At 42.0% G+C, this 144,179-nt stretch overlaps 1 pseudogene; it reads left to right on the forward strand.

Annotated features, from left to right (window-relative positions):
* The first annotated feature begins 18,303 nt into the window (after positions 1-18,303).
* Positions 18,304-18,904, forward strand: LOC114224603 (large ribosomal subunit protein uL11-like; annotated as a pseudogene).
* The last annotated feature ends 125,275 nt before the right edge of the window (positions 18,905-144,179 follow it).

A 144,179-nucleotide genomic window follows, 5' to 3' on the forward strand; every position in this document is an offset into this window, starting at 1 on the left:
TGTATAATGCACATAAACTTTTAATGAAGAGTAAAAGCATTGCCAGGCCACTCCAGGAGCAGCCCTTGGCTCATACCTTCCCTTGAGATCCCCTACAGAAGGAAAGGGTGAACCCAGCTGTTCTACTCATGCAGAAACAGGAGGATCTAGGCCAGCTGCCGACGGTACAGAAGTAGGAAATGAGAGAGCAAGGCAGGGGACTGAATTGCAGTGAATGGAGCGGGCTCATCCACTGGCGGTCAGCAATAACAGCCTCAGGCGTCCAGCCTGATTTCCCCCAGCAAGAAAACCAGGCCAGCAATTGCAGGCTTCAAGGTGGCTATGTGGTATTATGTTTAAGTATTTGGGTTATCGAGTCAAGTAAATCAGGATTTACATCCTGGCCCTACCGCTTACAAACTGTGTGACCTTGGGCAAGTCACCTTACATCTCTGAATCTCAGTCTGTACAATGGAAACAATAATCCTCCCTCCCTCCTACGGTGATTATGAGGATTCAATGAGGCAATGCAAATGAAAGTGCCTAGGCTATTACTAAGAGCTCAAGAAATGCTAGCTGCTGTCATTTTCATTATCAGAATCCAGGGTCATGAATATTGACCCTTATGTTTTCTTCTAAGGGTTTTATTATAGTTTTAGCTGTTATGTATAAGCTTTTGATCCATTTTGAGTTCATTTTTGTATATGGTGTAAAGTAAGAGTCCAACTTTATTCTTTTGCGTGTGGCTATCCAGTTGTCCCAACACCACCTGTTGAAGAGACTGTCCTTTCTCCCATTGAATGGTCTTGGCATCCTTGTGGAAAATCAGTTGACACAGACGTATGCGTTTACCTGAGGACTCTCAATTCTGTTCCATTAATCTGTATGTCTACCCCTCTGGTTGCCTCTTATGACTCCACCTTTCAGCACCGGGATTCTGAGCATCATGTCGTGCTGGGGCACTTTGCCTCTCCCTCCAGATGGCCTCTTGGACAGAGTCCTTTTTTTTTTAATGTTTTTTATTTTTTATTTATTTATTCATGAGAGTCAGAGAGAGAGAGAAAGGCAGAGGCAGAGGGAGAAGCAGACTCCCCGCCTAACAGGGAGCCCGATGCGGGACTCGATCCCAGGACCCTGGGATCATGACCTGAGCCGAAGGCAGACGCTTAACCATCTGAGCCACCCAGGTGCCCCTGGACAGAGTCCTTTTTTAAGATGTCTCCAAGCGGACTTTCCCCTATGGATCCACCTGACCCAGAGCACAAAAGCAAATCATCCACAACAACAAAACGATACACCTCCCTTTCTCCCTCTGTTGCTTTTACTCTTACTCTTGCTCTCTCTCCCTTCCTCTTCTTCCTCAGGTCCACAGACGCAGCCTCTAGATTTCTCAGCCAAGAATCAGATACCTGTGCTCTATGTCTCCTAAACTTCAGGGGACATATATCAAGCCCTCAGGATGGTCTCTTTTAATCCCTTTCATTCGACATGCAATGTGGGGAAAGTACCCATTTCTCCACCCTACTTGAAGTGAGGTGGAAAAGTGACAGAGCATGCTACAGCAACCCAACAATTCTCTATAAAGGAATGGTCTTTTTCCCCTCTGTCTTTATTTTCAACCCTTTTTATACCTTCAAGATTGCTGATGGGATATGTATTACAAAACCAGTTTCTATAAACCCCATTTCAAGTCCTCCATAAAAGGGTCCCACTCTAGAATCGGGGATGTTGTTCTCAGCCTTTTGTGGCCTCAGCTAATACTGAAATATAAAGAGTTCTATTTTATTATCTCTTTACAAATGAAGGATGAATAAATAAATGGATGGACGGATGGATGTTAGCTTCGTTCCCCTACTCCCTGTCACCTTTTTATTTAACTCATTGGCCAGCTCTGTGCAGCCAAAGTTAATTAATGTTGAGCAACAACCTGCTGTGGCCGTCTGAAGAATCAAGTCCCAACAATGATAAAAAAAAAATTCATATATAATCTCTTGATATCGCCCAATATCTGGACACCTGAGGCTGTTATTGCTGACCGCCAGTGGATGAGCCCGCTCCATTCACCGCAATTCAGTCCCCTGCCTTGCTCTCTCATTTCCTACTTCTGTACCGTCGGCAGCTGGCCTAGATCCTCCTGTTTCTGCAGGAGTAGAACAGCTGGGTTCACCCTTTCCTTCTGTAGGGGATCTCAAAGGAAGGTATGAGCCAAAAAAATTCATATATAATCTCTTGATATCATATATAATCTCTTGAAAAAATTCATATATAATCTCTTGATATATAATCTCTTGATATTATATCTCTTGATATAATCTCTTGATATCTATAATCTCTTGATATTCATATATAATCTCTTGACTGAAGAATCAAGTCCCAACAATGATAAAAAAATTCATATATAATCTCTTGATATCATATATAATCTCTTATCTTAATAAGCAAGTAATTTTAAAGAGTTGAACAGGTTTCTGATTTTGAGATGGTAAAAATATTTCTGTCCCCTTTTCCTCTTGGAAAACCACACACAATCAATAAGAAGAACAAAAAGCCACATTACAAACTCTATCTTTGATGAAACTAGGTATGGTAGGTAATCTCCGAAGATGACCCCTCACGTGTCCTGCCTGCTTCCTCTGCTGTTCCTCACATCAACATTTGGGGATTATTTTCCCACCCCTTGGATATAGGCTGGAATTGTAACTGGCCTTGACCATAGAATACAGCAAAAGTGACATTCTGAGACTGCTGAACACAAGCTTTAAAAGGACTGGCAGCATCCACTTCCTTCCTTTTGGAAACTAGGTGCCATCCAAGCAGAGTCCAAGCCAACAGAGATGCCACATGGAGACGAACCAAAGGCACACTGGTTGAAAGCTCGGACTAAGCTCATAGGCGACAGAGTCCAAGCCAACAGAGATGCCACATGGAGACGAACCAAAGGCACACTGGTTGAAAGCTCAGACTAAGCTCATAGGCGACAGCACCAATCGCCAGCCATGTGAATCCATCATTATGAGCATTCTAGCTCAGTCAAGCTCCCCTTAACTCAGTCAAGCACCCAGATGACTGCAGTCTCACATGACATCTCATGGAAGAGAGACCAGTCAATACACAGAACCTTGAGAAAAAAGAATATGGTTATTGTTTAAAGCCACTACGTTTTGTGGTAGTCTGTCACATAGCAATAGCACTAGGACAGGGGCACCTGGGTGGCTCAGATGGTTAAGCGTCTGCCTTCGGCTTAGGTCATGATCCCGGGGTCCTGGGATCGAGCCCCATGTCCGGTTCCTTGCTCAGCAGGGAGCCTGCTTCTCCCTCTCCCTGTGCTGCTCCCCCTGCTTGTGCTCTCTGTCACTATCTCTCTCATCCTGTCAAATAAATAAAATCTTTAAAAAAAGAAAAAAAAAAGAAACACTAGGATATATCTGCAGCCCCAAAACACAGTATTTAGAGGTAGACAGTGGGTGGAGCAACGATAAATGGCTCATTAGAGAGGAGGAAATTCTAACATAAGTGCCGGCAAAGGGTGTGAAAATGATAATCAATACTGTAAGAAAGATGCATTGAAAATTCTAAATGAAGATAATTCTCAAATTAGAATTCCATAGGCAACCAGGGGCGTCCAGGTGGCACAAATGGTTAAGCGTCTGATTTTGGCTCGGGTCACGGTCCCAGGGTCCTGGGATTGAGCCCTGAGTTGGGCTCTGCATTCAGCTGGGGTCTGCTTCTCCCTCTCCCCCTCTCTGCCCCTCCCCCTACTTATGCTCACTCGCTCTCTCAAATAAATGAAATATCAGGGTGCCTGGGTGGCTCAGTCGGTCAAGTGCCCAACTCTTGATTTTGGCTCAGGTCAGGATCTCAGGGTCATGAGACTGAGGCCCATGTCAGGCTCCACACTCTGTACAGAGTCTGCTTGTCCCTCTCCCTCTGCTCCTCCTCCACCTCTCTCTCTCTCAAATAAATAAGTAAAATCTTTAAAGAAAGAATTTGATCAAGCAATGTGTGGCTCAATCAGATTTTTAAAAATAAATGAATATTTTTTAAAAAGAATTTGATATATAACCGAATTATAATAAAGCAAGTACATGCTAAAGGCAGTCTCAGATGTGCAAGCACAATATGTATCTTCCAAAAAAAATTCTCAAACTCAAGAAGCTTCTGGAGGATGTGGTTTACAAAAATGAGGGTGCAAACCAGGAAATAGACATGGGATCCAGGACACAGAAAATCTAACAGAATAAGGATGTGAAGGTCAATCCAAAGACATCAGCTAGAAGCAAACAGTCAGTCCAGATGGGGGCAGGAGATTGGAGGGCTTCAGAAGGGATGCTTCCAGGGAAATAAAGAAATGATACATATTTTTCTTATTTTCCACTTAACAAGCATTATGGGGAACTTATTATGTTACTGAGGATACAGTAATGAACAAAATAATGTTTCTGACTTTTTGAAATCTGCATTCTTGTGGAACTTTCTGTTATCTGACAAGTTATGGAAAATTGTTATAAACCTTTTTACACAACTGTTGAAGCATGCTGGAAAATTTCATCAAATGTAACACAAAACTTAGTCATTAAGCAACTCCAGGAAAAACAAAACGGTGAAAAAGGAAGTGACTGTCTTAGTTCATCAATAGGCTCAGCAGTGAATGATATTTGTATAAACTTGGTGGGAAAAGTATAACGTAGATTTAAACAATAAATGAGATACATTGGGGGGATGGAGGGTTTGGGAGGGGAAGGTATGTATGTTAGCTAAAATCCAGATTTGACATAATAAAAAATAAGTAGGTGATGTCTAAACTCGAATAAAAACAAGCGGGTATGTGTGTAATTTTAAAGAACGGAGGTAAATATCAGCAGAAACAGCTACAGATTTGAAAGAGGTTGCCACTAGGGAGTGGGGTGGGGGCAGGGTGGGGCAAGGGACCAATGTTGGCCATTGAAGCCCTTTTAGCACTACTGGACTTTTTTTTACTTTTTAAAAAACACCTTGATGTTAAAAGATGTATTTTAAAGATTTTTATTTATTTATTTTGTCAGAGAGAGAGAGAGAGAGAGAGCACAAGCAGGGGGAGCAGCAGAGGGAGAGGGAGAAGCAGGCTCCTCACTGAGCAAGGAGCCCGATGTGGCACTCGATCCCAGGACCCTGGGATCATGACCTGAGCCAAAGGCAGACGCTTAATGACTGAGCCACCCAGGCGTCCCTAAAAGATGTATTTTAAAAAGGAGCTGAATTAAACTGTTTTTTGGAACTTCTTCCTGGAGCTATGCAGAGGATATGATGAGTGCTAACTTTGCCAAAGGTCGGAGTTCCCCAACCTAAAGGTGATCATTGACTTTCTTACATTAGACTTTCATGTCATCTACACTACTATCCGACAATTCCATTTTTAGTGGGGCCGCCATCTTTAGACAACCATCAGCGCTTGTGTAATCATTTAATGTATTATTGCATTTTGTTCTATTACTTTATGAAAATGACTACACATGGAAATAAAAGTCTTATAAATATAACCCAGTTGAGACAAAGATCATTAGATATGTCCGAATAACAAGTATTGGGCTTAAATTGGTCCACAGCTGGTGCAAGTGTGAATTTAAAATTCAATTACAAAAGATGTGGAAAATTCTATCCATATTAGTCATTGAAGAGTGTGTCTAAAAGACAAAGTATAATTATCAAATAAATAATATTTTAGTTTTCTGAGAATAGGATCACACCTACAGCATGTAAACCACTTGTTTGAATTTTGTACATTGGACTGCCACCCAATTTTTCAGGAAGACACTATATAACAAAACTGGGGGCTGCAGACAAAGGCAATTTGGTGGTAGGTGGAGTCTTAGAAGCAGGTTTAAAAACCAAGTCTTGTCTCAGGTCACTAAAACTCTAGGCCTATTCTTGCTTTCCTCTTAATTACCATATTTCAAAATGAATAAATTAATGAAGCAACAAGAAAGCTAGAGACTTCCCCAACTAAATATAACATGACAGCAGATATACTCTATCCCTCATTAACAAACGCACACATATATAATACTGACAAATACAGGATATTTCAAAAGTCAGGCACCATAGGAATCCCACAACTGGACCAAAGTCATTTACTCACCTCCTTTCTCAGTGAAGACCAACTATCACAGTTACCCACAATAAGAGGATGGTGATGGTTTTAGTAAACGGTTGCTAAGCTCTTTATAATGGTCATCTTCCATCAAATTTTGCATAAGCACATGTACACACACACACTGTGGAAAAGCCCATCATCAGAAATGTAACCATTAAGGGGATATTGTTCACTTTCGTAAACTCAAGACTACCCTCTCATATTTTTATGGCTTCCTGCCTATAATTTGCTTTGTAAAGAAACCTTTTGGAGCAGAGGTCCTAATAGAATAGAAAGGGATCTAGCTATCACCTCATCCAGAGATTCTGAACCTGGTGTGTTGTGGGGGCATGGGGTGGGGACGGGTAATATATGTGTATGCATTTCTCTGCAGCAAGCCATAACATTCTTCAGGTTCTCAGAGGTGTCCAAGGCTCAGAAAGGATAACATCCGAGCTGAAGGAGGGAGAGTGCTTTGCCCAGACACAGTAACTGAAACGGGACTACAACTCATTTTGCCTAACTTCTGTCCACCACACCATGGAGTCTAGCCCCAAACCCAAGAGCTTCCATTATGCCTAATGGTATGATACATACCCAAAGGGTGTTCAACCCTTACTGATGAAAATGAGGGGCATAACATTTTAAAATAAACCAATAATAGGAGTCCACTGGTGCATGACTTTCTTCCACTAAGGCAATTTCTTTTCCAAGATTGGCAGAGGTCTCCTGCATCCATTATTATAAACAGTTCCCTTTGTGAGCCATGTAAAACGTTCCTGAATGCTGACACTAAAATGTGCACTTATGTATCAGATCTTTTCAAACAGGAATAGAATCGTAGGTTCCTATCCTCTTTCAAATCTCTTGCTACCCCAATTTAAATCCTAGCTACATAATTACTTGTCAACCTTGCATGATCTCTGACTATTCAATATTGAGTCCTTGGCAGGAAGTCCCACCAAAGATTTTTATTTCTGAGCCTGCAGGTTGTTGGGAGTACAAATGTGCTTCTTGGGCTCAAGTATTAAGTGTTATAATCCAAACATTTCTCAAGAGGCCAACATGTACATCTGAGGTCAACATAATTTTTGGTCTTTGCCAGTCAGAGCTGATTTAGGCCCTAGTGAGCTAAATATGATAGGCTACGTATCTATGCCAAAAGCCCTGAAATCTAATCTCCTTAACTGTTAAACACTTACTTTTAAAGGCACAGTTTGGGCATATCCAAAAGCACAGCTCAATTTGATGATTCTGCACTACAAAGCCCAGTGAAACTCTTCGAGCAGAGATTTTGCAAATTCTTTCGGATTTCCGTAAAATAATGAGTGTCTTGTACAATATTTATTGCTGTGGGCTTAGCTTTGTATTTGTAACTCTCTTTGTTTCATGACATGCTATAATTATACGCTTAAACCATAGTCTAAATTTATCTTATTGTAGTTTTCTGGTAAAATACTATGTACTACATACAACATTTATTTTTATAAAGTCTATGACAGAGGCAGAGAGAGGTTTGTTTAGACCTTTAAATTGTGGTGTGAGGAAGAGAGGGAAAGAAGAAACAAATTTCAGGAGAATTCTGCGTCAAAGGGTACGTGTTAAATGCTCTCATGGATGTCGGTGCACGAGATGATATGATAACTATTCATTACCACCTCTTTTGCGCTGGTATCATGGAGACAGGAACCCTTGGTTCTCTCCCTGGCTTTGCCACTAATGGCCTGACCGCTGAAGTTTGAATGCCTCATTTGTAAAATAAGGTAGCTGGACTAGATAATCTTGAAAGTACCTTTTAGCTTGTAAAAAAGTATAAAATTCGGTGGTGCCTGGGTAGCTCAGTCGGTGAAGCATCTGCCTTCAGCTCAGGTCATGATCTCAGGGTTCTGGGATCTAGTCCCACATCGGGCTCCCTGCTCAGCAGGGAGTCTGCTTCTCCCTCTCCCTCTCCCTCTGTGCTCTCCCTCAATCTCTCTCTCTCTCTCAAATGAATAAAATCTTTAAAAAAAAACTGTAAAATTCTACAATACTCTGCATAATAAGGGACTGGAAATGTTTTCATGGGGGGAAATTGTATGTGCTTTGGCTATAGCAGTTATTAGGGTCCTCTATTAGGTCCTCTATCAGGACCACGATCTGTAAAAATAACTGCATATTTTGAAAGACGATAAAAAGTATTTTGGAGAAGTGTGAATCTCAGAATACGTACGTACATAACACACTTTTTATACTTACTGATATATTTAATAACCAGGATATTTTTTGAACAAAAATGTGAGTAATGAAGAAGAATTTGCCCTGCCAGATATTTCCATGTTTCTTAAAGCAACAATAATTAAAACAGCATGACACCAGCATAGGAGTAGACTGGCATCAATGGATCAGGAAAGAAAGCACAGGAACAGTCCCTACAGGACACACCTATATAGTGTATGATAAGGATGATACTTCAAATCAATGGGGAAAGAAAAATGCTGAGACAATTGTTAGCTATTTGGGGAAAAACTGAGCCGACATGAATTCCAGATGATATAAAAAGTTAAAGGTAAAAACTGAAACCATAAAAACTAAAAGAAAATACAGTCATGGAGTAAAGGAGTCATTCTAGGTTTAACACCAAAGAGAAAACTCTAAAGATTAAAAGATCTGACTATATAACATTAAAATATTCTGCATGTCAACAAAATGCCATGAACAAAATTACGAGGCAGACAACAAACTCAAAGAATTATATCATATATGAAAAAAGATTAATATCCCCAATACAAAGAAAATGCTTCAAATCTATAATAGAGGACAAACACCCCAATGGAAAAATAAACAAATGCTATGAGCAGACAATTCATAAAAGAAGAAAGACAAATTGCCAATAAATATGAGGAAAGTATCTTCTGTCTCATTGCTAATCAGAGAAATGCAAATTAAAATAATACCAGAAACAGCATTAAAAGGCTCAGTTATTAAATAAACTCAGAGAGAGTATTGGCTTAAAAATAAGCCACATTGGGGCGCCTGGGGGGCTCAGTCCATTAAGCATCTGCCTTCGGCTCAGGTCATGATCCCAGGGTCCTGGGATGGAGCCCCGCGTCGGGCCCCCTGCTCAGCGGGGAGTCTGCTTCTCCCTCTCCCTCTGCCTCCCCCTCTGTTTGTACTCTCTCTCAGATGAATAAAATCTTAAAAAATATTTTAAAAATAAGCCACACTTTTAAAACAGAATATTCAGGGTTGACATAGGTCACTAATTTCACAAATATTTATTAAGCAACTGTTACCTATCAGGCACCGCATTAAGGTAATAAGGACACAAGATGACTTAGACATGGTTCTTGTCCCATGAAGCATTTGTATGGAGATGGAGAAGGACAAGTGATAAGAGACTTTCAGATAAAAGGCACTGTCACACACTACCGGTAAGACAGTAAATTGGTATGCCCTTTCTATACAGCAATTTGACGATATACACTAAAAGCCTTAAAAATAAATATACTCCTCAATCTTGCCATTCTAATGCCAAGGCTTTTATCCTCAGGAAATGATCAGAAATATATAAAATTCATGGTAGCAAAGAATTTTTGAGTGCTTACTATGTATGAGGCCCTGTTCTAAGAACGTGACATGCATTAACTCATTTAATTATCACAACTTTCTGAGAATGGTACTATTTCAGCCCTGTTTTACCTATGAGGACATGCAAGCACATGGAAGTTAAATAATTGGCCCAGGGATTACAGAGCCTGGGGCCAAACCCAAGCAGTCCCTGTGCCATGATGTCTATGAGACGTTATTAATTTTAACATCATTTATATTTGTCAACATGAACATATATATAAATAATCTAAACAAACACCAGTAGGGGCTCGGTTAAATAAATCCGATGGAATACTATGGTGATGCCTATAATCGTGATGTAAAGATTATTTAATGACTTGAGAAAATGATCACAATATACTGTTATGTAGACAAAAAGAATTTGCAAGATGGTAATCGCGGCACTCTCTGAGTGAAGGGATTCAAGGTGATTAGCACTTTTTTGAGCTTTTCTATACTTTGCAAATTTCACACAAAGAATCTGTATTATCTTTATAATCAGATAGATACATTAATTTCCAACCCATCTGACGAACTGGAATCACTGAAGTATTTTCAGTACCAGACAAGAGTTTTGCCTCTTCGCCTTACCTGGAATGCCCTCTCCCACCCATCCTGCTCTGCCCCTTTCCCTTTGTCCTGCCTAACCTCCACTTACGCCTTAAGATTCAGCTCAGGCTCATACCTTCAAAAAGCTTTTGGAGACTAACAGCATTCACACCCCTGTCCCCAGCCTAGACTGGCTATCTCTCCTCTGTGCTCCCATAATGCCCTGTGCGGGTCTCTGGCATCCACTTGCCAAGTGATTTGTTGATCCATCGGTTCCCTAGCTCCTATCCCTGTCAGTGTCACAGATGAGTCTCTTCATAGCCCTTGCACAGTGTCTGGCTCAGAGCAGATAGCAAATAAATGTTTATGAAGGGAACGAAAAATATTTCTTCATGAAGAAAAGAGAGAAGAAACTCATTTTCCAAAATACAACATTCATAGGATGGTTTGAGAAGCGGTTGAGAGGTTTAGGTTTGGGGAAGCCCTGCCTCTATAAAACTCACTACTTTGGGTCACCTTCGTCATGTTGTCCTGTTGAAGGGACAGCCTGGGTCTTCAATGCCTAAGGGCAACCCCCTTTGCTGCTACTGCCCCCTAGGCTTCCCCCATGCTAACCTTTGTCACACTGTGTTGTCCCAGTAGACTGTGAGCTCCTTGGGGGCAGGATCCATGTCTTTCGCATCTCTGTATCCAGCACCTAGCACAGTGCCTGAGGCCTGCTTGCTGACCTCCACTGACTAATCATCACAAACCTTTTCTTAGTAACTGTTGGGAGCAAGAAGCCTGAACTCTTTGGAATGAGCTGGCTGACCAGCACCAGAATTCGCTCTGCCCCTCCCTTCCCCCTGGTACAGATGACCTGTGTTGAGGAACCACCATGCACATTTACATGCTTTCTCTGTTTTAAACAGCAAACACAGAGTTCCCACTTCCAGTCTAGCATCACAACTAAGGAGGTAAGAAAGGTGGGGCGGGGGAGGTGGGGCAAGAAGGAATGTCTTCAATTTCCCCATTGTGGCCAAGTCATAAGAACTAATTAAAGGAGTAGCTGTTTTCCTCAGAATTTAAAGTCGGAGTGCGTGAAAATAGATAAGGTAAACAGAGTCTGTTGACAAGATACCAGAACAACAGGTTGAAAAGCAAACACTTCTGAGATTCCAAAATGTTTAAGTTTATGTTTTTCTCCCCACGCTGGTTGGCCTCACAGCAGGCTTCTAACCCGCCTCAGTCAGGCCACCATCTTTGGTCAATCGATTGGTATGAAAGTGCGTCTGCCACAGCCCTCCCCACACACAGAACAGAGCTATTGCCCTAACCAGGTCTCTGCCATCTCCAGGTGTGCCCTCCTGCCCCACGAACCCTGCTCCTGACCTCAGGGAGTCTGCTGAAGCCTGCTCCTGACCTCCAGCAGTCTGCTGTCTTTACAGCCCTGCTAATTTGCATTCCCAAATGTTTCCTTTCCTGGCCTATCTGATGATAGCCAAGCCCCAAAGCACAACTTTCTCAATACCACAAGAGCGCAGTTCTATTTGTGTCCCATATGACTCAAAGGGAACCAGAAACCTCATCAGAGAGGTAGCTGGGGAGTCTTCCAACCTCATTTTCAATCATCATCCCCTAGGTTCATAAACACTCCAGATACTCCATGTGGACAATGTTCCAAGAGAAACTGTGGATAAGAATCTGTTTGAAGCAGTATATTTCATCTATGGACACTTTCTGAAGGCTCACCTGTGGAGAGCTGAAATATGACTGGGAAGCTGGCCAGTTATAACATGATATAAATACCCAAAGAACTAAAGAAAGCCCTCTACTAAATGATCTGTCTTTCCATTAGGTTAGAATCCAATAGAATATATTCTAAAATAGAATAATCATATAGGACAGTTATCAAAGTAGAGAGGTTAAGAGGTCCAGCTCCAGGGTCAAATAGACCCAGGTTCAAAGCACAGCTTTAGAAGGTGCTTACTGAATGATTTGAATCTCAGTTTCCTCATCTGGAAAATAGGGCTAAAAAATAGTGCCCACCTCATTAGTGTGGCAAGGCTTAAATGAGATAATGCATATAAATACACATAGCACAGAACCTGGCACAGGAGAAGTGTCCCAAGATATTAAAATTATTGTTATTTTGGGGGCACCTGGGTGGCTCAGTCAGTTAAGGGTCTGACTCAATTTTGGCTCTGGTCATGATCTCAGGGTCATGACATTGAGCCCCCACCTGGGGCTCCATGCTCAGCAGGAAGTCTGCTTGAGATTCTCTCTCTGCCTCTCTCTCTGCCCCCCCCATACACTCTCTCTCTCTCTCTCAAATAAATAAATCTTCAAAAAATTGTTATTTTTATCTGTGGGGAAGACTACTTCATCAATATGCGTGTTCTCTTTTTCCTGGCACCCAGCTAGACTACATATCCCAACATCCCTTGCAGTTAATAGTGGTTATATCTGGCTAATGAAAAGGGGACAAAAGTTATGTGCAACACTTCCAGGTTTGGCCCTTCTATGCACAATCTTCTATGCTTTCCCCTCCCACCTGCTAGATGTTGACACCCAGGGCAACCTTGGATGCCCCAAGTTGAAGATGTCAGAACCTCCACCAGCCCTGGATCCCTAAATGTCTACACAGAGACGAGCCCTGTTACTACCGCCACTGACTAGAAACACCCATTTTGGACCACTATGTAACTAGTAAATAAACTTCCACTGTGTTAAGGCGCTGAATTTTGAGGTTCATTGGTTACAGCAGCTAGCATTATCCTAACTACCATACTGTCTAAGTCACAGAGGAGCAGAACCCTTAAAAACCTGATCCATTGTGCAAGAGATATTGAGGCTCAGAGTCATTGTCCAAGGTACTTCAATGGACCTTTTGCTTCAGACTACTTCAAGTACACCCTGCACTTTTGCATATTATGCTAATTAAAGACTGTAGGATCAAAGTCTTCTCTGCTTGCTTAGTTAAGGCTAGATCTAGTCCTAGGGAAATTTTAGCACAGAAAGTTGGAAATACAGACCTCTTCTACTAGACAGCATAACAAGAATGGAAGGAAAACAGGAGAGCCCTTTCTCACTGTTCTGTGTCTTCCTCACAGGGGGTCATGAGGTTTTCATATTATTATACTTGGGAAGGGGCTTTGAAAAATGAAGAGTTACACCATATATGGTACTATTCCCCAGCAATTTTATTGGCTTTTCCTACTAATGACCCAGGAAAATGAATCTACAAACATTTATTAGGCAACTATTGTTGCGCTTTCTTAGCCCTCTACCAGTCGTTGTGGGGAATTAACCATCGTCCTCAAGAAGTTTACAATCTAGCTGTCTTAGTTTGAGCCACTATAACAAAGTGCCATAGACGGGGGTGGGCGGAGGGGTGCTTATAAACAACAGATATCAATTTCTCACAGTTCTGGAGGCCAGAAGTCTAAGATCGGGGTTCCAGCATGGTCAAGTTCTGGGGAGGGCAGACTTCTGTGTCCTCACGTGGCTGAATTAGAGAGGAAGCTCCCTGGGACCTCTCTTAGAAGACGCTTAATCCCATTCATGGAGGCTCCACACTCATGATCTAATCACCTCCCAAAAGCTCCCATCCCCAAACACCAACACATTAGGGATTAAGTTTCAACATAACGAACTTTATGAACTTTAAAGAGACACAAACACTCAGTCCACTGCACTAGCTAATACTGCACCAAAGACTTTAGAAGTGCATAGTTCCATGCTTTAGACAATGCCAATTCTAGGGGCATGCAGAGAAGGGAGAGACTGATGAGGCTAATTATTTCTAGAAGACCTCATAGAGAATGAAACCTAGGCTAGACTTCAAAAGACTCTCAAGAATTGGCTAAGCAGAGAGACCACATATACAGGCACATAAGGATAATTCAAGCAAAAGGGAGTAATGCCTGGATTGCCAAAATAATTATAAGTGAATACCTGCTTCTCTTACCCTTCTTTTCCTAAAATTCATCCAGTAATAATATTAATATCTGAAAAATAATTCACTATGTGCCAAGAATTATGCTAAGCATTTCTTGACCATTATTTAGTTTCACCTTTACTAGAATCCTATGAGTGAGGTACCAGTGTCTCCATTCTACAGATGAGAAAACAGAGGCTGGAAAAGTTTTAATTGCCAAAGGTCTCACAGTTAAGAAGTAGCAGAGGCATGGGCACCTGGGTGGCTCAGTTGGTTAAGCATCTGCCTTCGGCTCCAGTCGTGATCCCAGGGTCCGAGGATCAAGTCCTGCATCGGGCTCCCTGCTCCACAGGAAGCCTGCTTCTCCCTCTGCCTCTCTCTCTCTCATGAATAAATAAATAAAATCTTTGAAAAAAGGAAGACCAGCTACAGAATTCAGCCCAGATGTACTAGCCGACGATGAAGTACACAGGAAGAGGAACTAGCCTTATTAGGGTACCTTCTATGAGCTAGGTGCTTAATATACAGCACCGAATGTAATCCCCCAACAACCCCTGGAAATGGATATGATGAGGAAACTGAGTGTCGGAGAAGGTAAGTGACAAGGCTATTAAACGACAGAGGTGTGATTTAAATCTGGGTCTGTCTCACTCCAAAGCACATTCTAAAACTCTAACATGAAAACTTCACCAGAGTAAGCGAGGTAGTTGGAGAAGCTTGAAGTGCACCTCTGCAGAAAGGAAGAAGAAATTAGCAAATGCCAGAACCTAACACAAGTGTAGCACAAGGACTGTTTCAAGGCATTTTTACATGCATTATCTCATATTAGTAATCTGGCAGGCTGAAGTTCAGTGGTAAAAGCCTCCAGGTATTTCATGTTCTCTGGTATTTAATTAATTCTAAAGCATGTCTGAAGAGTTGAAAAATAAAATCTCAAAACCACTATGTCACACTTTTTCAATAGGCACACACAACCAGTGTAACCCATGGAATAACATGACATCTTTCTGGAACACCTATTTTCCTTAAAGACCTGGAAGGAAAAGTTACATAATTTACCTGACAATTTATTTTGAAAAGTCAAAACAAACACAAATATATCCTGAAGTAGTATGCAAAAACCTATGATATTTTAAGGTAAAAAACAGAATCTTCAAAGAAATTTCACGCATGTGACAGAATGCTCCAGGGCCCCTGGAGAGTTCACACTGTTCTGTTGTTAGGGCTACTTGGGGAGGAGAAGCTTAAGAACTCTACAGTATTATGTCCTAAATAGGGTTATTCCATCTTCTCTGAAAGTTTCACCAATTCTAATGTACATTTCAGTCTGTCATGATTTCAGCAAAACAAGAGCCTCGCGAGTTAGCCTCAGCTCATAAGTCTGGAGTACAGAAAGTTAGACTTTCAATCAAAATTGGAGAAAACCATATAGCACATGAGACATATTTCTTGGTTAAGCAAAGACGACCGAATCTGCTATTCCAGACACTGGTAAAAAACATAGCACAGCAGCTGCCGTCTGCATTCTGGCTAACATCATAGTTAGCTGAAGGGACACAGCATTATCCAGAAGGGGCTGTTTGCTGCTAAATCTTACAAAGGAGAAGCAGAGAAAACTGAAAACTGCCCCAAGGACATGGACTCAGCAAACCCACAAACCTGGATTTTCATTATTTCTCTAACACTGCCGATTTTGTGAAAATAGTATTAGAAATTTCTTATTCTTCCTCCAGTGAACTGCTGCTTGGATTAAATATTAAACAGAGCTTGGATTTTGACTGAAACACATGTTTAAACTCACATATCTATGTACTTTTAAAAGAAGTGCTCGACCCATTAATGTATGTATGAATCTTTACATGGGAATTCTGTCACTCTAGTAACTGTCTGGTCATAATTTCTACCTGCAACACTCATCGGTGTGCTCGTTGCTAGTCATCGCCCTTAAAATGAGCCTTAGTCTCACAGATTTAGTCTCTATGGAGCAAGTTTAAGGTCCTCAGGCAACAGAAAGGATAGCTTCCCAAGAAGTCATGCATTTCAGAAATGCTCATTCTGCAGTCTGCCTAATGGAGGCTCAGTAGAAATCAGCCTTGTTTCTGTTATTTGGATGGTATTAAGTCCCAAATGGAGTTATCCACTGGCCCGCACTGGGCTCCTTTCTCTGGGCGGCCTGGCACTCTGAATAATGGGACACTCACAAGCAGCAGTCTTCGGGCTCCCTTGCTTACAGTGAGGATTCAGAAGCAAACAATGAGCCAACCTAGTCTAGTCAGGGACTTTTCCGTACTTTGAAATGCTGGGCTTTAGCTGTCTGGCAAATCTCAGTACATGAGTTTCAGTTTTCACTCTGGGTTCTGCTCTATTTGTCCATGAGAATGTGCTATATAGCTTTCCTTAGAATCCAATTGCTGTAATCTTAAATAGAAAAAAAAAAAAGCAGATTACAAAATTGCTTCTACACTGGAAGTGTAATTATGTAAAAATTATGCATGCTATGGACAGGGACTGGAAGGGAATGAGGAAAAAATGAAAACAATTTGATTTGCAGGGGGTGGCAGGACGATGAATGAGGACTTTTTTTTATCCTTTCCTACAGATTTTCTTTAACATTCTCAGAGGCTGTGCATGCAACAAAATACAGACAGTTAAATCTGTGACTTCCTGTAGATAAAATGTTGATCGTCTTTCTGTTCATTTAGTGTTTGTCTTACACGGACAATGTTCCCTTTTCTACATTATCTGAAAGAACAGATTTCACCATAATTTAGGGAGTCTTTGCCAAGAAAATCAATAAAGACATATTTATACAGAACCTAGAGTGGGCTGGTTTTCTCCAGGAATGTGTTGAGTTAATTGAAAAGGTTTTGGTTAAGGTTAGCCAGTCGGAGATCACGGCATTGTAGACAACACATACTGTGAGTATGAACTTCGTACAACCTTTCAAATACCTTTGGGAAGGCAGGAAATTGAAATATTGTGCTATATTGGCAACTAAATGGTCATTTATCATCCATGCTAAGTTTGGAGCCGAGAAGAACGGTTTGGAAACTCTCGAAGGGCCTTTATTAACAATTTCAAAGTTAGACCCGTGTATGTAGATTTTCACAGCATATTTGGGGAAGACTAAGAGATAACATCTGCGTATACTATTAACATGGCCTCTCTAATAACAACTTCGGACTGTATTCACACCCACAAAAGCTGCATTAAAATACATTAAGCTTGAGACACCAACTGACAAAAGCAAGGAAATTCACAGTTAAAGGGGAAACGTGCCATATGTTCTTCAATACCTAAGAGCAACGGGGTGCATTTGGAAAGTCATTAAAGCGGCACCCAGTTGTGCCTAGGTATTGGAGAACATATGGAATCTTTTCCTCCGTGAGTGTAATTTTCCCTGCTCTCACTGAATGCATGTATCAATCTTCACTTTTTGGTCATATAGGTTTTTGTTTGTTTAATTACCATAGCATGTAAAATAAATACCTTCTCATTTTCAAAAATCAACACAATCACACAATGGAAACTGGTGCTCGGCTTTTGCTGCTTGATGGTTTCTCATTATTTGTCCTTTTCCAAAGTTCCTGCACCATTCCAACAGTTCCAGCTGTCTCCTCCTCTGAAGGAGGGCTGTTTCCTGTCCCCATTCTGAGGATGAAGTCTCCGACGGTAGTCAGTACTTGCATCTTCCATTAGCACCTTAGCAGGTCAATGGGCTGAAGTCAGAGTTCTAAGAGTGGAAGAACCCATTCTTCTGGACACTTGCTATTAGGGTAAAATCTCTTTCTTCTTTAAATATGGGCTTCAACTTTCCATGTTGGCAGAAGTAGCAGCCAGTGTGATGTAAAGAGGTGTTTATTAATATAATCGCATCCTCTTTTTGTGCCGTTCTTTCATTCATTCATTTATTCAGTCGTTTAGTTGTTGGGCACCTGCCACGTTTACCGAGGGTTCTAGAGGGGAGGGGCGTTGGGGGATGGGTTAGCCGGTGATGGGTATTAAGGAGGGCACGTACTGCATGGAGCACTGGGTGTGATACGCAAACAAGGAATCGTGGAACACTACATCAAAAACTAATGACATAATGGACGGTGATTAATATAACATAATAAAATAAAAAATATATATATAATTCTTTTGGCTTTCGGCTCGGGGAGGCAAAGGTGCAACTTTCTTCGGTCGTCCCGAATCCGGGTTCATCCGACACCAGCCACCTCCGCCATGCCGCCTAAGTTCGACCCCAACGAGATCAAAGTCGTGTACCTGAGGTGCACCGGTGGTGAAGTCGGTGCCACGTCTGCCCTGGTCCCGAACATAGGTCCACTGGGTCTGTCTCCAAAAAAGGTTGGTGATGACATCGCCAAGGCAACCGGTGATTGGAAGGGTCTAAGGATTACGGTGAAACTGACCATTCAGAACAGACAGGCCCAGGTTGAAGTGGTACCTTCTGCCTCTGCCCTAATTATCAAAGCCCTCAAGGAACCACCAAGAGACAGAAAGAAGCAGAAAAACATTAAGCACAGTGGAAATATCACTTTTGATGAGATTGTCAATATTGCCCGACAGATGCGACACCGATCTTTAGCCAGAGAACTCTCTCTGGAACCATTAGAGAGATCCTGGGGACTGCCCAGTCTGTGGGCTGCAATGTAGATGGCCGCCGCCCTCATGACATCATAGATGACATCAACAGTGGTGTGCTGGAATGCCCGGCTAGTTAACTACAAAGGAAAATGTTTCAATAAAGGATCATTTGACAACCAAAACAAAACAAAACAAAACAAAATATATATATATATAATTGACTTCAAAAGACTCTCAAGAATTGGCTAAGCAGAGAGACCACATGTATAGGCAAGTTTATAACTGAATTCATTCAACATACTTTTACTGAGCACCTACTACACGCCAGGCCCTGGACTAGGCACTAGGAATATTGACACAATCCCTGTAGTTTTGAAGCATGGGAGTGACAAGAACAGATTGGTGTAATCATTGAAAATGAAGAGGAAAGAGGAGAAAGAAGTGGGGAGTCAGATCATGCAAGCCATGCTTTATGCTACAGCGAGAAAGCAACCACGGAAGGGTATAACCAAGACAGTAGTATGATCAAATTAGTGTTTTAGAAAAATCACCCTGACACCATTAAAGAAGAGATAATGGAAGGAGTCAAAGAAACTGGTTAGGAGGCTGATGAAAGATACTGAGGCTCTCAACAAGGGGAATGAGAGCTGGGACGGAAGAGCATGGATAAAGTCAAGTAATATTTAGGAGAGAGTCAGCAGAACGTGGTGACTGATTGGACCTGAGAACTGGAGAGACACGATAGATCTGCGGGATGTGAAATTCACATAGACTCACTGAATCGTAGAGGAAAACATAGATATTATCCAGCTTAATGCTCTCATGTTTATCCATAAGGAAACTGGAAGTCTAAAATAGTTGACTGACTTGTTCAAGTCAACCAATCTGTTTTATGGTGATGGAGGGCCCAAGACCGAGATCTCGTAGCTCACAATGAAGCAGTTTTTCAATGAATTTAACATATCATCTAGGTTGATATAAAAGTATTAATTAAGTGTAGAATCCCCCGAGGCTGAAAACTAATCTCAAAATTATTTGAATGTTCCCCCATACTTTCCTTGCTTTTCTACTTCCACCACATTTGATCTAAAATTTCTGCTCTCTCCAGCCTCTTTCAGGCTCTGAAAAGATATGAACTTCCAAAGTGTGGCAGTATGGCAACCTCATGATACTGTGACTGAAACACAAATGCTTTATGTAGATACTTATTTTGTAATTAAAATCTGAGGATAATAGCACAGAAATATCAAAAAATACATAGTAATGAGTTGAGATACATCCTTAGAAAATCATTTTTTCCCTCCCTGGGTCTCAATTTCTAACTGTAAAATAAAGAAAGATTTATTAACTGCAGAGATAAATAATGTTGGAAGGCCATGAACCCTGAAATGTAGCAATTCAAAAATGTTTGTGGATCAACCATCTCTTTGCTAAATATAAAACTGTTACATTACCTACCTCTCAAACACTCCTAGTTTGATTCTAGATTGTTAATAATAGCACCACCTCAGAAGAAGCTCCAGTGAGAAATTAACAACAAACGTGAGTCTACATATCTCTGCCCGGCGACAGTGTCAACCCTGGCTGCTCGCACTGACACTTTAATGCGCGGCTTCCTATGCACTTCCAATGTCTTCTCAAACACAACTGTATCATCTACTGCACAAGCACTTTGAGATAGCACATACTCTCGATCGCTTTTGCAAGGGGGGCCACGAAGTCCAAGAGACTCTGAATCTTCCTCTTTAATTTGAAAAACAGTATTTGGCACCCGAGACTTGTTTTCTCCCTACCTCTCTGTACCGTCTGGTGCCTAACACCGAGACTGCTGGCTGGCTCCCCAGCAGACAGCCTAGTGCATCAAAATTACGCTGTAAAAGGTGGTCAACAGGGGCACCTGTGTGGCTCAGTCGGTTAAGCGTCTGCTTTCAGCTTGGGTCGTGATCCCAGAGTCCTGGGCTTGAGTCCCAAATCGGGCTCCCTGCTCACCAGGGAGCCTGCTTCTCCCTCTGCCTCTGCTGCTCCCCCTGCTTGTGAGCACTCTCTCTCTCTCTCTCTGTCAAATAAATAAATAAAAATCTTAAAATCAAATAAAAGGTGGTCAATAGTTGAAAAGAAAGGTATATTTATATAATAGAGATAGTATTTGTGAAAATATTGAAATGATATATATTTTATTCTTCAGAAATATTTTCCTGTGGCTCCTCACCCACTGGATCAATGTGGCAGGATGAGGTGGGGGTGAAGATGGGAGCTTCCAGTACAACCTAGAACAAAGAAGTCTTTGCTCAGCTTGGATTTCAAACTAAATTCTTCTAAGTCCTTAGCAAGACAATGAACTTGAAAGCCAGGTTCATTGGAGGGTTTCTAAATCTCCTTTTAAATTCCATTATATAGCAAAAGTTAAACTTACGGCTCTGAGAATAGAGACTTATTATTAACCACAATGTAAAAGAACATGAAGGATATGTCATATAATGGATTTGCCACCCAGGAAGGGGAACGTCCTTCCTGTACTGAGGGGAAGAGTTGGTGGCGAGGAGCATACATTTTGGGCAGATGAAAGTAGGGAGAAGATGCCTCATCCCCAAGTAGGCCAAACAAAAGGAACCCTAAATATATTGAGAGAATCTTGAACATCCTGGTGGTAGTCTACTTTCATGGCCATGTGCTAATACAGAGTGATGATGATATACTAGAAACATTACGTGTGGCAGCATCAGCAGGAGAGACATCTATGTAGATGGTTTGGAGAACACCGCCAGTGGTCCAAAGCCTGTGAGTGGTGGGGGATGGGAGACACTGAGAGAACCAATGAGCCAGGACAAGTCTGGTGCAGGACGAGGAGGTTCGGAGAACTCAAAATCAAAGGGGCCCTGGATTATCCCAGTGGATAATACAGGGAAACAGCCCCTCTACAGCAGGCATTAGCACTGGATGCTACATCACTCAGAAGGATGCAGAATATTCCCGAAAAAAACCCGTAAGTTCCTTCTGTCCCACTGCTGCTGCCATCATAGGTAGGCCCTCCTCTGCACGCAGACGTCACTGTGGGGAAAAGGGAACGGGAAAACCCCCCTGATGCAGCCCTGAGAGAGGGAGTCTGAACATTGCAGGGAATGACTACCTAAAAGAGAGCCTTAAATGAGAAACTCGGTTGCCTACAGTGGTAAAAGTTTTCCATCATCAACAAGATTGGAGACACCAGAGCAAGATGAAGTAAGTTTTAGGTAATACCAAATGTTACATATGGAGCCCATTTGTCTTTTCAATTTCGATCCTATTATATTGGCTCGTAGAAGAAATGATTAATCTTCCCTCTAACACAAAACTACTGCCACATCCCAAAGTGAAGCCAGGATCCTCAAGGTTCTTGCAAAGCATCTTAAGAATGGAGCTGGACTCATGGGGAGAACAGAACCTGCATTTCCTTATTGCCAGTTTAGTGATCTCTCCTCCTTTCCCCACTAACATAATTATTCAACGCAGCTTTGAATACAGATAATGTAAGGCACAATTTGGTTGACAACCAAATGTTTTAATGACATTAAAACATCCAAGTTTAATTTCAGCCATGACCAAATCTACTGACTCTCCTCTCCTCTCCTAATAAAAATAGATTAGATAACCAGCTAGGTTGAAAGAGCCGAACTGGTTTGCCTATTGGCTGGTTGTAGCAAGCAGTAGAGCTCCTCACTAACTGCTGTGCTGATTGACAGGGGCCTCTGAAACAACAGAAGAATATGCCAAACAACTCCCTTTTTGAATCGAACTCAAAACTCCAGAAAGGCTTTCATGCAGCCATGGCTGGCTGGTGTCTTCTTTGATGTGATAAAATTTCAGTCATTTTCAGCTGGAGTTATAATTGCTATGTATGGGGAGGGGTTAGGGGCTGACTATCCACTATGATTTTATTATTCTTTCAATTCAGTAATAATATAATAACTTAGAGATTTAACAGCTCAGATAAAGAATAGTGGCCTATTGAGAAACTTTAGTATTTCGCTTTTGACAGGACGTTCTTTCAGACATTTCTTCTGGGGGTTAAAAAAAAAAAACCCTATTTGGATTATTTGCATAAGAATATATTTTATTGTAATGTGTCTAGGATTTCCATAGCGGAAAATCCAGGAAAATGAACGGCATATTATCATTACAAACAATGATATTTAGAATTAGAACAGAAAGTCCTTGGTCATTTTTCAACCTGCCAACCAAATCAATGCTGAGAGAAAACTGTGTGTGTGTGTGTGTGTGTACTTATGCACAAGCCTGTGGGCTGATGAGAGCGTCTTACAGAGATATGGATTTATAATTTGCGACCAGCAAGGGTAGCACTTTAAATGGCACTAAGTTAGCTAGGGAGCAGTGGCAGGAGGAAAGGGTCATAAACTCTAGCGCAAGTGTATGGAATGTTTCACTTTTGTGTACATTTTTCAATCTTAAAACAGATTTACTCAGGATTTAAGACTTTATTAAGGTCAAAAGGATTACATTAAGTTCATAGACACGTTTGTTTTATTAATTGAGTCATAAGTTCTGGCCATCTGCAAACACGTTTGAAAACAGGCATCAGATGGTTTCCATTGCCATAATAGATCAGAAAATCTGCCAGTAAGTCTGTTTGCAGCTCTTAAAAGCTGTTGAACAAAAATGTGTTTTGAACTATCGACAATTACCTGAGAAAACAACTGGATTCTGTAAGTCGATTTGTTTATATTCCCAATACACTCGCTCTCACCCCACTTCCTACACTCTTGGCCTGAGCCGCCCACTCCAGGGCATCAGAGGTGATCTTGCTTGAAAACATTTCCCTCTTCGCCCTCATTAAGATGGTATATCAAGAGGAGTGCTAACAAGTTTTTCTAAGGACTTACTATTGATAGAGAGGGGAAAACAGTGAATCTAGAAAAGGAAAAAACGAGTTGGGTTTTTACTAAATCACATACGAAAGAGTATGTAAAAAAAATATAAGGCATCCTAGATTTAAAAAAAATATCACCATTACATTCGAAATCCCTAGATTTAAGAAATATTACCATTACATTGGAAATCCCGTTAGCGCCTTCGCGAATCTATGTCCTTGTCTCTGCCCCCAGAGGTAAAAAGACTGTCCTGAATCTTGTGTTTATCTCCCACTTGCTTTTCTTTTTAGTATTTACTATATGTGTTTGTAACCCTTAACAACATATTGTTGAGTTTTCCATGGTTTGAACTCTATAAAATGAAATAATAACTTCATGTGCTTTCCTGCAACCCTTTCTTCTTAATATGTTCCCAACATCTGTCCACGATGTGGCATGTCATTTGAGCTAGCCACTTGGTTTTTTCCTCAGCTTTACTGAGATACAATTGACATATAATATTGTGCGAGCTTAAGGTATCCAGTGTGATAATTTGATACACATACATATTGCCAAATATTTTCCCAAAGATTAGTTAACACAGCCTTCACCTCACATAATGACCATTTTGTTGTTGTTGTTGTTGTTGTTATAGTGAGAACATCAGGCACTACTCTCATAGCGACTTTCAAGGCTACAATACAGTATTGTTAACTACAGTCACCATGCTGTATGTTGCATCCCCAGAATTTATAACTTCTTATAACTGAGTTCGTACCTCTTGAGCAAACTTTCCCCATTTCCCCAACCCTCAGCCCCTGGCAACCACCATTCTCTTCCCTGTTTCTGTGAGTTCAATGCGTTCAGATTCCACACGTAGTGAGATCATACAGTATTTCTTTCTCTGTCTCACTTATTTCACCTGGCATAATGCCCTCCGTGTCCATCCATCTTGTCACAGGTGGCAGGATCTCCTTTTTTATGGTTGAACAGTATTCCATTCTACACACACACACACACACACACACACACACACACACACACATTTTCTTTACCCATTCATTTATCTATGGACATTTAGGCTGTTTCCATGTCTTGGCTACTGTAAATAATGCTGCAATGACGATGAGAGTCCAGGTACCTCTTTGAGGTCCCGACTTCATCTCCTTTGTATAAACACCCAGAAGCGGGATTGCTGGATTATGTGGGAGTTCTATTTTTAATTTTTTGAGGAACCTCCATACTGTTTTTCATAGCTGTTGCACCGTTTTACAATTATATAAAAGATTTTAAATGAGGAAAATGCTTAGCAGATCAAATATGGGGTTTTAGTAAACTGGATATTTTGGGATTTTAAAGTAGTCCATTACAGATGAGGGAAGGTTACTTTTTGCGGTCATTAAAACAACCAGTTAGGGGCGCCTGGGTGGCTCAGTCGTTAAGCGTCTGCCTTCGGCTCGGGTCATGATCCCAGGGGCCTGGGATGGAGCCCCGCATCGGGCTCTCTGCCCAGCAGGGAGCTTGCTTCTCTCTCTCTCTACCACTTGTGCTCTCTCCCACGCATGCCCTCTCTCTCTCTCTCAAATGAATAATCTTTAAAATCAATCAATCAGTTAAACAGTTTAAATGAAACCAACGAGTCCACTTTACAATTCACCACTGTGCCATTATGAAGTCATGGCCTCTGCCAGCAAATATGTTTTAAGGTTTCACCCCCATAATGTCACTAGTATTTGGCTAAGACATTCCTAGCTGTCCTTTAATCTTCTGACCTATGCTTGGTTTTCACAGTGATACTCACTATGGCAGGTTTTTTTCTTCCTAATTCCTCTGAGTACTTACCGTGTGCCCAACATTGTGCTATAGGTTTTAACTGTATCCTCATGCTATCCCTTAAAGCAAATACTGTTACTAGTCTCATTTTTTCAAATAAGGAAACAGGCTGAGAATGCCTAGGGACTATATGTCATTTATCTTAAGAACACACTTCACATTTCTGAAATCAGGATGCATCTTGTAGCCAATGGTGTCTTACAATCACTGTTGCCCAGACAATAGCCAGGCAGAGTAGCTATTACCTGTGCGTGTGTGTACTTGGTCATACTTGTTGATATGGTTGTCAAGTCACTTGTATTTATGTATAACGTTAGTACTTAACGTGGTGAGTTTTATTGACATTTTAAATGTTTTCAAGACTGTTTGCTCTGAATGGACATTGCAAAGAAAAGGTACTGTGCAGGCTGAAAGCACTGGAAACAGGACGGCAGGGTGGCAACTGGATATTAGTAAAACAAATATATGTATCATCAGAGGAATGTATATAATTCCTGATTTTCTTGCAAAGTGGCATTTAAATGATTTACAGGACCTATGGAAGAAAGATGCCCACAAAAAGAAAACTTTGTTATATTTTTTTACCAATATAGCCAAAAGGATTGCCAAACCAAGCAACTGAAGGCAAGAGAAACTGTCAGATCCCTCCACCCAAAAAGGCAAGAAATCTCAAGGCATACAATGACAGCCAACTCACACACTGCACAGCAGTGGGATGGGATTATGGGATTATGTCACTGTTTAATTGGAAATTTCTTTTTTATTGGTATGTAGAATAATGATGTGTCACAGAATTGATGACATCTTAGATTTGATGGCATCAGGTACCTTGCCCAGGGTCACACAAGTAGTAAGTATAAGGGGAGAGGCTTACATAGCAGGCCTGTGCTCTTAACCAGGAGGCTTTAGTGGGCCTTGTTTGATTTTTTAACTTCTCTTCTACCTTTTAACAAGCCCGTAAGTATTTCTTTTAAACTAAATATTACTTGTGCTTTGTATTTTTTTACAAGTTCATGACCATCTTGAGGATAACTGTAGACTCCTTGGGAACAGCATCCAAAAGAAAGTCAAGAATCACTCAAATTAAGGAAAGCATCAAATAATCAGAAGAGGGGCTCACTGTGGTCCTCAAATGAAGGGGGAAAACAGATCCCCTCTGCATCAGGTCCCCCTCAAAACAGCAGTGAATGGGCAGTGTCTTCTATCATTTGAGAACATCGAATGGGAGCATAAATCTTAGAATCAGTGGAGTCGGGGTCTTGGCTCTGTACAGTCACATTTCATAGCCCTTCCATAACTCCTACTATGTTTTCGGAATCTATGGCTTTAAGAAGCTTAAGAAAAATAAAACTAAAAACTAAACTAAAATAAAAACTGATCATGATTACCTCAGGGTGTTGATCATTGCTCTAATAGTAATAAATAATTAGTGAGTTTTTATTTGTTATTGCCTCTCAATTTTCTCTCATTCGGTCCTTACAGAAACACATTCAAGTGGTTAAGAACGAAGTGCACTGGGAATCTGCATGCCATCATCTGGGTTCAGGTCTCAACTCTACTACTTAGCAGCTCGTTGACTTCAGGCGAATAACTCCATTTTCATGAGCCTCATTTTTCTCATTTGTAAAATCAGGGTCTAATAATACATGCCTTGAGGGTTGTTATGAGCACGAAATGAGATAATGCCTATACAGCAATTCAGCTCAGGGCCTGCTATTTAAAGGCTGACTAAACATAAGCTGCTACTATTATTAGCAACACAACCCTGTGTGTAACTAAACAATTTTACAAATGAAGAAACTAAGGTTCAGAGAGGTTAAGTCAATACCCGAGGTCACACAGCTAGTAAGCTGCAGAGCTGGTACATAAGCCCAGAACTGCACTTGCCTTGGGTGCAGGCGAAGCTTGTCATAGAGAACCTCTCAAAGTCTGTGCCAACTCAACAATGACTATTCTTTTACAATCTCCGTGTAACTTGACACATTGTCGCAAGAGCTATAAGGCTTGAATATTATTTTCCCTTCTTTCACAAAGGCTACTGATGGATGGAGATGGAAATAAAAATTGAGTTGACTCTGCAGACCAATCACAGTACATGGTTGTCAAAATGCCACAGGCCAATTTTTGCTATAACCAAAATCTCTTCATTACAAAAAAAGGGCCGAATCCTAGCTATGTCATCACACGTGAGAGACATATTGGATACAAATTTTTTGAACAACAAAGAATATGGACAGGGTGTAGGGAGCTTAATGTAAAGGATCTGACCTGTACTAAAACCCACTTGAATTTCCTATTACTCTAACTCATGGTGATTATTTGAATTTGCGTGCAAGCTCTTAATCTGCATAATTAGTTCCAGTACCTCACAGAAGCAGATTGAGACCTAATCAAGGAGGTCAAGAGTTGGACAAGAGGGAGCTCCAGAGGAGAGGATGCTGTGTTAACCCCTGCTCTTAGGTGCATCTTTGTGTTCAGGAGCCACTGAGCTGGGAACAAAGAGATGGCCCAGGCATGCAGAGAGGAGATGGAGAGAAAGAAGTCTAGGCAGACAGACTTGTAGATTTCTGGAGCTGTGATCCCTGCAGCAGAGACTGGGGAAGCAGAAAAATGACTGGAACTCCAGATCAGAGCTGAAGATTGCTCAACAGGGCTGGGGTGCCTGCAAGAATCCAAAAGCTAACAGAAGACCCAAAGCCAGTTCCCTAGAAAGAAAAAGAATGGAGTGTGCAGAGCTGATCACATGAGAGGGGAGAAGACCACAGCAGTGGCACCAAAACACCTCCCAGCATATACTACTGAACCAACCATACCTGTTGAGTGGGTAAAACTCTCAAAGGGAGAAGCACATTCCACAAAGAGTTGGGCAGTCCTCCCTAGCTGAGTAGTCAAGTCAAGGCAAAGCAGTCAGCTGAAGCATTGGGACCACCTTTGAACTGTGTGCTTGATGTATAACCCTCACCAGGGGGGAGGCCCTGTCCTAGAACAGTGGCCATGATCCTCTGCAGCAAAACCAGGTCCTGGGAGAGCTGGGAAGACTATGCGCTTGGGCGAGCAGAAGCCGGGGAATAAGCAGAAGCACGGCAAGCGTGCTAGAGGAGACCAGCAGGCAGCTGAGGAGCTGCAAAAGACCTATGGCTTCTGTCAAGAAAACATTCTTCCAAAGAGATCAGGGAGCAAATTTCTTGCTGGGCTATGCATAAATGAGGAGGTTCCTGGGTGCGGTCTTAGGCTAGGATGCATTAAAGTCTGGTAGTGACCACTACAGAAGACCATCTCCAGCCCAGAAAGTTCTCACTGACAACAGGGGATTAGTTGCCAACATCAAGACAAATTTGTGGGCTGCCTCATTTTTCTAAGTATCTTTGGCACCGTAAAAGACAAGAGCATAAGTGTATTATAATAAGCAATTATGCTTTGTTAAACCACCTTTCTTCTAATTAAAAACTTATAGAAACTTCATAAGATATAAAATGACTTTATACATGCTATACAGTGGTTTATAGCCCTCTCATTTTTTTTTAAGATTTTATTTATTTATTTGACAGAGAGAGATACAGCGAGAGAGAGAGCACAAGCAGGGGGAGTGGGAGAGGGAGAAGCAGTCTTCCCGCTGAGCAGGGAGCCCGATGCAGAGCTTGATCCCAGAACCCTGGGATCATGACCTGAGCCGAAGGCAGACACTTAACGACTGAGCCAGCCCTCATTTTTAAGTGACAAATGTACCAAGTGCATCAGAAATAAATTCACAACATGCCAACTTTCTGGAAATTCAAAACTTAATGAATTGATTCCTTTCCACTAACAAGTTGACAAATCAGCACTGGGTAAAACTCCAATATAGAGTCCACGTTAGCCTCATTGTACATGCTGTTACACTGATTTATAATCCACAACCTGTCACTTCTATGGAGAAAAGAGGCATCTAACACACAGATACCTGGATCTACATACACATGTGGGCACATACTCATACATTCACATGCACACTCTCACACACACCTGCACAATCATGCACACTCACCCACCACCTACACAGAGACTCATGCACACATATATTCACTCACACCCACATGCACACTCACACAAAGCACATACAATATACTTACAGACTCATAATATACACTCACAAATACACATACATACACATCTAACAAATGGTATACACGAATAAGCCACTTTTATTGAATCCACACGACACTGTGAGTTAAGTATTACTAACTCTGTATAGCTCATCTCCTGAGCAGATGAGTTAATTGAAGCTCATGAAAGTAAAAAGAACCTGTCCAAGCTCATGAAGTTAGTAAATGGAAGGGTCTATCTGATTCTGAAGTGTGTTCAGCTGTTTGTAGAATTAGAAGCAAACCAACTCACTGTATCTGTGACCTCTTAAGGATTTCACTAATTATACCATCATTTTAGTTAAGAAAACTCAAAGCACATTTCTTTGAAACACTTTCTCACTTAATTTTTGAACTGTATATATTTTGTGGGAAATTTAATCCACATGTTTGCAATTCATTTACACCAAAATCCTTCAAGTACTGTTTCTTAAGAGGTATTTGATGTCAAAAGAAGGCTTTTGAATTTTTCAGTGAGATTTTTCAAGCTTTATATTTTATTAAAAACAGGCAACTCCACTGTCCCAAGCTTAGGGAAATCTGGAGTTACGGTCAAGATTTTTTTTTTCTGTTTTGTCATCTTGAGGATCATTTCATACTGTTACGTGAATAAAGATTAATTTAGCTCTTGTGAGTGCTTTCTGTTTTGGGTGCTGCTGCTTAATCACCTTACACAGACTACCATGATTTGTTTGTTTTCTGGTAAGCTAACTATAGTGACACCATAAACAACTGGATTTTTCCGAAGGGATTTTCAAGAATATTGAACTCTACTATTCTCGTGATAGATTCTTAGAAAACATAGAATTCCAACAGAATAGTAAAGAGATTTGGGGTAGAGGTGAGGGAAGACATGTGGATTCTAAGATGTGGGTATTTGCTTCAAAACTAAAGCTTCCCAAAAATCACAGATGAGCTCTAAGGAAATCACTACTGACTTTCGGAGGAGTAATGAGTCCCAACTAATCATCTGAAATCATTTCCAATAGCCTTATTTCCTCTATATAGTTCCCTTGATGAAAAACCTTAAGACCCAAAATAAAATAAAAACCACCACATCAGAAGCATGTTTCACCCTTTGGGAAGCGGCTGCGTCAGCTGATTTGTAACAGGAACAAAGCTGATAAATTCTCCTTAACTCTGAGACAAAGAATTTATAGACAGCGAACTCTTTGATGGGTGTGGTTCTGAGGTGGAACATTTAATTTGATGTTTAGACAGTGACATTTCTCCAGAAAGGATGCCTTTGCCTGGCATGGAATGGAGACGTTGTAACAAAATCTAATGTTTGCAAAGTGTACAGTAGCCCCCTCATCCGCCAGAGATCTGTTTCCGAGACGCCCCGGTAGATGCCCGAAAGGGCAGACAGTACGGAACCCTACACAGACTACGTTTTTTTCCTATACAAACATACCTTTGATAGTGTTTCATTTATAAATTAGGCACGGAAGAGATTAACAACAATAACTAATAATAAAATAGAATGATTATGACAAGATACTGCATTAGAATTTACAAAATATCTCTCAAAATATCTTATTGTAGCGTACTCACCCTTCTTCTGATGGTGTGAAATGATAAAAAGTCTCCCTGACGGGACCCCGGAAGGTGAATGACGTGGGCATCGCGACGCAGCATCCGGCTATGGTCGACCTTCTGACGCTGCGTCAGAAGGAGGAGCGTCTGCCTCGGAACCAGACCAGGGAAACTGCAGAAAGCCAAACGGAAACCTTGGATAAAGGGGAACTGTTGCATTACAGTTAGCACTCATTACCTATTTAAGTCTCATCATTACCACCCTAAGAAACATATTTATTATGGTTGCTGTTGCTATTGTTATTATTATTATCCCCATTTTAGAGATGAACAAACTGAGATTCCGAGTTGTGTAAGGTTATTATAGCTACGAGTGCACAAAGCAAGATAAATCTCCAAGGAGAGTCAGCCAAACCCAGGCTGAATGGAGATCGGAGGCAAAAGCAGAATGTTTCTGAAGTTCGTGAGAAATGAAAGAAAATGCATTAGTAACAGCTCTTGGTCAACCAGCCTAAACCATCTTATCAAAACCTCGACTGTGCCTCTTCAGCCTGCTGCCTAAATTCAAGCTGACCTATAGAGAGCCTTTGTGGGCATGCACTCTCTCGAGTGCCCTCTCCCCCTCTCCCTCTCCCTCACTCCTTCCCTTCTCCTCCCCCCCCCTTCTTGCTGTAGCTCTCCTTCTCCTTTCTCTCAACCCCCCACCCATCTCTCTCTTTGTCATTCTGTCTCTCAAGTTTCAAATAGGCAGCTCTTAGGGGTAAATGGGTGTTCTTCTCCTGGCTTACAGGTTAGGCTTCTGTGCCCAACTGGATGCCAAAACCTTAGATGTCAAAGTGTCCCTGTAGTGAGACCAAATATGGCACCCTCATTCTTAGAGTCAGCATGGAATAAATATGGGCAAAATCTGGAATTATGGGCTCTGGTTCTGTTTTGTATTAACTATATACTCTTAGGGAAGTGTCCCAATCTCTCTGCGATTCAGTTTTATCATCTAAAAAAGGGTAATACTACCTCCCAAGACTTGTGAGGATTAAATAAATTCATGTATGCAAAAGTATCTGAGCCGAGTCAGTGCTCATGTAAGGGAGTTGCGTCATGGAGTCAGCCTTCCATCATGATCAAATCTGCCTCACAGAGATTGGTTTTTTGATAATTTTCTAAGGATTTGTTCATTCCAGGATGGTCCTAAGTAGCCCTACTTCAGCAGGTGAAGGGGCACCCCTGACTTCCCTGGGCTCCAGGAAGTAGGAAAAACTTGTCATACTCTGCTAAACTCCATCTTGTCCCATTGCTTACCAGCACTGGTCCCCAACACACACAGACACACACACACACACACACACACACACACACACACACACTCCACAGTGTTAGAATACCTACCCTAACGTATTAGGATAGCACAGTAAAGTGGGAAATCTTACTTGGTAGGGTTGATGTAAAATTTAAAGGTCACAGATATAAAATGCCTCACCCAGTGCCTAGCACAATGTGGAGCTCCAAAGTCTTAGCTATAAGGGCGCCTGGGTGGCTCAGTCAGTCAAGCATCTGCCTTCGGCTCAGGTCATGATCCCAGGGTCCCGGGGTCAAGCCCCGCATCGGGCTCCCTGCTCAGTGGGGAGCCTGCTTCTCCTTCTCCCTCTGCCCGCTCATGCTCGCTCTCATTCACTCTCTCTCAAATAAATAAATAAAATCTTTTTTTTAGATTTTTTATTTATTTGACAGAGAGAGACACAGCGAGAGAGGGAACACAAGCAGGGGGAGTGGGAGAGGGAGAAGCAGGCTTCCCGCCGAGCAGGGAGCCCGATGCGGGGCTCCATCCCAGGACCCTGGGACCACGACCTGAGCCGAAGGCAGACGCTTAATAACTGAGCCACCCAAGCACCCCTAAATAAATAAAATCTTTTTAAAAAGTCTTAGCTATAAGCATTGGTGTTTCTTATTATACAGGAAGACTGGGAAATTTTAGCTTCTAAACCTGACCAAGGCCTAAGCTTTATCTAAAATTCTGACGTTCTGGGCTATTTTGACTGCCGTTTAATTGTCTTCACCAACAAAGAAGAAGGAAATAAACATGGTGAAGTCCTAAGGAGCCATAATCATACATTTCAGCATCATAGGACTTCTCTCCACCCATCACCCTCAGTACCTAGCCCAGGACATCACACTAGAGGAGGAACTCAGGACTGTTGAAAGAAAACAAGAAATGAATGAATGATTCATGTTCAGATGTCTCTAAGAACTGCTCTGAGACAACTTCTAGTCAACAATAATAACTTCCTGCTCTGTGCCAGGACTCCCATAGCCCTGGGCATGAGTGGGGCCTACTTACCAAACGTTAACAGGTTCTGTTGCAAAGTCCTCAATCCTTCCAAGGATAGATATTTTCCCAGCTCAGTTACTTTTTCAGCCCATGAGCTTCCAACTCTCACCAGTCCTGAACCTACAATGCTTTCCTTTTCTTTCATTCATATCCTCCAGGAGAAATCTTACCCTTGGAGGCTCAGCACAAATACCACTTCTTCCATGAAGCCTTCTTTGATCTCCCCATCTGGAAATGATCTCACTCTCCTTTGAACACCATTGCCCTTTGTACTTCTCTGTTGGCACTTCTCCCATTCCACCTTATATTAGAATTGTAATCCTGCCTCAGCTCCCCTGCTAGTCTGTGAACTCTTTGAGGGCTCAAAACAGATTTTATACTTTTGGTTTCCCCAACAATAACTAGCACTTCCTAGCTCGCTGGTGCTCAATACACACTTGCGTAAATGACGGAATCCAAGCTAGGTGCCGTAGTACCTGACTTGACTAAAGTTGGCAAACCAGTAGAAAGCTTGGCTTGACATGAAATACTTGAAAGGATAAAGCTGTATAATAAAGGAGGCATAGTACATGACCAGATTTCTTGCCAGAAACATCATTAGGAGCCTGGATATTGCTAAGGCAGGATATCGGCTAAGGGGATCTGATAGGAAAAATTAAGTTTTATTAAACCTGCAATAAAATAACATACATTTATAAAAAAATAAGTCCTGCTGACTTTTTAAATGGTTGTATTAGCATTTTAGGGGATGGCATTTTAGAGACTCAAAATGCTCAATTTTAGCCTTGACAGAATTCATCCATCACCTCAACCTTGTTTGTCTCTAAAAACGTTCAGAGTCAGCTGGTTTGACCATTTCCCACTGACACACACTTTGACCTAAGCTCCCATGATTGCTACCTGGTGGGTTTGTAGTCAAAGCTGACTGACAGTTGTGGCAGTAAAAATGCTCTTTATAAACAGAAACCAAGACCATGTAAATACAGTCCTGGCATCAGGTTGTATACTTAAGTACTAAGCTTAAGTAGCCCTGGGTTGCTAGACCATTAGCATGTAAAGGGTCTGCCCATATTACTATGAAATCACTCATTTGCTCCCAATTTTTTTCTGCTGCATGGTGGGGTGCTTACATTTTTTTAATGAGCAGAATAGCTATCTGTATGCATGATATAATCTGTGCCATCATTCTGGGATTGCTGTTCCTTAGGCTTTTGTGGGCAATTCATCTTCCTAGAAGCTTCTTTTTTTAATTGAAACTTAATTGATATATAACATTATACTACTTTCAGGTGCACAACAAAATGATTTGATATATGTATATATTGTGAAATGATCATGAGAATAAGTCTAGTGAACATCCATCACCACACAACTACAAATTTTTTCTTGCAGTGAGAAGTTTTAAGATCTACTCATAGCAACTTTCAAATACACAATACAGTCTTATTAACTTATTAATAGTTTTTAATTTGACTTGTGTGTCCCCATCAAATAGGTCACTGTGAACAGAGTACATGGTAGATCAGCATAAGTTCCAGGCAAGGCTGCAAAGTCAACAAAATTCCTGGACTTCTGGCTCCCTCTCCTTCACATGGTGGCACTTCCATTCACATCTTGAAGTTCCCCTTCCTTCTGCCTTCCCAAATCCCATGCTGTCTCCTAGCTCTTCAGATTGTACTGGTCCTGTAAACTGCCCATCAGCCTTCTTCCCTGGCAGCCTCATTCAAAACTTTTCTGTTTAGTGTCTCCATTTTTCAAGACCCGCTCTTAGCTAGATTTTAATGGGTGGTAATGGATTAATTCAGACTGACTCATGTGTCACCAAGTAGGTAACCCAGTGCTTTAACCAATAAAATGTACATGGTGTCCAAACATGGATGCATTCAGACGACCAATAACATTTTGGTTCCATGAGTGTATGATTCCCAGAAAGCCATTAGGGATGAATGTTAATGGCAGAAATATCAGCCATATAGCAGGGAGTCTTTTCAGTCTCATCTAATTTTGGAATCTTCGACTCTTGTTGAAAGGGCTGTTTTTATGGTACTGGCAAGGCAAATAATCCTCTCTGTCATGATGGGGAAATTTAATGGAAAAGAAATGCAGACGAGGAACAGCAGAGATACATACCTTTAAAAATGGTACAAACCTAGGTATATGCCTGCTATGGACTGGTCGCTTGCGCCTCCTCTCCCCCAAATTCCTATGTCGAAGCCTAATCCCCAATGTGATGGTATTTAGAGGTGGGACTTTGGGAAAGAATTAGGTCATGAGGGTGGAGCTTTTGTGAATGCTACTAGTATCCTAATAAGAAGAGACACAAGGGAGGTGATTTCTTTCTCTCATTCTCTCTCTCTCTCCCTCTTTGTCTCTGCCACGTGAAGATACAGCAAGAAGGTGGCCGTCTGCAAACCAGGAAGAGGGTCCTCATCAGAACCAAATGGGTTGGTACTTTGATCTTGGATCTCTACACTTCCAGAACTGTGAGAAATAAATATCTATGGTTTAAGCCCCCCAGTCTATGGTGTTTTTGTTATAGCTGCCCAAAATGACCAAGTCAATACCCAAAAGAAATGCATACATAAATGTACCAAAAGACAGATACAAGCATGTTCATAACTGCCTGTTCATGATTTCCCCAAATTGGCAACAACCCAAATGTCTATTACAATCAAATGGATAAATAAATTGCATCATATTCAAATATTGTACTGCAATGAGGCTGAATGAAGTACAAGCACACTTAACAACATGTGTAAGCCACACAAATACGATATTGAGCAAAAGAAGCCATAATCACAGAGGACATCCTATGTTATTTCACAGGTCAAACTAATCTATGGTGTTCAAAAGTCTCCTAGGTGCTATATGGGTTCTGTTTCTTGATTTGGGTGCTGGTTATTTGTGTATGTTTGGTCTTTGAAAATTCATTGAGCTGCCACAATTTTTGCACTCTGCTGTATGTATGTTACACTTCATTAATAAATTCAATTAAGTACAATACTGATAAAACTACCATATAAAGGGGGTTCTAATGGGGCAAACAGGAATGGACCAAAACAAAAACAGGAATAAGGTGGTTAACTCCTTGGAATATTTGGTATGAAAGAAAAAAAAAAAAAGCCCGGCAAAGAATTATTCTTATAATTTTAACATTCATTGATTCAATAAATATTTCTTGAGCAACCATCATGTGAAAGGCACCATTCTAAATGTTTGGCATATATCTATGAAGAAAGCACACACACCTGCCCTTGTAGCACTCACATTCTAGTGGGAGGCATAACCTATCAGCATTAAGTGTGGTAGCCTTTCAAAGGAAACAGAGGAATCCCCAAACCTAAACCTTTAGCAATTAGAATATACCGTGGTCTGCTTTGTACGATCAATAGCGATTTCAAGACACCAGAAGAGATGAACTTGTGGTACCCTGTCCAGTCTTGCTGGAAGGTTTCAGGTGATTTGACTCTCAGCGGCAGTGTTCTGAATGAAATACAACAAGAAATTGTGAGTAGCACTCTGTATGTGTTCTGAGTCCAACTTAAAGGGTGTGTTGTGCTCTCTTAAGATGACTGAGAAGCAGGCTTTGCCCTCCTCCCACTGGACACCACTAACTCTGGCACCTGTCATCCATTAGGAGACCTCCTACTGGGATCTTTCATCATCGAAAATATATGATGATTTTCATTACCGCCTAGGCTAATTGGTAGTGAGTATTCCTTTAAAATATATTCCCCTAAATACTAAGCTTTGGATTTGCTTTGAAGTTTCTAACACCAACACGGTTGGACTAAAATCATAGATACTAATCACAGAAACTGAAAAGTCTGGGGCAGGAAGAATCACCACTGAGGTTCTTTCCTTATTATAGCCAGTTGGGCAGTAGGCACACATGTGAAAGGAAACCTTACAGCCATGAGTTGAACCATCCCATAGCTGTCTCTGGTAGCAGGCTTGCCAAGCTCACTGTATTTATGTGCCCCCTTGCAAAATTACCAACTGAAAGGAAGTGTTTGAAGGTCAACTGGCTGGCTCAGTCTGTGGAGCCTGCAACTCTTGATCTCGGGGTTGTGGGTTCAAGCCCTACGTTGGGTGTGGAGATTACTTAAAAATAAAAGCTTTAAAAAATTAAAAATAAATAAAAGGAAGCGTTTGATGTGTCCAGTTTGCTTTCCAAACCAGTAGGAAAAAAAAAAACCACCTCATAGTGTAAGATTTCAGCACTCAAAATAATATGCGGAATTTAATACAACAAATACTTGCTTTCTGGAAGGGAAGTGGGAATACAGGTTTCCCTCACTATCCAAAAGTAGAGCATGCCTAATGAAACGTTTCTTAAGCGGAAATGACGTGAAGCAAAGAAGCAATTACCGTTAATTTACATGGAAAAATTTTGATCATTCTCAGATCCAAATAATAACTTCTCTTAGGCTTTTCTGATCCATGAGGACACATCTTGCTAACGGATGCACAAAATAAATGGAGATAAAACACAGAGCTCACAGACACGGAGGTCAAAGCTCTCGGCACCTTGATGCTGAGATGCCGAGATGCTGAGTGTAGTTCCCGGGGAAGGTGCTGGGCGGCGCCACTCCCGCTGCTCAGGGTGCGGGCTGCCTCTGCAAGGGCTCCCTGCAAAACCAACCCTAAATGCTCTTTTCGCTTTTCACCTTCCGTCTTAAAAGCAAAAATCCTCTTTGGATTTTTTTTTTTTTAAGATTTTATTTATTTGACAGAGAGAGAGAGTGAGAGAGGGAACACAAGCAGGGGGAGTGGGAGAGGGAGATGCAGGCCTCCCACGGATCGGGGAGCCCAACACAGGGCTCGATTCCAGGACCCTGGGACCATGATCTGAGCCAAAGGCAGTCACTTAACGACTGAGCCACCCAGGCACCCTGGTTTCCTTTCAGTCAGCAAGAACCGGTACCAAAGTAGGTCTTGCATAAAAGCAAAGTGGTGTAGGGCGACTTGGGAAAAGTGGGGAACACCTGATAGTCCTTTAATTAGTTGTTAGCATCCGACTTAAAATGTTCAGGCTGAAAAGGAAAGATGTCATAAAACACCTGCAAACTTTTCATTTTCAGATGGAGAAACCAAGGCTCTAAAAGGATCAATGATTGGCCCAATGGACAATCTGTTGGTAGCAGAGCCCAGCGTTGAACACAGGTTTCCTGACTGCCCCTCCAGCACATCTTCCACTCTATTAGTATTTATTAGTATTGGAAATAAAGTCATGCCTTCTACCCTTGCTGTGCACATGGGTGTGTGTATGTAAAGAAAACACACAGAAAGGAAAGCATTTTTGGAATGAGCCAATATACTTTTAAACATAAAGATTTTAAACTAGATTTTTTTTTATTTTTTAAAAGATTTATTTGAGAGAAAGAGAGAGAGAGAGCATGCACACGAGTCGGGGGAAGGGCAGAGGGAGAGAATCTTTAAGCAGACTCCCCACCAAGCCCGGATCCCAAGAACCCTGAGATCGTGACCTGAGCCGAATCCAAGAATCAGATGCTTAACCGCCTGAGCTACCCAGGCGCGCCTAAGCTAGATTTTTAAACTTAGCTATTGTGTAAGATTTTAACACAAAATTTGCAGTTTATTTCCTTTCAGTTGTAGGCTAATATGATCCCAAGTAGCTCTTTGCTTTATAATTCATTTTTTAACATTAGTTTTGAAAAGTATATTGATGTCCTCAATCAAAGAAATAGCTAACATTATTTGTATGCCCAGTTGTTTATGAAATCAGGAATATGCAATATGACTCATTTAGGTAGGAAAATAACAGACTAGAACTTTTATTAATATATTTCTACTTTTATCTAAAACATGTGCACTTCTCTAGTATGGCCTAGAAGCTCCATGAGGGTAAATTATGTCATTTTGTTCACCACTGGATTGCCAGTACCTAGTACAGCACCTAGCATATAACAGGTGCTCAATACATATGTTGAATGAATGAAAAAAATAAATTTTAGACTCAAGGTAGCCATGTGATGTGCATCAGTATAATTTCTACCATCACTGTAGAGTTAGTTCTCCAGACCCAAAGATCATGTGTTTGAATTTCACATGAGCTCTATTTATCTGGTGTTCATCCTCACAGAATGTTGGAACTAAAAGAAAAAAAAAGAAGAAAGTAAGTGATCTCTAATCCAACTCCTGCATTTTACAGAGGGGGAAATAGCCAGGCCCATAAAGAGGGAAGTAACTTCCCAAGGATCGCACAGCTAGTTAGCAGAAGAGCCTGGATTAGAACCTGACACAGACCATTGGTTAGTTACCTTCCATAAATTTACTTTTTTACGTTGTCTTTCACATCACTTGGTCGGTGGATCTCAAACTTGTTCTCTCCCGATCAGCAGTATCCGCACTGGGAACTTGTTAGGAATATAAATTCTGGGGCCCACCCTGGACCTACTGAAACAGAACCTATGGGGGTGGGGGCCCCCCCAGCCCTCCGGGTGACTCTGATGCACTCAGGTTTGAGAAGCACGGGTCCACATAATCTTAAGGTCTCTCCTGATACTCCATGATGTGCTATGACTTTAGGCAAAAAGGATTTTCTCAGTTGATCAGTGGTTCATTTACATAAAAATAAAGACATCTTGTATATTTTTGGTCATCAGTGAGATTGAGGAAAGAAGTCAGGAGTCCTCCTGTTTTCGTATAACCCACTCAGGCTGGTACTGGCACAGAAAGTGTTCCTGTTAGTATTGGTTAAAGTCACCTTAGTACATTGTCTCAATTCAGTGGCGTTTTGGTATGTACCACATAGGCAATACAGTGTAGTGGTCAGTTTCATGGGTCTTGCAACCAGATTGACCTGGTATTGAATCCCACCTCTACCAGTAACCAGTCGTGCAGACTTGGGTGCATTACTTAAACCTTTCTGAGCCTCATTTTCTCATCTTTACAAAGAGGATAATTATATACCCATTCCTCAATATTGTTATGAGGATTAAATAAGAAAGATGCATGCAAAGAGCTTAATATAGCGCCTTGTACATAGTAATTGCCTAGTAATGGCAGCTAGTATTATTATGATGATGCTTATTAGCATAATCATTATTACCGCCATCATCATCATTTGTTCTCAAGTAAGATGGATTATTCATTTGGACACAGATTTGGCATAAATTTAAAACTGGTAGGTAATTTTTTTAGTATTCCAAAGGTTGTGGTGTCCATTAAAAATGTTGGCTTTCTCCGAGTGTTGTTTGAATGTTCTCAGTCAGGCTTTTTAGAAAGTGAGTTTGTGGCACAGCCCAGAGGAAGGTTTCCTAGAGCTCCCCAGATCGGATTCACACCCCAAACCTTTGAGATGAGTCTGCCTAGGTTGGGTTTTCCTTCCCAAATATAAAACCACATCAGGACACAAAATTATCTCCGAAATTTAGCCTTACAACATAGATGGCTTTCAGAAAGTCACTTCCCGCCTTCACTGGCCCTGTGGCAGAGGGGAAATGGGAGTTGGTGGCCATAAAAACTTGGCTGCCTTGCTCCACATAGGCGATATATTTTACCAAATCCTCAGAATCCGGTTGAGACGACATAAATCTTGCTTCATCTTCAACTTTAGAAATTGGGACAGAATACAGTAATGAATAATCCACCACAGACCAAAAGATCTCCTCTGACGAGGTATAGTAACGCCCCTTTTCCAGATGTCTCTTAAGAATTCCGGCCAAACCCTGTGCTCCCTCCCTTTCCGGTCAGGGAGCCATGAAAGTAGCCACACCTGGAGTGAGTTTGGGTGGCGGTGTCCCATGCAAATTCCCCTTTCAAGTCATTTTTAAGAATTTCAGTGCTGACAACTTTTATTAACAATTCTCAGTGTTTCTGTCATTGAGGGAGAAGGCGGAAACAGTGTCCCTGGTGTATTTCTCGTCAGAGAGTCATGAGTATATTACAGCCTCTCAATTTTTGAAGTAAGCTACATTTCAGGAGATGAAACAAAGGTAACTCTTAACATCTGCCAATATGTTTTCAGTTCTTATATCAAAGAAAGTGAAATAGCCACAAATCCTAAAGAAAGAAATCGAGGTTTAGAATTTATTCAATTAGAAGATGTGAAATGCTGAACTAAGTCTACTTTGGCAAGCGAAGTGTTGTCGACAGACACAAATGCTTTCAGGAAGAAGTGTCTTAACTGCAAGAGCCTTTTTGGTTAGGTTTCAAAAGCCTTAGGGGCTTGGCTGAGCTCCCCAGATGCTCTAGCAAATGTTTGCGAATTGAAGAAAACTTGTTTAGCTTTAGGGAAAAGAGCACCCCCCACCCCCCCACCCCACCCCCACCCCCCACCCCCCCACCACCCCCCCCGCTGCAGGAAGCATTTGCAAACCCAACGCCATGTATTTCTCAGAACAACCTTTGGTCCCAAGTTCATTTTCATGAAGAGTTACCAGAAAACTCTGGTTTTATTTTTTTTTTTAATTCTTGTCCTTTTGCAAGTCTACAAAAATAAAGCCTATTTAAAATTCCACACTCGTGTAGATGTGGCCTTAGGGAAGACCCATTAGACACAGAGATGATTAATGCTCCCCTCGGAATCTTATTTGCTTCTTCAACTGATTGCTCATATAGAATCTTACTTACCAAGTACTTAAGGATTTAAGTGCCTTATCATTCTTGGAAATCACTACTCACTAGCCTGCACTGGAAAGTGAGAAGAGGTGCAAGCACACAGTGCTTCCTGGATGGGGGAAGAAGCCCACTCCCTCCCACTCTGTCCCACAATACGGTCTCCTAGAGCACCAGTCCTTGCCATACAGGTGCCTGTAGGGCATCTAAATATTGGGCACTTTCTAACTTGTAGAACCATGTTCTTTCAAATGGATATTCATCCTTGCAGTCATGGAGGAGGGAGAGGGGAAAGAATTGTTAACGGATTATCCTTTCTAAATGTCTGCTAGACATCTCCCCTTGGCTAGCCTCTGGCACAATGAATTTAAGATGCTCCAACCCCAAATCCTTATCTGTACTCCCACCACCTGCAAAAGGTGCTTGGCTCCTGATTTCCCTATTTCTATTCACACCCCACTGAAAACCTCAAAGGCATCCCTGCCAGTTTTCTAACCCTCTTAAAATGCATTCCGCCATTTGCTAATATTTCTTGATAACAATTACTAAATTCAGCCTCTTCAGTCTTCTCTAATTTCTTCCCCCCTTTCTATTCCCACGAACATCCCCTTGTTCAGGTCTTCAATGACCCACCCCCCCGCCATTGATCTGATTCTCCACCGCTCCCCATCCTCGAATTTCCAAGCGCTATAATCAGCCCTCCACATCCACCATGAGAGAGAGCTTTCTAAAAACACAGGCTTGATCATGTCACTAAAAGCCTTCAATAATAAGAGCGAAGAGGCAAGAGGAGAAAAGCTGCGTGGGGTTATCAGAACTCACACTTTAGTGCTCAAAATGAACAATTACCCTGATTTTAAGTATACCCAAGTCATTTTTCTAAAAATTACAATTATTATAGTGAAACTCTTTTTCTCCAGTGGTTGTAGGGAAGACCATTATACGCTTACGTTATGGCCGTAATCACATTATGTCAAGAATTTATTGTATGTATGTGTATTTCCGGAAGTTTTGTTTGGTTTATCTAAACATCTGCACTGATGAACTCTATTATTTGTGCCACAAACATTTACTGAGCATTTACTAGGTGCCAGACACTGTGTGTGCCATAAATACAACATGGTTCCTGCCTTCGTGGAGCTCTCTCTGAAAGAAAAAGAAAGCCTGAATAACTTCCCATCATCCACAAGGTATAGTTCAAACTCCTGGTTATAAAACAGAATGAAACAAATATCCGAATCTTACCCTGAGCGAGGGCATTTACTAGGCCTCTTCCAGGAAACCTTCCCTCATACTTCTCTTCTCAAATGCAGATGTGGTTTTGAGGAGGAATCTGTGCAACTCCATCTAGAAGGAGCTTTGTTACAGACTCTCTTACTAGTAAAAGTTTCCAGGGAGAGCACTGGGTATTGAAGCTGGGCAAAAACTCAGAAAAGGAAGATGCCTAGGAAATGCCCATCCCTGTCCAGCTCAGGTTCACTGGTGGAAGTCCGCCCCTCCTGGGGCTCCCCAGGGGTCACCCTCATGCCCACTAAAGTCCAAGAGAAACCGTAGCCAGCAGCAACTTTCACTTGAGAGAAGGTTCCCTGTAGCTTTCCATGTGAACAAGAGGCCGGGCATGACACTGTGGTCTATAAAATAATTCTGAAATGCCATAATTGCTCTCTACCAGTGAGCATGAAGAGTCACATTAGTATTTAAAAATCATCCAAACAGGCGGGTGCTGTGATTACACTAAATCAACCTAATTTCTAAATCGCTTGAGTAAACCCTTGTTGGATGTTACCATATAAACTTGAAAGAATTCAGGGAAAGAGAGCAAACAAGTTGGGAGCCCTACTGAATGGCAGTGCCTGGCCCAGCTGCCCCCGGCTGCCTTCTTCTGGGGTATAATGGACCTCATTCGATAAGGTCAATGACCTTATTCTGCAAGGTCAGAGTTTTTAAAAGAGCTCTCATATCATTCATTCGTCCGGCAAATGTTTACTGAGCACTCGCAATGCACCGGCTCCTGCCCTTGGTGCTGGGCGTAGGGTGGTGAATGACAAGGTTCCAGCTTTCAAAGGGCTCACTTTGTAGCGGACTGAGACAGAAAGGGGACCCATGAGTCAGTATGTAATCTAGAACGCTATGGAAAAAAAGAAAGCAGTGCGTGAGGGGAAGAGAGTCTGGCAGGATTGGGCTGACAGTTATCTGAAGACAGCCTGGCATCACATCTAAGGAGCTGGCATCTGTACGTGGAGTGGAAGGAGGTTATAACCATGGAGTGATCCAGAGAAAATAGCAAGGACAAAGGCTTCGGGGCAGAAAAATGCTTGAGGTGTTCAAACACCAACCCATAGCAGGGAATGTAGGGAAATGAGTAGTAGAGAGGTAGCCAGAGGCCAGATAAGTCATGGCCCGCACATATCAGGGAGGTCAGGGTAAGTACTCCGGGGTTTTATTCTGAGGGTGTTGGGGAGCTATGGGAGGCTCTTGAGCAGTGACAGCACCCGACTCATTTTTTGTTGTTGTAACGGAATTTTTTATTTTTAATTGTGGCAAAATACACAGCATAAAGTTTGCCATCTCACCCATTTTTAGGTGTATAGTTCAGTGGTGTGAATTATATTCACAGTGTTGTGCAACCGTAACTTCCGTCCAGCTCCAGAACGTTTTCATCTTCCCAAACTGAAATTCTGTCCCCGTTAAGCAACAACCCCCCATCCCCTTCTTCCCTCAGCCCCTGGCACCCACCATTGTACTTTTTGTCTCTAGGAATTTTCTGCTCTGGGTTCCTCCTATAAGTGGAATAATACTTGATTTGTCTTTTTGCGACTGGCTTCTACCCCTGAGCATAATGCCCTCAAGTTTCGTCCATGGTGTAGCGTGTACTAGAACTCTCTTTTTAAGAGTTTAATAATATCCCATGGTATGGAGGAACCGCATTTTGTTTACCATTCATCCATCAGTGGATTTTTGGGTTGTTTCTACCCCTTGGCTCTTATGAATGATGCTTTTCATTTTTTTTTTTATTTTTTAAATTTAAAAAAATTTTTAAAGACTTTATTTGAGAGAGAGAGCATGAGCAGAAGAGGCAGAGGGACAGGGAGAGAGAGAATCTCAAGCAGACTCCACACTGAGCTCAATTCCAGGACCCTGAGATCATGACATGAGCCGAAACCAAGAGGCAGATGCTTAACTGACTGTACCACCCAGGTGCCCTTGTCACGGATATTTTCATTTTCTAAAGAATCACCCGAGATACTATGTTGAGATTAGACAGTAGATGTCCAGACTGGAAGCTGGAGACGAGTTAAGAGGCCAGATGAGCAACGATGGAAGTGGTGAAGGTGAGAGGTCATCAAACCCCAGTCAGATCTCCAAGATAAATCAGGCAATCTGGGCCCAAGCGGTGGCCACGTTTCTGTGCATTATTTTCCCCAAGGCTAGTGTCTGGTTTAGTGGTTTTCAGTTCTCTCAACTTGCTATGGAAAGTCAGCAAATGCTACTTCTAGAGAAATCTGGTTATTCACCTACACTGGGATTGATGAAGGTTCCAAGCCATCTAGAAGCCTGGGGGATTTCTCCAGGAGCCAGAAAACCTGAACAAAACACCAAAAATGCTTTATTTTACCCATGGGGGGGTGGGGGAAGCCACCTAAGATGTATTTGACTTTTCTCTGCCTTCTTGAAGAGAGGGCACTGAGACTATTTTAGACTTTTCTGGATGACTCGGTATCACAATTCTGAAAGAGCAACTTTAGTACTGACACAGGTGCATCGCAAGGAATGTCTTTAAGGCTACTGACGTGAGTGGGTCTCCGAGTTCTGTACTTCTGATAGGGGTGCACTTTCTTCTTGGGGGTTTCGCGTCCCCTCCCGTGCTAATGTACTTGCCAACACTGCTCTTCTTCCTCTTCCTAATCTAGCAGCGTGGGGCACAGCGTCCAGCACTATACCCCTCGGGCAGTAAGCACTTGATAAATGCTCATAGAATGATGAGAGCCAAATATGTTTACCTCAGGTGAAAGAAAAGAAAACGGTCACAGAATGGGGGACTGTTTTGTGTACAGTGTTGCGGTTTTTGTTTTGGCCCTTTGGGGGCCTCTGGTTTTCTTCCTATCTGTTTCTTCACATATGTTCGGAGCAGCCAAGTTCGCCGTATGACTGTACCCCACACAACGGGCATATCAGGGCCACTAGTAACCACTAAGAAAGACCTGATCGGGCCATGCATGCTGATCCCAGGACAGAGCAGCTGCAAAATGAGAAATCTCTTCCTGTCTCATCTATTCTGGTCATGACCATACTGTAAAAAGATGTGCAATTTTTTTTAAAAGCGTCAACTGTTTGGCATCTGTTTTAGGGAAGTTCACAAGCACATTTTCGATGACAAAAGGAATGTGTTATTTTCTTTATTTTCTTGCCAAAGAAAAACGCATTCTGACATATAGACTATTTGGATGGAATCACATTTAAACTAGAAGTACATGTGAAAATTACAGAACCTTAGAGCAAGAAGGAGCCCGGAGAGATGAGAGAAACAGGGAGACAGAGAGATGTGGACACGAGGCTAGGTGACACCCTCATGATTATAGCTTACGCTGCACTTTTCTTAGGGAAGGATTCCTTCAGAGCTATTCCTATGATTCAGTTTGCACGTGTAGCCCTGTGTCTGGTGAGAAATATATGGGAAGAGATTTGGAATTGGTAGAGAACTCTGCTGATTATATCAACTTGGGGGGCCTTCCTTTAAGAGCGTGAGCGCTGGATTCAAACCAATGAATGATACCACTGGTTTATACTTAACACTTAACCATGTGCCCTGTACTATGCTAAGTATTTTAACCATAACTCATTTAATCACTAATTAGCCCTGTGAAGTAGATACTATTATTGTACCACTTTACAGAGGAGAAAACTGAGGTCTGGGAAATGACAGAGCTGGTATTGAAACCCAGGTTTCGGTGAGGTCAAAGCTAGAGTCCCTAACCACTGTACCGTACTGCATATAAAAAAAACAAGAGAATCCCAAAGCCTGGGCCTTTGCTAAATGCCCCCAAAGACTAGAGCTGAATGGAACCAATACGGTGACACTCTGTCTCTCCCAGAGGTCTCCAAGGGAGCTGGTTCCTGCTAGAATGCAGAGCCTCACAGAAGCCAACTGAGGACTCAGCATAGACGCTGCTACGAGCTAAGCCCCAGAAGAGCTAAGACGGAGTAAAAAACTGAAAGAACAAGAATCAGAAATCACGAGGCTCACATAAACAGGTCATGGATGGGCTCATGGCCACTGACTGCCATGCTGAGACAGGGAGCCATGGAGCGCCGGCAAGTGCTCTGGCCCACCAAGCCACAGTCAGAAGGCCAGAGCCACTGGTGCGCCTAGGTCATCTAGAAGATGTGATGGGCCCTCAGGTGGGGTCTCAGCTCAAACGCTGTTGTCCCCCCAAAGAGACAGGTTAACTGTCTATCTCTTCTCTCCACCAGAATGTGAGCTTCTTCAACCCAGTCACCGTATCTTTTTTTGTACAAGAATGTATCCCCAGTGCTTACAACAGTGCCTGGCACATAGAAGGTGCTCAGTAAAGATTTACCGAATTCAGCCATGCAAGAATGAATGACAGAGCCCAGCTGGACATCCTGAGCTACAACTCAGATGTCCCTGAGTTCTCTAATCTTAAAACACACAAATAAGAGCCTGAGCTCCCCATAGTTCCAACTCCCTGCTTTCCAGGCACATTGGCAGGATTGCACCTCCCCGCCCCTTTTAAAGTGAGGCGTGGCCCTGCAACTTGCTTTAGCCGGGCAAGTGTGACCAGAAGCTTTGAGAACCTTTCCCTGCCTCTGCAATCATAGATGCATTGAAAGCGGCGCCTCCCTCAGCCTGGGACCCCGAGCAAGGACCAGATGTAGAAGAGCCAGCCAACCTGCAATGGACATGGGGCATAGGGCATGTGCAAGGAATCAACTATTATTTGAAGCCACTGAATTTTAGGGGTTGTTATTTCAGGCCAATACAGCCTTGCCTGACTGATGTATCATCCAGTTTGCAGAAAAGTTCATCTTTATATCAGCTTCCCTTTGCCAAGAATTCCTGGCAGTCGTTGAGAAATGCCTACAATTTATAAATCCACTCTGGTTGCCATTTGTCACCTCCAGGTTTAGACCACGGTTCCAGGTTTCTCTGCTGGTCGCCTCTTACCTCCCTGTAACCAACGTTCCCCAGGCTGCTATTCTTTCATCCAAACATGTCCCAACAGATGACAACAGAGTTAAGAGCTGGCTGTGGAGTTTTACTGAAGGTTTGGGAATAACAGACGACGCTATGGTCTGAATGTTTGTGTGTCCCCACAATTCATGAGTTGAAATCCTAACTCCCAGCGAGGATGGCATTAGGAGGAGCTGGCTCGGGGCGGGCGGGGGGGGGGGGGGGGGTGCTTTCCAAGGTGCTTAAGTCATGAGGGTAGTGCTCTTATGAATGGGATTAGTGTTCTATAAAAGAGACTCCAAAGGCCCCAATGGCCCCCGCTGGCTGGCTCTTCCCTTAGTCCCATCCCTTAACTGCCCTGTCATGCAGGAAAGGATCTTTAACCTTGTCTACGCTGTCCAGAGGCCACCCTTGACCTTCTCCTCCAAGGCCCACAGGGAGAAAGAAAGTGGAACTCGTCACTATCTCTGTAGAAATGCCACTCTGCCCCCTCCCCCGGGCAGCCCACCGTGTGCATCTTCTACAGGGCAGTTTAGCTCTTCATCTTCACAACCTCTTCATCCTAGAGCAGAATCTGAGCTAGAGCTTTGCAAATCAAAAGCCCATTGAAGTGATTTTCCCAGAAGAAGAGAGCAATATTTCCCCAGCAATGAATTCTCAAAGCAAAAGTAAGAAGCTGTTGGCAGCTTTAAATAGCAGCTTCTCCCTGCTCTGGTTAGTTTTGCTTCCTTTGTTTTATTTTTTGATGGATCCGTTCCACCAGTCTTGTCCGGTGGCCTCGGCTTGAATGTAGGATCCCTGGGAAGGTTCACTGTATCTGCTGCTACTCTGTAAAGAGAGGTAGATTCACAGAGGGGTTAAAAGTTTGGACTCTGGAGCCAGACCTCCCTTCACAGAGTAAGCGCTAAGTGTTTCCTATTACAGTAATGCCTCTGGGATGACCTGCTGACATGTCTGGTTCCCTTTCTAGAGAGCTGAGGCTGGATGGATTGCAAGGGCTCATTATCTTTAATGACCAGAGGCAGAACTAGTTCAAGGGCTGGGTGCCAATCTAAATTGCGGAGGGAAGCTAAGACCGGTACCAAAGGTACGGATCTGAGAAGCGAGGCCACAGGCAGGGAGCCAGGCAAGAGATCAAGACCCAAGAGCAGGAAAAGTAGAATCCAAGACAAGTCTGGAACTTAGACCCTTGACAAGACCAGGGACCTGGTGCTTGTCATGAAGGTGTGGTGTGGAGAGGCCAGGACCAGGCTGACCGCACCGCCCACCCCCCCCACCCCCGGACCAGGCTGACCACCCTCAGATGAATTCTTTTCCCTCTCAGCATGATAAAGCCCCACCAACAAATGACCTCGCAAATAGACCTCATGATTCTCCTTTGCAGATTAAGAAATCGGGGTTCGGGGTAGGGGTTGTACAGATTGCCTAAGATCATCAAGCTTATTCATCTGCAGAGCTGGGATTCAAGCTGAGGTTGAACCGACTCCAAAATCAGTGGCCTTTGCGCTCCGCACTAGACCACGTGCCCTCAGTAGACCTGTGCTCAGGGGTACACAATCTAGCAGTAAGGGAGGCACATGCCAACAAGTAGCTCACATCGAGGTATGCTAGAGGTCTGTTCAAGGTACGGTGGGGCATGAGAGCAAGAAGGTGTTCTCAACAAGTCAGCTTGGGGGGGGGGGGTGTTGGAGGGCCGGTCGGGGAGGTCTTCCTAAGAGCAGCAGTCCCTTGAGCTGAGTCCTGATAAAAATCGCCAAGGGGGCAGGGAGTAGGTGGTAGGTGCTTGGGGGGTGTGGAGTACATTCCTGACACAGGAAGCAGTGTCCATATGGGAACTGTCATAAACACGTTTCAAATGAAAAAACAAACGTCTCTTCAAGCCAAAAGCCTATATTACAGTTGCTGATAGTTCCGTTTCAGAAGTTCAGAGACCCGACCACCAAAGGAAAATACAACAGAACCAAAGGGAAAATCCAAAGGCATCGCTAATCTGCCATCTGCGCCGATGATGTAGGAAAATAAACGAGCGCTAAGCAAAACAAAACCAAACAAAAAACTCCTCAAACAAAAAAGTCTTCTTTTGAGACAGGAGGAAAGCTCTGTCTCCCAAAGCCACGGTCGTGTTTTCCGTGTTTATGCTGCCGTGTGACCGGGGCCTCAGAGTCCCGTTGGGGGCCTGTCCCTTTTTTATGCGACGGGGGCTCAGTCCGTCTCCAGCACTTCCCAGAGTCGGGCGGGAACCCGCTTCAAATGCGGAGGCTTGATTTCAGCTGGTTGCGCTGCGCCAGCCATCCAAGCCACAACATCTGAACGCAGCCTCCTCCCAGGCAAGGAAACAGTCAATAAGGAAATACCATAGTTCGGCTCTTTGCAACTCGCTCGAAGTGTGAGGCGGCGCTTCATTTCCTGATCGCTCAGGTGGAAATTGTAAAAACAATTAAGAGCAATGACTAATCACCGAATCAAAGCAGGTTGCCCAACTCATTTGCAATTGTGTGCTCAGTTCTGTGTGCCAACAAACAAAGACTCGGGGAGTTTATTATTTAAACCAATTAAAAGCTCTAGGCAAAGCGAGTAGTCAATTTGTGGCCACGTGGTGGGAAAACATCGGTTGGAAGAGCCTGAGGAATTTCGTGAGCGGAGCCATATGGCCAAAATCGGAATGAAGCACCCAGGATCGCCGGGGAAAGTCTGCACGGAAAGCAATTTCAGAAGGAAAAGCTTCACCTAGCAAGAGCACACTTGTGCTCTGTGCTCGCCTCTCCGCGCCCCCCCCCGCAGCCCCCCCCCCGCAGCCCCCCTCCACTCCCCGCCACCTGCCCCCCTCCCCCCGCTCCCCCCTCCCCCACTCCCCGCTCTCCCACTCCCCTCCCCTGCCTGCCCCCTCCCCCACACCCCCACCTCCCCCATTTTCTAGCCTGCCTGCAAGGCGGGTAGTTCCAACCAACAGTAAAAGGGAAAAACGAACTGACTAAAATTCAAGGTCTGACTGTTCAGCAAGAGACATTGCTAAATTTCCTGTCCACCATTTGCACTTTTATGTATTTTAGGGCTACCTAGAGAGTTCTTAAAGGCCCAGATGATGAAAATCGGCCTCCCTTCTTCCCAAATGAGGTGCACAGTCCATCTGGAGAGGGCACTCACACTTTTGTATGAAGCTGTGGGCCGTAAAACGGAAAGTAAAGAATTAAAAACTGAAGCCATTTGGTAGCAGTTATAAAAAAAGAAAGGCGGAGGGAGGTAGAAGGGGGTGCGGTGGGGGCAGTTACTTGAGCAAATTAGATTTACAGAATGGATATAATGGAGTAAACCTTTACTGAAAGTTCCTTTTCACGTCCCCATGAGATATTTTCCACTAACATTTTTGTTTTCTGGCCTACACGTCCCTCTGCGCCTAACCACTTCCCCCACATCTCCCTCCCCCTGCATTTTCCTGGAAAATCTAATAATTCTGGTGCTCCTGATGGATCTCGCTTCTTAAGTTCCTGGTCCCTTTGTCCTTCAAGTTCGCTCCAAAACAAGCATTCACAGACACTCCTGATTATAGAAGGAGGAAGATCCATTGTACCAGAACCAACTGGAAGATTTTGACAGCTCCGTCAGCTAGCTGCAGCTGTCCTGTAGCATGTTGCATATTATAACTACTGCACTAAGATGAAATCATTTTTGTACATCAATAAACAATGTGGTTCATGGTATGTGGACAAGTAAATTGAGTAAATTCAGCTGTAGCGTCATTCCTTCCAAAAAGTCTAGCACTGTCCATACTCCAAAAATTAATAAGGCACACCTGTCTGCGTGTTGTGGGGTGGTCAGGATCACAGCTCCCACTTCCTGCAACGTGGAGGGTGGCAGCAGGGAAAGGGTGCAGGGCTGCCATGCTCTCCTTCTGAACTTAGCCTAAGGGTTACCTCGCAGCGGGCATCCCATCCCCTCTCATGTACTCTAGCAAGTTGGCAGGGGCAGGCCCGCCCTGCCCTGTAAAGTCAGAGGCCTGTAGAGCGTGAGGTCGAAAGGCACCAACTGTGGGGCTTGTGAGTTCCAAAGCTGAACTCTGCTACTAGAAGCTGAAAAGTCCTCAGATAGTCAGCCAGCCTCAGGGGCCGGCTTACCAGCCAAAGAATCTTCCCTCTGAAACTATCAGACATGGAAGCGAGTGATTGTCTGATAGACCAGGCGCTGAGAGCCTGTCCCCATTTCTAAACCAGTGGGGATGTGAGTGGCATGTCACCGAGATGAACTGAACTGGTTTGAGTAGTAGGACTTAAAAGAGGTGGTTCAAAGCTCTCTCCCCCGACAACTACCATTTTTTTTTTTTTTTTTTTTTTTTTTTTTTAGAAATGTGGGCCTGTCTGCGGTCATCCCTGAGGTTCCATCCCGTGCAGATTTGGGATGGCCCTCCATCTATGTGAAAGCACCAGGAAGTCTGCTTAATTTACAAAACAGAATGCCAACCCTACCTCCTGGCTACCAACCAAGATGGAGTTCTTTGGGGGAAGAAATGGGCACAGCCAGGGCAGGCAAACCCCAGTCCCTTTGAAGTGAGGCAGGGCCACGTGACCTGAGCTGGCCAGTGATGTGTAAGTCCAAGTGCGATATGCTAATTCTAGGTAGAAGCAGGTAACTTCTTCCATTAATGAGCTTCCAGATTTCTCTTGGCTCAGCCCAGTAATCACCGAAGCACGGTGTTGAGATGATGTCATCAGATGCCACGGAGTGAGTACACAGAGCCAACCCAACCCATGTTGCCCATGTAGCATGAGCGATCGAAATATTTTTGTTGTGTCAGACCACTAAGACTTGGGTGGTGGTGGTGATCTCAGCATATTCTAACCTGTTCTGACCACTAAACATTAGAATCTCAGGCTACAGTTCTTTTCATTCCCAGAGCTGTACCTTAGTCACTCCCTGGAGAGTCTAATCTTGATTAAAAAGCTATTTTACCAAGTGGAAAACATGATTTAGATAAGTAATACTAGAGGCACTCTAAAAGACATGTTGACCATCCAATCCTTTTGACTCTCCAAGGTCTAATTTTATGCCAAATTAAATATCCAGAAAGTAATTTATTTTAACTGATTTAGCGGAGGTCCATGCAGAAATGCATTTGTTAAACTTTAAGTTATTATTCAAAATTGCTCTACAAAAATGTCATTCTCTGCAGAAAGCAAGGAAAGGTTGCATACAATGCTCTTTGGATCACAGGCCATGTGATAAAGTCTGCCTGAAATCTGGTTCCGAGGCAGAAAAGCTCTCCTTTGTTTATTCAGCTTGCTTTATTTAGACAACTGGAATCATATTTCCATTTTTACTTTGGCTACCAGTGAGCTCAGAGCTAAATTTATCGTTCCATTTCCAGAGTTATCATGTTGCTTCTTCCTGGCATAATTCCTTTTGCTTCTAACTCCAGTCTTTATTTTTATCTTACAAATTGCTTTCAAATCCTTTAGAAATATTGATAGCGATAGATGTTATGAATTATTTTCTTTTCAAGGCAGACTCACTTGCAGAGCCAACCACCTCCACAAAGTGAATCCGGTCCATTCCTGTGAGACCCAGTTCCAAGGGGTCACTGCCTCTCATTGGTCTCTCTACTGTCTTCCAAGGGAAGAAAATAGTCTTAGAGGCTACTGGATGGAGTTTGGCCTTTAGAGGTATAGGGACCTTGTGTATTTGATTTGGGGTGGAAGAATTAGGCTACAAACTCAGAAATAATCTAATTATCTGTAGTCTGGGAATAGCAGAATAGGACAATTAAAGAACACAGAACATTCTAGGCAATGCTATTGCAAAGGAAACTTTACCATGATGGAATTTGTGATTGTAGATGAACTTGGTATTTTATGGTACCTATAGAACTGAAGGGAGAGAAAGAAGAAATACACAAGGCTAAACCACTAAACCAAGTAACTTTGTAAAAGTCCCAAGAAGCTCAGTAAATTGTGTTTCTCAAATGAGGGCAGGGTTTCTCAACCTCAGCACTGTAGACATTTTAGGTGGATAATTTGTTGTTGTTTTTGTGGGGGGGCCCTGTGCTTTGCAAGATGTCTGGCAGCACCCCTGGTCTCTACTCACTCTACACCAGTAGCACTCCCCCCAGCCATGACAACCAAAAATGTCCCCTGGGTGGGGTGAAGTGGGCAGAATTGCCCATCGTTGCAAACCACTGAGTTAAAGTTAATCTTTGATCAGAAACTTCTGCCAGAGTCAGCCATATACCCTGTCCTCTCATCTATCTTATAAAAGAATCACAATAGCTGTGTTAGTGTATCTACTATGTGTCAGACACCTGACACGCATTATCTCATTTCATCCTCACCACAGCCCTATGAAACATTCGAAGTTTCAAGAAGGTCACACAAGTAGTGGGAGAGAGAGCTAAGAGACAAATCCAGACCCGCTTGGCTCTAAACCTGTGTTCTTACCCACTGTTCAACCCAGATCAACAATGGTAGAGGGTACTAATTATCCCAATTTTACAAATGAACAAACTGAAGTTATTCCAACTGAAATGATTTACCAAGAGCACACAGTTAGCCCTTGGCAGAACCAGGGTTCTAATCTAGATTTCCATGACTCAAAAGACACACCTATTTTTTTTTCTCCATATGGATCTATTAAGTGGTTGCTGGGCCATTTGTACCCTCTCCCACTTGGGTGCCAATACAGGCAAAAGGGTGAGACATCTGGAACCAATGAAGTTCAGAGATTGCACCAAAGGGAAATACCAAAGCAGTGGCAATCAGCAAAAGAAAAAAAAAATCCTTCAGTACTGGGGAGGCCACACAGCTACCAAAGTTTGCAGTGAGAAGAAACAGCCCAACTACTACTACCACTTAGGGAACTCTGAGTATTTCTCCAGTAATCCTTGACCCTCACCTGCTTCGCTGCACTTCCCAAACAGAAAAAAAAAAAAAAAAAAACAAACCTTGTGACCAGGTTCAGTTTTCTTAAGGCACTTTGAGATGATTTTGCTTTATGTCTGCTATGACTGAGCCAGAGCAAATCATATTTTCTGCAATGATGATGATGAAAAGTCAATCTCCCATGAACTCCCCACATGCCCGAGCTGGGATTTAACATGGCAAAATTGATGTGTGAACCAGTGTTGCTATTTAATGTGGTTTCTATCAAAGTGTTCATAAAACCTGGGGCTGCAGCTGGCCCCCATTAGGTAGTTTCTTGGTGAAAGTTTTCCAAGGAAAACTTTTTTAACAGCTTCATAAAGCCAGGCACAAAAGGGCAGGGCAATGACTGGCTGAAAGACGTGGGACTTTTTATCTTTGAAATGTTAAATAGGGGTTTATTCTGTTTATTTCTGAAAGAAAAATTGGAAGGCATTAAAGGCTACATTTTGAGCCTCGCATGATGTCAGTCATATAGTCGTGTGTTCATTTGTTCAATATTTATTTAGCACCTACTATATGCCAGGCCTTGGGCCAAATACTGGGAGGAACAAAAAGATGAGTAACCCTTGGGCTCTTGGGGATGTGGCAGGGAGGAAGAGACTGGTGAGAACAGAAAGCAGTCTTGGGCAAGGGTTTCAATGTTGGAATTCATAAAGTTATCTAGAAGAGTGCTTGGTGCCAAGTAAGGGCTCAGAACACACGTGCTTCTTCCTTCAACATGTACAATTTGATGCTAATACTTTGAGGATAATCACTCGTTTACTGCTAAAAGATAACTGTCAACCTCACACAAAAGCTAATGTTTGGGCCCCCTTTTGGGAATGTATGGTGTTGTTTGAAAAAACAGCTTTTCATCTGAACAACCAGATGCATATGTTCGTTCTGTACATAACACCATTAAACCTTCCCTGCATGCCTATATATAGTCCCTCTGCTCTTGGGAGACTCATACTCCCAAGTGTGAGGAAATTACATTTGTACCTTCTAATGGATACAATGTAAAAGAGGTCTTTTGACCCACAGACCCAGGCTAGTTCCAGATTGGGTGTTAAGTATTAACCATTCATCCAACCAGCCCTTCCAGTCCACCATCATGGGGTTATGATGCTATAGTAGTTAAGAGGAACAACTTGATCTCCTGGGGGATGAGGTAGTCAGGTTAGTCTCTGTGAAGGAGACACTCCAGAAGCTAGGTCTCGAGGATGTAACTTGTACATGAGTACGAAGAAAGAATAGAGATGTTCTAGAGTGGGGATAGCCTGAGCAAAGGTGCAGAAGTAGGAACATGCCTGGCATGTTTGGGGAACAATGAATACACCCAGGTTGACAGAAACACAATTCAGAGGCATAGTGGGACATCAAAGTCATGGTAGTTAGGGTCAGACCATGGCGATCTCAAATCCCAGTCTAGGGCACTGCATGAAACTAGTAGCCTATATATGTTGCAAACATTATTCTTGGAAAAATATGGAGCAAGGATTAAGTTGAGTCCCCAGATTCTCAAGCATTTGGTTCTTAACAATATCATTCATTATACAGAGTCTCGGAACTGTTTGTCCTTCCCAAAGATCCCCATACTATGGAATCCATAGGACTTTGGGGGCCTCTGAAAGAAAAGGTCCTGAGAACTCATGGCAACACAGTACCTGAGCAATGTGTCCCTGAGAAAAGGAACTAGCATTTGCGGACACTGTGCAAGACCTTTGTACATATATTCTTTAATTCTCACAAAAACCCAATGAGGCAGGTTCTAATATAATCTCCATTCTACAGATGAGAAGACTGAGCCTCAGACAGTAGAGCAAAACAGGATTCAAACACAGGTCTGTTTTATTCTAAATCCAAGTATTCTTTCACCATACCACACTGTCTCCTGAATGGAATCTCTTTGTAAAACTGAGTGGGGGCATCCTGTGATTAATTCCTACCTCTAGCTGTTATTCTCTTGAAACTTAATAGTAAAATTCCTATTTTCCTGTTGTCCAAACGTTCTTGAATGTTAAGTGTTCTGGGGTTCTAGCCAAATTAGGGAAAACAATGAGCTCAAGGACTTCCAGAACGATTCATTATAAAGGCCAAACTACCCCCCAAATTTAGTCAGCCACCAAAGGACACTATTCCATGGACCAGAGAAAATGGTAGCAACTGGAGCTATCCAGGTGGCTCAGGTTGAGGACAGATCCATCAAACCATGGGCAGACATGGAATGGCTCTGGTACCAATTCTGGTAGGCTCTCCTGCCTAATTAATCCTCATATCACTGAAACTACAGTGAACAATTATACTGGCAGGTAACCTAGTACAACACTCAATGGTTTGCAAAGGTCTGCAACTGCCCTCTGACACACCACCACCCCCAACGTCATAAATGGGGACACTGAAGTTCAAACTAAGGTAACTAAAACACTAAGTAACTAGCTCAAGTTTACGTATCTCAAAAAGTGGCAAAAAGTGGGATTCAAAGTCTGGTCTTTCCACCCCATAGTTCAATACACTACTCTTTAAGTGCCAAAGCACTTATTTGCCTTCATTTTGGCAACATAACTAGTTGAAAGACTACAAAAAGTCACCGGCTTAAGTGCTTTGAATTCTCGATGCTAAACTTCCAGCTTCTGAGGCTTCTCTCTTCAGCCCCACCTCCAGCTCTCCATTGACTAGACTGACCAGGGGGTCTGGCCCCAGGCAGACATAGTCTATGTGTCATACGTGCAGGGGAACTCCATCTCCAACTCCCAAATGCAATAAACATGACTTTTAACCTTAAGGAAATCCAAAACACATGGCAGCCATAAAAATGGTATTGGAGAAATTAACAACAGGTTATCAGAGAGACAAGAATTTCCAGTAGTGTTATATAGATGAGTCACGACAAGCCTCTGTCAAAAAACCTGGAGGATATTATAATGATATAGATAACAAAGAAAACACAGGAGCGAGATAAATAGCCACCTGGTGAGCAAGGCAGAGACACTCAAAAGTCTCTCTAGAACATCTAGTCATCAAACCACTCTATTCACCGGCTCCCCTACGCTATCACATATTTTGAGTAATATATGCATGAAAATGCTTCTGCATATATATATATATCCTTGTCTTTGTCCATCAATCAGCTAATTTGTTATGGATGAGAAAACCAGCAGATGACACAACTACTATCTTTTAGCGCTCAAGCGAGTGGTCTGTTTAGCTTCTGAGATGAAGACCCTGATCTAGGTCCTTAGGATCTGATTAGGAGCTGAATTATGCAAGAGTCTCCTACTTCACAGCCCTTCATACAGTGGTTCTCAAACTTGAGAGTCCATCATAATCACCCAGAGGGCTTATCAAACCAGACTTCTGGGCCCCGCCCTCCGTTTCGGATTCAGTCGGGCTGGGGCAGGGCTCAAGAAGTGGCATTTCTAACAAGTTCCCAGGTGCCATGGACACTACTAGTCCCAGGGGGCCACACTCGGAGAACAAATGCTGCACAGCCACGCAAGCAATCATCTGAAAACACTTGTTTGTATCACTCTTTTCGGGTATCGGTGGCTCCGGACTGCTGAAGTTCAGACTCTGGTTTCTGGGACTGCAAACTCCAGCCATCTATTCTTGGCAACCTCGTGTCCTGTACTCACACAGACCCTCCCATGCAGACAGGAAAGTTTCCTCACTGGTCCCTAAACTCAGCATTTTCACTGCTGACTTCAACCCTTGCTTCATGCTGTTTCCCTCAAAGAAAATGCCTCCATCTTTCTTTTGCCTATTGGTACCCGCAACCTTTGACTCCTACTCCATTTCTTCTCACTGGCCTTTCCTGGCTGTTCTGGCTGCATTAAGTTCTTCCTTTTTTAAAAGCCAACAGCAATTCCAAATTTGTACTCTTCAGTTTAGCAAGCAGGAAGTTGAGCAGTTGTACCTATATTTCCTCTAGGTATCTACACTCTGTTCCCTCAAGGCCCATGTCCTAAGCAGTGTTTCATTAGCCTCTCCTTCCAGGACCCATGGCAGTGCTAAACAATAGGACCCAGGGCAGTGCTAGACAAATAGTGTGTACTCAATATGGTAGTCCCCACTTATCCATGGGGAGTCCATTGTAAGAATCCCAGTGGATGCCTGAAACTGCAGATAGTACTAAACCCTACATAGACTCTGTTTTTCCTATATATTCATGCCTACGATAAAGTTTATTTTTTTAAAAAAGGTTTTATTTATTTATTTGACACAGAGAGAGAGGGCGCACAAGCAGGGGAAGAAGAAGAGGGAGAAGCAGGCTCCCCGCGGAGCAGAGAGCCCAACATGGGGCTCGATCCCAGGACCCTGGGATCATGACCTGAGCTGAAAGCAGACACTTCACCGACTGAGCCACCCAGGCGCCCCTGATAAAGTTTAATTTATAAATTAAACACACTGAGAGATCAATAATAATAAAATATATAACATAATAAAGTGTATATTATAACAATATGCTGTAATTACATAATATGGTCTCCCCCTCTCAAAATCTTGCATCGTATGCACTCACCCTTCTTGTGATGATGCGAGATGATAAAATGCCTACGTGATGAAATGGAGTGAGGTGAATGACAGAGGCATCGCGACACAGCGTGAGGCTACTGTTGACCTGCCAGTGCATCAGAAAGAGGATCATCTGCTTCTGGACTGCAGTTGACTGGAAGGGTAACTGAAATCATGGAAAGTGAAACCACAACTAAGGGGGAACTACTGCAAGTACATTTTTAAACCTATAACTTCATTAATTAAGGAGGCTTACTATATTTTTTTAAAACTGGTGAAGCTTGGCACAGTAATAAATGGTATAATTAGGCTGGTTTTGTTTTCAAGTTTTTGTTTGTTTTACATTTCTTTCATGTTCGGAGAATTTCAGAGGACAGTTACATTTGTAAAATTAGGTTGAGAACAGACATGACAACATGAGTACAATCTATGCATTTGCTGATCTCTGCTGGATATTTCCCAATATGCTCACACATGGAGCACAGACCTAATTTACAGAACTCAACTTAACCCTCTGGTAACGCAGATGCATCATAGGTGTTTTTGACCCAGATCAGCACTGAACACTGATCTAGACATATGCTAATTAAGATTTCATTAATGACGAAAATATCCTGCCTTTGAGGGATGCCTTGGTGAAACTAGAGGGAGATTAAAAAGACAATTACATTTCTTAAATCAACCCCCTTGTTCTCCACGAAATACTTTGAGGCTGATTTGGTTTGATTCCACCTTCTCAAAAAAATCTCACTTGGGGGAAAATGGGAATATAAAAGCAATGATCTCCCAAAGCAAATTTAAGCTATTCTAACAGGGACACTGCGTGTAGAAAGCAAGTAATATCTTAAACTATGCTGTCTGGGCTCCCCCCCCCCCCCCCGCTCCATAAAATCTGAGTTGAAAGGAAAGGAAAGCAGAAAAATGAAAAGAAAGCAAAACAGACAAAAATTGTATCGACACGCACAAACTATTTTGAATTTTAAAAGAAGACTTCACTCCATTCCTAAACAGATTACTAACCTGGGTTTGATTTTAGTCAAACATCTGGTACTTTTACTATCAATTGTTGTCTTCACTCCAGTCTCATATAACCACACATAGTTTCTAGAACATGTGAGGGAGTAATCACCTGGCAGCTGGACATCATTCCAATGACAGTGCCAATGTTCCTCAACCCAGCGGCATTGGTTAGAATTGGCAACGAATTTTGACTTTGTTTTGGATTCCCTTCTCTCCAAGGAGGCTCTCCAACTCCAAATACTTTGCTAGACAAGTGACTGCTTAAATGAGTGCAAAGTAACAGGCTTGTTGGTCTCTATGGCAGGCCATACATAATCACCATAGAAATATATAATTACACCTGTCAACCTCAGCTTGTGTAATTGATTCAATGACTAACAATGTCAGTGGCAGGCTAAGCTTTGAGGTCTCGCTGTGAGAAAATACTCATACATGGCTAAACATCTTGGTGTCTTAATTGCTTGTCATACTGCCAAGGCTCCTGTGTTGTATCTATCTCCACAGCAACAGACTAGAATAGATAAAGCACATTTAATAGCCGAAAAGTGAGTTGATCACCTTGTTTTTGTTTTATAGGCCCTTAAAAAAAATCGTGGAGTTGTCAAAAATAATCTGGTCATGAAGCCAGATTTGAAAGAGAAGTCTAAAATATCATTCTGTGCACTGAAAAACTAGATGCATGCTTCACGCTTTTCAAAAAGCAATCCTCTAATTATGATTATGAGCAAAGAGGAGCAGTCCATGCTTGAACATGTACAAAGGCACAATGTGACATGAAGTTTTCATCACACTCACTGCCTTTTCAGGAGTTGCTGGAACACATTAAAATCTCTCAACCACAAAGCAAGAAAGCCCTGGAAGCTCCTGGCCATTGGCAGTTTTTTTCTGAAAGGGTGGTTTGGCGGTCTACACCACGGTCAGACAGAGGCCACCAACCCAGGAGACAAGCACACCAACCATAATCACATGGAATGAAAATGCAGAATCACGTTACTGCATTGTAACAAAATGCAGTAAGTTATTTTTGAAATTTAACAAATTATATTCTGTGGCTGGTGCTCAAAAAGCACAGTGACTAATTGAAAAGTGTCAAGAAGTCTGTAGATTACCATGTTTTACCCAAGATTAGATAACTTTTGAGACACATGACAGATACAAAGTCACTCTCACATCCAATCTCTATCCATCTCTTATTTCTATTTGACAAATTTAACAAGCTGTCTTTTATACCAACCATACTCAGACAACTGCTTTCCAAGGCTACCAAATCCCATTCATTCATTCACTGGGTCAGTCATTCAACGTAGTTTTGAACGCTTACAACGTGCCAAGCACTGTGCTAGGTGTCAGGACGCAACAAAAGAGAATGTGTGTTATGGGAGCACGTAGGAGTGGCACTGACCCAGACTCAGATGACCAGAAAATTGTTCCTGAGGGAGATGACACCTAAGCTGAGTCTTATAGGGAGAGTAGTGTATTAACCTGGTTTTGGAGGCTGTAGAGGGGAGCATAGCTAGAGCATGAAATGGCATAACGAGAGATTTGGCTTGAGAGGGAAGAAGGAACCAGCTCGTGGAGGGTATTAATATCAAATTAGGGATTTTAGGTCCTGGTCCTGAGAGAACTGGAGAACCAGTTTTTTTAAGTGCGTGTTTGGGAGGGAGGAGGATGGGTGTACATGTTAGGAATATTACCTGTCTGAACTGTTAAGAATAGAAAAACACTTCCAGAAGAATAAGACTTTTTCCCCCTCAATTGTATTCTCCTTGACCAGCGTATCTGACACCGCTCATAAGATAGTTTCTTTGATATTTTGCTTTTCCACTTCTCTTTCTCTAGCTCCTTTGCTGGTCATTTTTCTCCTGTCTAATCTGTAGATTCTTTCCTTTTCTCACTGTCACCAACCCTATATAGGCTATTCCAAATTACCTTCTTAATTTGTTTCCCTGCCCCCTCTAGTCCATCTTGTACTCTTCTAGAAAATTTCTCTTCTTAGTTCCACCTTCAGTGGTGCAATGTACATCTGATGTGTCTATTTGCATAGCAACCATGCCCCCATTGTCAGTAACAGCATCATGATTTTCCTTTGGAAAACAACTCCTCCCCCAGTGGATGCTGTCCCAACTTCCTCTGGCCAAAGGCCAGTTATGTAACCTAGGCCAAGCCAATCAGACTTTCTATGGAATGTGACTCTTGACCCAAAGGATTGAGAGTACTGGGATCTAGTTCATCCTAAGAGCAGAATGCTGAACAGTCTGTATTTTAGTTCTTGGACAGTCTTGGGGATGTCACGGTTTTTGTCCTTGCTAAGGCCTGGTTTTTGTGTATTCCCTTCAGGTCGGGAAGTTATCCTATACCCTTCTAGTGTGTGTGTGTGTGTGTGTGTGTGTGTGTAGCTCAGGTTAGCCACGGTCCACTTCTGTTGCTTGCAATGAAGAGTGCTATCTTCCTACTGGCATTAAAGGCCCTTGCCCAGCCTATCCAAACATATATACCATCATTAAGCAACCTAAATCCTCTGCTACAATCCAATAGGTCTCCCTTCTCTACTCCTGACGCCACACCTATTTTTATATCCCCAACTCCATACTTGTGCTTTTCCCCTCCTCGTCTGTCCTTACTCTGTTACACTTGACACGGATGAAGGGCACATTATATGAGGGGCATTGTATTAGGGATGGGAAAAGAAGAGATGAGGGAAACATAGGTCCAACCTTAAAGAACTGTCTCTTCTTCCTTGGCCCCCTGTCTGAAGATTGCCCAGTAACTTCAGGAACATTGCTCTCTAGGTCTAAGGACTTTGTCGAAATGGTCTTCCCCATTAGTGTCTCACACAGGTGAGAATTAGGATAGATACTGTTGAATACTGAGCTCTAATAGTGTCTTTTCTCCCCAGCAAGGTTATAGGCTCTTCAGGAAGAAGCCATCTCTTGAAATACCTCTCATCCTCCCTACCAACCCCACCCATTAACCTGAGATTTTTGTGCAGTAGCACAAATTTTTTGGATGCCAAGGAAAAAATATAGAAAATAAATTTCCTTCTAATTTATGCCCATCCTTGGGCTGCTCATTTGTTAGGTAGTGTAGTTAGTATTTGACAGGCATTGGTTTTGCAGTCAGACAGACTGAGTTTCAGTTCTGGTTCTGCTGCTTATGAGCTGCATGTCTATACCACTAAGCCTCAGTTCCCTTATCTGTATATTAGATGGCATGATGTATATCAATGTGCCAAGAAGAGTACCTGGCACATAGAAAACATTTACTAAATGTTAGTTCTTTTCATTAAAATGATGATTATTTTCCTAACCAATACCCAAAACCTAATTTTATTTTCTTCAAATGCCAAATTCTGAATCTGTGGCAGCAAAAAAGACTATATTGGATTTCCCTTAAAAATAGAGTAAGACGTATTCTGTAGACAAACCTAGACTATTTCTAAATCACTTCCATCTCCAAAAGTCACTGATTTAATTTCACAGAGAGGTGTTTACATATAAGCATACAAAGACTGTTTCTCTTTATATCTTCCCTAAAGATAAGTTTTCTTTTGTATGTTTCTCTTTATATCTTCCCTAAAGATAAGTTTTCAAAGTCTGTGGCTATCTTACCAGTGGGGTGGTTAGCATGGGCTTTAAAATCAACAGAGCCTAGGGTTGAATCCCAACCCCACCAGTTACTGGATGGTAAAGCTGGAAAAGACTTCTGTGAGCCAAAGTTTTTTCTCATCTATAAAAATAGAAAGGATAACCCTAGGCTTATGAGATTATTGTGAAGATTTGAGAAATATTATATAAGTAAAGTGTAGAGTATCATGCTTGCCCATTAGTAAGTATGCAATAATATGAAATCCAAAAGCATATCTCATAAAAAGAAAGCTTGATTAACTGGACCTCAACAAAATTTGAAAAGCTTTCTCTGCAAATGACCCTGTTAAGAAAGGATGAAAAGATAAGCTACCACCTGGAAGAGAATATTTTCAAATAACTTATCTGCACAAGGGACTCGTATTTAGAATATTTAAGGAACTCTTAATACTCAATATTTTTTAAATAAAAATAAAAAACAGACTAAACATGCAAAGATTTCACCAAAGATGATATACAGGTGACAAAGAAGCATTTAAAAAGATGTTCAACATCATTAGCCATTAAGGAAATGCGAACTAAGATCAATAATGAGATATCACAATATATCCATCAGAATGACTGAAATAAAATATATTGACAACAACAAATGTTTGTGAGAATACAGAGAAACCAGATCACTCATCCATTGCTGGTGGGAATGTAAAATAGTACAGCCACCCTGGAAGAAGTCTGGCAGTTTCTTATAAAACTGAACACGCGAGGGGCAGTCGGTTAAGCATCCAACTCTTGATTTTGGCTCAGGTCATGATCTCAGGGTTGTGAGATGGAGCCCTGCATCAGGTTCTGCACTGGGTGGGGAAGCTTGCTTAAGATTCTCTCTCTCCCTCTGCCCCTCCCCCAACTCTAAAAAATAAAAATAAAATAAAACTGAACACGTGATATGGGTCATCATATTACCTAAAAATTGCATTCTAGGGAATTCCCATGAGAAACAAAAATTATATCACAATAAAATCTATACACAAATGTTCCTAGCAGCTTCATTCTGGAAACAGTCCAGATGTTCTTAAAATGGTGAATGGTTAAACAAACTATGGTACATCCATACCATGGAATACTACATAAGGTGCTAAGAGCAGTCAAATTCATAAAGACAGAAAAAGGGGAGGAGGAAATGGAAAGTTGTTGAATGAGCTTATAGTTTCAGGTTTGCAAGATGAAGAGTTCTGGAGATGGACTCCACCACGTTGTGAACACACTTAACACAACTGAACTGTACACTTAAAAATGGTTATGATGGTAAATTTTATGTTATGTGTATTTTTACAATTAAAAATTTTCAAAAAAGGAAAAAAAATATGAAGCGATGGTTTTCAAGACACTGAACCTCAGGCAACAAAGAACAGTAGTCCCTGAGAGACAGTAAACAAACAAGGTGGGCCCTATGACTGCCATAGCGCCCTACCTGGATAAAATTTGCAGTCCTGGGAGCAAGGAAGGGAAAAAATATCACTGCTATTGCTCAGCATCATGAGAGAGGATTGGACGACCTATCACTAGCCTGGGAAAATATCCAAATTCAAAATTCAAAGGTTTAGTTTCTACCGAATGTGTAGACCTTTCATACCATCATAAAGTCAAAAAATCATAAGTAAAACCATCCTAAGTCAGGGACTGTCTGTATAAAATTCCATGTTTTTTAGTATATTTACAGAGTTATGCATCACCATATGCACCACCATGTATCGCTTTTATAATATTTTCAAAACCTCAACTAGAAACCCTGCACTCCTTAGCCAGCAACCCCCTTCAATTTCCCCCAACCCCTTTCCCACCAGACCAGTACAACTACTTGTCTACTTTCTGTCTCTCTATATTTGCCTATTCGGGATCATTGACATAAATGGAATCATATAATATGTGGTTCTTTTTTAAAAGTTTATTTATTTGTTTATTTATTTATTTTTAAGAATTTTATTTCTTTCAGAGAGATAAAGAAAGAGCACGAGCAGGGGGTAGGGAGAAGCAGACTCCACTGAACAGGGAGCCTGATGTGGGACTCGATCCCAGGACCCTGAGATCATGACCTGAGCCGAAGGCAGACGCTTAACCGACTGAGCCACCCAGGCGCCCCAATACGTGGTCCTTTGTGACTGGCTTTTTCTTTACTTACCATAATGTTTTCAAGATTCATCCGTATTATAGCATGCATCAGTATTTCATTTCTTTTTATTGCCAAGTAATATTCCATTGTACAGATACAGCACATTTTATTTATGCATTCATCAGTTGCCTGTTAATTTTTGTTTGGATGCTGAACATTGTGAATTTTAACTTTTGAACAATAGATATTTTTGTTTTCTTACAAATACTTTTGAACTTTTTTCTGGGATGCACTTAAATTGGACACACTTAAATTTATCCTTTCAGATTATGCCCTTAATACTTATTAGGCAATACCAGAGCAGCGTTTAATCTAAGGCTAATTTTGCACAACTACTGAGGTAAAATTCTTGAGTACTCTACCAAATGCCCCATGAATTATGAGGTTTTTCAGTCTGGCTGGTGGAAACAGTATTTGAGCCCTAGGTAAGACAGACACTCCCCCCGGCCCCCCACTCCCTATGTTACTGCCTGGAAATTCTTTTCAGGCACTAAGCTGGGGCAACTGTAGGGCTCACTTAACTTGTTTCCTATGACACGGGGACCAGCGTCCTTCATTGTCTGCTACACAGTGTCTTGGAAACCATTGTTTGTTTCATATATTTTGTCTGGTTTTAAAGTTGTTTCAGACCAGATGGTAAATCCTTTTATCCCATCTTGAAGAGAGGCTGAAGACTTCCTTCAGTATCGTGTTTTACCCCAAAATATGTTTTCTGAAGTGAAATGACTCATTTCCCAATATTATTTCTTCTTTAGCCAGGCAAAGAGAAATTTCTCCAAATAAGCCTGCTGTGTCACTTTAATGTTTACAAACACACGCATGTATGTGTGGGTGTGTATTATACATATGCACGCAAATGTGTAATCTCATTTGATATTCACAGCACCCTTCTAAATTAGATGGCAGTAGTAGCCCCCATGTTATAGAGAAGTAAATTGAAGCTCTGAGAGTTTAAGTGACTTTTTCTAAGTCATACAGCCACTACACAGGGGAATGCTCAAATTTTATACGACCAGATCCCATTCTTTCTATCATGATACCATATGAACTCTCAGCCTCTAAGGAAATGAGTTCAAGTCCAACTTCTTTTCCTTTCACCTGTTATTATCCCACTCTTCTCCAAAGAGGAGCAATGATGATATGATTGATCAGATTCCTGGGCAATGACTGGATCTGGTTTTTTACTGTATAATATCTTAAGAAGATGAATAAACATAGACCCAGCTGAGGCACTGACTGCTTGATCCAGTATAATCTATCTCTGAAGAAGTTCCATCAAGTCTTAAACATCAGCATGAGGAGCAATGACCAGAAGAGGTGGGATCAGACTAAAACCACAGGTAGAAGAAGATATAGGAATGGACTGGTGACTGAGCTTGGCCAGAAAATCACAGGCTAAGCAGAGTCACAGGTCTGAAAGCTGCTAGTCAACTCAGAGTAGTGATGAATTCAGACACTGAAGGCAAGAATAAGGCTGTAGGTCACATGTGAGTAGAAAAGCCACAGGCAGGGCATGCAAAGAATAAAGGTCAGGAGAAAGCAAGGGGCAGAATCCAGGCATATAGACAAGAACCAGCAAAATGAAGATACTCAAAGGTAGAGGAGGATTGGAAGTCTGAAATCCAGGGAATCTGGAACCAAAAGATCTGTAGGAACTGAAGGAGAAAATTAATAGGGGACTGAAATAAAATACCAGTAACAAGGAAGGACCTCAAACTCAGTCAGTTTCCTGCCCCCAGTCCATGACTCTGATATAGGCTCTCATTAGAGAGTGCTGTATTAACATTGGGATACTAGTAAGAAGGTATACAGTTAGAGGACGCAGTGAACTACACAAACTCTGGCCTAGCCACCCTTTCTCTCCATAAGATCCCTGAGAGGTATCTAGATGCAAGTCAAAAAAAAGAAAAACAAAGTAATGACTTATTATTACCTGGAATTTGAGCTCTGAATCCCAGTGCAAATATCAAGTGTGTGGCTGGAGTACATTAGGCATTTATTTCCTTTTTCCTAGGCTGGAGTCCTAGGTGGCCCTCTTCCCTAAATGCAAACTCACATTTCAGAACTTTACCATTCAAATGAGATGTTAAGCCATTCCTATATCTTCTAAAGTCATTCCAAAACCTGTATTCCAAAACTTCTACCTATATTCTAAAACTCAGACAGATTCTAAAACTCAAAGACAGATTATACTTGATCAAGTAGTTAGCTCAAAGCAGATCATTGAGTCCAAGGTCAGATATTCAATCTTCATTTGAACCACCTGGTTCTATGCCCATTGATCACAGGGAGAGCAAAAGGAGGGTACGTTACATAGTAGAAACCTACCCTGATTTGGAGAGCACACCTCTAAGAACATGCCTGTGTGACTTTGGGTTGGCAGTATCATCTCTGTATAGGAAGGACACTGCAATAGTTATTTACGTATATAATACATGCAAATGAGTTTGAGTCCTGTCCAGAGAATGCATATGCTGAAACCGCCCTTTAAATCCCAACAAAAACATTTTGTGTGTGAGGAACTCCGGTTCAGGGAAAGTGCCTCTGGGATCTGAGAAAGAGACTTGAATTCCCTAAACCAGATTGCTCAAAGCATTGGAACATGCTGTCTTTGCAGTGTTAAAAAGAAGCATGACTTTTGATCATGATTGTTTTCATTTTGAATGATTATTCCTATTACACCATCCCTCCAAGAAATGGTACCAAAGGGCTTCCTGAATTTTCTAAGATCTGTTTCTAGATCTCATCAATGAAATGGATACTCAGATTTTATAATTAGCTGGAATAAGACCAATGTTGCCTTCAGTGATATTTCTGGAAGAGGAAAGCAAATGACTTTACAACAATGGAATGGTATATGTTCTGGTTTAAAATGTAGTACATATTAATTCAGAAAATAGAATACCTTTTTTCCAACAGCATCATTACACGAGCCCTATGGGAAGAGACTATACTGATTGATGGCAAGCATAAAACATTAGGAAAATATTTTTCAAGTGTACCATGTATTCTAATTGTCCAGTTACCAGTTAAGTCACAAGTAAAATCTTGCTTTGTAATTCTGGGCTGGCATTGTGAATAAAAGTATCACTGCTGGTGAATAATGTGGGTTGCACAACAGATTTTAAAAATAAAAATTAGTATTTCATCTAGTTCTTTGGGTGTTATGCTGAGTGAAATAAGTCAATCAGAGAAAGACATGTATCATATGACCTCACTGATATGAGGAATTCTTAATCTCAGGAAACAAACTGAGGGTTGCTGGAGTGGTGGGGGGGTGGGAGGGATGGGGTGGCTGAGTGACAGACATTGGGGAGGGTATGTGCTATGGCGAGTGCTGTGAATTGTGCAAGACTGTTGAATCACAGATCTGTACCTCTGAAACAAATAATGCAATATATGTTAAGAAAAAAAAAAAAGAAGATAGCAGGAAGGGAAGAATGAAGGGGGGGGGAAATCGGAGGAGGAGACCAACCATGAGAGACGATGGACTCTGAAAAACAAACTGAGGGTTCTAGAGGGGAGGGGGGTGGGGGGATGGGTTAGCCTGGCGATGGGTATTAAAGAGGGCACGTTCTGTGTGGAGCACTGGGTGTTATGCACAAACAATGAATCATGGAACACTACATCCAAAACTAATGATGTAATGTATGGTGATTAACATAACAATAAAAAATAAAAATAAAATAACCTAGAAGGTATTAAAAAAAAAAGCTTAGTACAAATTACTTATTTCTATATTTAGGGTCTCAGTGTATTCAGTTAGTCTGCAAGATTTATCAATCAGTGTTGACATTAGAGAGCTTAAGGTTCTCCATTGGCTAAGGAGATAACAGACTTTTTGAAAGATTATGGGAGATACTTTCATAAGAGGAGCCAGGTCTTTGGATTTAATATAGATCCTTTTGACAAGTCACTTAATCTGAGTCTCCATTTACTCATGTGAAACGGTAAAATGGAGCTAATTATATAGGGCTGAGCTAGATGTGCTAACTAAGCTTTCACTTGCCCCCCCAGATACTTGCATCCTGTTTTTCTACTCTGTGCCTAGGAAGCTAACTTATATGGGCTGCATCAATGGACTTCCTTGATTTCAGGCTACGAGTTGGGTTCATTCAATGGAGGCACTGGCACGAGGTCAGATACCATCAAGAGAGTGAGGTCAGGGCTTTTATTCCCCCTAGCTTCCTCCCTGCTAGCTTATCCTGGGTTGACTGCATCCTTTTGTCTCAAGTGAGGGTCCCTTTACCCAAGTCTGATGGCCCTCTCTAAACAGTCATGTCTCTACTCTCTCCTCTTGCCCCTTCAAGCCTAGGGGCCTAGAAGCTTAGGAGTGATCACGGCTACCATAGAAGAGTCTTCAACATCTTTTGTTGGTTTCCCTTTAACCTTGTGGCCACACCTGTATAAATAGCCCCATCATTAAACCTTCCTCAATGACTCCAATTTAGCATGCTATTTCCACTGGTGCCATGACTGATACCCTAGGCTACAGGTTGGTTGAGAAACTAAATGAAAGGTCAGAGTGAAAAATGTAAAGCATATACCAAACATTAGGTCTTATTTTTTTTTAATCAGGATTCAAATGCTGAATAATAGAACTGACCAGTGAGGAAAATAAGATCCAGGTAAATTGCTAGGGCTGAAAAGGCTGATAGGGAGCAAACAAGACAAATACTCATGAGGTAGCCATTTGAATAAGACAGGAAGCAATGAAAATTCTCAAATGAGATAGAGGAGAGATGTGATAGGACCTATCCCCAGGATAGCATCCAAAGACAGCCCCCCGCCTTTACCCCCAGTCTCTGATTGCCATTGTACTGCTACCATTGAGAGGACAGAGCAACATTCTGCCTCTAAAGGTCAGCCCTTGGCTTTCATTTCTCTAGTAGTTTCCCTGCCCCACACACTAGAGCCAAACCCACAGTCAGTTTAAGGACCTTCACGATTTTTCTTCCACTTCAGTGCAGTCTTAAGGTAAAACTGCTCCTCGGTCTGTTTCAGATCACCTGCTTCACCATCCTTATACTCCACAGTCCATCCTCTGGCCCTTTAGATTGCTTGTCTTTATTGCTCATTTATACTATTCCACCTCCAGACGGTTGTGCTAGTTTCCTCTGATACAAAAATGCTTTGAAAGGGCAGAGGTTTTGTCTATTCTGGGCTCATACCCACTCTCACCTTCAAGTTGACACTGCTCTCCTTAAAGCTCTGTGAATCCAAGTCAGCAGTGTTCCCCAGACTGTGCCTGCAGGAATTCTCTGAACTAGACCCTGCTCTACCCAGTCACCGGAAGCCCATCTCTCTCTGCCTCTGTCTCACAATCCAGCAAGTCCCCAAGTAGCTTCAGGACCGAACTTATTCTCTCCAGGCCCCCATTCCTTTGGCAACTCTTCCCATCACCCCCAGCCCTTTTGTGCCAGCCAAGGGTCACAAAAGATCCAACTTCTTTAAGACGCTTGTCTCTCTTCGGATAATGTGAATATACAACAATAACGATCCACTACCAAATTCTCAGTCAATTCCTCTGGCCCCAGACTACAGCAGCTACTCTCATGGCTACTTATGAATTTGAGGGAGAGGGCTTCTGCCAGAGTGAATGGAGAAAAATCGGGTTTTTGTAGTGTAAGTCAGGGCACAAAGAGAGCCAGCTGTCTTCTCCCTAAGCTGAAGCAGAAGCCGCCCTACCCCATGGCTTCCAAAATACCTTGAGTAAAAAGCCAAAGAGAGAAACATGGTACTCTTCCAATCATAAGAAGAACTGATTTAATGTTTATATTTTCATAAGAGTTTGAAAGTATGGATACAATGGTGCAGTTGACCTTGTCCATGGCACGTCTCAGGGCTCTGCAGTGGATCTGCTTGAATTCCTCGGTAGTGATGCAAGTACACAGGCCCTGCAGCCAGGATACCCGCATTTGAAATCCCAGATCTGTCACTTAGGCAAGTCATTAAAATTCTCTGTGTCTTGATTTCCTCATCTGGGATAATCATTGTATGCTGTACCTTACTCACAGGGCTGCTGTGACAATAAAATGAGTTATGATTCGGGAAGAACTTAGAATATGTGAAAGAGAAAAACTGAAAGGCCAAAGCCTAGGTGCAGAGTGAAAGCATGTACTTTTAACCAAAGAACTCAATTTTGCACAAAGGTCATGTTTTGTGGATTTAGAATAGAGGGATGGAAAATGGATGGGGATCTTAAAGCTAAAACTACACACTGTCTCAACCACATATTGGGAAAATGAAGTCTATTGCTGGTTGGTTGTAGGTATATTCGCAAATTTGTTAGTATTATTATTTAGTGTTCTAGAACCACTTCCAACATACGAGGTGGGGGGTAGGTTTCCCCCACATCAATAAGCAAGTCTCTGACACCAGCTGGGTGTCCTACAATTCAGCTCCATTCCGATGCTATCTGCCTGGAGCTAGCATCAGATTCCACAGGGAAAGGACTCAGTCCCACAGGACTGCCCCACCCCCTCAACTCAGACGCCAGTCACAAGTCCAGGTTCTGGCCTGTACTTCTGACCATCTAGCTACTGGCTATAAATCAGAGGTTCACATGACCCACTCCACAGGTTCAATTAACCTTGCTATAATGGCTCACAGAACTCAGAGAAACATTGTACCTGCTAGATCACCAGTTTACTATAAAAGGGTGTAACTCAGGAACAGCCAGAAGGAAGAGATGCATAGAGCAAGATATGGGGAAGGGGCACAGAGCTTCCCTGCTCTCTCCAGGCCGCTCCTCTCCTCAAACCTCCACCGACCAGGAAACTCCCTAAACCTTGTCCCTTTTGAGTTTTTATGGAGGCTTCATGACATAGGCATGATTGATTAAATCATTGGTCATTGGCGATTGATTCAACCTCCTGTCACTCTCCCTGAGGGGTGGGTAAGACTGAAAGTTCCAGCCTTCTAATCAGCCCCCAACCTGAGGTTTCCCCAACAATCAGCCCCCAAAGTTAGGTTACCTAAGGGCTTTCCAGGAGTCACCCCATTATCATAACAAAAGGCACCATTATCGCTCTTATCACAGGAAATTCCAAGGGTTTCTAGAGCTCTGTACCCAGGAAGAGGTCAAAGACCAAATATATATTTCTTATTATAAATCACAATATCACAATTGTGTATACATCAGGGTCCCTGCTGTGTCTCTGTATTGTGTATGCAGTTGTCTCTGCGGTGTATCTGAGATCCATGCTTCAGGATTTATGGCATTCAGTTGTCCTTGCAGTAGAAGGGATGCGCATGCTGTTTTCAGCAGCTAGACAGACACCAGAGAGTGCCTCAAACAATACCCAGCTCTTCATACTAGCTATCATTATTACTCAGTCAAAGCTGTTGAACATGGCTATATTCTGCATGTGCAACTATTAGGTCATCTAGCAATGTTTCATATGAATATCAATATAATTTCTAAAAGAACCCCTATCTCTGGGTCCAGGGTTCACTGAAGTAAGTAAATGCAAATGACTAATCTGTGTTGAGATCAAGAAAGCTGGTGCCAAGAACCTTAAAGGAAGCAGCTACGAAGGGTAACTTGCAGCATAGGGTGGGCAAGGAAAGGAGATCCCAGCAGGTTAGCCCACATTTCTAAAGACCCACAGGTTCTCTTCTTGCTGCCTCCCAGGTATCTACCTGCCTTTACAGCTCCATGACTCTGGTCTAGGAATCAGAGCTTATAAAGAGCACTCTTTGCCGCGGCTGACTCTTACCACATGTTTTTGGCCTCTTATTTTTGTCTTGGTGAGCTGGCTCTACCCTACCACATTTCTAACCAGCCTCCCTATGCTCTTGAAATCTGATTATATGTCTGTAGAGTAATCTGATTCCCTAATGCTACAGCTGCTTACAGATTTGGGGTCTATCCCACTCTTTTCTCAATTCTGAGCTGTAGCTTGACTCTAATTTACCTTGATACCACAGATCAACAGGAAGGATCTGGATTTCTTCCCCTTGTGGTGGCTAAATTCAGTCCACCCCTTATATTGTCTTACATTAAAATAATTCAGTATAGAGGGAAATTCTTATAATGGCAGAGGAATAAAGAGGCCACAGAAATCTTCCAAAGATAATAATTACAAAATATGGACAAATAAATTTTATAACAACTCTTTAAAGACATAGTAAAGCATCTAAAAGAGAGAATCCAGAAGAGAGTTTAATCTAAAAAAAAAAAAAAAAAATTCATCTGGAAATAGTAAGAACTGGATGTTTGGAGCTTACTGGCCTGTAATGGTTTTAAAAGATGTTCCGAATTTCTTTGCTATTCTTCCCCTCAAGAAGTGGAGTTTAATTTCTTTCCCCTTGAGTGTGGGCTGGTCTTAGTGACTTATTTCTAAAGACAAGAATAAAGCAGAAGTAAAGGTATGGCTCTTGGAAGCCTAAATCATAAAAAGTACTGCAGGGGTGCCTGGCAGCCTCAGTCAGTGGAGCATGCGACTCTTGATCTCGGGATTATAGGTTCGAGCCCCACATTGGGTGTAGGGGCTCGAACCTACACACTGCATTGAATCATTCATTCTGAGGGAAGCGAGGACCCCTATTAAGAGATTCCCATGGTGAAGAACTAAAGCCTTTTGCCAACAGCCAGCAGGGAACTGAGGCTTCCTGCTAATAGCCACATGAGTGAGCTACCTCGGCAGCAGATCCTCCAGCCCCAGTCAAGCCTTCAGATGACTGCAGCCACGGCTGACAGCTTGCCTACAACACTGTGAGCAACCTTGAGACAGAGGCACCCTGCTAAGCCACTTCTGAATTACTGGACCACAAAAACTGTGTGAGATAATAAACATCTGTGGTCTTAAGCTGCTTATTTTGGTGGTAACTTTTATCCAGCAATGGCCAACTAATACACTGGCCCCAGGAGGCTGCTCAACCCCTACAGCTAGAGCTATGGGAAGCAGCAGTGGGAAAGCTCCGTCTTCAGCAGGTAAGTGTGTCAGAGATCAGAGTTCGGAAAGCACCTGAAAATTAAAAGGAGAAAGCAAAACATGACAATGCAAGAACTGCAAAAGGAGTGAGACCCAAATGCAAGGCATAAATTACCTAACTCCCTGGTTAACAGCTAACTTACACATTCTTGGGGAAGACCCCAGGTGGCCTGGGGGAAAATGCGAAGAGAACAGAGGGGCATCTACACTTGAAATATAGTGATATGTGAAGCAAAATCTGTGAGCTTGATATTTTTTGTAATTGAGTGCATCCTTGGGTAGCATAAAGCTGAAGCCTGATGGGCGTGTAGTATCAGAATATAGACCCCAAAGCTAGTAGAGCAACTGAAAATTAGAAAATTGAGAGAAAATTCCTACAAGCATGGATACCACAGAGAGGGTGAGCTCTATTTGAAAGTTGTTTGGAGAGTAGATCTTAAAAGTTCTCATCACAAGAAAAAAAATGTAACTATGTGTGGTGATGAATGTTAATGAAACTTATTGTGGTAACTATTTTGCAATAAATACACGTACCAAATCATTATGTTGTATACCTAAAACGAATACAATGTTATATGTCAATTATATCTCAATTAAAAACCCATTTTTAAAAACAGAATTAACATTTTTTTGAGAGAGAGAAAGCACGAGAGCATGCAAGGAGGGGGAGGGGCAGAGGGAGAGACTCTTTTAAGCAGACTTCCCCCTGAGCAGGGAGCCCGACTCAGGAATCATTCCCATGACCCATGAGATCATGACCTGAGCCAAAACCAAGAGGCAGATGCTTAACTGACTGAGCCACCCAGGCACCCAAGAATTAACATTTAAAGAAGAGTTAATACCTATTCTTAAACTATTCCAAAATATAGAAAAGAAACTTTCAAATTCATTCTATGAAGCCAAGATTACCCTGAGAGCAAAACCAGATAAAGATACCACTAAAGGGGCGCCTGGGTGGCTCAGTCAGTTCAGACTCAGTCTGAATCTTGATCTCAGCTCAGGTCTTGATCTCAGGGTTGTGAGTTCAAACTCCGCCTTGGGCTCCATGCTGGGCATGGAGCCTACTTTAAAAAAAAAAAGACACCAGTGAAAAAGGGAGGCACAGGCCAATATTCCTGATGAACATAGATGCAAAAATTCTCAATAAAATACTAGGAAACTGAATCCAACAGTACATTAAAAGAATCATTCACTATGATCAAGTAGGATTTATTCCTGGGTTGTAAGGGTGGTTCAGTATTCTCAAATCAATCAATGTGATACATCACATCAATAAGAGAATGGATAAGAACCATCTGATTATTTCAATAGACTCAGAAAAAGCATTTCACAAAATACAACATCCATTTATGATAAAAAAAAAAAACCCTCAACAAAATAGGTTTAGAGGGAACATACCTCAACATAATAAAGGCCATCTATGAAAAACCCACAGCTCACATCATCCTCAATGGGGAAAAAATGAGAGGTTTTTCCCTAAGGTCAGGAACAAGACAAGAATGTCTACTCTTACCACTTTTATTCAACATAGTACTGGAAGTCCTAACCATAGCAATCAGATAACAAAAAGAAAAGGAATCCAAATTGGTAAGGGAGAAGTAAAACTCACTATTTGCAGATGGCATAATATTATATATAGAAAACCCTAAAGACTCTGCAAACAAACAAACAAACAAGAAAAACCCTGATAAAAGAATTTAGTAAAGTCACGGAATATAAAACCAATCGGCAGAAATCTGTTGCACCAATAATGAAGCAGCAGAAATAGAAATCAAGGAATCCATCCCATTTATAATTGCACCAAATACCATAAGATATGTAGGAATAAACCTAACCAAAGAGGTAAAAGGTCTATACTCTGAAAACTATAAAACACTGATGAAAGAAAGTGAAGATGACACAAAGAAATGGAAAGACACTCCATGCTCATAGATTGGAAGAACAAATACTGTTAAAATGTCTATATATTACCCAAAACAATCTACACATTTAATGCAATCCCTATCAAAATACCAACAGCATTTTTCACAGAGCTAGAACAATCCTAAAATTTGTATGGAATCACAGAAGACCCCGAATAGCCAGGACAATCTTTTTTTAAAATTTATTTACTTTGGGGGGGAGGGGCAGAGAGAATCTCAAGCAAGGCTTGATATCATGACCCTGAGATCATGACATGAACCAAAACCAAGAGTCAGACACTCAACCGACTGCACCACCCAGGTGCCCCCAAAGCAATCTTGAAAAAGCGAAGCTGAAGGCATCACAATTCTGGACTTCAAGTTATATTTCAAAGCTGTAGTAATCAAAACAGTATGGTATGGGCTCAAAAATAGACACATAGATCAACAGAATAGACTAGAAAATCCAGAAATAAACCCACAATTAAATGGTCAACTAATCTTCAACAAAGCAGGAAAGAATAGCCAATTGGAAAAAGACAGTCTTTTCAACAAAGTGTGCCGGGCACACTGGGCAACTACACGCAAAAGAATGAAACTGGACCATTTCTTACAACACACACAAAAATAAATTCAAAATGGATTAAAGGCCTAAATGTGAGACCTAAAACCATAAAAATCCTAGAAGAGAACACAAGGCAGCAACTTCTTTGACACTGGCCATAGCAATTTCTTTCAAGATATGGCTCCTGAAGCGAGGGAAACCAAAGCAAAAATAAACTATTGGGACTACATCAAAATAAAAAGCTTCTGCACAGCACAGGAAACGATTAACAAAACTGAAAGAGAACCTATGGAATGGGAGAAGATATTTCCAAATGACATATCTGATAAAGGGCTAGTACCCAAAATATATAAAGAACATATAAAACTCAACATCCCCAAAACAAATAATCCAATTAAAAAATGGCAGAAGACGTGAGCAGACATTTCCCCAAAGACATCTAGATGGCCAACAGACCTGAAAAGATGCTCATCATCAATTATGGTCAGGTGAGATGTTACCTCATACCTATCACAATGGTTAAAATTAACAACAGGTGTTGGTGAAAATGTGGAGGAAAAGGAACTTTTGTGCACTGTTGGTGGGAATGCAAACTGGTGCAGCCACTGTGGAAAACAGTATGGAGGTTCCTCAAAAAGTTAAAAATAGAACTACCCTACGACCCAGCAATCACACTACTGGGTATGTACCCAAAGACTACAAGAACACTAATTCAAAGGTGTACATGCACCCCTATATTTATAATATTTATAACAGCATTATTTACAATAGCTGAGATATGGAAGCGGCCCGAGTGTCCATCGATAGATGAATGGATAAAGAAAATGTAGTGAATATATGTGTCTATATCTATGTATAGATATAGGCACATACACACAATGGAATACTATTCAGCCATAAAAAAGAATGAAATCTTGCCATTTGCAACAACATGGTTGGAGCTAGAGAGTATAATGCTAACTGAAATAACTCAGTCAGAGAAAGACAAATAGTATATATTTCACTCATATATGGAATTAAAAAAAAAAACAAACAAGCAGAGGGAAAAAAATAAGAGAGAGAAAGCAAAAACAGACTCATAATTACAGGGAACAATCTGATGGCTACCAGAGGGGAAGGGGTGGGGGATGGGTGAAATAGGTGATGGGGATTAAGGAGGGTACTTGTCATGATGAGCACAGGGTGATATATGGAAGTGTTGAATGCCTATATTGTACACCTGAAAGTAATATAACACTGTATGTTAATTAACTGGAATTAAGGTAAAAACTTAAATAAAAAAATTTAAATGAGAAAATTTAATACATTAGGAATATATAAAAATTATATATGAGCTTAAAAATCAAAAGATTGGCTGCACAGTGGTATGAGAGAACATTTTGAGGTGAAAGATATGTTCTGTATTATGACTGTGGTGGTGGTTTGACATTTGTCAAAACTTATCAAATTGTTGGGGCTCCTGGGTGGCTCAGTCAGTTGGGCATCTGCCTTTGGCTCAGGTCATGATCCCTGGGTCCTGGGATCGAGCCCGGCATTGGGCTCCCTGCTCAGCAGGGAATCTGCTTCTCCCTCTCTCTGCCCTTCTCCCTGCTTGTGTGCTCTCTTTCTCACTCTCTCTCAAATAAACAGATGAATTTTTAAAAAACATCAAATTGTTCACTTAAAATTGATAAATGTAAATGTATAGAATTTATACCTTAATGAAAAATAATGAAATTGAAAGCAAAACCTTTCCAGTATAAACATAGCGATATATACGGCTATGTAAATCAGTCTCAAATGTACACATTAGGGGCAGTTAGCTTTCATTTGGAGTATCCTAATCAGAAATCCACACTCTGGGGGAGATTAGTGTTTGAAGGACCCTAATCAAGAATCTACACCCCTTATATGACTATTGCAAGTGCTTTTAAAATCTTATCCAAATATGCACCCAAGTGTTCATTACTTAGGAAAAGAGCTGTTAGAAATAAACAATTTTATGGAGAAATTAATCGTGTTCAAGAAAGATTAAACAGGTACATCTGTCCTGACCCGAACAAGGTATAAGAATTTAGTAGAGCAGCAGTCTAACACCTCTGAAGAATGCCCTAAATATATCTGTTCCCCGCTTAAGAGAGAATTCTGTCATTGTTCCAGCTAGAAAACTGGTGAATCATACCACCGGAATATTAGTTGCAACCTCTTCAGATTGAAGCTTTCACGCAAAGTGCTTGTTGGAACATCTAAAAGGACAGAGATGTGGTACTATGTTGGTTTTTCTGCCTGCTTCCTAATGAATATTTGTTGCAGTAGTGAAGTTGACACGGGGGACGCATCTTCCCCCCACCATTTCCAACTGTCAGAAGCTAATGATATGGTGGATACGGAGAGAAGCCTGAATCAGTTGATAGCAGCATCCCGTTTTGTCCAGAAAAAGACCTTGTATTCCTTCTTTGCTGCTACAGCTCAGGTAGTTTAACATAGATAAGTTTCACACACCAAACAAGTTCCCAGATGTAAGCTTTCCATCAATTACTCTGGCTTCTCTAGTAAAAGCCTCTTTTCTTTTCCCTCCAGCCCCCAAAGGCAGCTCACGTAGACAGTTTAAGGGAACAATTAATATTGTGATTTTAGATACTTTCAGTGATTACAGTATTAAACTCTGCATGAAATCCTTTATGAGAAGATGCCTACAAGCAGTAATGTTGAAGGAGGACAGCCCAAAAGACAATGACTACTTTTGATTATGGATGCATGTTTTGTAAATAGGAAGTTTTATTGGAACATAGCCACACCCACCCATTTCTGGATTGTCTATGGTTACTTTGGTGCTATAATGGCAGCTTTGAGTAGCTGAGACAGAGACAGACACCATACAGCCTACAAAGCCATAATTACTTTCTGTCTGGCCCTCCACAGGAAGTTTACCAAACCCGTGCTCTAGAACAGTGTCACTTCTAAATCAGTATTTGTCACACTTGACTACATAAGAATTACCATGAATTTCTGCTTTTATTTTTATTAATTCCTCCATAATTCTTCTTTCTGCCATTTTTTCTGAAATTTTTCATGCTTTGTCCATTCATTTTAAGATTTTTCTGTTTTTATTTTCTCCTTTTTTTAACAGCTACACTTAAGACTTAAATTTTCTTCTGCTAATCACTTCGGCTATGTTCTATATCTTTGAACGTATACCATTCTCATTTTTGTTCATTTCTAAATAAATTTAAATTGATTTTATTTATTTTTTAGAAGATTATTTATTTAGAGAGAGTGCGTGCATGCACACACAGGAGGAAGGTCAGAGGGAGAGGGAGAGAGAGAATCTTAAGCAGACTCCATACTGAGCATGGAGCCCGATGTGGGGCTCGATCCCACAACCCTAAGATCACGACCTGAACCGAAACCATGAGTCAGATGTTTAACCAACTGCACCACCCAGGCGTCCCAATTTAAATTTATTTTAGTAAATATATTTAGCCTAAGATTTATTTTAAAAAGGTGTTTTGAAGATTCCAAGTAGATAGAAGTATTTTTTGCTATCCTTTCATCACTGATTTGTTATTTCATTACATTTGAGTCATAAAATTTGGCCTGTATGATTTTTGCTTTTGGAGATTTGTCAATCTTTGTATCTTAACATGTGGTCAATACTTGAGACTTTTCCATGTGAGTTTGAAAATAATTTGTATATGCTGTTTTGTGAGTATAATATGTATATAATCTATTATATATATTAGATTGAATTTATTAATTATGTTATTCAAATCCTATATAGTCTTACATATTTTGTCTACTAGAATTGCCATTTTATGAGAAATATGTTTGTTTTAGTCCACCTGGGCTGCTACAAAAAAATACCATAGACTGGTTGGTTTAAATAATGAACACTTTCCTTCTCACAGTTCTGAAAGTTGTAAAGTTCAAGATCAAGGTGCTGGCAGATTCAGTGTTTGGTAAGGGCCTGCTTCCTGGTTCATAGATGGCTGTTATGATATTGCGATACTACAAATATACATATAATGGTCATCATCCCCCAGCTCCCGATCAGAGCTCCTAAAACGTTTGTAATTTCCTGAGCAATAAAAGTACTAGGAGAAACTTTTGTTCTAATATTTGGTCTTTGACCTCAGTTCCTGACACACAGATCCTAGAGCCCTTGGAATTTCCTGGATGATAGGAACATCTTTTTTTCTAATGAAGTGAATCTTGGTGGGCTCTTGGATGGGGACAGGTCACCAGAAAGACCAAGCCACGTTTAGAAACTTGGAACTTTCAGCCCTAATCCCCATCCTCCAGGGAAGGGAGAGGGGCTAGAAATCGAGTGATAATCAATCATGCATGCCTACCTGATGATGCCTCCATAAAAATCCCTAAAGTATCGGGTTCAGAGGGATTCCAGTTTGGTGAACACATCAAGGCACTGGGTGGATGGTGCTCCTGGAGCAGTCATGGAAACTCCACGCTCAACCCCTCACACCTTGTCTTATGCCTCTCTTCCATCTGGCTATTCCCGAGCTGCATCCTCATATAATAAACTGGTCATCTAGTAAATAAACTGTTTTCCAGAGTCCTGTGAGCCATTCTAACAAATTATCAAACCCAAGGAGGAGGTCCTGAGAACCCTCCACTTATAGCAAGATGGTCAGAAGCACCAGAGGCCCAGATTTTGCAATTGGCATCTGAAGTAAAGGACTATCTTGGGGGCCTGAGCCCTTAACTCATGGGATCTGACACCAACTCCAGATAGTGTCAAAATTGAACTGAACTGTAGGACACCCAGCTGGTGTCCACAGAGAACTGGAGAATTGCTTGGTGTGGAGGAAAAAAACCCAGGCATTTGGTATTCAGAAATGTGAGTGTGGTAGTAATAGAAAGTAAAGGAAGCGAGATTTTCCTTTCAGCCATTTTCTAACTGTGTCTTCAAATGGTGGATGAGAGAGGCTAACTCTCTGGAGTCTCTTTTATGATGGCACTAATCCCATTCATGAGAGCCCCACCCTCACGACCTAATCACCTCACAAAGTCATCACTCCTAATACTATCGGGGGTTAGGATGTCAACATATGAATTTTGAGGGGGGACACAAACATTTACAGCACTGCACCCCTGAATTCCAAAAGTGCACATCCTTCTTGCATGCAAAATACAGCCATTCCATCCCAATGGCCCCCAGAGTCTTAACTCATTCCAGCATCAATTCTAAAGTCCAAGTCCAAAGTCTCATCTCAATCTCATCTAAATAAGATATGAGTGAGACTCCAAGGTGGGTTTCATCCTGAGATGACATTTCTCTCCAGCTGTGAACCTAGGAAACCAAACACATTATGTGCTGCCAAAATACACTGGTGGGACAGGCATACAATAGACATCCCCATTCTAAAAGGGAAAAATAGGAAAGAAGAAAGAAGCAACAGATCCCAAATAAATAAAAAATAAAATGTGGCAAATTCCATTAGACCATAAGGCTCGAGACTAATCCTACAAGTAGTCAGAAGCCAAGCCACTCCTTCAACACTTGGCCCAAAAATTTCCTCATCTAAATATCCAGTGTCACGGTTCCCAAGTTCTATCTTCCACAAAAAACTCTAGAATGAAAACACAGTTCAGCTTTTCTCTATTGTCCAATAACATGTTCCTCATTTCTGTCCGGGACCGCATCAGAATGGCCTTTACCATCCATATTTCTACCAACATTGTGCTCTGCCCCCATGACCACATTGTCTCCCTCTCATCTGTTTGCCAAGTCTCCCTCTGCCTCACTCTTATAAAGACGCATGTCATTGGAGTTAGGGCCCATCTGGATAATCCAGGATTGTCTCCTCATTTCAAGATCGTTAACTTACATCTGCAAAAATCCTTTGTCCAAATAAGGTAATATTCACAGGTTCCAAGAATTTGACATGCATCTTTCAGGAGCCATTTTTTCAGCCTACCAAATCTGTGTATGTATGGTTCAGGGCTCGCCCAGAGATCTGGGCAGAATTTATAGACAGAATTTGGTTTTCCCCATTCTGGATCTTTCCTCCCTAACTACCCAGAAGTGGAAAGAAGCTAAGGATGGATTCTTCCCTCGACCCCCCGTAGAAGCATAGCGCTTCTGGATTTTAAACTTCTAGCCTCCAGAACTTTAAAAGAATAAATTTTTGTTGTTTTAAGCTACAAAGTTGTGGTAATTTGTTACAACAGCCTCAGAAAATTAATACAACAGAGTATACTCCAAGTAGCCTAGATAAGGCTGAGGACTGAACCAAAATTTCAGTTGCTTACTCACAAGGGAGACTGAATTTGTAGGTGGAGTTCAACCAAGCTGATTAACTGATAAACAAAAAATGAATATTCTTCAGAGAAACAAAACAGAACCCAGAGTCTCTGACAATAGAGCATTCTAAATATCTAGCATACAAGAGAAAATTATTCTACATATGAAGGAATATGAAAACATGACCGATTTTGGGAAGAGAGACAATCAATGGGAACCAACCCCAAGATTATTCAGATGGCAGAATTAGCCACATACACAAAATAGTAGCTTTGGGTCTGTAAAGCTACTACTATAACTATGCTCAAGGAACTAAAGAAAAATATGCTTCCAATGAGTGAATAGATAGAAAAACTCAGAAAAATAATATAAACTTTAAATGTGAAACAAATACAAATTTTAAAACCAAGAAATACTGTATCTAAAATTTTAAAAATCATTTAATGGATGTAGTAGTAGATTGAAAATGACAGTGGAAAGAGTCAGTGAAACCGAAAATAGATTGATAGAAATTCTCCAAGGTGAAGATCAGAAAGAAGTAACATTGAAAACATGAACAAAATAGATAAAATCTTTGAAAAATACAACTTACCAAAACTGACATGAAATGAAACAATATGAATAGCCTATATTTTTAACAAAATTGACTTTAATATCAAAAAGTCTTTCCACAAATAGAACCCTCGGTGCAGACGGTTTCACTCCTGAATCCTATCGGGCATTAAGGGAAGGAAATGCTATCGAATTTACACAAACTATTTCAGAAAATAGAGGAGGAGGGAACACTTAATTTGTTTTCTGATGCCAGCATAACCCTGAAACCCAAACCTGACAAAGACACTACAAAAAAAGGGAAACTACAGATTAATAAATATATTTTCATAATGACTCTGAAAATTATCATGAATTATTTGATTCGGCATTCTGTGCCAAAACATAGCTTCATAGAGTTAGCCCTATCTCCTTCTCCCACTGCCTAGCCCTATCCATACAGCAAGGAGCTTATGCATATGCATGTGACTTAGCCCGCGTGTCCAAGCGCTGTGACACCCTACTCAAACAGCCATCCCATGCATACCTCAAGCCTAAGATTGGGCACAGCAGTATGATCAGCCCTCAGAAGGAAAGACCTGGCGAAGAAATCCGTACAAATGTTGAAAAGGAGCTTGAGGTGATCTAAGCAGGGAATTCCAAGATCCTAATCCCCATGATCTAGAAAAGCCAGCAGAAAGGGGATCCAGACGAGCACATCCCCGAAGCACAGTGAACTTCCTATCCCTTAAGAAGAAGGGGAGCAACTGGGGCGCCAGGGTGGCTCAGTCGGTTAAGCGTCTGCCTTCACCTCAGGTCATGATCTCGGGGTCTTTGGGATCCAGCCACTAGTCAGGCTCCCTGCTCAGCGGGGAGTCTGTTTCTCCTTCTCCCTCTGCGCCTCCCTGCTTGTGCTCTCTCTCGCTCGCTCACTCGTTCTCTCTCTCTCAAATAAATAAATAAGTCTTAAAAAAAAAAAGAAGAAGAAAAGAAGGGGAGCAGCTGTAAGAGAGCCAGAGGAGGGCTCTTGAAACCATAAAGCCCAGAGCAGGGCACCTCTTACCCAGGTATGAGAGGAGTTCTGAGAAATGTGCAACATCCATATGAAGGAAAACTATAACATTTAAATAAAGGTCATAAACATAAAAGACCTCAAAGGAGAGATATGCCATGGTCCAGGCTGACAAAACTTAATATCTCAAAGATGCCATTTCTTTCTAAATTAACCTATAAATTCAGTGCAATCACAAACATTGTTCCCACAGATGTTTTATGGATCTTGGCAAACTGATTTTATATTCATCTTGGAAAATAAAAATACATATGATTTATTTTCTAAAAATGGACAAAAAGGAACGATGAGAGGTTGCTCTCTCAGATATTAAAATACGCTGTAATGCTCAAACAGGCTATAGTAATGAAAATGGACAAATAGATCAATGAGATAGAATAGAGAGCCAGGACATTTAATAGACGGAAAAAGGGGCATTTCAAATTATAAAGCACACAACAGACTATGCATTAAGTGATATTGGCATAATTTATTGCACATTAGGAAAAAATTTAGTTCATGTTCTAATTGATACCATACCAATACAATAAATTCCAGATGGAGTAAAGAACTAAATGTCAGTAATATCATTGAATACTATAGCAGGTTTTAAAAAGAAAATGTAAGAAGATACTTTTATCATAGGGTGGGTAAGGTCAATTAGCAAGATTCAAATGAAGTATCCATAAAGAAAAGGAATAAACATTTAAATTATGCAATCCAGAAATTTTATAAGAAATTATATAATTTAAGTATGTTATTAATTAATCGATTTGTGAACTAAGTGAAGAAAGAAAGTGACAGACTGGGAGAAATATTTGCAACATATATGACAAAAGATTCATATCCAACCTTCACAGGAGAATAAAATCTCTTAAGGAAAAGGCAAAGAATCTGTTATGAAGAAGAAATTTAAATGACAGTTGCAAATATGAAAATGTATACAAACTCAAGTAGTTATCAGTGAAAGCAATATCAAAAGCAATATTTTTTTTGTCCATTAGATTGGTGAAATTTTCCACTTTTGCTGGAATCTGATAGAATAATATGACATCTTTGAAAGGAAACTTCACGGTTTTCTACCAAAATATAAAATATGCATACTTTTGGACCCAGCATATGTGTGCATACAGAGAGATAAGGACCGAGATGTTTACTGCTGCATTATTTTTAGTCGCAAAAAGTGGGAAACAGTCTAAATGCCCATCACTTGTTAAAAATAACCATATATCCATATTACACAGTGGTTAAAAGAAATGAAGTAGGTCTGTATGCACCGACATGGTCTCCAAGGCATATTGTTCAGTGAGAAAAAAAGTCGCTTAACAATTTTTACCGTATGATCTCAATGACATAACCAAACAAATCTCTAAGTACATATATATGTAAATCCATAGGGAGCGAATTGTAAAGATTCACATCAAACCCGTGACAAGGTTTACTTCAGGAAGGAGGATGAAATGGGCTGGAGGAATGTGAACGGAGTACTTGAGCAGTTTAACCTTCTGTACTTGTAAACAACTTGAATCATTCCTGATGGAAATGTATTTGTGTATTACTTGTGTAATTTTTTTAACATAATAAAATTTTTAATACTAAATAAAACTAAGTAATGAGAAAGCAAAGGGCAGGAGATTGCTGTTTCTCATTATAAGCCTTTGAATAATATTTGATTTTTAAAACTATGCACATGTTTTAATTTGTTGGGAGAAAATAAGTAAAAGTGAAGGTTTAAAAAATGCATTTAAAATATACTTTTAGGGGCACCTGGGTGGGTCAGTCGGTTAAGCCCCTGACTCTTGGTTTCTGCTCAGGTCATGATCTCTCAGGGTTGGTTGTGAGATCGAGGCCCCACGTGGGGCTCCATGCTCAGCTCGGAGTCGGCTTGTCCCTCTCCCTCCCCCTCTGCCCCTCCTCCCCCTCACTCCTATGCTGTTCACACACGTGCACTCTCTCTAAATGAATAAATACAATCTTTATTTTTTTATTTTTTTAAGATTTTATTTATTTATTTATTTATTTGACAGAGAGTTAGCGAGAGCAGGAACACAAGCAGGGAGAGTGGGAGAGGGAGAAGCAGGCTTCCCATGGAGCAGGGAGCCCAATGCGGGGCTCGATCCCAGGACCCTGGGATGATGACCTGAGACGAAGGCAGACACTTCACCGACTGAGCCATCCAGGCGCCCCAATAAATACAATCTTTAAAATATATAAATGTATATATATGCTTTTACTCAAGGCCTCATAGTAATGAATGGCAGAGCTGGCCTTCCAACCTGGGTTGTGTTAATAGCTTCTGAAGAAAGAAATGGAAAAGAAAAAGGTTTAATCTAGTAATACATTATAATTAATACTACTTTAGCTTTTACGTGTATTAAGAGAAAGATGATTATGGTACCATAATAATTTATGTAATAGTCTGTAAGTACTAATCTATTTTTAAAAAGTTTTAAATAAAGGCCTTATCTACAAAATCACTTCAAATGTTTTCTTCCTTAGTCCTCTGAATTTGGCACCGAAACTGGTGCAGTTGGGGTTAGCTTTGTGTCACCCTGCCTTGGTTAATTTTCAAGAATGATTCTTTTGCATGATTTGTTAGCAACTGTCTACTTTAAACATATCATCTGCTAATTTATATCTTACTTATGGTTCATCAGATTTAGATCAGAAAGAGAACAGCTATCTGTTTTGGTTTTAAGTTTGTGTATTTTTCTATGTATGAGGACATTTTTGTTTCTACGTATCTTTATTTACAGATCAGCATGTGTTCTTGGAAGTCCCTGAACATAAGACCACATGGTTTTGATTTTCCATTTTATAAAAGTTTTTCGTTTTTCAGTTTCTGTAATATGGACAAATAGTTAATGACAAATTACCCCATCTTTATTTTTATAGTGCCTGAAGCTAGTTTATTCCTAACATTTAAGAAATTAAAATAAACAAAAGAGCAAGAACTTTCCAATCTTACCTTCAAAGATAGTATCTTTGTTATCATTTTAAACCCCTTTGACCAGAGCACACAATGCAAAGGAAGTTGGAATTGAATGTTTAAGATAAGTATGCACTCATTGGCTGGGAAACTCCAGAGTGATAGTTACTGACCGCTTTAGAATTTGGGGCTTGAAACAAAAACAATGTCTACTATTCAGTGATCATGTATGATGCGCCGACCTCTTTTCTGTAGATTTTCTCATTGGCTCTTAAAACAACCCTCTGAAGTAAGTACTACTATTATCCCCATATACATAAGACAAAACTAAGGCTCAAAAAAGGTGAAAAGATTCACCCAAAATTATACCAAAGGAAACAGTAGAGGTGGGATTTGATCCCAGAGCTTAACCTCACAAGTACAGTTGTATCCTAGACTCAGATACCTGAGAGTCGAGATGACGACCTTCGTAGCATGCACTAGTATCTAAAAAACTGCCTTGCTCTTAGAAAAAGGAATTTGCTTGCCATCTTATAAGTGTGATTGATTAATGTGATTAAGTAATCATTTAAATTATATTATTTAATATATTACATTATTTTTATTATATACCATTACATTATATATTATTACCTTGTTATATTTATTATATATTACTATATTTTATTTATATATTTAATTATTATGTATTATGGCATGCATATTATAGATTATAAATTAAATGCATAACTGATTGTTAATTAAATATATTAATGTGATTAATTTATTTAATTAGGTTTTCCTCCTTTCTCTTGACCTCTGTGAAGCTTAGAATCAAATCACCAGCTCAACTCCAGCAATTGCTTGGGGCATTTCCATGTGATGATCTTATTCCTGGTCACTGAACATCTTTGTCTTAATCTATTCAGACCATTATAACAAAAATACCGACAGAGTAGACAGTTAGCTAGATATGAGCAAGGAACAAATGCTTTCCGACTGATGAAAGGACGGAGGCCAAGCTCCAAACAGCAGGGACAGAACCCAGGGGATACGCATGTGTTCTTTGCTATGACCACTGCCCTAAAGTAACCTATAGCTTCATTATAATACATTTAGTTGTGGTTTTACCCACCCTCCCCTCAACAACGGACAGAGAATGCCTGCCATAACCGTTCCGGCAAGGACCACATAGGGCCAAGAACTTCCCCTCCCAACCGGTAGGAGGAGTCCTTTAGATGATTGGCTGCGCCCTTAGACACTGCCCTAGCTCTGATCCACAATCTATTCAAACTTTAAAAAGGAAAGACAACCTCGACACCCTCCCCACCCCACCCCGGACAGCTGCCACCTCTGGGCCTGCCCGCTCTCCTATCTCAAGAGTATACTTTCGCTCCAACTTCTATTAAACCCTTGCTTGCTTAAGAGTTTGGCTCTGAATTCTTTCTTGGCCAAACTCGAGAGTTGAGACAAGGTAACAGGCCTTGCTGTTGACAATACTATATGCTAATTGGCTTAAATATCAAACATTTGTTTCTCACGGTTCTGGAGGCTGGGAAGTTCAAGATCAAGGAACCAACAGATTCAGTTTCTGGTGAGAATTCGTGTGTGTCCTCACATGGAGGAAGGGGCCTCTTTTACAAGGGCACTGAATCCACTCATGAGGGCTCTACTCTCATGATCTAATCACCTCCCAAAGGCTCCACCTCCAAATACCACCACATTGGGGGTTAGGTCTTGACATACGAATTCTGGGGAAACACAAATATTCACTCTACAGCATTCTCCTGCCCCCCCAAAATTCATGTCTTTTTTTTACATGCAGAATACATTCCAACTCAACAGCCCCCAAAGTCTTACGTCATTCTAGCATCAATTCTGAAGTCTAAGTTCAAAGTTTCATCTAAAACCATCTAAATCACATCTGAGCAAGACTCACGACTCATTTTGGGGCAAATTCCTCTCCAGCTGTGAATCTGTGAAACCAAACACATTATAGGTCACCCAAATACAGTAGTGGGACAGGCACGTCCATTCCACCAGGGAGAAAGAGCAAAGAAGAAAGGGGTGACAGCATCAAAGTTTGCCATCGGTGCCTCGGAAGGGGCAGCCACCATGGCCCTCAGCACCCTGGGGTCCACCAAAGCAGCACCTGCAGTGGCCAAGGAAGGAGGCATCAGAGTGCGGGAAGGGGAGCCCAAGACTTGCAGGCACAGATAGGTCTTCCTTAAGCCTGTTAATGGGAGCGAAAACTCAAACTCAACTGAATTGTCTCTAGGGTCATTTTCCCATTGTCTTGAAGAATGCTCCTGGCTTCTGCCGAGATGGCTGGTTCATACTAATCTCCTTATCAGATGGTTTGCTTGGCCACACCCTTAGTGTTCTCACTGGAACTTTCTCGTTCATTTCAGTATGGCTGGCATAGAATTTCCCAAATCTTATTTTTTTTTTTAAGTAGGCTCCAAGCCCAATGCAGGGCTCAAACTCATGACCCTGAGATCAAGACCTAAGCTGAGATCAAGACCTGAGCTGAGATCAAGAGACTGACACTCAACCCACTGAGCCACCCAGGCGCCCACCCAGGCACCCTTCCAGATCTTTGTAAATTATGTTCTTTCTTTGTTTCTGTTTGTTTTTTGGTTTTTGGCTCAACAATTCCATCTTTTTTTTTTTTTAAAGATTTTATTTATTTATTTATTTGACAGAGAGAGAGATAGCGAAAGCAGGAATACAAGCAGGGGGAGTGAGAGAGGGAGAAGCAGGCTTCCTGCTGAGGAGGGAGCCCGATGCGGGGCTCGATCCCAGGACGCTGGGATCATGACCTGAGCCAAAGGCAGAGGCTTAATGACTGAGCCACCCAGGCGCCCCACAACAATTCCATCTTTAATTCATTTCTTCCTTCTCAAATTTTACTATAAGCATTCAGGAGGAACCAGGCTGTTTCTTCAAAACTTTGCTCAGAAATTTCCTCAACCAAATAAATACCCAATTCATTGCTTGCAAGCTCTATTTTCCACAAACACCAGGACACAAGCACAATCCCAAGTTCTTTGCCACTTTAAAACAAGAATGGCCTGGGGCGCCTGGGTGGCTCAGTCATTAAGCGTCTGCCTTCCGCTCAAGTCATGATCCCAGGGTCTTGGGATCGAGCCCCGCATCGGGCTCCCTGCTCCGCGGGAAGCCTGCTTCTCCCTCTCCCATTCCCCCTGCTTGTGTTCCCTCTCACGCTGTCTCTCTCTCTCTCTCTCTCTCTCTCTCTGTCAAATAAATAAATAAAATCTTTAAAAAAAAATAAAACAAGAATGGCTTTTCCTCCGTTGTCCAATACCATGTTCCTCATTTCTATCTGGGACATCATCAGAATGACCTTCATCGTCCATATTTCTACAACATTCGGCTTGGTTTCACTGAGGTGTTTTCTAAGGCGATTGAGGCTTGCTCTTACAGCTCTCCTCTCTTCTTTCTAAGCATTTACCAGAATCTCCCTTAACAGTCTATTCATGGCAATCTGGCCTTGTTCTAGCATGTGCCTCCAGACTCTTCCAGTCTCTACCCAGGACCCACTTTCCAAGGCCATGTTAAAAAAGAAAAAACATGGGACGCCTGGGTGGCTCAGTCGATTAAGCGTCTGCCTTTAGCTCAGGTCATGATCCCAGATTCCAGGGATCGAGTCCCAAATCAGCCTCCCTGCTGACCTGCCGCTCCCCCTGCTTGTGCTGTCTCTCTCTCTCTCTCTCACCCTCTCTCAAATAAATAAATAAAATCTTAAAAAAAATAAAAAAGTTTTGGGCACGTCATCAGGTCATTACATCCTTAAACTAACTCCTCACATCTGCTATACAAAGAGAATTTACATTTACAATGATGAGCATAAGAAACTGGTGTGTCTTCTAAATTGCCAAAGACAGGGACGCCTGGGTGGCTCTGTCAGTTGGGTCTCTGCCTTCGGCTCAGGTCGTGATCCCAGGGTCCTAGGATCGAGCCCCCGCATCGGGCTCCTTGCTCAGCAGGGAGCCTGCTTCTCCCTCCGCCTACCGCTCCCCCTGCTTGCGCGCTCTCTCTCTGACAAATAAATAGATAAAATCTTTAAAAATAAAAAAATGAATTGCCAAATACAAGTAATTTTTATATCAGGCCCAGCTTATGACAACTGATAATCTAAGAGTGAGATATATGCCAACTCAGCATTAACAGAACAAGTACCCATGGCCATTCTGCAGAATGCATGAGCCATATTATTGAAGGTCAGAATAACGTCCAGCTACACACGGTTCCCCAACTTATGGTGGGTCAACTTACTTGTTTTCGACTGTTTGGTGGATGAGAAAGTGATATGCATTCAGTAGAAACTATACTTCGAGTTTGAATTTGGATCTTTCTCTGTACGACTCTCTCTCGTGATGCTGGGCAGCAGGACTAAGCTGCAACTCCCTGCCAGCCACGCCATCGCGAGGGTAAACAACGGACACACCGACAACCTCCTGCACCCATACGACCACGTGTTTTTCACTGGCCATACAGTATTCAGTAAATTACATGAGATAGTCAATGCTTTATCATAACATATGCTTTGCGTTAGATGCTTTCGCCCAACCGCAGGCTCGTGTAAGTGTTCTGAGCACGTTTGAGGGAGGCTAGGCTAAGCTATGATGTTCAGGAGGCTAAGTGTATTACATTTTCAACTTACGATCTTTTCAGCTTATGATGGGTTTATCAGGACATAACCCCATATGAGTTGAGGACGATCTCGATTATAACCTTATGTTTAAAAGGTTTTTCAAATGAAATGATTCTAATTACTGATTTTTTTCCATCTAAGAAATTATAGGTATTCTTCAGCAAGTAGCTTAGTAATTTCAGAAAAACCTTGTTAAATGAAAGGTATGGTGAAATATTGAAATAACCTTCTCTGACTTAATTTGAATGAAAAGTCTGATTACTTTTAAGCCATTACACAGCAGATCCATATTCTCCCCATGTTTATATCCTTCTAAACAAGCAGAAAATTCAGATCACACAGTCAGCTAGCTCTCTATTTGCATTCTTGATTGGCATGATGAGGGCTGCACTGCAGTTTGTGAATATCATGTATTACATGAAACCGAAAAGTAGTCTACCCGAACCTGCAGGACGTGGTAGGCAATCAAGCAACATAAAGGAGATGAATTGCAAGTCCTTTGAGAACAGAATCATTATGAGCTTAACAAGCATCATTCTCCGTTATATCTATTTTAGTGGTGTGCGTATGATAGTCATTGTTGCACTATGAGCTGTTGTGATAGCTTGAGATTTAGCAGGATGATAAATATTTTAGAGTGACATCGGAATAATCACAAGGATTTGTTATGGTGTTTTCTATTCAATGGTCCATCTCCTGTGCATGGACAAAGGAGGGGTATTTTTTGAGCTGAGCCAAGGGTAGAAAGAAAAATCAACATGATTAAATGCAAAGAGGGTCAATGGAATTATAGAATGTCAGAGCTGAAGAGAACCTTAAATATCAGCTAGTCTATTGTTTCTGCAAATATTTTACCCAACTGCTCCGATGGTAAAAAAAAAAAAAAAAAAAAAAAGTATTATGTAGCCCCAGCAGCCTGGGAGTAGAGTCCTCAGAGGCCAGGAGTGGATTTGAAACATTTTTTTTTTGACACTTGATTTTAGCCAAAAGGCTGAGAAGCAATGAAACATTTTTTTGAAATGGGCTATTTTATCCTAACATTTACTTTACCTCTGAGTCTCAATCTCCTCATCTGGAAAATGGTGATTATGACAGTGTTTACCCCATGAGCTGGATTTTAAGACTAAATGAGACTTATGTATGAAACAGTAAGCGTAGTACCTTGCCACATAGTAAGTGCTCACTTAACAGGCAATATTCTAAATTTTGAACACAGTTAGAAAAACCTAATTGTGCTTGCCATTTCTTAAGAATATGCAGGATGGGGGTGGGGCGTGGAGATTGAGTGAAGATACTGGCAAGAGAGGATAGTGATGGATCCAGGACCTGGGGATTTACCCATACAAGTCCCATACAAGATTACAGCAAGAAGTGACCTTGGACTTCAGTTACCAAGCTATTTAAACTGGGCACAGGTACCCCTTAGCAATGTGTGGGGAGTGACTTTAAACCATAGGGTAAACATGGAGTACCTTCTGGATTAGGAATTTTATTAGCTATTGAGGGAGAGGGAGTTCTTGTGAAAAATATACATTCTACAGTAAAATACAAAATTTTAACATGAGTCTTTAAGGTGAAACATGAGCCTTCAAAGAAATGTCTCATCCCCTCTTCTGGGGGCTGAGTTTATATTCCATGATTGTTAGAAATATGTCGTTAGAAAGTAGGAAACACACGGAAGACCATGCACAAACCCATTTGTCACTCTTCTTTCCTACAGGCTCATTCAGAAGAAACCCCTCGGCTATAAGCTTCCTGAAGCATGAATCTTTCTCATTTCAAGTTTTATTCTCACCTCTTAGTTCAGTGTTTGGAACACAGTGGAATGGTTGAATAATGGATCACTGTATGCTTGAGAAGGACGGGAGAATGAAGTGATGCATTTTGGGATTTCTTTCTTGCTATCCAGAGGCTCAGTAACAGTGCTAAATTGATTCACAAAACAATCAACTAAAGGAAGTTCTAATCTGGACCTAGCCATAGTCGACCTGGGCATCTGGGGCTAGGGATAAAAGGGTATGGGTACCCCTGCCCCAGTCCCACGCTATCCCATCCCTACAGCGTGCTCCCCAAAGCAGAAAAGGCAAGGTCTTAATGATTTGAGGCCATTAGTCTGTTTCTAATGTTAGAACCATCACGTGGCAGAGAAGAGAGGGCACCGTCTCTCCCTCAGTCACAGGTAACGCTTTCCCAGGACTGCAGCTAGCTGGGCTGTCATGAGGATTTGTCCAGCCCCAGAAGAAATGTTTAGGTTGCCAAACAAGAGGCAAGAAAGGGGTGTGTGTGTGTAAGCACAAAAATGTGAGTGTGTCTGTATGTACAGTATTACTGGAGTTCTTCATTAAGACCATTTCAGGTCTATCTTCCATCCATTTTAGCAGCCATGTGACCTTACGCAGGCTATGTAACTTTCTCTGAGCCTCGATTTCCTCACTGGTAAAAATGAGATGATAATACCTGCCCCTCATATGATATTGAATTTCGGATACTGTTCTGAGCATGGTCATCAAAACTAGATAATGTCCATGGAGCTGTACGTAAACTGTAAAAAGCTATACAAGTGCTAGAGGGAGTATTCATCATCTACACATACCAGGTCGTAGCAGAACTAGCAGCGGTAAAGTATGCTGGCAGACCATTTTCCCCTGATTTGTGATTATTGTTCTAGTTAACAGGGCCAATAAAAACTTATTTATTGAAATTGACAAAGATTACAGTCCAGGAGGAAAGTGTCATTCTTGTCTACTTATTCACGTAGCTTGGACTGGGGTCTCAAGCATCAAAGATGTCATGAGGGTGGGGAGGCTTACTTCCTCTTCATACATGTACCTGGGCTACCCCCGCCGGCGGCCAGGAGACAGTGTCAAGACTGCCACTCTATAGGAGGCAAGAGCCCAAGCCATGGTTCTCACTACAGACTGACATCCAGCTGCTTGTTAATTACATATTTGCATTAATGGGATGAATCTTATTGTCTTTCTGGATGACAGTCTCCTGTTCAATGCATAGATGTCTTATTTTGTTCTGCACTCCTTAGCAACCCAGCAACTGTTCTGACATACTTCCTTACTAGTCTTGAAGCTTAAAAAAAAAAAAAAAAGGTTGTTCTTGAACAGCCATGAATCTTGCTGCACTTGAAATTTTTTAAATGAAAAGTTTGAAAAAGAAGGACATTAACCAGAAATATATAGAAACAGCAGATCTTCTCTATGGCAGCTTACTTTTTAAAGCCCCATCGCATCAGAATAGGATTGCCTTCTGTCTGTGGAGCAGAAATCAAAGGACAATTCTGGATACACATCCAGGGGCTTCTTTTAGGGGCTTTCTTTGGCAAGGAGACTGCATATGGCCAAATGGACTTCTCCAGAAGGACCTGATTACACACATCACAGAGTTCTTTTCTACATAGAAAAATATATGAGATGGCAGGGACAAAAACCACAAGCTAGGGAAAGACTGAGGAGGATGGAGATTGGAGAAAATAGAAGCTCACTAATTTTTTTCAGAGTCAATAACTGCAAAACTATGCCTAGCGGGTACCTGCTATTCCCTGCCCTATGGCTCCCTTCATAACAGTTTGCTTCCTTACTCTGAAGAACAGTATGGAGGTTCCTCAAGAAGTTAAAAATAGAGTTACCCTATGACCCAGCAATTGCACTACTGGGTATTTACCCCAAAGATACAGATGTAGTGAAAAGAAGGGGCACATGCACCCCAATGTTCATAGAAGCAATGTCCGCAATAGCCAAACTGTGGAAGGAGCTCAGATGTCCTTCAACAGATGAATGAATAAAGAAGATGTGGTCCATATCTACAATGGAATATTACTCAGCCGTCAGAAAGGATGAATACCCAACTTTCCCATCAACATGGATGGGACTGGAGGAAATTATGCTAAGTGAAGTAAGTCAAGCAGAGAAAGACAATTATCATATGGTTTCACTCATATGTGGAACATACGCAATAGCACGGAGGACCACAGGGAAAGGGAGGGAAATCTGAAGCGGGAGAAATCAGAGAGGGAGATGATCCATGAGACACTCAAACAGAGGGTCTCAGAGGGGAGGGGGTGGGGGATGGGTGAGCCCGGTGATGGGTGTTAAGAAGGGCACATGTGGTGATGAGCACTGGGTGTTAAACACAACTAATGAATCATTGAACACTACATCAAAAACTAATGATGTATTATACAGTGACTAACTGAACATAATAAAACAAAAAACAAAAACCAAAATCAAAAAAAACAAACAAACAGTTTGCTTCCTTTAAGCCAGCAGGAAAGTAATTCTCTGGCTTCAAATCTCTCCCTCTGGGAAGGCCTGGACCTTCTTTATTTTTTTATTTTTTTATTTTATTTTTTTAAAGATTTTATTTATTTATTCATGAGAGACAGAGAGAGAGAGAGGCAGAGGGAGAAGCAGACTCCCAAGGAGCAGGGAGCCCGATGCGGGACTCGATCCCAGGACCCTGGGATCATGACCCGAGCCGAAGGCAGACACTTAACCATCTGAGCCACCCAGGCGCCCAGGCCTGGACCTTCTTTAAAAGGTCTTGCCTGATTAGGTCAGGTCCATCCAGAATACTCTCCTTTTTGATTAATTCAAAGTAATGATTTGGGACCTTAATTACATCTGCAAATTTCCTTCACCTTTGCCATAGACTGTAACTTAATCGTAGGCTGAAAACACTTTATATTCACAAGTCCTCCCACATTCAAGGAGAGGCGATGACACAGGGCGTATATACCAGGGGGTGGGAATCTTGGGGGCCATCTTAGAGTTCTGCCTACCGCAGCTAATTAAAAGGAAAATTTCCTTTCCCCTTCTTCTTTTTGCCCATACTAAGTGATCCATAAGGACATTTCTTTACAAAGTCTGCAAATAAGAACTGAGATCTTTTGAGCATTTCCTTATGAATTTTTATCTTACTCAATAAAGCTTTAGAACCATTCCCAGGACTACTTTGGTCCCACATGTCTCCCTCTGTACAACTCAAGCTTTCAGACCCCAGGTCTCCAAATTGTCAAAGGGCAATTTTGCAAACACACAGAGTGGACTTCTCTGGGCTTCCTTTGGCAAGGACATTACATCTGGCCAGGTGGAATTGTTCAGGAGGACCTGCTTTCACACCTCACAGAGTTCTTTTCTTTTTTTAAAATTTATTTATTTATTTATTTTTTATTAGAGAGAGAGAGCGCATGAACATGGGAGGGGGCAGAGGGAGAAGCAGACTCTCCACTGAGTGCAGAGCCCAATGCGGGGCTCAATCCCAGGACCCCGAGATCATGACCTGAGCTAAAGTTGGACACTTAACCGACTGAGCCACCCAGGCACCCCTCACAGAGTTCTTTTCTACATAGAAAAATATAAGAGATGACAGTCACAGAAACTGTCATCTCAGGAGAAATAGAGGAGGGTGGAGACTGGGGGAAGTGACCCATTCTAAGGCACAGAGGACCTCACCGCGGAGTGGCCAGTGTAAGTGGCAAGTGACAACTCAAGTTGGCGCGAGTGGAGGCATGTGGTTAGCCAGGCAGTTCAAGTGTTCGCTATCTAGGGCTCAAGAGTCTTAAGGGAAGAGTCCGTCTCAGAGGGCCGTTTCTAAACAGGTGTCCAAGACCACCAGCTGTCATCTCTTCTGGGGAGATTTCGGGCATCCAGTATTCATTTTGCATGTGATATACTGATGCCCCCTTGTTTCTGTCTCATTGGATATCAGTACTGAGCTCAACAAAACACTTCCTTTGCATGCTCTGACACACACACACACACACACACACACACACACAGACGGTGGAGATTGGGGAGCAACAGCCTGTAGAGCGGTTAAGAAGAGCACCTGGAGATTCAGCCCAGACCTGAATGTAGGTTCCAACTCACTAGCTAAGTGACCTCAGGTAAGATATTTTGCCTCTCTGTATGCATCTCACTTCCCCTAACTATAAAATGGGAATAAATAAGCTAGGGTCCCAGGGTGGCTATGAAGAATGAAGGAGATACCCTAAAAAGCTTCTCATACGCCACCTGTCACAATGGCACGTGAAAGCCATTCCGATGCATAAGTAGTATTACTCTTTTCATTCTTGTTATCATATGAAAATACCTTTTTTTATTTTTTAAATTTTATTTAAGTTCAATTAATTAACATACAGTGACGAAAATACCTTTTAGAGAAAGGTCGGGGAGAGCTCAGATCTTGAGAAGAGCAGGTGCCCATGTTTGGGGTACCTGGCAGCAGAGGGCAGATGATAGAAAAGATGACTTGAGGGGTGCCTGGCTGGCTCAGTCAGAAAAGCATGCAAGTCTTGATACTGGCGCTGAGTTCAAGCCCCACGTTGGGCCTAGAGCTTAGTTAAAAAATTAAAAAATAAAACTCTTATTTAAAACAAACACGTGATTTCACATAAAATGAGGATGCTTTGTCTTCTTTGCTGCCTCAATAATGTATGGCCAGCATCCTGACTCCCTGCAGCAGAAAATCATCACCGTTTAATGATAAAGTGCCGGGGTACTTATAGCATTAGTATCACTGATTGAAGGGCTTGTTCTTATCATCATAAATGTCAAGATCCTGATGATTTTTTTAAACTCCACAAACATCTCTTACCTGCCTTATGCCAAGGAGGAAGGAAGCATCTAGAATAAGAAAGCAGAATTTAAAAAAAAAAAAAAAGGGAGAGCAGAAAGACGAGATTTTTCCCCCCCAGTCAGTCCTAATCCTAATAATTTCCTTTGCTTTAATTGCAGTTTTGTTTGGTCTCTCTCATTGATTTCCCCCGTTGAAATACATAATGAAATGCTACACATCTTCATGGTGAGCTCTATTGCAGGGGAGCTGCTCATTAGTTCACTTGAGGTCATGGGTATATTTGTATCTAATTTACATGGCAGATATCACAGAGACATTTCAAATTGGATGGAGACATCAACCACCAGCCCCAGTCAGATGGCTACAGAAATGGAAGAAGAAATGAAACCTGCATTTGCTTTTGCCTGTTCTTTTGCCTATTGATTCCTTCGTGTACACTTATCCCCAAATGAGTCTCTAAAATAACAGCAGTAGGCAAAATCATTTTAAAATACATTGGGAAATATTCTTATGCTACTGCCCTTTATATAAGGAAGGGGCCAAGAAGGACTGCGAAGAGACAGACTTTCTCTTTCCATAGAATCCAGCAAGCATCTCTGAGGAATAAAATGACCTCCAGCTTGCTGGTCAGTGACAGAATTCCTTCACTGAATTTAATCAGTGGGTCATATTCCTCCCATCTTCCCACAAGAATACCTCTGTGCTGTAGGACTTCATCATGAAGACCACTGTTCCTTGCGATCTCTCTGGTCCCTGACAACCTGACATTCCCATGCTTTTCATTATAAATGTGCAGATGAATTCTCATAGTGGGGGAAAGCCCTCTCGATGAGATTTCCGAGTTTACGACTTTTAGGAAGAAAGGAGTCAAGCTGGTAGGCAGGCCTGAATCTACACCAAAAGGGCTGCTGAGAATTTTACAGCACGTTTCTTGACTTGGAGATTTCTTCTCCCTGCCCCTCACTTCCCCTCACACTAAATGGAAATAAGCTTACTGTCACCGGTAAAGCCAAGCAACTCCCTGATTAGATGACCTTCCAGGTCTTTCCTCATCACTTCAAGTGAAATGTTATCTTTTTTTTTTTTTTTTTGAATGGAGCATGTTATCTTTATTTTTAACTTCAAGATCAGATCACAATACAACACCCAGCCAGACTGGGCCCTTTATTACATAGCACAATGTTTGAGCCTCTGGAAAATCAGGGTGGACTCCCTGAGGAGTAGCCAGAGATCTTCTAGGTAATCAGTAGTGTACCCTCGACTTGTCTAGCCAAGGGAGGTAGAGCAGGGTGGGGGATGAGGAAACTTTGCCCCAAAGAGTATCATATTATTTGGTCCAACCCCGTTTACTGTGCAGTCCGAGAAAACGAGGCCCAGAGGAGAGAGTTCACATGGTTAAGGTCATGCAGCAAGTTAGTGGAAGACTGATAACAATCAAGGATTAACAACAACAACAGTAGCTAACATTTCTCGAGCATTTGCCATGGGTCAAGTCCTGTCTCAGGAGCTGGTCATCTGCTTTCTGACGGTTTCTTTGTCAAAACATCCAACAGTAAGTTGATTTATATATACCAGAAATCAATATAAGTTACTCTTATGGAAGTTATGAACCTTTTAAACTTCAACTTGAGAAGGAGGACGATATTTCTGAATTATCCAATTGTCCAATGAGGCCTTGACACAATATTTTAAGACTGGTTGTTATTGGGGCACCTGGGTGGCTCAGTTGGTTGAGTGTCCAACTCTTGATTTTAGCTCAGGTCGTGAGCTCAGGGTCCTGGGATCGAGCCCCGCATCGGGCTCTGTGCTGGGTGTGCAGCCTGCTTGGGATTCTCTCCCTCTCCCTCTCCCTCTGTCCCTCCCCCGGCTTGTGTACTCCCTCCCCGCCTCAATCAATCATCAAAAAGACTGGTATTATAACAGTAATACATGAACTTGATCAAGGGAAAGAGAGAAGGGAGACAAAGATTTTTGGTTTCCTACTTCCTCTCTGTACTTCTCAACAATCGTCCCACTCCTTAGAGGTAATCATTTTTAAAAGTTTCTTGTGTTTCCTTCAGAAAGAAACTGGATGTACAGGTATCGACATTTATGTATGTTCTTTTACATATACAAATTCTACTCTACTCCTAAGATTTCGTACTTTATATTGATTAGACATTTCTCCATATCAACAAACATAGACAATTTATTTAAATGGCTGCATTAAGTATTCCATTACATGGGTGCACTGTAATTTATTTCAACAGCCCCCTTTTATAGAAATGTAGGCTATTTCCAGTTTGTTAATTTTTTTGCTATTATAAATGATGTAATGAATTACATGTATATGTTTATATCATATATGCAATTATCTATAAGAAAAATTACTAAAAGTGGAATTTCTGAGTCAAAGAGTACTCATCCTTTTAATTTTCATAGATCCTGCCAGATAATCCTATAAAAAGACCACTCAGCTTACTCTCTTACCAACAGTGTATGAGAATATCTGTTTTCCTACACTGTGGTTGACACTGGCACTTTATCCAACTTCTCAATATTTGACAATCTGATGAGGAAAATAAATACTATCTCAGTATTATTTTCATTTGAATGACCTTAATTGTGAATGAGATTGAGCGTCTTTTCTATCTTTATTATCAATGAATTCATATTTGGGTTTTTTTCCTTTTTTTAACTTAAATTCAATTAATTAACATATAATGTATTATTGGTTTCAGAGGTAGAGGTCAGTGATTCATCAGTCTTATATAACACCCAGTGCTCATTACATCACGGGCCCTCGGTAATGTCCATCACCCAGTTAGCCCATCCCCCCACCCACCTCCCCTCCAGGAATCCTCAGTTTGTTTCCTATGATTGAGACTCTCTTATGGTTTATCTCCCTCTCTGATTTCATCTTGTTTTATTTTTTCCTCTCCTCCCCTATGGATCCTCTGTTTTGTTTCTTAAATTCCACATATCAGTGAGATCATATGATAATTATCTTTCTCTGATTGACTTTTTTCACTTAGCATAATACCCTCTAGTTCCATCCACATCGTTGCAAATGGCAAGATTTCATTTTTTGATGTCTGAGTTGTATTCCACATATTTGTTTTTTCTATGAACTGTCTGTTCATAACCTTTACTTAGCATTTTCTATTGAATTCTTTTACTTTTTCATATTGATTTTTTTTAAGTTTTATTTTTTTAAGTAATCTCTATACCCAACATGGGGCTTGAACTCACAACCCCGAGATCAAGAGATGCATGTTCTAAGCCAGCCAGGCACCCCTTCACGTTGATTTCTAAGAACTCTTTGTATGGTTACAAATATAGCCTTTCATTTTATGCATTGCAAATGTTTTTCCCATTTATTGGACTTTCAAAAACATTGTTTATGGTATCTTTTGTCATGCAGAAATTTCATATTTTTGAATAGTCAAAGTTATTGATCTACAATTTCTGGAGATGTATCCATATTTCTGTGTATCTGCCTACCTCTCAGTCTATCTAAATTTCCCTGTCAAGTTAGTCTCTAGAGAATATTGGATACACTGGCTTATATAGTAAAGATAATGAATGGAATCTTTATTTTAAAAGTTAAGTGGCTTGTTTTGTGGGGAAAAAAACATGTGAAAATTCATAAGAGATTTCATAATCAGGACAACAATCCAGAGTTTACTGCTGTAATTCTTTGTTTGGACATCATTAAATTGTAGTTCAGTGCTTAGTGCTGGAACCATTAGAGGGGAGAAACTCTATGTGTCTTGGTGCCATACAACATACTAAGCAGTATTAAGAACTTCCACCTATGTTACAAACCAATCTCCTGTGAGATAGGTATAATTATGCTCACTTTTAAGATGCAGAAATTAAGGCACAGAAGTTAAATAACGTGCCTGAGCTTACACAGTTACTAAGGTTTTTGGACAAAAAAACAAAGAGTTTTTCTGATTCCAAGTCTAGTGGTCTTTCCAGCAGACCACAGTCAACAAATACTTGAGTATGTGTATAGATTTATTTTTTTAAGTGTATTCTTTTAAGCAATCTCTACACCCAACGTGGGGCTCGAACCCATGACCCTGAGATCAAGAGTCACACGTTCTTCCAACTGAATCAGCCAGGTGCCCTAAATATTTGAGTATATTGCATAAGAAAGCTGTGAACAGAGAACTGAGATAAATTAAACAAGACCCTGCCCTTAATAAACTTTCAGTCTAATAGGAAAATATACATATAAACCACAAATTACAAATACAAGCATAAAGGTAAAAGAAAAAAATGGATTTTGACTTTGGGGATTGAGAAAAGTCTTCATGGAAAAGGAATCATCTAAACCAAGTACGAGAGAATGTGTAGAGAGAGAACCAGTGGAGGGCAGAAGAAAAAGCCATCCCAGGCAAGAAAAACACAGCATTAGTAAAGGTCCCGGGGTGATACATAGCCAGACCAAAGGCTGCACTGTAAAGTAAGGTTGGGCTGGTGAGCTGGACCTTGAATACCATGCAAAGAACTTTGGGTTTGTTTTCTGTTTCTGGGGAAAAATGAAATTTCTCATCATCTAATTTTTATTTTGTGATGACATATAATCATTTTTTGGTAACCAAGAGTCTGTTAATCTGTGTGTTAAGAAAACATGTTGCAAATATATAAAATGGCCTTGCGGGGCGCCTGGGTGGCTCAGTCGTTAAGTGTCTGCCTTCAGCTCAGGTCCTGATCCCAGGGTCCTGGGATCGAGCCCCACGTCGAGCTCCCTGCTTGTGTTCCCTCTCCCACTCCCCCTGCTTGTGTTCCTTCTCTCGCTCTGTCTCTCTCTGTCAAATAAATAAATAAAATCTTTAAAAAAAAAAAAAAGGCCTCACAAAAATGATGGAAACAACTATGGAGAAACACCACTTTCCATATCTACAGGATTCTGAACTTTCAAGTGCTTGCACAAAATTTCATTCCTTTCAGAAAATAATAACTAACCCTTGAAGGCTGGATTATTATCTCCACTTCACAGATCAGAAAACTGAGGCATAGAGAGGTTACATAATCGGCCAAGGTCAAACTCAGGTTTCAACCTTAGGCAGTCTGGCCCTTCACCACTGTTAACCAGAGTCTGTGCCCTTAACCACTGTTTTATGCTATCTACTTATGAACCACTGCAGGGGCTTGCCTCCCACATGGTTGACATATGGCCTGGCCAGCCTCTGCTTACATGTTGCTACTGGTAAGGCCATACTGTTCTGGCAGAGCTGAGGTCTTCTGAAAGTATTGCCTTATACTGCATCCAATCCTACCTCCCTATACCTTTGAGGCAAACATTTGGAGCCAGTTAGCAAATTCCACCACCCTTACTTAACCCCACTGTGGTAAGCAGAATGGTCCACCAAAGATGTCAATTCTCTAATCCTTGGAACATGTGAATATGTTATGTTACATGGCAAGAGGCAAAAGGGACTTTGCAGATGAAAGTGGGGTTAAGGACCTTAAAATCAGGGAGATTAGCGTGGATTAACCAAGTGGGGCCAATCTAATCACATGAGCCCTTAAAACGCAGAGAACATTCTCCAGCTGGAAGCAAGAGAGATGCAACAGAAAAAATCAGAAAGACTCAAAGCTTGGGAGGGACTCAACCAGCTATTGCTGAATGGAGGCCACACAGATAGCAGGAGAAGGAATGAGGGCAACATTTAGGACCAAAGACTGGCCCCAGCTGAGAGATAGCAAAGAAATTGGGTCCTCAACCCTACAACCACAAGGGACGGGATTCAGTCAACACCTGAATGAGCTTGGAAACAGATTCTTCCCAAGAGCCTCCTATAAGGAATAGAGCCCTGTCAACACCTTGATTTTGGCCTTGTGAGGCACTGTGAGAACCCAGTCAGGTCTACCCAAACTTCTGGCCTCCAGAACTGTAAGACAATAAATGGTTAACTTGGTGTTAAGCCACCAAGTTTACGGTAATTTATCATGGCAGCAATAGAATGCAAATACAATCACCAATCTTCTCAATCTCTTCACGTATTCCTGACACCACAGGGTTTCCATCCGCTCACTATCAGTCTACCTCATTGGATCATACTCTAATTTGTCTATGATGCCTTGAAAAAGGCAATGCTCATTGTCACCACCTGAGCCCACTGGTGGATTTTTAGCATCACTAAGAGGAGGACAAACCAGCCATTGTGCACCTCCTGGGGATGCAATAGAAAGTACACTGTAGGACCCATGAACTAGTCTTGCCAAAAATGTCTATAAACTGCATCTAATCAACACTTTAGAGTTAGTGCCAAGTGAATAGGAAATCTGGGGGATAGAGGAACAAGTTAAATGGCACCACAAGAAAGCAATCAGAAAATCTAGACTATAAGACAGGACAACTGACTTTTTTTTTTTTTTGAGAAGGAGTAATTGAGGGGAGATTGCTCTAGTTTAGACAAGATTTGAGAGACATTTCAAACAAATGTAGTGAACCTTGACTGGATGCTACTTCTAGCAAAACAAAAGTCTCAAGGCAACCTGGGAAATTTGAATACGGACTGGATATTAGGTGATAAGACAGAATTATTGTTAATGAGGTAGGTGTGATAATACTATCGTGGTTACATAAGGAAATGCCCATGTGTTTTAGAGACACATACTGAAGTATTCAGGGATGAAATGACAGGAGGTCTGGAATGTGCTTTAAAATACCCAAGAAGGATGCCTGGGTGGCTCAGTCAGTTAAGCATCCAACTTTTGGTCATGATCTCAGGGTTGTGAGATTGAGCCCCACATCAGGTTCCGCACTCAGCAGAGAGTCTGCTTAAGATTCTCACTCTCCCTCTGCCCTTCCCCCTGCTCATGCTCTCTCATAAATAAATAAACAAACAAACAAATACCCAAGACAGCTAAATGAGGCTAGATTAAGCAAGTAGCAAAATGTTAATGATTGTTGAATTTGAGAGAGGGGTAAATGAGTATTCATATTACTCTCTCTACTTTTGCGTATGTTTGAAAGTTTTCATAATATGAATGTTCTTTAAAATGTGATGCCCACAACACACTAGTTGAGCTTGTCTCTGAAGAGTTAGCAGGGCCATCACCATCCTGACCTGGACCGTGCATCTCTATTAATATGGCTTATGTGCTTCCTAGGGTTTTAACAGCTATATTACAGTACTAACATGACCAAAACAGTGTTCCCCTTCATACCAACAAGTTCAATCTTTCCCCAATCTGTACTTTCACGATCCTCTGAATTTAAAAGAACACTTTACACTTCCATTGGTTAAATATAATCTTACAAATTTCAATCAGTTGTCTCAACCTGTCAAAATTTCTATAGTGCTCTTTAGATTTATCGCATATATAAATTTACTAAGCATACTTTTTATGACATTTTTCCAAGTATTGACACATAGTTGAATAGAATATGGTCAAGGACAAAGCCCTGTGGCTCTCCACTAAATATCTTCCTCCAATAAAGAACATTTTCTAGAGAAATGTAATTAATATCTTACATTGAAATTTAGAGATAAGTTTATAGACTACAACATGCCTTCACATACCTCAACAAATTTAAACTTCACATCGAGCCTGTGAGTTGTCCTATTTTATAGATGAATAAACCAAAACTCAAAGAAATTAAGAACTTTTCCTGAGGTGATTGGACAACATTTAGAAGAGGTGAAGAGAAAAGATATGTAAAGAGCACAGAGGTGTGTAAATGTATGAAGGCAAGATAACCTGAGATGTAATTAAGCAATTAAAGATGAGAAGATAGATAAACGTAGAGATTCAGACCCCTGGGTGGAAGAAAGGAGTCAGTGGGAAAGAGGTAGGTCAGTTCTTTGTGCTAGCCAGCAGGGGGCACAGAACATTCAGAAATCAATTTCCTCATCTGTAAAATGGGGTTAAGATCCAGACTTGCAAATTTCTTTTTTTTTTTTTAAGATTTATTTATTTGAGAGAGAGAGAGAGAGAGTGCACGCGCGTGCACACACACACACCGGGGGAGGGGCAGAGGGATAAGCAGACTTCCTGCTGAGTATGGAGCCCCACATGGGGCTGGATCTCCCGATCCTGAGATCTGGACCTGAGCCAAAATCTGGAGTCCGATGCTCAACCGACTGAGCCACCCAGGTGCCCCTGGACTTGCAAGTTTCTTGACAGGACTAGATGAGATCTTGTATTGAAAGCATGTGGCATCTGTGCTTGACCTGTGGTAGGCACTCAGTAAGTGTTACTTCCCTCTTCTCAGCCCAGTACCTTGACACCTCCAGTGCACCAGAATCAGACCACCTTTTTCTAAAGCTCTTAACCACAACACTATAAGAGTATAATCCACCACTTTCCCGATTGTCAAATTGAGTAACAAGTTGGGAGTGGGTTTAAGATAATTCTCGGAGCTTGTGCTATCGACCACAGACTTTGTTCATCTTACGTTTCTTCCCATTTTCCTCTCGTGACTATTTTTCCTCTGTCTCCATCTGGCCCCTTCCCAACGGTTTGCAGCACTTCCAAGGCCATCAGAGCATATACTTCAGGTGCCCTTTAATAATAGTAATATCTTTTTATTTCATGTTTACGGTGATTAAAGCTTTTTTTTCTGATTATTTCCTCATTTGATTCTCATAACTTGATTCATGGAGGTGAAACAGGCAGACCAGTGGTCTCCCACCATTGAACAGATAAAGAAACTGAGACTCAAAGAGGTACGTGACTTACCGGAAGTCACACAGCAAGTAAATAGCAGAACCGGAACTAGAACTGAGGTTGTCTGACTAAATCCTCCTGTACTTCAAATAAGGCACCAAGCCATTGATTGTGCATCCGAAGCGATGCCTCAGAAGCCAAAAGTGTGCCACTGAAAGCTACACCACAACCATTTTCCCCTAGATAATGATCATCATCTTCCAGGAGGAACATCTGTGTCATGCATTGGTGGACACATTCCTATCGGAAAGCCACAAACATCTGAGATGCAAAATGCAACTGTTCTACTCAATAGATGGATAATCATTTTGGAGAAGGCTGTTTCCATCGTCATTAGAAATCTAAAACTTTTTCTGTACTTATAAAAAAATGGTGCTCTGAGGGGCGCCTGGCTGGCTCAGTCGGTTAAGCGTCTGCCTTCAGCTCAGGTCATGATCCCAGGATCCCAGGATCGAGCCCCACATTGGGCTCCCTGCTCAGTGGGAAGCCTGCTTCTCCCTCTCCCTCTGCCCCTCCCCCCCACTTGTGTTCTCTCTCCCACTCGTGTTCTCTCTCGCTCGCTCTGCTCTCTCTCTCAAATAAATAATCTTTTTTTTAAAATGGTGCTCTGAATATTCTTTTCTTTCACCCTTTGTGCCATGTGCATTCTGCAGATTTTCTTCTTTAACCTTTTCTCTAAAAGGACCTCTACAGAAGTTAATGTCTAGAGTGAGATTTGCTTTCAAGATATGAATAAAGAAGGATAGTCTTGGGCCCTTTAGGTCAGTCCATCAAGTATAAAATCCAATTATCTTCTGACAAAAATTTGCTCAGTATATCCATTCATATTAATGGGGAAAATAAAAATATGGATACATGAACCAATATTTAATCTTTCCTGGCTTTATTTTCTTTTGTCATAATGATTAACTATTTATTGGAATAAAATAACTCTGAGATCATTGCATGTGGATATAATATGCTCAAACAAAATATTTTTACTAGTATACTACCTAGTTAAAAAAATTGTGAATAACATTGAGTTTTATTTGAAGGAATAGAACAAGTATTAAGAGATCAAAAATATTTGTGCAGATTCTCCATTAAATGGCTGTGGTATTTGGTAGTTTGATAAGGCCCTCTCCACACAACAAAATAGAGTAAAAAGCAGACCTGTATATGCATGAAAATTTTAGCACATGGTGAAGGTAGCACTGAAAATCATCGGGGGTGGGGGGATGGGCTTTTCAGGAAATGGTGTAAGGACAATTGGCTATTCATCTGAGAAAATAAAATAGTTAGAGCCCTATCTCATACCAAATGCAGAATTAAATTCCAGATGGTTTAAAGAATTAAATATCAATGAAAAATATTTAATATTATATGAAAATATAGGAGAATATGTTCATATTCTTGAGGTGGGAAAGGCCTCTAAAGCAAGGCAAAAATTCCTAAGTCATAAAATACAAAATAAGCAAAGCTCATCACATAAAACTTAAGTTTTGTACAGGAGCACCTGGTTGGCTCAGTCCATAAAGCATGTGAATCTAGATCTCAGGGTTGTGACTTCAAGCCCCACCTTGGGCATAGAGCTTACTTTAAAAAAAAAAAAAACAACTTTCGTACATAAGAAGACACAATAAGCAAAGTCAAAAGGCAAGTGGCAGAACCATCAAATATATTTGCAACATACATAAAAAAATTGATATCTGGAGTATAAAAAGAATTTCAATGAATCAATAAGGAACAAAAAATAAATGATATGAATAAGCAATTCACAGAAAAGAAAACCCAAATGGCCAATAAACATATGAAAAAAATGCCCAAACTCACTCATAATCAGAACTTTTTAAAAAAATATTTTATTTTTAAGTAATCTCTACACCCTACATGGGGCTTGAACTCACAACCCCGAGATCAAGAGTTGCATGCTCCACAGACTAAGCCAGCCGGGCACCCCAATCAGAACATTTGTAAATAAAATAATAAGAGACTAATTTTTATACTCATCAAATTGGGAACCATTAAAAATTTATAATGTCCATTTTAAACTAAAGCTGTAAGGAAAGAGCATCCAGAAACTATTGGTGGTAATATCAACTGATTCAGCCACTTTGGAGGGAAATATGGCAGTATTTTAGACATGTGTACCCCACAATCCAACAATTCCATTTCCACCTAGTTACCCTAGGGAAATATTGACATGCATGTGCTTTAGGAAGGTTGCCCAGCATGTTCATTGCAACCTGATTAACAAGAATATACAAACTGGAAACAATCTCTATATCCATCAGTGTAGAGGTGGTTAAATAAACTGGTACATTCACACAATGGAATACTATACAGCAGTTTAAAAGGATCAAGTTTGGTTGGTTTTTTTTTTTCCTACTTATTTCACTTAGCATTATCCCTTCCAGATCCATCCATGTTGTTGCAAATGGCAAACTTTCCTTCTTTTTGTGGCTGAATAATATTCCATTGTGTATATATACCACCTCTTGTTTATCCATTCGTCTGTTGATGGACACTTAGGCTACTTCCATAATTTGGCTATTGTAAATAATGCTGTAATAAACACAGAGGTGCATATATCTTTACAAATTAGTGTTTCAAATTCTTTGGGTAAACACTCAGTAGTGGAATTACTGGATCATATGGTAATTCTATTTTTAATTTTTTGAGGAAACTCCATACTGTTTTCTACAGTGGCTGCACCAATTTGTATTCCTACCAATAGTGCAAAAGCGTTTCTTTTTTTCCACATCCTCACCAACACTTGTTGTTTCTTGTGTTTTTGATTTTAGCCATTGTGACAGGTGTGAGGTGACATCTCATTGTGGTTTTGATTTGCATTTCTCTGATGATGAGGGATATTGAGCATCTTTTCATGTGTCTGTTAGCTATATGTACATCTTCCTTGGAGAAATGTGTGTTCATGTCTTCTGCCCATTTTTTAATTGAATTATTTGTGGGTTTTTTGGTGTTGAGTTGTAGGAGTTCTTTATGTATTTTGGACACTAACCCTTTATGGGATATGCCATTTGCAAACATCTTCTCCCATTCCGTAGGTTGTCATTTAGTTTTGTCGGTTGTTTCTTTTGCTGTGCAGAAGCTTTTTATTTGGAAGTAGTCCCAATTGTTTATTTTTGCTTTTGTTTCCCTTGCCTCGGGAGACATATCTATAAAGATGTTGTTATGGCCAATGTCAGAGAAATCACTGCCTGTGCTCTCTTCTAGGATTTTTATGCTTTCAGGTCTCACATTTAGGTCTTTAATCCATTTTGAATTTATTTTTGTGTATGGTCTGGGAAAGTGGTCCAGTTTCATTCTTCTGCATGTTGCTGTCCAGTTTTCCCAACACCATTTGTTGAAGAGACTGTTTCCCATTGCATATTCTTGCCTCCCCTGTCATAGACTAATTGACCATAAAGATGTGGGCTTATTTCTGGGCTCTCAATTCTGTTCCATTGATCTATGTTTGTATTTTTGTGGCAGTGCCATACTGTTTTGATTACTGTAGCTTCGTAGTATATCTCGTTACCTGGGATTGTGATGCCTCCAGTTTTGTTCTTTCTCAAGATCACTTTGGCTATTCGGGGCCTTTTGTGGTTCCATACAAATTTTAAGATTATTTGTTCTAGTTCAATGAAAAATACTGTTGGTATTTTGACAGGGATTACATTAAGTCTGTAGATAGCTTTGGGTAGTATGGACATGTTAACAATATTTGTTATTCCAATCTGTGCACACGAAATATCTTTCCATTTGTTTGTGATGTCTTCAATTTCTTTCATCCGTGTTTTATAGTTTACAGAGTAAAGGTCTTTCACCTCCTTGGCTAAATTGACTCCTATGTACTTTACTATTTTTGATGCAATATTGTTAAAAGGAAGAAGAATGTAGATCTACATGCAGCAACACAGAAAGATATCTAGAACATATTGTTAGATTAAAAAGCCATATACTATAAAATACATAGAAAACAGTTGCTTTTATATAAAAAGTTACTATATGTGTATGTGTACATACATACTATTTTGTAAATGCAGAGAAGACTTTCTGGATGGAGACATAAGCAACTGTGAGCGTGATCACCTCTGGAGAATGGGTTTGAAACAGAGTCTAAAGGTAACATGGATATTACCAGAATCCTTTTATGGTGAGAATGTTTTCATTTGGTGGTTATATAATTTTTTTAAACGATAAAAGCCCTCACTGCAAATGATAGTATGACCCCCTAAGGAAGTATGCCTCCACGTTCTTCCCCAGCTGAGAATAGCTGAATTGAAAGGGGAAGGAAAGGGCGCCTGGGTGGCTCAGATGGTTAAGCGTCTGCCTTCGGCTCAGGTCATGATCCCAGGATCCTGGGATCGAGTCCCGCATTGGGCTCCCTGCTCCTTGGGAGCCTGCTTCTCCCTCTGCTTCTCTCTCTCTCTCTCCTCCTCTGTCTCTCATGAATGAATAAATAAATAAATAAATCCTCTCTCTCTGGCAAATAAATAAATAAAATCTTTACATAAATAAATAAATAAATAAATAAATAAGAAAGGGGAAGGAAGAAGAGCCCCTATGGATACTGGAAGCCTAGAATCCTTTCTTCATAATGAAGTACAATGGCTTAGAATACAGTATCTTTTCTAGCCTGCTCCTTTAGGTTAGGCAGGACACTGGTTCAAGTAGACCCTAGTGTAAAAACGCAAATGTGTCACCCACCAGGGAATAAGTAGAGGGCAGAGACCATGTCTGTCTTAGTCATCCTGGTGTCCCTGATTTAGTACAGTCCTTGGTACCTGGATTTTGTTTGCTGGAAAATAGCTCTACTCTATATGTCTGTCCCCTCGTTTCTTGCCACAGACTGTTTTGTTCCAGCTCTAGCACATTTATTTCAACAGATATTTATAAGGTCCATCCTACGTGCCTGGCACTGTCCACTAAATATTTGTATGTAAATGTCATGTGACTAGATGAAAGAAACCTTATAGGCATCCATTAACACAATAGCATCCAAGTGTGTTCATTTGTAAGCTTAGTTAGCTGAGTGACAGCACAGGAACGTGGTGCAGCACACAGGGATCGAGGGAAAGAGACCTGAGCGACCCACCCTGGGAGGCCACAAGAGGAGGGACGGCGGCCTGAGGGCAAGACCTTTTCTAGCACCTCATTAGTGACCCCAGGAGCAGAGTAACACATACTCCTTCGTGGAAGTCTACATTCGACAACTTACTGAACACTTACTCTGGCTTCATGCCTTGGTCCCCACTTTCAGGACAGCATATGGGTAGGGGGTGGAACGGAACAAGTGTGGACTCGGAGTAGGGTTCTAAGTATTTCCAGTTGGGCAAGCCCAGGCCGGGTGCCTGAACCCTCTGAGCCTCAGTGAAATGAAATGCCTGCCGCCTCCGATAGAGTTATTCTGTAGTTTGAAAACACTCTCTTGTAAAATGCCTGGTACTTAGTAGGTGTTAAGGAATTGATCATTATAATTACTATTGACCTAACAGCCTTAAAAACCTTACATCCTAGCTGGGGTGGAGGTGAGAAAGGGGGAAAGATCCTGAGATCATTACCTCTATTGCAGGGCAGGGTGAAGTATAAGTTGCAGACCAGAGGAAAATATAATTTCCAACTAACCGTGGGGTTGGGGAGGGCTTCGCAGAGAACATGCCATTTCCAATTGGGCCTGAGAGGGTGAGGAGAACTCCCACAGGTAGGAGGGGGAAGGTATGTGCCTGAGCACTCTCCTGCCCTAGAAACACAAAGGTATTCCTGTACCAGACACAGAATGGAATTGGTTAGCGTGATAAAGAAAAGGAGGAAGACACAGTTAAGATTATGTCTCTATAACACCAAACATACATTTTGGCAGCGAATAAATGGATCATCATGAATCACTTGTTTTATCCAGACTCAAGCAAAGAAAATAAAAAAAGAATTGGAGCTGAGTATCAGTACCAAATCATTTTACTAGAAAGATGGTTTTGATTGTCCCACAATCTCCAAAGGAAAAGAAAAGAATCTTTTGCTTGAGCATTCCATTAACTAAAAAATATCTTGGATGCATTTGAATCCTTTGATTGCTCCATTGAAAGAAAAGTCTTAAAACAGGAACGGAGAACATTCCGTTGGAAATTGTGCTGGCAGTCTAGACAGTGGCCCTGCCCATACACATTTCGACATGGTGTCCCACGACATAATCGAAATCTTTCTACACAACGGGACTTTGTACTACATAATGGCTCATACCCTGTTTTGTGGGTATGCACTGCCCCACTGGATTTCAGGCTCTCTGAGGTCAGTAATACTGTCATCTGCCTCAGGACTGAGCACCATCCTTTTTTTTTTTTTTTTAAGATTTTATTATTTATTTTTATTTACTTATTTACTTATTTATTTAATTTATTTATTTACAGAGAGAGAGCATGAGTGGATGGGGGGAGTCAGAGGGAGAGGGAGAGAGAGAGAGAGAATCTCAAGCAGACTCCGCACTGAGCACAGAGCCCAACACGGTGCTTGATTTCAGGACGCTGAGCACACGACCTGAGCCGAAATCAATAGTCAGACACTCAACTGCCTGAGCCCCCACGTGTCCCAGGATTGAGCACTATCCTAGGCACAAGAGTCTCCTTAGCTTGGGTTTCTCGACTCAGTCGTCTCCCCAGGCCTTCTAAGTCTTTGTTAGTAGGTGATAAATTTCAATGAACACGGTGCCCATGTTGGCTCATGTGTAATTGTTTTCTGGGTTGCTGGTTTTAGCCCCTGAGTTTAAAATTGCCAGATGGACAACAAACAGCATCAATTTTTGGCTCCTCTACGCTATGCAATGGCAGGTTTTCCTCTAAGACCCAGAGAGGAGTGAAAATATGGAATTTGAGCAAATTCCTAGGGGCACAGTACTCCAGAGTCTTCTTGACCAAACTCAAGAAGGGGGGTGGGGGTTGCTGTATATGGTGAGAGTTGGATCATGCAGAAGCTCTTCTGCAGCCCTGAATCAAGCAAGGTTCTGCTTTGAGGCATGGTACTAACCTGTGAGCACTGGAGAGAAACCCAGCTCCCCTTCTGCCTGAAAGGGTGGTCTACGGTGTCCTGCAGGCCCTCACCAGCCCTTGGCTCCTGAGAGGGCCCAGTGGGGTCCCTGAACATTCCAGGAATCCAATCAATGGGGGAATCAAAGAGTGTGGCTTCGAGGAGGGGCAGGGTGTGACTTGTCTTGTTGTACAAGACCATCTTTTAGCCTCCCTGCTTCTTTTCCAAAAGGTTGACTGTACCTTTGCTTAACTGGAAATATGTCGCATGGGAGGTTGTTAAAAATGAAGAACCACAGGTTTCCCCTTGAACAAGATTCCCGGGAGATCCATTCGCACAGTCAAGTTTGAGAATCATTGCGTGAAGTCCTCAGAGACCCAGTTTACCTGCGCTCCACTCTGGAGACCTCAAACCGGTGAAAGCCCACCCCTGTGGGTTTTCAGAAGCAAGGGGCACCAACTTGAGGGAGCCAGCTGCGGCCCCAGGTTCTGGATACCAACCCAGGGGAGGTAAGGGCACCCAAAGACAGGCCTCCCAGAATCCCCCAGAGCCTCTCCATCTGGGCTCCCCTCCTGGGCCTTGGAGCCCCGCACTCCACAGCTGGAGCTCATTACCACGCCCCTCTCCAGTTCACGGCTCAAAGGCCTCGTTCTGGGGTCCGGAGGCGGGTCTGCGACTCGGCAGCAGAGGAGGCCGGGCCCTGCACAGTGCCACTGGGCCCTGGCCCAGGAACCTTTGAAAGCAAGTTTTCAAATCCTTAAGAGAATGAAAATGAAAGACAAGCCGTGAGAGAGGAGCACAGCCCCCCACCAGCCGGTGTCCTGAAGGTGCTCGGTGGCGCATTAATGGCGCATTCTGCTCGCAGCGAGAAGGACGCACTTGAGCCGCGCAGCTCTCCCGCTCACTGAGGGCAAAGAGGAACCCCGCGGCTGGGGAACATTCATGAGCTTCCACCGCTTCCCGAGACGCTGATCTGTCTCTCAGAGGTCCCATAAGCATTTTGTGAGCCCAAGGTTGCCATGGCGGCTGCTTTTGTGTGGAATAACAAACTACTCTATAAACTTGGGGCAAATCTGCATAAATTATGTCTGGTATCTGGATCCCGGGCTCTCAAAATTACACACCCTGTTGTGTAATTGAGGAAACATGCTTGGACACAGAGCGATGGGGTATGGACATGCGTTCAGCCAGGAAAGAGGCTTCTCAGGTAGTTTCACCAAGTGGCCTATTGATTGCCCTCTGGCTAAACAGCCACTGATTGCCCCCCCACACCTTGGCTGGAAGGATTTTGCAGGCCTTGTCGGACAAAGGCTGTGATGAGGAGCACTTGGTATTTTTCAGATAATCCAGAGCACCACCGAGGAAGCATGTTTCCATTTGGAGGCACAGAAATATAATACTCTCCTTTTATGCATGTTCAGTCCATATTTGTGTCAGAATGATTTTTTTTTAAGATTTTATTTATTTATTTGACAGAGAGGGACACAGCGAGAGAGGGAACACAAGCAGGGGGAGAGGGAGAGGGAGAAGCAGGCTTCCCCACGGAGCAGGGAGCCCGATGCGGGGCTCGATCCCAGGACCCCGGGATCATGACCTGAGCCGAAGGCAGATGCTTAATGACTGAGCCACCCAGGCACCCCCAGAATGATGTTTTAATGTTAAAATAAAGCCCCACTATATTGTTTCTCTTTTATCTCTTGCCCCTCAGAGCCACAACATTCCATGGAATCCAGAATTATATTATCACAGCCCAACTTCCTTTTGTTCGGGCAGAACACATTGCAGTTCTCTGGAAATAGTGCAATATTGTCAGCGCCAAGCTCCTCCCCCCGTGCAACCCCCACCCTTTTTTGGTGTCATAACTTTTCATGAAGAGTTGCACTGGGACAGAATGTGTGTATGTAGCTAGTTTGCAGCCTTTGCGAAAGGGGTTTGAAGAGTGCCTCACCCATCTGTCATCTCCCCAAGGCTCCTTGCTTTATCTATGTTGATGACCAGGATATGACATTTTCACAGAGGCCGGATGACCACCTTCCAGTTCTCACAGAGCAACACCGTGTTATGCTGCACTTTTTTCCCCTGATGTCCAAGTTAACACCTAAGCCATGAACATTTTACTCCCTTCTGGAAATGCAGCCAACCCACGATCCACACAGAGGCAACCTCCAGCTGGGAAAGCCACTCTTGTCTCAGAGTATGACGATGAGTCATGAGAGCTTACAAATGGCAAAACCAGGTGTCTGGGTTTCCAGATGATACTTAAGGATCACCCTCACATCACTGGGACTTGAGGGGGTTTGAGCTCCAGCTCGGGACCAACTGCAACAGGGAAAGTGTGCAGGCGTTTCTGATTTTCCTGTTGCATTCTTTCAGACAGCCAACTTTTACAGAGGGTAGCCACATGATCGGAGCTTGGGATTTCACTTGGCCACAAGCCATCAGCACTAACACATGTGAAGGACTCCCAGCACCTCCACTGGGCATGAGAGCTTTTTCAGGCTCTGTGATGTCTGCTTCTCAAGCATCTGGGAGTGAAAGAGAAAAGAAGAGGGAGCTGAACTCCAACAAGTGCCCACTCACACACAGGTAGGAGATTCTGGAAGCAGGCCAGGCTCAAGCATTAGATAAGTTCCCTAGGGCAGCAGGCTCTGATCCCTGCTGGTCCCAACTCCACCCCTCCAACACCTAGGTCAGCCTCCAAGCCACGGGCAAAGGAACTTGACCCTGGGACTGACCACTGGTCACCCCCAGCAAAGCTTGGGAAAGTTCCTGAGCCATTTCTCTGTATGTGAGGCTAAGTTCGTCGATTAGAAGTTTCTAATGATAAGCAAATGATAATGAACCAGTCTTGCCCCTTCTCCTGTCATAGTGGCATTTGCTAACTGGAGGGTCAGCCCACTTTCCAGTCCATAAAGGCAAAGGAGATCTGAGGTCTGGTCACTGCCACTCTGGCTAACCTTTGGCAGGTCACTTTTGCTCTCTGTGGCTCAGTGTTCCCCTTTGTACAAGAAGGAAGTTGGATCAGATGACCTCCAAGGCCAAGTCCCACTCTGATAGCACAAATCTGTGGGGCACACACTGGCTTGATGGCTAGGTTGGCCCAGATTGTCATCAGAAGCTTCCCTCTCTTTCTGCCATGTGCCCACCTCAGACCAGCTTGCTGTAGTATGAGAGAAGACTCGACAAATAGGCTGGTGGCAGCAAAAAGCAGCGAGCTCAGCCCACACAGCAAGAACACTTGCCACCACATGGTATTTTCTCAGCTAAACAGATTCCAGACACATCTGCACAGCACCTAAGACACAAATCGACAAGCAAACACACAGACTTTATGGGTGGCCCTCTCATGATGTTCAAAAGAACTCTAGGATATAAAATCACCAGGTCTATCTCCACTCCCACCCCCTGAAAGGCACGGGGTGCCCTTTAACACCAGACCCCGCCTTGCTTGCAATAGCCCACCGGCCCAGGCTTCAGACAGCTCGTACCCTAAAATCAGCTCGGTTCTGCCCCCTAGGTCCTAGGTCTCCTTGGTCCCAGGCTAGGGTACGAATTTTCTCCCAGCCAAAGCCTCTCTGAAACAGCAGTGTGTGTAGAGCCCACCGGCGGGGAGCCAAGATCTAGAGTCTGCTTCTAGCATGTCACTGTTAGGCTGGCTCAGCTTTGGCTCAGGCATGAAGGAGGGGCATAAGAACCCTGACCTCGAACTCACGAGGCAGGGGTTCTAGTTCCACCTCGGCCACTTAGTTCCACTTATGAGCTGTGGTTGTCCAATCTGTTCAGATGGCAAAGGACTCGGAAGTCATGGGGACCTTTGTGAAGCACCATAAAGTAGTGACAACCATTTCTGGCAGCAAAATCTTTGGGCTTTATTTTGCACGTGCATGTCTTTGTATCAAAATAACAATAATGACAACGATAATATCAGTACCTGAAACACTGCTAAGAAACTGCATATTATTTCTGAGTTTTCTCGTCTACTCCTGTGCTGGCTCCTTGCTCATTTTGTCATCTACAAGAAATCGTCCATACAAGGCCTTCCCTGGTCCATTCCTCCCACCCACCCCATCACCAGTCCCCCACTTGTTATGCCAGTCATTCTGGCTTTCTTTAAGTTCCTAGAACATTCCAAACATGCTCCCTCCTCAGGGCCTTTGCACTTGCTGCTTTCTCTGCCTGGAATTATCCTCTCTTTCACTTCTTTAAGATCAAGTGTCAATTTCTCAGTAGGGCTCTCCCTGGCTTCCTCACCAGATACTCCAAACCCCCTCCACACTTCCTATCCCCTCAGCCTGTTTGCTCATTTATCTTTCTCCTTAGCCTTCATCATTGACATACCATCTATTTCACCTATTTATCTTATTTATCATCTCTGCCCCCCACTGGAACGTAAGCTCCTTGTGGGTAGGGATTTCTGTTTGCCTTTTCTTTTGCTGCTGTTTTCCCAGTGCCAAGAACAGTGCCTGGTACAGAGAAGGCACTCAGAAGCTGTTTTCGATGAGGGAATAAATAGTAGCAGGCACCAAATGTCTAATAATTATTTATGGAAGAAAACTTTATTATTGAAAAAAAATATCAACAATCTGCAAATGGGTAAAGGCGTCCATTATTGTCAAAGAGCAGTGACACTTCAGCCCAGCTCTAGAAACTCTAGCGATCCTGAGGAGGTGAGTTTGGAGCCCTGGGTGTAAGTGTTCTCTCTCCATATTGTGTGTTCCGACTTGGATTGGCTAATCCTGTCAGCTATATTCCCACTCACTAATCTACACTTCTGTCTGGAAACATCCAGTGATCCGTCAGAGCAGAGTCCCCTGGAGATAAAAGTAACCACAGAGAATGTTTCCTGAGCACCAGGCTCTGTGCTTGAACACAGTTCTGGCACCATCAGCAAAGCTCACGACTACCCTCTGAGATGAGCTGTTTTATCCCTGTTTCTCAAGTGAGGAAAGAGCCTCACTCAATGAGTGAGGTTGTCTCGCCCAAGTACAGCGGGTAGAAATGGCGAGCCTTCTTCTCTGGGTCTTAAACACTAAGCTCCACCTTAGTGCTCTCCTATCTCTTGTCTGTCTTCTTCCCGCTGTTGAAAATCCTCTCCTTAGCCCCACCCCCCAAGCCTGTTGGGGGAGGGGGGAATTAAATTATGTAGATGCGACCACAATGAGGACACGTTCACAGCAGCCTACAGTCCATTTCTCCGCATGAACAGAAGTAACAAGGCTGGTGCGAATGATTACAAGTCAGACAGAAAAAAACAAAAACAAAAAACAAACCAAAAAAACAAACAAACCTGTGTTCAAATTCCGACTCAGTCAATTTATGGGAGCAAATTACAGAATTTGAGCCTCAATTTCCTCAAGTTTAAACAAGAAGGATACTACACACTTCACAGCAGTCTGTGTGTGTGTGTGTGTGTGTGTGTGTGTGTGTGTGTGGCAGGGGAGAACTCTTACCTTGAGGGAAGGTCTGCTTTTCTCTTGTATTCACTTGCTTCAAGAAGCGGAGCTGACCTAAAAAAAATGTCAGACTTCTTAAAAATGAGGAAGATCCAGAAATCCATTCTGTTGTAATGAAGAATACTTCGTGGGTCCCTTCTTTTTGATAAACAACAAATGACCATTGAGATCCTAATTGTGCTGACCTTAGATCAGATTGGCTAATCAAAATCAACATTGTGAAAAGCAACTCATGTCAATTACAGATGGAAAAAAAAAAAAAGGATTAAACCCCCTTCAGAATCTGTTCTATGAAAGATATGTTTCAAAATTTTTTAAGTTTCATTTTGTTGCCATGGTACCACCGTTCCCAACTATTTCCAGGTCTCTTGAAATACTCAGTAGAGTCAAGTACATCCTATGATATCCAGTTGTCTCCCCAGGCTTATTTAAAAGTATCAGTGTAGGGGCGCCTGGGTGGCTCAGTCAGTTAAGTGTCCGACTCTTGATTTCAGCTCAGGTCATGATCTCAGGGTCATGGGATCAAGCCCCGAGTTGGGCTCTGCACTGGGCGTGGAGCAGGCTTAAGTGTCTCTCTCTCCCTCTGCCCTTCCTTAAAAAAGTAAATAAATAAAAATAAAAAAAAAATAAAAGCATCATTCTATAAATGCAACTCGATGTTTACAGGCTTCTGAAGATTAATACTGAAATGAAAATATTTAGCAAAATGCCTATCCATAGAGAATGCCATAATAATAATGCTTTGAATGTATCCAGTGCCTTTGTTCTGAGCCGCCCAAAGGGCTCCGCGAGCATTATCTCATTAATCACATAGCACATTCCTAAGCTAGGGTATCATGATGTAGCTGGCGAGCCGTGTCAGCAGTTCCATTCTGGAAACCATACACCATTACTAGACGACGACTGGAGCAAAATGAAATGATATAAGGGAAACACACCCAGTGTGCTGGTCCTACTAATAAGCACGTTCTCTATCAGAGTGTTTTCCCAGGATTACACCTCCTATTTTCTCTGTCCCCAATGCAGGTATGAGGAAAGAATGCTTTCATTTTCATTGGTAGTGCCAAGTAGAGTGGAAACAGCAGCGAGCTGAGGTCGGGAGGCGTGCTCCTTGTGCAGGCCCTGCCTTTAACTTGCTGAGTGTCCTACTGTGTGTTCTCTCCCTCTCTGGACTGAAGTTTCCTTGCCTGGAAAGAGAGAGGGTTGAATGAACCAGCACATTTTATGCGATCCTGGGAATGAAATACCACCAAACAATGAGAATCCTCTTCCTGTTTCGTACCAGTCTTCCACACAGCTATCTGCCAGATTGCATGGGACCAATTTTAAAAGTCCCTACTCCCATGTTCACAGCAGCACTGTCCACAATAGACAGTAGGTGGGAGCAACCCAAGTGTCCACTGACAGATGGATAAAGTGTGGTCTATCCCTACAAGGGAATATTATTCAGCCTCAAAAAGGAGGGAAATTCTGACACCTGCTACAGTGGGGATGAACCCTGAGGACATTATGCTCAGTGGAATGAGGAGTCATAAAGAATAAATATTTTATGGTTGCACTCATGTGAACTATCTAAAATAGACAAATTCCTATAGACAGAAAAATCCAACAATGGTCCCCCGGGGCTGGGGGTGGGGGGGAATGGGAGTTACTGTGTAATGGGGACTGAGTTTCAGTTTTGCAACATGAGAAAGGTCTGGAGATGGATGGTGTTGGTGGTTGCACAACAACGTGAGTGTACTCAATACCACTTAACAACGGCAAAGATGGGGGCACATGGCGGGCTCAGCTGGAGGCACATGTGACTCTTGATCTCGGGGTTGTGAGTTCGAGCCCATGTTGGGCATAGAGATTACTTAAAAAAAAAAAAGAAAACAATGGTTAAGACGGTCATTTTTGCATTACGTGTATTTTACCACAATTATAAAAAGAAAAAGAAAAAATTTTAAGTCCCTCTGTTTGAAAATAGTAGGGCTAGTAAAATCCTTTCCAGGTCTGAAGTAGATCTATGTGACCCTAAAGAAAAAAAAGAATGGTATTTTAACCAAGAAGAAAGTGATTCCTTAAATTTCACTTTGTTACTCCTGGAAAATTGAGTCAGTGGCTATGGATAGCAAGGAAAAACCCTCTTTCTCCATACTTTCAAGTGGGTTCGTGTTCACAGAAAACCGCCCCCCGAAGTTTTGCAGGAAAGGTTCCTGGCCAGCGCTGACTTTCTTGCAGAGGGCCAGTGGGCCCAGGGATGTCTTTCACATCCAAGTGACCAGTGAGTCAAGTTGGAAGGGCCCAGTGCGAGCCGCTATTTTTCCCAAAGTTGTTACGTTGGAGGATAAGGAGAGTAAGGCAGGTAAAAACGGGTTTGTACCTAACATGCTTGAAGGCTAACATGGCTTATAGCTCTCTTGACGTAAGCTTGCCTTTGGGGGACACTTGAGCTAAGGAGACAATGTGAGTGGTGCTAGAAAGCTAAAGCTCTCCCTTTAGTCCTCGTCTCTTCTCCCACATTGGAAAAAACTTACAAATAATGCCCACTGCAAAAGGAGGAAACTGTCACAAAAATCTAGGCCTAGTTGTGGCTGGGGTGGAGAAGGGGGATGGTCCATAACGGAAACTTGGAGAAAGGGAAGGAGAGCATATAGAAGGGACAAAAGTGTTAGCCTTTTCCTCAGGGTAGGAGAGGGCCAGGTTTCCAGGGTCTTCAGAGTCAAGCTTTCGCGTTGGGGGATTGGTCGACAAAGGGCCCTGTAGTAATGTACTTCCTCCAAGGGGAAGGCTAAAGGTTGCCATGGGAACCTTGCCTCTGTATCTCTCCGACTTGGATGAATGTGTAAAAGTTGCCTAGGTGGAGATTTGGTATTAATCACTAAATATCCTATAGGAGAGGATTTGAGGAATTCTCTTGAGCAGATGCATCAAAACAGAGCTAATTTCTCACTGAAAGCTGACAGTGTGAAGGCTCAACTTCACTACGCCTCAGTTTCGTCATGAAAGAAGGATAACGAATCTTCCCTTACGGGGTTGTGTCGGCGGCGCCTTCCCCAACCTGGACACGCCAAGGAGGAAGTACTGTGTCCTGCCTCTAGGAGCGATATAGAGCTTCCCCAAGGGGTTTGGTATCTGATTGTCCATATAGTTACAGAGACAAGCTCATGGACATACTCTTTCACAGATTCTGAAAGCAGGATGGGAATTCTGACCCCCTTCATTTGACAGGTAAAAGTTCTGAGGTCAAGTGCCTTGCCCAAGGTCACACAGCTACAAAGTGGTTGGAGCTGGGATTCAGTCCCAAATCCATCTGACTCCAAGTTCAGTGCTCCTTCCTCCCTACCAATTAGGTACAAGAAGAAACGAGCCCCAAAAAGAGGCCTCTCTACCTTATGAGTCCAGGAAGGAAGAGCTAATTAAAAAAAAAAAAAAAAAATGCCTGTGTTGGCATCTGCACACAAGCACAGCGTGGTTGCGAGCAGACGTTCTCAAGATTTCCAGATCAATTTCACACCATTTTCCTAAAAAGCACAGTTATTACCAAAATGGTGGGTGAATTGGATCAAATAAAGCAGGAAAAAAAATATCTCTGTAGTCAGCTGGATTCGTCTAGGTAATCTTAAAGACAATTCCCTCCCACACCCCTGTTTTGGGCTTCTGTACTTTGATTAAAAAGAAAAGGTCTCCCTTTAGATATTTGCACATCTCAGGACAATGCCCTCCTAATACCTCCAAAGGCTCACAACAAGACCAACCAGAAAATCTGTATAAAATTGCATACAATTGGCTCCATGATAAGAAACGCTTGTTTAATGTGATTTGTTTTCTTCTTAAATAAAAAGAACCTATCTTTATCCATCAACCAGTCTGAAAAACGGACCGCCATTGCTTATTCTGTTTTGCTATTTCTCTACACTTTAAAATATGCCATTCCTTTCCCAGGGCAAATCAAAGGTTTTCTACAAAATCCTTCACGGCTAAAGTAAAGCCTTGGTTATACATCTTTCTATTCTCTGATGATTAGGGCTGTGTTTTTGTTATGGTAAATAAGTATCTCATAGAAGTTCAGAAGGTCGTTTGCAAAGTCTCTGAGGAAAATAGTCTCTTCCTAACCTTTATTTTAGACCTCTGTGCTTCTTTTCTCCAGGAATCCTTGCACCAAGATAGCTTTGTAACAAAACTGGATGAGTTGGGACTAACTCTTAAGTAAATGAGTGGCCTTTTCAAGAAGATACTCTTGTTGGAGGAGAAAGATGTTCTGCACAATTAATGTTTGCAAGAGGGTCATTGAGTAGGTCACATTTTAACTGGTGGCAATATATCACTCAACATCCAATGGCAAGCTGATGAAAGCATTTGATTGGCCTCAGCCATATGAACCCAAAGCCAGGAATTTCTGAACCTTGCAAGGAGAGAGGAACAGTGGGGGACAGACTCTAAAACAGCTGTAAAATGTGGCAGCTCTAAACCTCCAGCGATTCCACCCTTTTACAACAGAGAGCGAGACGAGCAAGTACCTTTCAGGCAGCCACGCTTCCTAAGTCTGTTGGCCAAAAGAAGGTTCCTGTGTACAGTAGGAGAGACTCAGACATTTTAACCTATTCTGTACCTGAGCTGATTCAAGTTGTTCAGAGCCTCAGTAGAGCTGGATCAGTTGGCCCCCCACCTACCACCCCCATACTCCCCACCCCCACCCCACCCCCACCCCCACCGCACACTGACTCTCACAGAAAGATAAAAATCAGGCCAACAGGAGGACGCACACTTGCCAGACATCAGAGCTAGAAGGGAACTTCTCCATTTTTCAGCTGAGGAAGCCGAGGCCCCCAGAGGTGACTTGCCAAAGCGCGCACAGGCTTCCTCCTAACTCCAGATATCTAATACATGGCCAGTTTGGGGCCCCATTTCCAAAAGGAAAATGCCAAGACTCTTGGTTTGATGTTAAAACTAATTCTCTCTCTCTACCCACATCATAGTTCACTTGGGAGGAGCTGCATGAAAGCAGTCTCGCCACCCCCCACCCGCCCCAACCCCCACCCCAGAATCCCCAGCTTAACAGTTCCTGTTTTCTCACTATGCCCTTCCAGCTTTCGCTGTCTCCTCCCCTCCATGAGGGTAGGTCCAATTACTTGGTAGCCCACTTAGCATAGCAAAGAGCCGCAGTCCGAAACGTTGTGTGGAAAAACCAGAGGGCCCCCAGTTGATGCTTTGTTCCTCCCAGCTGTGCTTACTTCCCAAGCAAAGCTGCCATCCCCACTGCGGTGGCTTCCCCCAGGGTCGGGGTCAGGCCCGGGGGTACTATTATGACATAATTTTGCATTGTACCTCAAGGCAAACACTGTAACCAAAGAGAAAGCCTACACCTCTCGTTCTGTTTCCTTCCTTGGAAAAAACGGGGATCATCCTCCGGGCTGTTCTGTGAGCTGGGCCTTGGCCAGGACAATAGGCTTCTGAGGACAAGGTGATTAGACCAGCAGTACAGTGTTTGATTAGCACCAACCAGCTCTTTGTAGAGGGACAATATCAGGCCATACAGTAACAAGATCACGTCTTTTGATTTGGGTCCGCTCCCTCTGTTGATACAATCCATTATCCTGTTTGCCTTTCTTACTACACCAAGGCATCACACCAAGGGCTTCAAGGATTTTTTTTCTATAATAACCTCCAAATCCCTCAGCACCTGCCTTTTGCCAAAGAACCTCCCTCTTCACTCGGCGCTTTCCTTTGTCCTTTCAACATGACTTTGAATAGTTAGGTAAAGCTAGACTCCCATCCCAAGGAAAAAGAAAACTGGGGTGGCAACTAGAGGGCCCCATATGTAATAAGAAACAAAATTAGGCAGAGCAATTGAGTCGTTGCTTGCTTAACCCTTTCTCTGCTGCACCTCTTTTCAGGCATTTAAAAAGATTGGATGGAGGAAGGAAGACAAGTTTCAGGGCTCAGGGCAGCGACCAGGAGATTCACTAATGCGATTTGCCGTCACCAAGCCAACTACCGTAATCAAGTTTATATTTTTTTAAAAAGATTTATTTATTTTGAGAGTGGGGTGGGGGGCAAAGGGAGCGAGAGTCTCAAGCAGACCCTCTGCCCAGCACAGAGGCCGCCGCGGGGCTCGATCTCACGACCCCGAGATCACGACCTGAGCCCAAACCGAGAGTCGGCTGTTTAAGTGATGTGCCACCCAGATGCCCCTGTAGTCAAGTTTTTAAAAACACACCAACTGGCCCCTAAATCACCCGATTTCTATAGCAGAAGAGTGAGCCCACCCAGAATTCGTCCAGACTCTCCAAGCCCCCACTGTAAATCCCACAAGGTGAATGGGATCCCTCGGATCTTCAAGGTCCCCTTCCCAACTTTGAAAGCGTGTTCACATTTGAAAGGTGCTCACGCTGGAAAACATTTCACATCCAGGAACTTTCAAAGACTAGCTGCCAAAGGAAAAAACAAAACAAAACAAACAAAAAAAACAAAACAAAACAAAAACCATGATGAGCTCATTCGTGGCATTTGTGGCTAGAACTGGCTGGTCGGTAAGGGCCCATAGAATACCAGGCCTCAGGACTGCTGGGCAAAGAATAGGTTGTGTGTTTGTGCAGACCAGCAGACCCCCTTCAGCTCTGGCAGAATTCACAGAACGCTGTATCTTGTTTTCCACCCCCCCCCACCCCTTCCCTGGCATCCTATTTATGTTTATGCAAGATACTCCCGCTTAATTACGCTTCATCCCAATTTGGACTGTAAATAGGAGGCAAATTAATAATTTAGGAGGAAAAAAGACCTGGGCCCTTTTTCTCCTGCCTTCATTCCTAGGTCAGCCAGCTCATTTATGAATTAGTGCTCGAGCGGCCTGAATAGCAGAGAATGAATGTTTGACTAAATCCTCTAAGTATGAAAGCTCTTCACACCATTTGGTCTTGAACTGATCCAATAGCGAGGTGTAACCACTAGTGACAATAAAGCGCCATCTGGCAAAGTGAACTCTAGGCAAACAATGACAAGCAGAAGTGAAAAGAATTGCAATGATTTCCACAAACATGTGAAATACTATAAACTGTGGGACTTAGCAGCTTCCTCCCGAGGCAAGTAAACAAATGCACCACTGATGTGTGGGGCTCCATCTCAGGGGGGGCGGGCTGGGCTCCATTTACATTGAGCTAGGGAAAAAAAATGTATGCAGATTGGCGAACAAAAAAAATATATAAGCACTACTAAGCAGACGTCACTTTTCCTACGCTCTTTACTGTCAGGGTGATGTACTGGAAGTCTTTATTTCTTTCAGCCTGGGCCTCTCGGTGCCTCATTCTCCTTCCAGCCTGTTCTCATGCCTTTCTCATCACCTGCTGAGGCCTTGATCACCGACAGAGCAGACGAGCAGCAGGGGGACAATTAGAGAGGAGTTCAGACTTTGATCATTTGACCATATGTGAATACAACAGCTGACCACATGTTTTAAAAGACAACTAACTTAAATGTATTTTAAAAAATCACAAAGCAAGCATAGATACTGAAATTTACATTTTAATTATCTGGCACAATGCTGCATTCAACTTTCTCAAAATATTTAATATGGAAAAATACATCTTGCCCCTTCAAAATAGGAAAGGATAGCACTTCTCTGTGTTTCCTCCCCACCCCCACCTCCGCTCCCCCTCAAGAACATTTAACCACAGTGGATGGTGAAGAATTCTGTGCCAGAGATTTAAAAAAGACACGTTCAAAGCTGCCCAAAGTTGGGTATGATTACTAAAGTTACATGAAGCTGAAAGCACGTGCAATTATTTCTTTTTAAAACATGATTTTATAGAGAAAATATCAGTCCAGCCCATAGAGTGTTAAACTAGATTTGGGGTTGGTTTGGTTTGGTTTGGTTTGGTTTGGTTTTTACATGAGAGGAACACATTCAATGGCTGAGCCTCCCTTATTGAATTCTTTAAAATGGCCATCACAATATTCTAAAATGTATATTCGAAAACGTGAGAAAATAAAAGACCTCGTTGGCAATAAAATTCAACTATGTACTACCTGGTTAGCTAGAAGACAGTCTCATTTGCACAACGAAGGTTTATTCGTGGTTAATTCTATCAAAACATTGTCACTTCTGTTCTGGATTCTCTTTCAACTATCAAAGCTGAACCGATTTCAGTCTGGCTAAGAAAAATGTGGACGCACTCTACCCAGCTTAGAACCCTTTCTTGTGTTTTTGTATGCAATTGATGATTTATCGGTTGCTTCTGGAGATATAGGGCCCTCCTTATCTTCTCCACCTACTAGATAATTAACATATTCATGAAATGGTTATTTACTCTCAAATAGGAGGATAATAGAAAAATAACACTAATTGTTTTGACAGCAGTTTACTCAAGAGTTATCTGGGGGAACAAATGTTTCTTTTGTAGTGCTAGGAAGGCAAGCATTTATCTATGTATTACGTTTATTTTTCTTCTTATGGTAGACAGACCCAAGCAATCTTGGGTGGGGGAGAAAAGTCTAGAAGAAATAATTTAAGTGAAATTTCATCTGACAGGCCCCCAAATATTTTGATAGCCCGTTTATTTCTTCAGTTATGAGGGGGATTAGCAATGTGACATATATTTTTATGGCTCTATAGGCTAATGTATTTATCCATTATCTGTGTGCCATTGTATTTTAAAAAGACATATTACCCTTTGATTTAAAAAGAGCTCACCTTGTTTTATTTTACTTGGGTACCATCTTAAATATAACTGGTTCATATCCGTCATCAGATGAGTGCCACACATGGGAATTCTTATTTTAGGCCACAGAGCCATTTTTACTTTGCAAGAGTTCATCGTTAATACAGCCTCTGAAACAAAGGTGCCTTAAAAACACGACTCTCTCTTCAGGATGAGTGTGTGAGCTCTGAGAGCTCTTCCAGCTCCAAGGAATCCCAGTTCTGGATAACTCTATTTCTTTACTTTCTCAACGTTTCCCAGCTGTGTGGAGCGACAGGTGAACAAGCCTCCATATTGTACCCACGATGTGCCAGGCATCTTGCAGATATTGTCTCCTTTAATCCTTCCAACCACACTGGAAAGTAAGCGTTTTTACCCCCACTTTGTAGATGAGGAAACAGGCCCACAGAGGCAAGGCGAGGTACCTTGCAACCAGCCTCACAGCTGGGAAGTTGTAGAACCAGGCCTATCATCAGATAGGAATTCTCATTACTTACTATACAACACTCCCTCCCAGAAAGATAATGGGTATCAGAAGATTAAGTCCCTAGTCCCACTTTATCACTGATTTCCTGGGACAAATCCTTTACCTCAATTTCCTTAGCCCATATAGGCATTGTAACTCTGGGATCCTATCACCTACCTCATTACAGACAGAGACAAAAATCAGAAGGGCAACAGTAAACAAAAGGCAAACCATACACTCCTCCAACATGACCCAAAGAGACGTTGTACTTGCAGGTGGCAAGAACACAGAACCACCATTTCTGAGGACAGAATAGCATTTGGTGGTCCAATGGGGTATTGGAAAAAAAGCACGTCGACTATGGCGACATTCTTTGATGACGTTTCCTGAGGTTAAAAGACTTTTCCACAAGGTGGGAAAAGTCCGAAAAAGAACAATTCGAAAGCTTCTTTTGAACTGAAATAGAATCTATGGCGAAAGAAAATTGTACAAAGGGAAAGAAATTGAACCCTGCAAACATGCTTCATTTTAGCTTCATAAGTACTCAACACTTTTAAAGTCAGCAAGATCTGAACTGAGACTAGGAGTCATTGACAAACATGGGGTAACTTCCCAGCACGTCCATTTCAAACCAAGATTTCGATGAGAAATTGCTTTAAGTGTTAAGATGCACAGAAATAGTCTCCTTATGCCAGACAGCAGGAGAATCCCAGGCAAAGGAAACAGGGAGAGTCTAAACATTTGGGGTGCCCAGTAAGAAAGGAGGCCAAGAGGTCTATAGATGGGGACTGTGGGCATCTTGTAGGATTATTGTAATTGTGTATTATTCCCATTTGTTATTTCTGTCTTTTGTCTATTTTGTCTACTTTTCTTTAGTGATTTGCTGGAAGACCCAGTTTTCTTCTGTAACATGTCGGAGGCCTAGAGTCCCCTGGAGAATCTGAAGAAGGTTATGGAACCCCCTCCCAACCCTCCCCTCGCCCCCAAAGAATGCACAGAAATACAAACCACTGACATGAAATTTCCAGGAGTCTGCCGCCCATGCGAGAGCCCCAGGTGACGGTGACATACTTAAAACAAAGATACCAATGCACCATTTTCAACTATCAGATTGGCAAGGAGTGATAAAAGGCTCAGCAATTCTCAGGGGAGTTAAACAAGCAAGTTCACGTACCACTGATGTGAGTACCTATTGGTGACAACCCTTTGGGGTTTTTCAATGCACACAACCTTCAATCCAACGTATTCAAGGGCAGAAAAGGACACCAATGTCTGTTCATAGGAGGAGACTGGTCAGATAAAGGCAGGACTATCCCTACTTCTGGTGATGATGTACATCACATTTTTAAGGAAAGGCACTGTCCCTTCTCCCTGGGGTCATTATGGTGAGTGGCATGGGGGTGGGGTAAGAGGTGCAGGAGTTGAAGTCCATACTGAGGGGTTTAAACTGTGAGTTACCTAATGGGACTTCATATAAGGCAATTAGTGAGACAATGAGGACGCCTGTGGGGCAGTCCTGAAGGGCTGTACTATTAGGATATTTCAACAGTGGTTCTTAATCTTTTGGGGTTCAAAGACTCCTTTGAAAATCTAATGAGAGCTAAGGACTCATTCTCTAGAAAATGCACATATGCACAAATTTTGCATATAAGTTCTGGGGATTCTTGGGCCCCCTGAAGTGGATTCATGGACACCAGGTGAATCCCTGCCTTCAGCTTCAAACAAAGGGAAAGTTCTTTTGAGCAAGATCTGGGGCAGGGGGAAAACAACCATAAGTAGCTGAGGGAGGGCAGGGAATCCCACGCCTGGGCACACTGGTTTCCTCTTAATTCCTGATTTCAGACCTCTAATGAATCCTCACACATTGCCCAGAAATCCTACTATGTTTCTTTAGAAATCTCTCCTAGTTTCCAAGACAGCTCTTTCCCGCCTATTCCTACCTCCCGCGCTCCTCAGCCATCACCGGACCACTCGGCTCAATTGAGAAAATAGATGCCTCTTCCTATTACCGACCGACAAACCAAACTACACTTGCCCCCCATTTCTTCCTCTGGCCACGACTGAGGAAATGTCTTTCCTCTCCGAGGCCAAGCCTTGCCCCTCGGGCTTCTGGATTTCTTTCTTGCCTGCCTTTTCCTGAGGTCTTCTGTTACCCTCACAATAAAATCAAAACTCTGTCATGGCCTACAAGGATAGCACGTGATCTGATTTAAATTTCAAAGGCAACACCCTTGTTGTGCGCATAAATCTGGGTTGGGGGAGGGGCAAGAGGGAAAGCCAAGAGACCACATACTTGTTGAGACCCAGGCACTTGGAGCTGGGGACAAAGTGGCGAGCAAAACCATCGTCTCCTGGAGCCTCCAGCTGAAAGAAGGGAAGGTGTGAAGTAAATGGGGCTTTCAAGACTCGCAGGCTCCCTAACTTACTTAGAAGCCAGCACAGCACAGCAGGTGAAGCAAATCATAGGCTCCACCCTCTCCCCCGAAAACATTTCTGTGACTATTATTGCAGATGGATGTTCGCAAAACGTTGCACAGCTTAGGGTTTGGTTGGCTCGGGGGCTCCGTGAAGACATGACCTACATGAGTTTTATTGAAATAACGACGACATCATGTCTACTGAGCGAAAGTTTTTGAAAAGTGAGCAAAAAACAAACAAAAAACCCTGAAAGGAAATGTACTAAACTAGCATTTGAGGTTGTGTTTAGAAGCCAAGATTATAGGAAATTTTAACATTTATTTAGTTATTGTTTTACATGTTTTCTAACATGTTTTTCCCTTTAATAATTTTGAAAAAGTTAAAAGTACCCCATGTAGAGCCACCAAAAATGCTATTAAAACATTGTCAAGTGAAAGGTTATAAATCTAGGTATAGCATGATTGCAGTGGTGTAAAGCTGTACATAGGTAGGTGAAGATTTGTAGAGCGATAAGCAGAAATGAAATGAGCTGTGCTGGGTTTGGGGTCAGAATATTTGGTTGGGCAAGTTTCTTGAAATCTCTGTGCCTCTGTTTTCCCACCTGTAAAATGGCAATAATAATTGTCCCTACCTCATAAGGTTAGTGTGACAATTAAGTGACAATACATGTAAAATGCTCAGGCACAGAGGATTTTTAGGGCAATAAAACTGTTCCGCACGCTACTACAGTGGTGGATATGTGTCGTCATACATTTGCCAAAGCTCATGGAATGTACCACACCAAGAGGGAACCCTAATGTAAACCATGGACTTGAGATGACAGTAATGTATCAATGGAAGTTCACAGATGTAGCAAATGCACCACTCTTGTGGGGGGTGTTGAAAATGTGGGGAGGCTGTGCCTGGGGGAGGTGGGGGCAGGAATATATGGGAACTCTCTGTACCTTCCCTTCAATTTTGCTGTGAACCCAAAAATGTTCTAAAAAATGAAGTCTATTTAAAAGGGCTTAGTATGGCAAGAATATGCAATGGGAAAAGGCAGTCTCTTCCAGCTGGGAAAACTAGACAGCTACACGCAAAAGGGTGAAATTGGACCACTTTTTCACACCATACACAAAAATAAACTCCAAATGGATTAAGGACCTAAATGTGACACCTGAAACCGTAAAAGTCCTAGAAAAAAGCACAGGCAGGCAGTAACGTCTGCATAACCCTGTAAAGGGTTAGTGTCCAAAATATGTAAGGAACTTATATAACTCAACACCAAAATAAACCCCACACAAATAATTCCATTAAAAATGGGCAGAAGACATGAACAAACATTTGTCCAAAGAAGACATCCAAATGGCCAGCAGACACATGAAAAGATACTCAACACCACTCATCATCAGAGAAATGCAAATCAAAACCACAATGAAATACCACCTCACACCTGTCAGAATGGCTAAAATCAACAACACAAGAAACAACAAGTGTTGGCGAGGCTGTGGAAAAAAAGGAACCTTTGTGCACTGTTGCTGGGAATGTAAACTGGTGCAGCCACTCTGGAAGACAATATGGAAGTTCCTCAAAAAATTAAAAATAGAACTACCGTATGATTCAGCAATTCAACTATTGGGTATTTACCCAAAGAATTTGAAAACATTAATTCAAAAGGATATATGCAGGGGCGCCTGCACAGCATAGTCGGTTAAGTGTCCAACTCTTGGTTTTGGCTTCCATCATGGTCTCAGGGTCGTGAGATCAAGCCCCACATCAGGCTCAGCGTGGAGTCTGCTTGAGACTCTCTCTCCCTTTCCTTCTGCTCCTCCCCCCGTGCACTCTCTTTCCCTCTTTCTCTCTCTCTTTGAAATAAAGAAATTGAAAGTAAATCAGTCAACCAATCAAATCATCCTGATTTTTTAAAAAAGGATATATGCACCCCTATATTTACAGCAGCATCATATACAATAGCCAAATTATAGAAGCAGCCCAAGTGTCCATCTACAGCTGAATGAATAAAGAAGAGGTGGTATAGGGGCCCCTGGCTGGCTCAGTTGGTGGAGCATGGGACTCTTGATCTCAGAGTTGTGATTTGAAGCCCCACACTGGGCACAGAGCTTACTTAAAAAACAAAGGTGGTGTGTATATATACACACACATACAATGGAATATTATTCAGCCATAAAAGAAGAATGAAACCCAGGGGTACCTGGGTGGCTCAGCTGGTGAAGCGTCTGCCTTTGGCTCAGGTCATGATCCCAGGGTCCTGGAACCCAGCCCCATGATAGGGCTCCCTGCTCAGCGGGGAGTCTGCTTCTCCCTCTCCTCCCCACTCCTGCTCTCTGTTGCTCCCTCTGTCTTTCTCAAATAAATAAAATCTTTTTTTATAAAAAGAATGAAACCCAAAAAAAGAGAGTATAATGCCAAACAAAATAAGTCCGAGAAAGACAAATCCCATATGATTTTACTCATATGTGGAATTTAAGAAACAAAACAATTGAATGAAGAGAAAAAAAAACAGAGAGAGAGAAACCAAGAAACAGACTCTCAACTATAGAGAACCCACTGATGGTTATGGGGGCTGGGGGGAGTTTGGGTGAAATAGGTGATGGGGATTAAGGAGCGTCGTGATGAGCACCGAGTGATATATGGAAGTATGAATCACTATATTGTATGCCTGAAACTGATATAACACTGTATGTTAATTACACTGGAATTCAAATTAAATTTTTTTTAATAAAAATAAAAAGTAAGCATAACTTTTGACCTCAAAAAAATAAGGGCTCAGTACAATGGCACATAGGAAGCATTCAATAAATGTTAGATTTTTTTTTTTTTAGTTTTTGATGTAGTGTTCATTGATTCATTAGTTGCGTATAACACCCAGTGCTCATCACATCATGTCACATGCCCTCCTTAATGTTAGCTATTATTTGATCACCATGGTTATTATGTTATAATATGCTCACGGTCCGGGTAGGTGTTCAGGAAGTATGACTGGTGAATAATTGCCACTATGGTTACCTCCTTCCCCTTTAGACGTCCATGCTAAGCTTCAGGCCTAATCATCCAGAAGGAATTCCCACTAAGCCACGCACCTCACCCTCGCTGTTGTCTGTCTGTGGCCCCAAGGGGTCTAGCAATTGCTTCTGGTAGCAGTTCAGCCTCCCCCCCGCCCCCGTATTATCTGTTCTCCTGCCTCTCTCCTCCATACCACTCCATCGTAAGCTCCCCCAGGACCACGATACTCCTCATTCCTCTCTGGATGCCCAGTTCCTAACTCAAAATATGGCGCCAAAGCAGAGTCAATAAAGGTCCCATTAGATGAATCAATGAATTTAAAGTGAACAAATGAATGAATAGCAAGACCTGTCCAGCATATTCTGTTGAGTTAATCTGAGCACAATCTGAGCAGTGCTGGTTATTTCTAGTTTAGTGGCCCCCCCACTCTCCCCACACCCTGTTAATGGATATATCGCCATCAAAACATTGCAGAGGGGGCCCCTTGCTAATGGGGAGAGCATTTTGTTTTGTACTTCACAAAAAGCAAGAGGGTGATTTTTGGAATTTGTGCTTATGTGCCCAGATTTTAAACTCCCTCTGCTCCTCACACCACATGGGGCAGCCCTGAGATCGGGGTGCTAGAGCGAGCAGCCTCCTTCTGAGCCCTTCTCTCGATGAGACCATCATTATTAGGCTTACTGTGGGGCACTGAGCAGAAAAGAAACCAACTCTGCTAGGTTTCCCAAGGAAATGATCTGTATTATTTGCCACTTAAGCCTACCCTCACCAGGAAGAGTCCCAGATAAAAAGACGAAGACTTTCACGCTTCTCTCTCTCCCCATCACTCTTTCCTATCCTCACACACGCCATCACGTGCAAATTGATGCCTATCTGTATATGCGTGTATATGTTATGCAACTATACTGTGGTATTCGAACTCAGAATTATATTTTTCTTGTCTCTATTTTGCAGTATTCTATATTTCTGAATTTTTCCATCATAGGAGAGCTTTGATCAAAATAAAAGAGTTTGGTGCTGTATATAAAGGAAGGAGAAAAACCACTGTAGACAAGGTAGGCCATGGCATGGAGAGTAAATGCAGGGTGATTACAAAAAAAGAAGGCCTGTGTCCTCCTCTCCAAGCTCTAGCGGGTCCGTGTCTAAAACCATAGAGGAGAGCTCCCTAGGGATTGGAAACTGGACAAACTGGGTTCGACAACTGTGTCTGCAAACCGTTTAACTTCTCCGAGCCTCAGTTTCTCCCTATCGGGATAATAATACCTACTTCACAAGGTTACCGTGAAGGTTAACTAAAATGTTTCTAAAACACGCAATGTGGAAAATTTCTAAACACGTGTCATCTAAATTAGAGGTTCTTAGACTTTTTGAATTTGAGAATATCTTTTGAATATTGAATATCTCATGGATTCCCACCACACACACTCACGCATGCATGTGCGCACACATGACCGCAGTGGAGGGAAAATATGTGACAAAACGCCACTGTGCACTTCACAAGCACGAGGATAGCTTACCAAAAAAGGGGAAAATAAGGGTTGGTGAGGGTGTCGAGAAACTGGAACCGTTATAAATTGTCGGTGGGAAGGTAAGGTGGTGCAGCCACTGTGGAAAAGAGCTTGGTGCTTCCTGAAAAAGTTAAACATGGAATTACCATATGAGCTATAGCAATTCCACTCCGAGGTATAAACCCACGAGAAATGAAAGCAGGTACTCAAACAGGTACTTTTATGCCCATGTTTGGAGCAGCCTTATTCACAATAGCCAAAAGGGGAAAACAATCCAAATAGCCATTAACAGAAAAATGAATCAACCAAATGTGGCATACACATGCAATGGGATATCATTCAGCCATAAAAAGGAGCGAAGAGGACAAATACTGCCTGATTTTACTTACGCGAATCTAGAACAGGCAAATCCATAGTAGATAAGAGGTTGCCAGGGGCTGGGAAAGAGGAGACTGGGGAGCTCTTGCTTAATGGATACAAAGTTTCTGTTTGGAATGATGACACATTTTGGAAACAGAGAGTGGTAATAGTGGCACTAACACCACCAATGTAATTAACGCACTGAATTGACTGAATTGTACACTTAAAAAAAAAGGATACACTTAAAAATGGTGAAAAATAACAAATTTTACATTACATATATTTTGCAATTTTAAAAAGCACATGAAAGAAGCCACTACAATGAAATTCATTAAGGCCTTACCTATAAATATGAGATATGTTGCTTATTCAATGCGCTGAGGGATGTGTGGACCTCTTACATGGATTCCAGACCTCTCACCTCCACCACCCACCCACTCCGATAGAGACCCATGGAGAGAGATCATTCAAGTTAATACAAAAGTTACACCTCAACTGTCTGGAGAATAGCCTCAATTATTCATTTTGTGGTGAGAACACAGACTCGGCCATTAGGCGTTGGTACAAGGCTGTATACATGGCAAATATTTTCTAAATGCTTCCTCAACAAATGGGTTTTATTTAGTACAATATCCAAGCACCAGCTTCATGTGAGCCAATTAGAGACTTTGTGAATAAACGTGTGTGTGTGTGTGTGTGTGTGTGTGTGTGTGTGTGTGTGTTGGCGAAGGGGGGCCATAGGAAAGAAGTGTTATAAGAAACAGAAAGGGCCTGCTCCTGATTCCTGGATAATTGCCTCCTTTCAGGAGCAGCCCTGAGGATGGAGCAGCCTGGCCTGCTAGAGACTCGCCCTGCTGCACAAGGCGCACGGACAAACAGGTCTGGCACCTCCAGAGCTGTCCGCCTGGTGCCTTTCAGGGGCCTTAAAAGTGGATCCGAGAGAAAACAAAGAAGGGTCGCTCTTAATACCTGTGGTTCTTGCCACTGCTGGCAGTAAATACGAGGCATGTGGGAGATATAGAACCTATGTTCAAAAGTTTGCATAAAACTGAACAAGATGGGGAGACAGGGAGGGGTGGTTGGAGATGTTACAGAATAAAGAAAGACAGACAGAGCATCCTTTCATACTATAGTGAGAGCTTCCACCACTCCTCGTTCATTAAGAGTTAATGAATCTGACTTCCAACGTTACCACTAGTACAAACAGTACAACACATTACTACAAAATGGTTTCTTTGCTTTGCTCTCCGCTCTTTAAAAATGAAACAAAATCATGAGCTGATTTCTTTGGCCCGAATGGGTTTGCTTTTTCCTCTGAAATGTACATGTGAAAGTGTGTTCAACTAAAATACATCATTGATCAATTAAAACAGCACGTTGCCACAAGTGGCTTTCAGCGGCCATACTTCAATCACTGGAAGCATTCTAGCCACATTCATTTCACTCTCTGATCGCACTATTAATAAACAAAGTGCATCTCTTTCGAGTTAGAGAAAAATCTGCCAATACATAAAATTCTACTAAGTGATACCTATTTTTTCCCTCATTTCCATTACAGGAGGGGAGACATGTTTTACCTGGGGGGAAATTGATCCTCCTATAAAATCAAATTGCCCTTCATAACAATTCTTTTTTTTTTTTTCAAAAACCACTCATTTCTACATATGTGTGCATAAAGAAAGCTCTGAAATAATATACACCCAACTTTGACCGTGGTAATTTCTAGGGCAAGGGAGAGAGGTCACAGTGAAATGTGAACAGGGACTTTCACTGTTCATATACTCTGCATTCTTTTTTTTTTTCATAATGGGCATATGAATACTTTTACAATTAATGATTTAAAACTAAAGACAAATGAAGCTCCATGGATGGCGGGATGGGCAGTAAACTAATAAAACATCACATAGCCTAAGCAAAATAGTTAACTTTTTCCCCTTGTTATAAAATATTAGAATAGTATCATGAACCCCAATGTATTCATCACTCAGCCTCAACAATGATCAATTCCTGCCTGATCTTGTTTCATTCATTCTCCCTCATACACTTAAACATACACACAGCTACATTTGTTAAAGCAAATCCCAAACATGGTATCATTTTATCTGTAAATGCTTTACACATTTTAGCTGAAACTATCGAACAGCACAAGCAACTTTTCAGGATCTTATCAACCTCCTCATCAAAATGTGTTTTCAAAAAGGAAGAGAAGGCAGGTTTTATAAGGATGGAATGTGGTTTTCTGAGATTTAACATGACCCTCTTATTCAGATCATCCAAATCATCCAAATCTATTCCACCTAATCAATGACTAAGAAAATGCGGGCAAGTAGGGCAGAACCAAAGAACAGCAGGTAAGTTAGAAAAATGAGTCCAAGAAGATACATCTCTCCATCTGCCACTTCTGAGCCTTAAAGCAAAGTGTGCAAATACTTTCTTGCCAGTGAATTCTTCACAGATAGGTCTAAGCATTTGAGAGAGAGAAAAAAAAAAATAGTTGCTGCAACCTGACAAAACGACTAATGAATTATTCATGTAGTCACTGAACTGAAATCTGCAACCTATGGCTACCCTGAGCTTCTGCATGACAGGTGAACACAGCACCAAGCATGCTTTCAAATTTAGGCCAGGGCTTACACCAGGCAACTTGCATTGTCCATCTTCCTGGGGCTACAGCCTTCACAGTCCCTCCCCCAAAGCTGAGCAGTGGCCTGGGTAGATGCCCAGGTACCCCCTCCACACACCACCATATACTCCCACTTCTGCTCAAGAATTAATTTCTGGCAGGTGGGGAAATAGGCAAAATGGGTGAAGGGGATTAAGAGGTACACACTTTCAGTTATAAAATACATAAGTCAGGGGAATGAAAAGTACAGTATAGGGAATATAGTCAATCATATTGTAATAACTTTGTATGGTGACAGATGGTGACCACACTTAGCGTGCTGAGCACTGCAGTACGTATCCAGTTGTCGAATCATTATGTAATAATGTAATATGTCAGCTCTACTTCAGTGAAAAATAAAATTTAAAAAAGAATCTCTGACCCACGGCTATTGACATTAAGAAGACCATCTCTTCTGGGGCCCCTGGGTGGTGCAGTCAGTTTGAGTGTCTAACTCTTGGTTTTGGCTCAGGTCATGATCTCAGGGTCGTGAGATGGAGCCCCGCGTCGGGCTCCACGCTCAGTTGGGAGTCTTCTTGAGATTCTCTCTCCTCTCCCACTGCCCCTCCCCCCTCTAAAATAAATACATAGATCTTTAAAAGAAGAAGAAGAAGAAGAAGAAGAAGGAGAAGAAGGAGAAGAAGAAGAAGAAGAAGAAGAAGAAGAAGAAGAAGAAGAAGAAGACGACGACGACGACGACGACGACGACTACCTCTTCTGGGGCACCCAGCTGGCTCAGTCAGTGAAGCACACAACTCTTGATCTCAGGGTTGTGAGTTTGAGCCCCACATTGGGTAATAAAATCTTAAAAAAAAAAAAAAGGCTACCTCTTCCTTTCAAAGCACAAGCAGGTTACTCTAGGGATGTTGCCTTGGTTCACCTCTAACATTTCATCTAAATGTGAAAGTCGTCGGCTTTAAAGCTTCAAACATTCTTTTGGGTCTTTCCCTTAGGCTCATGAAGCTGGTTGAGAAACACTGAACATTATCATCATCCCTGATGTGTATCAAAACAACATTCACCAACCTGGACGATTGTCTGGTAAGTGGCCCTATGTCAAACTCTTTCACGTACACCATCATGGTAGACATCCTTAGCTCTGGCCCACATATGGGCAAGCAGAAGCCCACAGAGATTAAGCAATTTATCGACGATCTCACAGCCATAGGGGATAATCAGGTTTGAACCCAGGTCTTCTGATTGCTAATCTAATGCCCTTTCTACCAAACTAAAGATTGGCAATCTGTAGGTCAAACCCAGCCTCTGATCATGTGTGGTCAACGTCTAAAAATCAGAGTTTTTCAGGAAAAAAAAATTGGATTTCCAGTTTCTTTTGAAAAAATGAATAGGATAGTAGCCACACGGGGCCAGCATTCCCACAGGGCAACCCTTTGGCTGGGGCTGGGGCATTTCTGGCCTCTGAAGACAGAACACGTTATTTCCATTTTGCCCCAGTCTCCCCCCTGCCCACTTTTCTCCTTTATGTTCCTGGCTTGGTCCCCACAGGCCTTTGAGATGCTGGCTTAAAACCAAGCTTCCTGCCAAATGTGTAGAATATGATTTTGGAAACTTTCATGCTAAAAATATGAAATGGCTCTATTGCTCAATCTGCCTTCATTTTCTTCTTTTTGCAGCATATAAGCAAATAACAAGCCCCAAATCACATGAATTTAGACCTATAAGCTACGAGCACATCCTAAGTGCCACATTACAGACGTGGATCCCGCAGTGACTACAATGATTGCAGCAGTTTGGATACTTAGGGAACCTCAATTTGTCCTCGTTAACTCTGTAAGTTGTGTGCTCTTGAAAGTCGACTTTGCAGTAGTACTTTTTCTTAGTAGTCATAACGAGTGGTATCTCCGTGCCTGCATACATTAGCAGGTCCCTTTGGTGGCAAATGCAAAACCCTGTCCCCTCCCCAACTCCTTCACAGGCTTTGTGATCACAGTGGGGAGGGGATCAGCATTAAGTTGTCAAAACTCATCAGACCCTCCAAAATTATACAAGTTGGACACTCTCGTGCTAGCCTAGCTATGGCTCTGACCCTTGATTTTTCCAGGTTGGGATTTGTTCCAGTGGAGAAAGTCAGGTCATGATGAAGGCACATGAAAGTGTTGGTAGGGCCAAGCTGAGATTCAAGGGATCAGTTTATGTGGATCCTTTAAAGAGACCAAAAGCAAAAACTTAGGCAAAAGGGAGTCATTCTCAGTCTTCACGCCCCCGGGCCATATAACATAGTGAATTTACTGTGAACCAATAAACAAAAGATAATTGTCCTCAAGGGTCAATGTCAAGCTGTCCCTTTGCCGCTCTACAGTGGCCACACTCACAGTGTACCTTGATGGATCACCAGAACCTACAGGCACATAATTCAAATACCACTTCTTCTGAAAGCTGAGCACACGAGGCTAGGTTCCACCCCTGATATTTAGAGAAATACCTTGTTTGCTCTCGTGGAAACTGAGAAGATCCATGCATCAAGTCAAATGGAGCTGTAGAACTTTCCACTGATGATTTACATCTATTACCTTATTTAGGCCCTGGTACATTCTATCACTCTAGAGTATTCCATGGCAGAAGTGAGGTAAAAATTGACTGATGTCAGTGGGGTTTTTGTGATGGTTAATTTTATGTGCCAACTTGGCTGGGCCATGGGGTGCCCAGATAGATGGTCAAACATTATACTGGATGAGATGAACAACTGAATCAGTAGACTGAGTAGAGCAGATTGCCCTCCCTAATGTGGGTGATCCTCATCCAATCAGTTAAACGCCTGATTGGAACAAAAAAGCTGAGTGAGAGAGAATTCCTTCTGCCTGACTGCCTTTGAGTAGGGACATTGTTGTGTTTTTGTTTTGTTTTGTTTTCTGCATTTGGACTTGAACTGAAACATCAGCTCTTCTGGGTCCCGAGCCTACTGGCCTCCAAGACAGAAACTCTGCCATCGACTCTTCTGGGTCTCCAGCTTGCTGACTGCAGACCTTGGGACTTGGGAGCCTCTGGAATCACATGGAACAATTTTTTGTCATAAATCAATTTCTTTCTCTCTATCCACCCCCTCCACACGCGTGCACACACACACACACACACACACGCACACGCATGCACACACACACACTAGTGGTTCTGTTTCCCTACAGAATCCTCACTAATAGAGGTTTGGTGTGCCCGAAAAATTTATGAACTGCAGAAGATTTATACATTTTAGAAATAGATTGATACATTTAAAATTATCATGTGTCTGCTACATGCTAGGCACTGAGCAAATTGCTATGGGATAAATAAAGATGATTATTTGGCCCTGTCCCCCATGAAATATACAGTCTAGTCAGACTTGTGTATAAACGTCATGTCATATAGACATATGTACCATAAAATTCATTCAAAGCATCAGACGACAGGGAGATGACTTCTGGCTAGAAAGAATCAAGGGAGTCTTCATGGAGGAAGTGGCATTTAAGCTGGCACTTAAAGTATAAAGAGTCTAACACAAGCATTGATAAAAGAAAGTTCTTTTTGGGGCACCTGGGTGGCTCAGTCAGTTAAGCGTCCGCCTTCGGCTCAGGTCATGATCCCAGGGTCCTGGAATCGAGTCCCCATCAGGCTCCCTGCTCAGTCTGCTTCTCTCTCTGCCCCTCCCCCTGCTTGTGCTCTCTCTGATAAATAAATAAATAAAATCTTTTTAAAAAAGGAAAAGAAAAGAAAATTCTTTCAGGAGGAGGAACTAGCATGCACAAAGGCAGAGAGATGAGAACACATCAGCCCTTTCACCGGGAGAATAGGGTGATTTAGCCCAGCTGGATTATTAGGTCTACAGAGAAGAAACAAGTCCGGAGACGTTGGTGAGGGTCAGATTTTATTTTTTTTTAAAGATTTTACTTATTTATTTGAGAGAGAGAGAGAGAATGAGAGATAGAGAGCACGAGAGGGAAGAGGGTCAGAGGGAGAAGCAGACTCCCTGCTGAGCAGGGAGCCCGATGCGGGGCTCGATCCCGGGACTCCAGGATCATGACCTGAGCCGAAGGCAGCCGCTTAACCAACTGAGCCACCCAGGCACCCCGGTGAGGGTCAGATTTTAGAACATCACAAATGCTACGCTAAGCAGTTTGGACTTCATTGATTCAGTACTGAGGAGACCTGAAGGGTCGGATCAGAACTGTGTTTAGGATCATCAATGTTGCCGTGGTGGGTACTTTGCACAGGAGTCTATT

The sequence above is a fragment of the Eumetopias jubatus genome, unplaced genomic scaffold (assembly GCF_037043125.1).
Source record: "Eumetopias jubatus isolate StellerSeaLion01/CBP00866 unplaced genomic scaffold, mEumJub1_p1.0 scaffold_11, whole genome shotgun sequence".
In the NCBI taxonomy this organism is placed as follows: Eukaryota; Metazoa; Chordata; class Mammalia; order Carnivora; family Otariidae; genus Eumetopias; species Eumetopias jubatus.